Here is a 144,179-nt window from a genome sequence, read left to right on the forward strand (position 1 = left end):
GAGCGCGCCGTCCGGGTAGCTGGTGGCATTTGCTAATAGGAGAAACCATCTGGTGTGGTCCTCGAGAGAGCGTTCTTCCTGCTTCAGCAGAAGGATGAGGAATTCGGGACGATAGAGGGGATCCATAGAAACACTAAGAAAAGAAAAGACTTTGAAAACACAAAAACAAAACGGAGGGAAGAACACGCAGTTTTCTATTTTCTCTTATTAGGTCGGGTCTTCTGTCACGGTTTTACGCTGCCTGAAGGAATACCTAGTCAAGGATAAACGGAATAAGGCTTTTAATATATCCAACACAGGGGATATCCAACATAGAGCACAGAGGTAGACACACGTAAGTAGCAAGTGAGGACAAGTGAGGCACAAGTGAGAAGACCCGACCAAAACAGAACTGAAGGGACACGGCTTATGAACAACAGATAATTGGGGAAACACAGGTGGATGGAATCATGAAATTAACAGGGACATGGAACACATGAGGAAGATAATGGACACACCTGGGAACTAATCAAACACGGAAAGACAGAAACTGGGTCACGGGCAAAAACACATTAAATGAGTCCAGGTGTGTGACAGTGAACATGAAATCTAGATAATGAAACAATTTCTTAGTGTAATTTCTTTAAGTTTTTATTTCATTCTATGCTACTACTAAAAATAATTATAAAATAAAATTAATACTAATACTACAAATTAATCAAAGAAAACAAATTATACACTTGATATTAAATGCACTTTCTGATTTGTAGATTACATTTAATATATTACATATAATGAATACATTTGCAGTTGGTTTGTAAAAAATAAATTGAATCATTCTGCGTTAATTCAGAAAAGCTGTAAGCAATATTTATTTATCCTAATGATCATACGCTCATTCACTGAAATAACTCTTCTGAGATATCATATCACAGCCATCTACAGTATGTTGGCACATAAAATGGGGGACATCCCAGTGAGAGGAACTTTTTGGACCATTTTTGCTATACAAAAAGGTTACACCAGAGCGATTGAAAAAAAAAAAAAAGAATCTGCATATCTGGATTGTTGGTGGAATTCAGTAATGTTTTTGTGTTTGTGTGCGTTAGACTGATATACAGGTATTTGACCATTCTGCCACGTCTCTGTGCTTTAATTGTCACTCTCTTGTGCGTGAGCATCACATTTCTAAAACGAATGTCAAATTTAAAGTTCAGACTTTCAAAACTGCATCTCAAAAACCTGTGTTCTTTCACCTGCATTGCTCTGGAAGTTCTACAGTGACTTATATCTGTTTTAAAGCAAATACAACAGCTTGCAACTTTTTGGTTGAGATAGGAAAAAAATCCAATCTGAGATGTCTGTAAGAATGTTAATACGCCGTAGAAAACAGAGGCAGAAGACAGACGTTTAGTGAGATGAAACTCACAATAAGAACAAAGGAAAAAAATAATTTTAGGAAATAATTCAAGAGTGCATATGCGTGTTTGGCAAGAAATAAAATGCAGCTTGCTCAAGAGAGATTTAGGAACCCTACAACGTGGTATTTTGACCCCTGAGATCCTCTGGAGTTTTCCCAAGCGTTCCTGGCTGAGTAGCTGTCCCATGTTGGCCTTCTTGTTGAACAAATACTGTCCAAAAATGCTGTGGTTTCAATGAGTATGCCAGTGCAACTGATCTTTCTTGGCATTTCCCTTGGCAAACAGATGGGCATTTTGAAGGTATTTATTAGACAGACAGCAGTCTCAAATCCAAAGGATCTAGCAAGCCACCTGTCATAGCTACTGATGCTATTTGCCATGCCAATATACAAGATCTTTAAACTGTTTTTATGATGTGGAAATTGCTTATAAGTCATTGTGCAATGACCTTGCAATTGTTTACCAGATTCTAAAATAGTTGCTAGTTTAGTCTGTGGGTCATAGAGAGGTTTAACATTTTTGAGGGTGAGATGTCTCAGGATTTCCTGATTATCAGAGCATTCAAATTGATTCCATTTGCTGGCTGGAACAAGAATGAAAAGCGCTGGGTTGGGAAACATCATGCCAGCAACAAAAAGTACAAAAGAAGTTGATGGAGTGGGGTGGGGGGGTGGGGGGGTAAGTGGATGCAAGGAGTGGGGAACAATAAAATGTACAGAGAGTGTTTCTGAGAAATTAAAGTGTCCTAACTTTCTTCCAAACTTTAGTAAGTTAGACGGTCTTTCCCCGAACAAAAGCCTGTCCATATATTCTACATGCTATCATGAATCAGTGTCAATGATTTCATTATGAATTGGCTGAAATTTTGAACGATTCCCAGTCATCCACACATATGAGGTTAACCACAACCAAATCCACATGTAATGTCTTAGTTCACAGCTAACTTTTAAGAAATGTTGCCAATGTTCTCAGCTGTTGAGACCAGTTAGTCTTGTGAGATTTCCCGCTCTAATGCCTGTGACTGAACTGTGAGTTGAATGTGTAGTTAGATGTACCTGTGCACACGGTTTGTTTGTTTAAGCAGGCCGTGTGTTTTTAGCTGCCATAGTGGAAGACACATTGCAAGCCAATATGCTCAGTCCAAAATCAAGCACACTTTCTGCTTGGCATTAAGCATTGTGCCAATGTTAACAGAAGCTGACATGGTGCTATTTTCATTCAGCAGTGATGCCTATTAAATCAATCATCTGTTAAGAGCTCAATTCTAGGCAGTTTAACACACTGTTACATGAATAACTGGCAAGATATGTGGTGGTCAGGCAGTACCAGATTGTGATGATAATAAAGAGCAGCTATTGTGTGTCATTTACTGTTAACTGTTTTGATTTGTTTTTGTATGTTTCTTTCTTCTGAAAAAGTGTCATTCTTTGTTCATGGGAATGCATTTGTAAAGTGGCAGCAGATTAAGCTTTTCGGTTTAATTGGAAGTCTAATTCTAGCTTTTTAGGGCAGCCAATAAGAAATAATAGCTGATGAAAAGACAATCATTAGTGAGTTGAAGGCATGTTTATGGTAAATTAGACTGAAAATGTGTTGCAAGTCCTTCTTGAATTGAGCTTGTTGATGTGTTCCTCTCACCAGCACATGAAGTCTTTAGTTAGGTGTTCCATATGTTCTGCACAACCTTTATATTTCAAATGTTTAACAAAACAAACTGCTATATAGAAAGTCTTGTCTTGAGATTATAGAAGAATGACTATGAAAACAGCTGCTTTCCAGCTCAGACTAACTGGTTTGGGAACAGTGTGTGTGTGTGTGTGTGTGTGTGTGTATGTGTGTGTGTGTGCTGTGTCCAGACCTGCTGGTGCTTTGCTTATTAGTAACAAATGTTCTTGTCCCGCTTTGCTAATGGAGCAGCGCTTTGATCCTCAATGTTCTTACAAATTGCTGTACAACTTTGACCTATTTAAAAGCTTTTTGTGGTAAATTTGAGTGATATTCCACAATATAAACAAAACAAATATTTTGTATGGGTTTTCATGTACTAGAAAGCATGTATTATTTTACCTTGATAAACCTAAGATGTAAAGCCCTTTGTAAATAGCCAGCAAAGAACATTTTTAAAACCGGTGTCATGTTGATTGTTCTTACGAATATCTGTCTTATGGATGTTCTGTTCTATGTATTATGAGGGGATACTTTATCACAATCATAATTATCCTCATTCATGAGTAACGTGTTGTGGATTTGCTCTTGATGGTGATCAAGTGGAAGTGTGCAGGGCAATAAATCACAACTGTATGGTTTCTTTTATAAAATGTCTGTAAATAATGCTGAATGTCGTCCAATAGTATAATATATTGGATGTCTTTCAAAAATAACAGAGGGTCAAAAAGTGTTTAAAAGCTTTGTAAATGTTTTGTATAAATGTCTCAGACATCACAGTGATTTACAGCTTTGTTGCAGATATTTGGCACAGGGGCTGCATCTCAAATTTCTGTTTTATGGCTTCATTGACTTAATGTGAATTACAATCATGATGATGATGCGATGTAGTTCCAGAGAACTCCCATACTGTACCAGCATGATAAAAAGAGCATTAACCAAACCGGTCCCTACAGAACCCGGAAATGTCTCTGCTACCATGACATTTGGTTTGATAGATGGATATAAACGTGAACTGTAGTCATACCACAGTTCCTGTCTATTATGATTGTACAAAGGAAATTGCACAATTTCATATGCTGATCAGAGCCATGCTTACATTGAATTTGTTGCAAAATGTACTGTAAAAACGTAAACTGTCTCCATTCAAGCGTGAGAAGAGATTTAACTGAATATTAAAAAAATACAAGGCTTAATGCTATGAGTAACACAAGTATTCTGGGCTAGAGGCAACAAGTCTGTGGTGGCATTTGCTGAGCTCATGTGTTTAAATACTAGAGTCCTTCTCTACTGGAAGCACTTGTAAAATCTTCTGGGACTTCAATTACTTTTAGTAGCAGAAAAACATCTGCCTGTTGTTATCATGAGACCACAGCTTTAGTTACTGGATGTGTAAATGCTGAAGGATCCTTAGATCCCCACGTGAAAATTGTGTGTGTTGTGTTTTTAGTTTTCATGTTTTTTTTTTTGTTTTGTTTTTTTATTTATAATAATTTATTTGCATATTCATTTTATAATCATTAGTCATTCACATGATTTATTATTATTTTATCATTCGATTATTTTTATTGTTCATCGTTATATAATTCAAGTTTTTCTATTGTTTATTTTAAAAAAAAACATTTATTTCTTGTTAATTTTTCCTTGCTTGTGCATTTCCTTTGTTGTTCAGTCTCATGCTTGTGGGGTTTCATGAACTGTTTTGTATGTATGAATAAGAGATAGATAAGGGAATGTTTGTGGAAAGCTGAGGTTTATCCGATGTTGCTGTGAAGCAGTTTTGGTATAACAGTACATGTTGAATTTGTGATGGTCAGATGAAGTTTGAACAATGAGTAATATGCAACTAAGATTGTTCAGTAAACTCTGTTTATTGACTCTTTGTCTCCTGCTTCGGCTCTTCTCTGGCATTTCTCGCTAAACTTCTTAACTGACAGAAGACTGTTAAACACTTGTTTTGGGTGTTTTTGGATACCAGCCAAGACTTGTTGTTAACAGGTTTTGGGTATCGACAGCTCTGCTGACTAGTTGTTTTTTTACTGGACAAACTGACATTCTTTTCACACGACACATAGGCTACAGTCTTTGGTTTTAGCCTGTCGCCAAGTGGAAAATTGGCTAAAGTTGTGTGGTATGCAGGTGACACAACAGACCTAAAACAAGCAAAACATTTGTAGCTAGACATTGTTTAGCCTCAGTGTTGTGCGCATGCTCCGAACAAGAGTTGATGCACAACGTTTATATTAATCCTTCAGATATTGAAAAAAATGTGTCATGTACACTTGGACAGATGGATGAAGGCTGCAGCTCAGCTATGCAAAAAGCCTGTAACTCAATTATAAGTTAACATCTAAACATACTCAATGTGAATTCCATTTGACATTATTTAATAAGGTTTAATCAGGCTAAAAATGGCTTGATTATCACAGAGACAAATACACATTTGAGTGATTATGCCTTGAACATCATCAAACTATTGAAACTTATTATAAAATAGGAATGAACACAGGTTGTCGAGAAACATTGCAGACAAGATGCATCTGCAATTGCATACTGTCTGAGCTACTTCTTCTGAATGTGTACTTGCATCGCAACCTTCACAATGAAAGTATGTTTCGTAAGGAGTATGAATGTAATTCACTTGTAATACAAATGTCAATTGATTTACCACCGTCTGTTGCATTGAATTTGGGCATAGGCTAGTACTCTTTTTTTTTTTTTTTTTGCCTACTAGATACAAAAGTATGTATATTTAGATGCAGCTGAATAGTTCCAGGCCTTTAAAAGAAATGTAACCAGAAATGTAAAATATTTGTTTAGATCATGGGTGACAAACTGTTTTATATCTTCTACAATGGCGAAAAAACTGAATCAACTTTTTCTTTTTCTTTTTTCTTTTTTTAAAAGCGTTTTAAGCTTTGGCTATTGAGCAATAATGAATAGGCCAATCATTATTAAAGGAGTCTGGCACTATGTGAAGAGTGATGAAGGTATCATTAGACATACCATGAGGATTCGCATATTAAAAGATTTAACTAATAGCTAATTTAAAACCGTGGATGAGCTGAAGAGGTGCGTCCTTATCCTCAGTAAAAAGCTCTTTTAAAAGAGCCATAAACTATGATGGATAAATCATGACTCATGACACATTCCCTTTATACAAACAAAGGCTGTTCAGACATGTAGTTAAACGCACTGTCTACTGACAGTGAAACAGAGTCTGATATGAGGACGGCTCACCATATATTACTATGTAGAGCCTTGAATGCTTGAATATGGACTCATGAGAGGAGAAAGTGCAAGATAGAATAATAGTGACACCTTGTGGAGTATTAATAAAACGTCCCACAGTCCAGAAGATCATACAGGTCCTTCTCAAAAAATTAGCATATTGTGATAAAAGTTCATTATTTTCCATAATGTAATGATAAAAATGAAACTTTTATATATTTTAGATTCATTGCACACCAACTGAAATCTTTCAGGTCTTTTATTGTTTTAATACTGATGATTTTGGCATACAGCTCATGAAAACCCAAAATTCCTATCTCAAAAAAATTGCATATTTCATCCGACCAATAAAAGAAAATTGTTTTTAATACAAAAAAAAGTCAACCTTCAAATAATTCTGTTCAGTTATGCACTCAATACTTGGTCGGGAATCCTTTTGCAGAAATGACTACTTCAGTGCGGCGTGGCATGGAGGAAATCAGCCTGTGGCACTGCTGAGGTGTTATGGAGGCCTTAAGCTCATCCAGAGTGTTGGGTCTTGCGTCTCTCAACTTTCTCTTCACAATATCCCACAGATTCTCTATAGGGTTCAGGTCAGGAGAGTTGGCAGGCCAATTGAGCACAGTAATACCATGGTCAATAAACCATTTACCAGTGGTTTTGGCACTGTGAGCAGGTGCCAGGTCGTGCTGAAAAACGAAATCTTCATCTCCATAAAGCTTTTCAGCAGATGGAAGCATGAATTGCTCCAAAACCTCCTGATAGCTAGCTGCATTGACCCTGCCCTTGATAAAACACAGTGGACCAACACCAGCAGCTGACATGGCACCCCAGACCATCACTGACTGTGGGTACTTGACACTGGACTTCAGGTATTTTGGCATTTCCTTCTCCCCAGTCTTCCTCCAGACTCTGGCACCTTGATTTCCGAATGACATGCAAAATTTGCTTTCATCCGAAAAAAGTACTTTGGACCACTGAGCAACAGTCCAGTGCTGCTTCTCTGTAGCTCATTTCCGGCACACACCTGTGCATGGTGGCTCTGGATGTTTCTACTCCAGACTCAGTCCACTGCTTCCGCAGGTCCCCCAAGGTCTGGAATCGGTCCTTCTCCACAATCTTCCTCAGGGTCCGGTCACCTCTTCTCGTTGTGCAGCGTTTTTTGCCACACTTTTTCCTTCCCACAGACTTCCCACTGAGGTGCCTTGATACAGCACTCTGGGAACAGCCTATTCGTTCAGAAATTTCTTTCTGTGTCTTACCCTCTCGCTTGAGGGTGTCAGTGATGGCCTTCTGGACAGCAGTCAGGTCGGCAGTCTTACCCATGATTGCGGTTTTGAGTAATGAACCAGGCTGGGAGTTTTTAAAGCCTCAGGAATCTTTTGCAGGTGTTTAGAGTTAATTGGTTGATTCAGATGATTAGGTTAAGAGCTCGTTTAGAGAACCTTTTCATGATATGCTAATTTTCTGAGATAGGAATTTTGGGTTTTCATGAGCTGTATGTCAAAGTCATCAGTATTAAAACAATAAAAGACCTGAAATATTTCAGTTGGTGTGCAATGAATCTAAAATATATGAAAGTTTAATTTTTATCATTACATTATGGAAAATAATGAACTTTTATCACAATATGCTAATTTTTTTAGAAGGACCTGTATTTTGCAGGCAAACGTATTGTCGTATCATGTTGAATAAATAATAATCTGAAGCCTCTTTGAACTAGACAAGTAGGACTCAGGAGATGACCATGCACAAAATGTACAGCTATAAAAAAACGGAGGTATTTAATAATTAAACAAATATGTGCACCCGGAATGATCAAACACATTAGGCTATCTTGTGCTTGTTTTGAACTGACTGCTCATTAATTTTTATTTTTTAGGGCAGGATTTGTAATTCTTTAGATGCCGTAAAAAGTACACGCGGATCTAGGAAGTACCGTATAAATCTGCTGCGGCATTGTGTGACACGTCATCAGAACACTAGGGGGAAGCACAACACTGATTACGCTCTGATTCTTGAACAGATCATTTCTGCATGAAAAATATGCATAGTAAAAATATTTTGAAATGTTGCTTCATAATGTTTTTTAAAAATTAACTGGTTTTATCAAAAATATTATTTATCACAGAAACAACCTAACAACATTTGATTACATCAATTAAAAAATAATAAAATTAAGAATCAAATATGTATATGTGTGTATATACTGTATAATGTTATATATATATATTAGTTTTAATTGAGTACATCAGTTTGAACTAATGAGAAACAGCCTTTTTCAACTACATGAAATAAAATGTTTGCTATATTTTATTTGATCTTATTTCAGTTAACATTTATTTTATTTTAAGTAACACATTTTTTATGGTTTTAGTTTTAGCTACAAAAACCCAGATGTGTCCACTTTTCACAGTGTAAATGAATAGTTACATTTGCATAGTTGAACCCAATATTTTCATCTTTAAAAAAATGTAAAAGGTATTAGATAATGACAGTGATTCAAGATATTATTTTATATTAATTATTTTACACCTCTATAATTGCTCTCTAACTGCATTTTATATTTTCCATCTTTTACCTTATTTGACCCTTTTAGCACTTGTTAATTTGACAGGCAGAAGGTGGCAGACTCCGACAGAGCAAGGCCTCTGTAGAGACAGATCAGTGGGAGGTCCTTCTGACTCATCAAAACAGCACACACTTATTCAGTCCAAAAACGGTCAAGCTGCTATACTGTTTTCCTGCTTGCCCTGCAGAGGAAAACAGACTTTCCTGTAATTTGCTGCTTTTCACAAGTTTACATAATGTCAGGTTTTTGTTTTTTTTATCACAATAATTACACTGAGATCATTTTATTTTTAGGTGCATTTGACAACAGTGCTGCCACATGACTGCTAGGATAAGTTGTTGTTGTGTGTGTGCCTTTCACAAAACTCAGAGTGTAATGGGAGCAGGTGGGCATTTGGGTATGTGCTATTACCCTCAGAGTGCCCCCTGCTGAGTCAGTGTCCAGTACACAAAAGGATTTGCCAGACTAAGACTTGTTCTGCTCTTCACTCCTTTGTTAATTCCAAACTAAAAGTTGTTATAGATCCTCATCTAGGAATAACCTGTGTTGGAGCTAACTATGACATTATTTGCCATGTGATGCATGAAAGTATGTGAGTTTTGTACAGTACATGATTTACTGTAAATATAAGCATTAAAGAACTGCTTTAGTGTGGAAGAAACACTTTAAAATTGAAAAAAAAAAATGATAGAAGCCAGTACATTTGTAAGCATATCTGTGTAATGACCATATCATATTTTGTCACCAGTCACTCATCTGCCAGACTGGGCATTTCCATAGCAATGATGATTGATTCATCTTGTGCCCCATGCAGTGATGGGCTGACTGTGGTCCCCTGGCACAGCTACCATGGCAACAAATGTCGTTGTCATGACAGACACCACTTAACATAATTGTTGCTGAAATTATTTCATTCTCTTCCTTCACTCTATTACGATTTCATTCCCCTTTATTGACTCAAGGAAACAAAATTTCCTACTTCTGTTTCAAATTTGAACTCTTTCTCTCTCTTGACTAGCACCATATACAGAAATTAAGAATAACGTGGTTACATATACTTTCAATATTAACACCTAAACGAACAATATTAACAGTTCACTTCTTCTTACATATTACATTCTGTCACTGTACATCACACACCCTCCAAAAATGTATCATCAAACTTAACAAAAACACCTCTGCTTGGTTCACATGTAGTCTTATAAATGATTTATAACGGCTTCCACTTTTCCAGATGTAATATACTGAATGTTTGATGTGCTGAATCATGCCCCACTTCCAGTGCTCAAAACTGCAGTGACTCACAGGCTGATTTATCTTACTGAAATATTTACATATGCACATACTGTAGATAACAGGTTCATTTGAAACAGCTGCAGGAAATGCAAAACAAAGGTTAATAAAACTAGACTGTGACATGACAAATCAAATTCGCCATTAACAATCACAAATGAAAATAACACTGAATAAACATAAACTTAAGTACAAATACATAAATCGGTGTGTTTATCAATCTTATTTATAGTAGTAACCTGCATATGAGTGCTAAATGCACAGCTCTAGGTGAACCTCAGTGACACAGCTGTATTACAGCTCATCCTCCTTTAAAATGAGACAGTAAAATATGTGCAATGACTCTGCCTAAAATGACATCATCAAGATGGGACAAGGAGGAACACCCTCTTCTGCATCAGTGGGAAGAGCACAGCAAAATATAGACAGACGTTAGTCTTTCAGAAGCACATAAAAACACAAAAAAATAGGCTATGTTCCGGGAAATATATGTATATTTCCAGCAAGGAAATATATTATTAAATATTTTTATAGATAACATTTTGTGTACCTGAGAAACGTTGTAGTATAAAAGAAGACTGATAACATGAAAACTGAGGGTGACAGTTATATTATATTACAGTATTTTACAACTGTAACATAATAAAAAATATAATGTAATAAATCCATGACATTTGAAGTGGATCAAAACCTTTCATCAAAGTTGTCTTAAAACAAAAACAAAACCGTTCTTGTCTTAGGACAACTTTTATTCTTTTTTTCCTTTTTTTACCCACTTCAAATGTTGACTACTGTATCATAAGTTGTAATTATATTATAAAACTATGTTCTGTTTATTATTTGTGAAAGTGAAATGTGTAAATGGACATGCTCAAGACAAACTTTGTGAATTACATAACCCAGTGCAAAGAAAACTACAGCCCACGTGAGATTGGGAACTCATAAAAACGATTTACACCTGCACAGTTTATTCAAAATATAGAGAATATCAATACTTGTAAATATGAATTATGTTGTATTGAGATACTTTATAAAGATGCTTTATTTATAGGCTAAAGATCACCGTTTTGGCTTGTTTTTCTATTCGTTTTAAAATAACTTAATTTGTATGGCTGTTTTATGTTGTCAATACTGAACTTCTATATATACTGACCCTCAATCCACATGTCAAACAAGTTCTAAATCTAAATCCTGGGCATCCTTTAATTATGTAACGCTTTTCAAGGTTCCGACTGGTCTCGCGCAGTTTTATGATTTGCTGCATGACATCAGCTGGATGAGAGGAGAGGCAGCAGCGGTTCCTCATCACTATGACACACAGTCTGGGGATATAAAAGCCTGGGCCACTCCTTCTGCGCCCGCTGCTCGGCTTCAGACAGCAGCTCACTTCAGGTTGCCGGACAGAGAGCGAGTGTCTGAGAGAATGGCGACGTTAGTTGATTCTGTAGATCCTCCAGCACCCTTCGGAGGTGTCAGCAGCATCAAGAACACGGCATCACCCACGGCCTCGACACATCACTTCGACGAGGGCAAATATTACCTACTGGTGGTCATCGGGGAGCTGGTCACTGACGAGCATCTAAAGTGTGCCATTGCGGACATTGAGAAAGGTAGCTCAGCTGACACGAATAACGTGCAGTGCTTTAGTGTTATTTATGCCATGAATCTGTTTTAAATTTTGCCTGGACGCGTATGTCTTCTGCGGTTGCTTTTTAATTTTTTTTCTTTGGGGTTGAGTAGCCTATAGGTGTTCTGAATGGGGGGGGGGGGGGGTGCACACATTTCTGCTGACTGCAACAAACTTTCCATGCATCATGTTATTGGATTTCTTTGTTGTGAGAATATGTAGGATGGAAACTGTAGCGCAGCCCCTCCCTGTTAGTAACTGGCGAGTGCGATGCATGTCTTATCAAAGCCATCGCATCGCGCCACCCAGTTTCCCAAAGACATCATCATCACCATCACCATCAGCACCATCAGTGTTTTCGCAAGGCGTGCAGCTCTATCTGATGATCCAGATGTGGTTTTTGGCCATATGACGAACTTTAGCGTCTGACTTGTGTCGTGGGCTAGGATGATTCAGCATAGCTATATTTATAGTCTGTCGATCGATAAGGCGTATCGCTTGTTTTGCGGGGTGGGGGTCGTTATATGGAGCTTCGATTGGCTATGCAGTCAGGATTTGCACCATCACCTTGGGTTTGCGTTGATTTTTTGATGTGGCGCGCCAGTTCTTTGTTTCCCTAGTTCGTGCTTTTCTTACTATCTTCTTACTTTGTTTTTTCGATTCATGCGGGAAACACATTAAATAACAACGAAAGGTATTTTCAGTAGGCTAAATAATTAATTCAGTTAATCAATGAATGAGTTAATCGTATTCAATAGATAGCTGTATTGTATAACTAGCAAAAGCGGCGTTACATGGCAAGAGCCATAACTTTTGTCCACTTCACTAGACCTACAGACACTGTTGCTGGGTGCGCATCCGGATTTATTTATGTCATTTTATATTCCTCTCATTCCTTTCTAGTACGACACCGGCTTGTAGGCGTGGCACAGTCCGCACTGCAGTCCCTACGGAAACTCAGAAGGGCCCCTCGTTCCTGCCAAAAAGGGCGTTTCAGTTAGTCGTGGTACTCGATTGATTTACGCAAACCGGTGCTTTTCAGCGGTTTGTAAAAAAAAAAAAATAATAATAAAGAGGAGGAAGAAGATAAAATAGAGTCGGCTGTTTATATCGTAATTATGTCGTGCAAGAAATACTAAAAGTTTTACTGCTGTTTATTGTAATAAACAAAACTACTTTTTTTGTATTGTATTAATCACTGAAATTAAATCAAACAATTCCTGTGCAGTTGTGTTGGGAACTTTGTGAGTAAATGAGATCTGACATCTAAATTGTAAACAACAAAATAATCAAGCCAGAAATGGAGGTGAAAAAGGCAAAGCTTAATAATGGAAACCATAACCATTGTAATGACAGTATATTATTATACTTGCCTTGAAGACATAGACTACACTATGAATTGTGTGTGGTTGAGGAAATATAGCTATGAGTAATATTCTTTTGTGATCCAATGAAGGGAGTAAGAATCATGCTCAAGTTTATCATGAACCATGTGAACAACCTTCTTAACATTTTACCATTCAGAAACAGATAGCACTTCATTCTTATTTCGAGAAATGTCTGCACAAAAGTTCTCTTTTGGCTAAACATTGATCATAAAGAGAATAAGCACAGACATCCAGACTCAGAACATTTCATAGATATTTCCATACATTGATTGACTTTTGGGTGTAAACCGACCGAGCATGGCATTTAGTTACGTGAACATAGTGATACTGGTCTTCAATTCAATACACAGGAAAGATCGGAATCCCAATCTGTTTGTGATTTGAATACCTTCCCTTTTAGACTGATCCAGTGTACTGTAAAATATGTTCATGATCTTTATTCACACTTTTCCCTCTGATTTGCAGGAATCCGTTCATGGGACACAAACCTGATTGCTTGCAACCTGGACCTGGAGTTGAAGCTTTTTGTTTCTCGACACTCTGCCAGGTTTTCAGCTGATGTGAGAGGTAGGCTGAACATAATCGGCTCACTTCTTATCCCTTAGCCAGCTCAAAACTCTTACGTAGCAATTTATAATAACCTAATATTAAAAATTTAAAAGTGGTACATTAAAGAGGAAGTATATTGTACTGCTTATTTTTTTTCCATATAAGAATTAGCATTACCATGACTTAGCAAAATCTCTCATGTTCCAAGGTCATTCAAACAGCTAGAAAAAATCAGCTTCAAAAATCTACTTTCTATAAATAAAGACAGGAAGAATTGCAGTGACATAATTTAAGTGTCAAGTAAGTCAACTTGTCATGGATGAAAGATGTGTCATTCACTTAGTGTCTGAATCTATATCTACATTACACCTGTTTACTTTTCATCCACAGTACTTTGCTCTGTGACTCTTCTGAACATCCCTATCACAACAGCAATATATTTTGTTAGGTAACGTCATGCTTCAGCTGTTAAGTAAAAGTGATTCTTATCAGTTTATTAGCACTTAACAATGTTAACATTGGTGAGATAACCACAATTAATAGAACTTATTAGATGCCCTATTTCTTTCTATCATTAACCCTCTTCTATATCTGGAGTCAGATTGTCTTTTACATTCAGATTTTTTTGTGAGTTTGATGAATTCTTTTGATGAAGATAAAAGAGGTTGGTTTAGACGGTCTGCCTGAAGCTCTGTCTGGATCAAACCCTGTCCCTGGTGTCCCCTCCTCTGTCCTCCCTGCACACTCGCTCTGTCTCTCTGCCCCTGGATCTTTCATTCTCTCTGTTTTCCTCTCTCCTGCTGAATAGCTGCAAGGGATGAAACGCTAGATGGAAGATAATTAGTTAAAAAAAATAATGAAAATGGTTTTGTTTGCTTTTGAACTCAAGGCTTAACACAAAGGGCTTCAAATGCAGTCATCCCTGGACAATACTACAGCATTTTTCACAAAACAGCAAGAAATTGTGGGGGTTTAACCATAATGGAAATATCTTCCAAAGAGACACTCTGTCTGCTAATGTAAGCAGATTATGAGCCAGCACTGACCTTCAGTGATTGAAATGTAATATGTGCTTGAACACACACACACACACACACACACACACACACACACACACACACACTATTGCTTAATAGCACAATAACTTACACTAATCATGACTGTCTCCTTGATTATATAGCCTATGTTAGTACAGGAAGCACTTGAGACGGTTCCGGTATTGCCATTAGGCAGCAAAACTTATTACTTTGTCAAGATCATTAGAATTCACTGGGGAATTCTTATTTACTCATCTGAATGGCTGTCGGAGGAGGACAAAGCATGAATATATCATTGGCTACTAATTCCCCCTTTAGGATAAACATGACACATGTAGGTGTTGGTTCATTTCCATAATCAGATTTATTGCTCGATGGAAGGCTTTAGACCAAGCTTTTTAGAAAATTAACAGAGGAATTTGCATTGGTCCGCTTTTGGCCATTAAGCCTTTTAAGTGCAAAGCCATTAGCTGTCCACCACAGACAAATACCTAGTGGATGTCATGATAATTGCTTTGGCCCACCAACTTCCCCCTCCTTTTATGACAGCAATTCCAATTTTGTAACTTGTTACTTTCAAAGGATTTTAATTTAATTTATCCTTTAATAGTTTTCAGAGTAGAATACAAGAGAGTTGTAGGATAATTATCCGTTGAACTGGGTTTTCTCGGAGGAAAAGACATTAATGGGGGCAGGGGGAAGGTGGGTTATTACTATTAGCGGGGAGGAGGCATGTGAAGAGCACAGTACGACTTGAGACTCACACACACACATATATACATTTATTTTTTATTATTTATTATAAGATGTTTTTATTCACAGCAGTGCACGGAAAAGGCATAATACAATCGAATTGTCAAAAGAAAATATATTGGAGTATGCATTTTTTATTTTTTTTTATTTTTGAAGTACAAAAATGCAAAAACACAGTTATTCACATTATTCACATGGAAATAGATCAGACAAAATAAGAAAAAACAGAGAGAGAAAAAATGAAGGTACAAACAGGAAATCCTCTATTTTAGATTAACTCCTTTGTACAAAATGCCATCTCAATGGCTTTGAAATGCTAGCAACGCAATCAGAATCACTAACAGAAGATGAATCACAGTGTGAAATTTGGTTAAAGAGCTTACATTAAAAAAAAAAGATTAGGAAGCACTTGAAAGAATGCTTTGAGAAAGAATTATAACAGAGCTAATATAGTGTCTGTGAGCCTCAGGAGATAAAAGGAACGTGGAGGATCCCTTTGCTTTTGAGGTACTTCAGGGCCTTTAGAGGATAAGCATATTACCTAAACTTTGACATTTCCATTGCTCTGAGTCGAGATTGAGGCTTAAAAATGTGCCTGGAGGTTTAAAATTAGATCAGATTCACACAGCTTCAGTGCAGTATGTAATCAATACTAATGAATCAGCTTCTGTAAGGTAATCAATAAGCACTTAACAAATGATTGCACGGTCTACTGTGTATTCTGTTCACCTGGAATTCTGTGATAATATTAACAGTATGACATATGAACTGGCAATGTTATACATGTTAAGGCCAATTATTATGATATATTATCGTTAAAATAGGTATCTTTCAACAACTTGACAATTTAAAGTTCAGCCAAAAGTTTGTCATTTACGTACCTTTATGTTGTTCCAAACATTCACTCTAAAAACTGCTGGGTTGAAAACAACCCAATTTGGGTTATTTTGACAACCCAGCGCTGGGTCAAAAAGGGACGAACCCAGCGCTGGGTTGTTTTAACCCAACCAGTTGGGTTATCATATTTAACCCAGCCTGCTGGGTTGCCTTTTTTATGGTTTAAAATGACTATATTGCAGGGTTTAAAAAAACAGAGCGGGTGTTTTTTTATCACTGTATTTCAGAAGGAAAACTACTATATTTAGAAAATGTTCGATATCATTTCGCATGTGCTTGATAAGGCAGCGTTTGTGAGCTCAGCACCGCTCTGCAGCCGTTACCGGAGAAACCTACCTCTCCCGCTCTTAGCGCCTCCTGCTGGCAGAAAATAAACTCGCAGAGTGCAGCCATGTGGGGAAACAATGCATTTCTACTTAAAATTAACCCAAATTGAGCTAGGCATTAAACCTACAAATGTTGTTCATTTTAAATATCACTTTTACACACAAATAATAATTATCAAAAGGAAAATATTTATTAAAAACAAGAGAAAAGTCAAAAAGTAACATGTTAGAAGAAATGCAGAAAAGGATGGCATTAACAGCTACAGAGTTCATAAACAAAGCATTGAACATTTGATGAATATAACTTAAGATCAAATTGGACTTTGTTCATTTGTATATATTGTATAAAAATATACGAAAACACATACAATAAATTTACAATTAGTTAGTTTTTTTTCCAACTATTCTGGCACTCTTTAGCATAACTGATGTAATCATGAAGAAGCCCCATCAGCACAGCATCTGACATCTTCTACATCATCCAGGGCAGCGTCCTCCTTTAAAACCACTGCTTCATCAGTTTAGGGGAAAGAAGATTCTCCTCTCTGGCCAGCATTCATCCCAGTCACCGCCTGCTCTTCATCAGTGGCCTAAGAGAAACAAATTTGAAAAAATTAAACATTTAATTAAATTAAACTATCCATTTTCAGGTAGAGGTGTATTCACATGCGTAAGGATAGGTAAATAATCGGTTTTAAAGTTTCAACACTTTGTGCGGTTGTTTAATGTCTCAGTCCACCACAGCGCTCCAGAAGGCTATAATGGCAGCACTAGTGTGAGGACATGCAATACTGTTTGAATAAATATTGCTTTCAGAAAGCTTCTTTACTGAAACATTAAAACAGACATGACATTCACATACCTCACAATATTCATGTACATGGAGAGCTGCTCTTCAAACCGTTAGTTCACCAAATAATTAAAATGTTTATAATTTACTCTCCTCATGTTTTTCCAGACTCATACAAACTCTGTTCATTTTTTGGAAAACATAGGAATATATTTAATATTCTCTTTTTGTGTCCTCCATTGCTGGTCTGGGAGACCAATATTTTATTTTGAACATACATGTTTGCTATCATATAATTTAAGATGTATTCATATATAAATATCAGAATTTACTTCTACAATAACTCTATATTTATGAAGCTTTAAAATACTGATTATCTAAACTATAAATGGATTAACAAATATTATGAGAAAACTAAAAATATATTAATTTATGTTGTAAAGACAGACAAAAGTCTTATAGGTTTGGAATGACTTGAGGGCAAGTAAATGATTTTTTGTGTGAACTTTACCTCTAAGAGCAAAGACCAAGAATGATGACTCTCCAAATCAGACAAGACAACTCCAAAGTTGGTTTGAGTTCTGCAATGAAAAACACAGACATCGATGGTCTTAATGAAATGAGCACATAATCACACTGTTGTTGCATCAAAATGTGAAGTAAACTGGCAGGAGACAACCGAAAAATTTATTTTCTAAAAATAACTTACATAAAATCTCAAGGGAATGATTATCTCCCATGTCTCTTGCTTTTAACATCTACAAAAACAAAAAACAAACATTATTTTACTCTTAGTAAAACACAACAACAACTGATAACATGAAATTATGAAGTTTACTTGCCTTAAACGATCTTTCCCTCTCTTCAGAAGAAGCTGAGAAAACCACCTCCTCACACAAGCAGACTTGTGTGTCCTTAACTCCAGTTAGTTTGAGTTCTGCAAAGAGGGACATCAATGGTTTCAATAAAATATTAACATATACATACATACATATATAAAATCACACTGTTTTTGCATCAAAATGTGAAGTTAACAGGCAGGACACAACAGAAAAATTTATTTTCTAAAAATAACTTACATAAAATCTCAAAGGAATGATGCTCTCCCATGTCTCTTGCTTTTAACATCTACAAAAACAAAAAACAAACATTATTTTACTCTTAGTAAAACACAACAACAACTGATAACATGAAATTATGAAGTTTACTTGCCTTAAACGATCTTTCCCTCTCTTCAGAAGAAGCTGAGAAAACCACCTCCTCACACAAGCAGACTTGTGTGTCCTTAACTCCAGTTAGTTTGAGTTCTGCAAAGAGGGGCATCAATGGTTTCAATAAAATATTAACATATACATAAATACATATATAAAATCACAATGTTTTTGCATCAAAATGTGATGTTAACAGGCAGGACACAACAGAAACATAAATCTTCTAAAAAAAAAAAGTAATAATAATTTAACTTACATCAGTCTCAAAAGAATGAAGTTATCTTGCCTCTGGATTTCAACATCTAAAAAAACAACATTATTTTAGTCTTAGTAAAAAATAAAGATAACTTGATGTTATTCTGAAGTTTACTCTCCTTAAACCGTCTGTCCCTCTCTTCAGAAGAACACCTCCTCCTCATCCTCACACAGGTCTGTGACTCCTCACACAAACAGCTTCTGTTGTCTTTAACTCTCAGCGCGAGGACAATGAAGACAGGAGCTGGACAAGTCTGAAATATTACATGTAAAACATACTTTTAACAGTTACCACTTCAACAGCCTCAAAATAATTATGCTAGTCTTTACTACACAATGCCGTTTCCTTTAGGAGACAAACATACATTCAGTTTAACCGCGAAAAAAAAGACAAATTCACATGAGCGTAACCGTGACCATAACCGTCTGTTAACGCCTCAAAGAGAACAGATAATCTAAAATCTTATGTAAATATGACAAAATACATTCACAGACGTTATATTAAAAGTACATCCTCCGTTCAATAACGTTACATGAGGCAGTTAAGACCTCCGTGTCCGAGGCGAAAACCGCGTCCGTTTTTTTTATATAACGTTAGATATAACGTTAAGCTCCTTTGTTTCCGCCTTTCATAAAACCTTCCGCCCTTCATACAACCGGGTAAACAATAAAAGATAACTTTACATTTTGAATATTTAACGTTACTTACCATAGTCTTTCACTCGCTTCTATCACGCTGAGAAAATGGCGGCTGCTCGCACTGGAGAGACGTACGATTTTGACGTGACGTGCGTGCTCTCCTTCACGTCCGCGTCCTCAACCCACCCCCGCTGGGTTAAAAAAGATAGTTATTTTCAACCCAAACTTGGGTTAAAACATCCCAAAGTCCTATCCAACGGCCTCAACCCAGCAGTTGGGTTGAAAAAACAACCCAGCGTTTTTTAGAGTGTTCTTTCTTCCCCGAACATTTTTAAAAATAAAATCTAATGAATATCCAGGAATTTCAATACAGTTTCATAGTAAAGTTATACTGTACCGAGTGAGTTTGCAATTTATATAGATTTTTATACAATTCTATAATATGTTTGTTTGACATGAGTATAAAACTGAGCATGAAATTAAGTCTGATATGCTTTGCTTTGATATATGGGCTAGAAAGTGATTAATATGCATCACATAAAGCTTTTTCTTCAACGTGATATTTGGTCAAAGAGATTTCTGCTGCAGAAAATGTTTATGTCTGTGTTGTGTGTTTTTTTTTTATGACACTATGGCACAAAAAAATTTTAATAGGAACTGTGATAAGTGGTATTGATATTTCTAACTATTCGTGTTTGTGTTCGAAAGGGCGGTGCTATGTCCTGTTCAAAATCCTATTTTGGCATTGAAAGGACAGGTCAGAGATTTGGAGAGAGACAAAGTGAGGAAGATAGTCAAGTTCATGTTCATGGCACTGCGTTTGTGTGGATGCTTGCTTTGTTTGTGCGTTGCGCTGAGTGTCATTAGATCAGGCTACGTGCCCAAAGGGTGTTCAGTCTGTATTAGTATCAGAGACAGTGCGAGTTGAGATCAGGGCAGGAGGGGTGAGGACGGGGTTGGGTGAGTGTGGAAGAGCAAAGCTAGTGGAAATTAAATAATACTGCGGCTGACACATCTGCACCCAGAATCAAACTGGAATGGAAGTAGCCCAGCTTTTAGGTGACCATCAAATATGCCTGCTTCGCTTACTAAGGGCTGTAGGTTTATAATTGAACATGATATGGTTTGTTTTAAGGTTCCTTAACAAATATTAGACAAGTTCAACCATATGCCCTCTCTCAGACAAGAAAAAAAAAATCTAAGCAAATCTGAACATGCATAATGATTCACTTGAAAAGAGGATTTTGGATTTGCTGTTTTCTGATGGACAAAAAAAAAAAAGTTGGTCCACCACCTTAATTTTTTACTTTCTTTCTTTTTTTTTTGTATGGGTATCAGAGACATATATAATCCAGATTTGATGTCTGTAAGGTGGTGGGGACATTTTATACACTCTTAAAAATTGAGGCGCTTAAAATGTTCTTCACAGCAATGCCATAGAACAACCATCAATTTTTGGTTTCACAAAGAACCATCTCTTTCTTACCTTTTTATAATCTGAAGAACTTTCTTTTGCCACAAAGAACCTTTTGCACAACAGAAAGGTTCTTCAGATGCTAACAGTTCTTTATGGAACCATTTAGACAAAACGGTTCTTCTATAGCATAACGAATCACCTTTATTTTTAAGAGTGTATGTGATATTTCCAAAAAACTACCTATAGCACCTTTAAAATCTATTTGACAGGAACGAAAGAGATAGGCCACCAAAAAATGACAATTCTCTCATTTAACACACACTGATATTGTTCCAAACCTGTATGGCCTTTTTATTTCTTGTACTGAACACTAAAGGAGATATTTTGAAAAATCAGTTGTAACTGTAATAACCAATACAATAGAAGTTGATGGGGTTCAAAACAACAGAAGGGGGTGAGCAAAACACTTTGATGTCAGGTATAGAAAATCAAGGTATGGTCGGGGATCATGTCATCATAAAAGCTCCATTTTACTCACCCATGTGGATAATAGTCGATGGCAGCAGCTACATTTTCCAAGAGCAGAGGACAACTCTGCTATCGACCATAGCATAATTTGTCTGAATTTTAGTTCACACCACTGATTTTAATCACATTTTTTCTCTTCACCTCTTCGGAGTTCCCGGCAGTAGTTGTTTTTGTCGTATAAATGGGCTTCCCCCTGGTGTGCGAGTCTGAGTGTGTGCTGGGCAGATGGAATAGCATTCGTGACACGTTACTGCCACCTCAGCCATTTTAACAGACCTGCTCGGATTTAGAAGAGCAAGGAGAAAATAAATTTGGTTAGAAGAGAATCATTTAATACAGATACACAGATGTCTATGCTCTGAAGAGTATCTGCAGCTAAAGTAGAGCAGCGAGTACTGCAGTGAAATGAATGCAACACCTCAGAACACCCCTGTGGAGGAGAAATGAAGCTACAGTGTGTTCTACATCAAGTATGCTCCACTTGCCATGCAGATGCCAATTTCGGCATAGTCAGATGCATTACATTTCTCTATTTCTATTCCATGGCTCCTCCCTTCCATCCTCATACTGATCTTTAAAAAAGCTGATTCTCCCAAAGGAACTCTAAGTCCCACTACTAATGATCAAAAAGAGTTTGGCCTATATTAGGATGTGGAATCTCAGATATGCAGTATACCTACTTAAAAATTGTGTGTTCTTGGGGGAGGATGCACATGAAATTAAAATGAAACACTTTTAACACTAATTAGTCACTACCCTTAGGAAAAACATCACACATTCAATGGTTGTTGCACTGGTTGGTCTACAGTATTTCTCTGAAATGTAATGCATGTATAATATAATAAATATTTTGTGGAGAGCTGTCGGAAAAAGCTAAAGAATGCAGGGAAAATAATAGAAGTAACAGATACAGGTACAGTGAATATGGTGAGATGAGAGAATACAGAAAGGTATGAATTCGGAGTGTTAATGATGACTCAGCAGGTGGGAAACACACTGTAATTACTTACACTGCATGAGAGAGCCACCTGGATTTATGCACACACACATACAGACTCAAACAAACATATTCTGTCCTAATAAGGAGAACAGTTTTTAAAACCCACACAGAACCTACAAACATATATGTACTAGGATGATGAAAGAAATACAATAAAGATGTTTTTATAGACCTCTCTGAGGTTCACATTCACTAATAATAATTGCATACAGCTGTGCCTTTTTCCCAACAAAGGTTCTCATGCAAAATTTCCAAATGCATATGCAGTTTTGTCAATGTCACTGAATTCAGATTAGCGTGAATGTGTCTGCAGTTAGTAATTAGAATAATACACCCTGTCAAATCCAGGATGGGATTTGGAGTTTGCAGTTCAAACTCATATGAACCATGAAATCTGTTTGAGAAAGTTTGCATGCCGGTTTTACACACTTTAGTGAATGAGACCAGATATCTGCAATCTAAACTCCCTTGTGCACCAAAGCATGTAATTTATCTACAAAGCGTTTTTACAACTAATTTTGTCTGTGATGTGACCAGGCATGTAAGAGGTTGTGCACGGTTTCGTGCAAATGGAAAAATTGTGCGTGTCCTCTTGTGTTTTAGATTTAGACCTTAAAATTTTTGATAACTAAGGCCTTATTCTTCAAGCAATTCTCAGCACCTATGGAGCGCGTGGTCCTTGATCCATTGCAAACAACCTCAAAGGGGGGATTATGAGACTATGAACAACAATTGCTGAATGAGTGATGAGGCTGATGTTACAGAAGGGGCTCATAGACTCTGCAGTAATAGCAAACACTCTAGTACCGGCAGTGACAGAGCTGATTGATTTCGGCAAGCTTACAGCTTCACTGCTTCTGGACAGCTTGATAAATGTATAATAGGATTGATTCACCCAGAGAGAGACTGGGAGATTTTCACTTGACTTTATCTAGAGTCATTAGGGCAGGGGATGAGAAAAAAGATATTGAAAAGTCAAAGGCAGAAATACATTGTCAGTATAGTCACCTAGTCAAAGGAGCTGTGTGGGAGAGGGTGTACAGAAAAAAGTTCTCCATTAGCAGAAAATAGGAACACACAGTGGAATACTAGAAGCTTTTTCATGTTCCACCCATGAGGTGATTGAACAAGAAAGGATGTCAAGTTGCTGAAGGAGGGCAGAGGTTAATTGGATATCTGTGTCAATAGAGCGTATAGATAAATTATGAAGAGAAGGGGAGAGTAGGTGCATGAGTACACACTATGTAATTAAGTGAGACAGATGTCACATAGAAAAACAACCCTCTGACCATCATAACCATTTTAAATGAAAATTTAAAACACAATAAGGCAAATATGCATAACAAAAGGAGCTGAAAGAATACCAGTGAAAAGGATGACTGGTCTGCAGTAAAATTACAGACCAAATAAACTTACCAAAACTAGTTCTGTCTCTGCCCTTGTGGTTCCTTAAGCAGCAGCATTTGTTTTGTGTTAAGTGTAGACAATTCTTTATATTGGTGCATTCATAACATTTGTCGAATCCAGTGTACAAATACAAACCAAAGCATTTGAAGATCCCCATGCACAGTTTGTGCACATCACACTGAACATTAGTAACGTGTTATTTTATTTGCAGGACAAAAGATTCTGCATCACAAAAGTAATGTGTTGGAGACAGTAGTGCTCATCAACCCTTCAGATGAAGCTGTTAGCACAGAGGTAAGCACCCTCTTTCTATATTTTAATAAATATATCTAGATGTCTGCCATTTAAACATACTTTTACAACTATTTTTGTTGTCTGGTTAATACAGAAACAAATATGTGAGGATAAGAATAAACATTACAAACCGACAAACTCACAACACACAACACCCTGACTGCTGACTTTGACTGCAGTTTGACTCTGCATTAATAATATGATAGAGCACTGCAGGTCTGGCCCTGGCAGACCGCCCAGAATAGTCAATGGCAACAAACTGGAAAAAACTGGCCCTGATAGCGAACAAGAAAGAGAGAGGAAAAGGGACAGAAATCCAAAGTAATACAATTCAGTAATACTTAAGCTTATAGAAGAGCTTATAGAAACAGATGTACTTCTGTATGCTGGGTAATTCAAAAATTACATGAAAATAATTTAGGATAACCTTCACATGCTGTGTTGGTTTTGTTCCAACAAATGCAAGCCATCATCAATTAAAGTCATATCAATGTTTAATGAATATTATAATATTTTATACACTTTATGTCTAAACTCAGGTACGTTTGATGGTCTCAGACACAGCCCACCATAAGCTGCTTGTCCTGGCAGGACAGTGTTTTGAAAATACAGGAGAGCTGATTCTCCAGTCAGGCTCCTTTTCTCTCTTCAATTTCATTGACATTTTTACAGATCAAGAGGTGAGTGATTGTCAGCTTTTGCTTTGGTTTGTTATATTTACCAGTGCTTAAAAAAAAGAGATTCTCAAACAGCCAGCAAATGCTAAAACTCACCATGCACAGTAGAGTTCTTCATGGTAATCCAAATTCAAGTAAACTTGTAGGGTGAAATGTTTCAATTCATTTGACTTACAGATTGGAGAGCTTCTAAGTACCATACATCCAGCCAATAAAGCCAGTTTAACTCTTTTCTGTCCGGAACATGGTGACTGGAAAAATTCGAACCTAGACAAACATAACTTGCAGGACTTCATCCATATGAAGCTAAACTCCCCAACCATCCTTCCAGAAATGGAAGGTCTTTCTGAATTCACAGAGTACCTGTCAGAATCTGTAGAAATCCCATCTCCTTTTGACATGCTTGAACCCCCAACTTCAGGAGGGTTCTTAAAATTATCCAAACCATGCTGTTATATTTTCCCTGGTGGACGGGGTGATTCAGCACTGTTTGCGGTTAATGGCTTTAACATGCTGATTAATGGTGGATCCGATAGAAAGTCATGTTTTTGGAAGCTGGTACGACATCTGGACAGAGTGGATTCTGTTCTCCTCACACACATTGGAGATGACAACCTTCCTGGTATCAATAGCATGTTGCGGCGCAAAATAGCAGAACTTGAGGAGGAGCAGTCTCAGGGATCCACAACTAACAGTGACTGGACAAAGAATATGATTTCACCTGATATTGGAGTTATGTTTGTCAACATGCCTCAGAACATAGGAAACCCTGAACCCAGCTACAAGATTAGGAAAAATGCTGAGGAGGCATCTCTCACACTGGAGTACCTAAACAAGCTGTCTTTAAAGCCTGAACCTCTGCATAGGAATATTGGGAATACAGTAGAACCAATTATACTTTTCCAGAAAATGGGCGTCGGAAAGCTTGAAATGTTTGTTCTTAACCCAGCAGAGAATAGCAAGGAACTGCAGTACTTCCTGAAAGAATGGACTGGTAGTGTTAAAGACAGAGCCCCCATCTTGTTGCCAAATGGAAAAGAATCAGAGCTCCCAATCTCATATTTGTCTTCTATCTCATCACTGATTGTGTGGCATCCTGCTAACCCATCAGAAAAAATCATCCGTGTTCTCTTTCCAGGCAATTCCACTCAGAATAATATTCTCGATGGCCTAGAGAAACTTAAACACTTAGACTTCCTCAAACATCCTGTGATCACCCAAAAGGAGCTTAATTCAGATTTCACACCAACGCTGAAACAAGCAAAGATGAAACATAAGACAGATAGTAAAGAGAGCCTGAAGTCCACATCAAAGCCATCCCCAAGCAAAAATCTCCATAAAGAGTCCAAAGAAGAATCCCCTGAAAAACTAAAAACCCTCAGTAAAACTGACTCTGTGAAAACCCTGGAGCCGGCACAAAAAATAGAGAAGAAAGAAAAAACACTTGTGAAAAAAGTGAAAACAGGAGACAAGGACAGTAAAAGCAAGATTGAGCAAACACCCAAAGTCGACACACCAGAGAAAAAGACAGTTGACCTTAAACCAAAAACAATAAAGAAAGAAACAAAGAAATCCGTGGAAAAAAGTGAGGCTGAAAAACCCACAGCCAAGAAAGAAGAAAAGGCCAAAAAAGAAGAGGTAAAGAAGGAAATTAAAAGACGAGTTATTAAGAAAGATTCCCTAATAAAGGAGAGCAGAAAGGATGAAAAGAAAGAAACTCAGAAAGATGAAAAAGAACCTAAAAAAGATTTTAGAAAAATCGGTGGCTTGAAAAAGAATGCACCTATCACTCCTGAGGTGAAAAAACCTGCACCTAAACCAAAGGTTGCAGCACGAGGCAAGGGCCCTGGTAGTCCTGCAAAATCCAAAGAGAAGGCTAAATCCAAGCCCACTAAAAAAGATGCTGGTGAACCAGTGGAAGCACCTTCCATCTCAAGTGCTACTGCTGAAGAACCTGCTGTTGAAGCCAGTGTAACAGATGTTCTTGAGGCAGAGAGGTCACTGATGTCTTCTCCAGAAGACCTCACTAAAGACTTTGAGGCTCTGAAAGCAGAGGAGACTGCTGAAGTTGATGAGACCCTATTACAGACCAAAATAGATGATTCTGATCAAGGAAAGTTGATTAAGCATGAAGAAATAACTCCTTGCAAAGAGTCTCCAGAAGCAGCAGAGTCCCTGGATGAAGGAATAGCAACCACAGAAGCTGATGAGGAATGCGGTGGTACTCCAGGGGATCTAGAACCCAATCAAAAAAGCAATGGTATCAGTGAAAAATTTGAAGATGAAGGAACAGGTTTGGAAGAATCATCTGAGATAGGAGATTATGAAGAAAAGGGAGATACAGAGGAAGTGGATGAGCAAGACAAAGCAATATCTAAGTTAAAAGATGATGTAGAGCAAGAAGAGCAAGAAACCAAGGAAGGATCAGATTACGGTGCAGAAGAACCACAATATAAACACGACAAAGAAACTGAGTTGCAGAGTCTTGATGTAACCACACCACCAAAGATCTCTGAACCGGCATCTCCTGCTGTTTCTATTCATGATGAAACACTACCAGCAGGTTTAGAAAGTGAGGGCGCCTCTGATGATGAAAATCGAGATGAGCCTCCAGAAGAATACACAACATCTGGACATACTCAATCTACAATTGAGATCTCAAGTGTTCCAACACCTATGGATGAAATGTCTACTCCAAGAGATGTAATGAGTGATGAGACAACCAATGATGAAAGTGAATCTCCTTCCCAAGATTTTGTCAGGTACGGTATGAATACAGATAATGAGAGAAAGACCCTTTCACCTCTTCAAGACCTCCCTGAAATAGATCACTCCAAGAGTGATGCCACTGAGGGGCATGACTATCATGCATCAGCTTCCACCATTTCACCACCATCTTCACTAGAAGAAGACAAATCTGCCAAAGAGTTTTTAGCTAAAGACACATTCTCTTTTGATTCAATCAGGCTCAGTGCTACCAGCACAACTTTGCCTTTTGTCAGGTCACCTTCTGGTGAGCGAAATGTGAATGTTGACCATGTTCATACAGGTGTATCTTCACCAATTGAACTGGGAACCACACTGGCAGGGATGTCAAAAGGAATGGAATCTTACAGTCCAGATGAGAAAACCTTAGAGGGCCCTTTATCTCCTCAGTCCTCAGGTCACACACCTTACTACCAATCCCCAGTAGAGGAAAAAGCTGGCACTCTACCACTGGACAAAACACCTGAGTCCCAGGGTCCTGTTATTGTTGACATCACAAGTGACAAGGAATACTTTCCCAAAGAGGCTAGTCCTATTGATGAAGCAGTGCCTGTGTTGCCAATGGGTAAGAAGCAATCACCGAGTTATGAAGCACATTTATCAACCAATGTTGAGCTTGACCACAAGACCCCAAGCCAGACTGACAATAATGATAAAAAGTTAGCAACTGATGACAGTTCTTCAGTTACATCTGCTACGTCTTTACCACCGACTAATGTAGAGAGCCTTTCTGATACAAATCCTTTCATAGCATTTAAAGAGGACAGCAAAATGTCCATATCTGAGGGGACCACATCTGATAAGTCTGGCACTCCAGTTGATGAGGTTGTCGCAGAGGACACATTTTCACACATTGCCTCTGCCTCAACAGCATCACTCGCAACAAGTTCTTTACCAGAACCTACAACAGATGATGTCTCTCCATCCCTTCATGCTGAAGTTGGCTCCCCTCATTCCACAGAAGTGGATGACTCTCTATCTGTCTCTGTTGTTCAGACTCCGACCGCAATGCAAGAAGCAGAAGTTTCTCCTTCCAAGGAGGACAGTCCACGGCCTATGTCGATCTCCCCTGATGTTTCCCCAAAGACGGCAAAATTGAGAATGCCACAACAGGAAACAGAATGCCCTGAGCAGTCTTTGTCAGTTGAGTGTGGACAAGAATCCCCAGAACACTCATTTGCATTAGATTTCAGCAAGCAGTCACCAGATCATCCATCTTTAGGAGGAATGCAGCGTACAGCCACTGAAAATGGCCCAACAGAAGTTGATTACAGCCCCTCAGATGGAACCAGGGTCATAAGAGAACAACACAGACCTGGGGAAGATGGGGAGAAGGCAATGCTTTTCAAAGATTCTGATAGCACCCAAGCTGCTTCAGTTTCCCCATCAGATGCCTCTCAGTCCACCCCATCAGTTACAACACCCTCCCAAATTGGGGAGCCAAAAGAAGATTCTCCAAATTTAGAAAATTTCTCAGAGTCTGTTACTCCAAAACAGTCACCCCACAATCACTCCCCTTTATCTTCTGACTCGTCTCTTGTTCTAGGTGGACCAAGCACCTCACATGAAGTAACAGATAAAGATAAACCTAGTCCCAGCTCATTTTACAAAGAGATTGGTATGGATGAAATAGAGGAAAGACAAAATCTAGAGAAGACTCCTCCACAGACCGGGTCCCCCTCATCTCCTACGGTGTTATCTTGTTTTTCTCCAAAGTCAGAAGAGCTGAAACTTGGCTTAGAGACAAATCCCTTCACAGACTCAAAATCCCCTACCAGTCCCAAAAAGACATCTCCAGCTCAACATTCTCCTAGTTCCAATCAGACAGACATTCAAGAGAAGATTTCAAGCAGCTCCTCATCATATACCTACAGCTGTCAATATGGGGAATCTACTCAAATTTGTGATGGTGGGTCCATAGGGCCAGATACCACAAAAACAAGCCCTTCTCAGCCACAAGCAGTTGTGGACTTGTGTTTGGTGACCTCCTGTGAATACAGACATCCAAAAACAGAGCTTTCTCCATCCTTTATAAACCCAAGTCCACTTGAGTACTTCATGAATGAGGAACATCCTCTGGAGGAGGAAAAGCCACTTGCTAAGTCTGGAGGAGGACCACCCCCATCTGGAGGGAAACAGCAGAGCAAGCAGTGTGAGGAAACTCCTCCAACTTCTGTAAGTGAATCAGTGCCCTCTCAAACAGACTCAGATGTTCCTCCTGGCACAGAGGAGTGCCCATCAATAACTGCAGAAGCAAATATTGACTCTGAGGATGACTCAGAAACATTACCAACAGATAGGACTATCACTTATCGTCATGCAGACCCACCTCCAGTCATGCCCAGAGACCCTGCTCCTGCCCCACCTCATCCTGATGCCTGCATGGTGGATCCTGAGGTCCTTAAGGCTGAAGAGGCATCCCAAAAAGATGAAAGAGGAAAGCCAAAAAAGAACATCAGCAGCAAGACTAAGCCATCTGCAAACAAGAGCTTGTCAAAAACAAGTGCCATCAAAGATTCAAAAGTGTCCTCTCCAAAAAAGACTACAGAAGATAAAGATGCCAAAAATGCTACTAATACCTCTGCATCAAGGGGAGTGAAAAGCAGCACTTCAGGTAACTCTAGGTTCATACTCACAATTTGAAAACATGAAAAATGCATGGATTTACAGTATGTCTACAGTCTATAGCTTTTAACGAGTTATCTTTGCTTTTAATATCAGAGATGTATTGTATATATTTATATATGTGATCTTTTATTGTTATTAAGGAAGCACTAAGTCCAGCAGTGGAACATCACTACCTAACTGTCCTCCAATGTATATGGACCTAGTTTATATACCAAATCACTGCAACGCTAAGAATGTGGATGCTGAGTTCTTTAAACGGGTCCGATCCTCCTACTATGTAGTCAGTGGTAATGATCCAACAGCACAGGAGCCCAGTAAGGCAGTTCTGGATGCTCTGTTGGAAGGAAAGAGCCAGTGGGGAAATAATGTGCAGGTACCATTATTCTTACAATTCATATATATATATATATATATATATATATATATATATATATATATATATATATATAATGCCTGGCATGACTTTGACTTTTTGACTTTGCATATCATACTGATAGGTCACACTGATTCCAACCCATGATACAGAAGTTATGAGGGAGTGGTACCAGGAAACCCATGAGAAACAGCAAGACTTGAACATCATGGTTTTGGCGAGCAGCAGCACTGTTGTTATGCAAGATGAGTCTTTCCCTGCATGTAAGATTGAGCTGTGATTGCCATGAACCAGACTTGGTAGAGGTTTGATGGTGGACAGTAAATAAATAAAACCTTAGTACACACTTTCACAAAAGTAAATATTTTGGATCACATTCCATTTTATCAATAGAGTAACCAGTAAAAATGTTTCTCTGTAGAATAATCTCTCTAAATTTTGAGGTCTCAGGTGTTGAAAATGCTTGGTTAGTCATTGTTGACCACACAAAGAACAGTTTTTGGTGTGAATCAGACCTCCTTAAACACACTTAACCACCAGCAGAAGCTAAACTAAACTAAACTAAACTGACTAAATACATATGGTAGCCAGTGGATGAACACTATACTGAGCAGCTCCAATAAAAATGATAACAAACTACAGATGTATACACTAAGATGACGAAAGGAAAACTGAAAAATAACTCCTTAAATTGTATTGTTTACACCAAAGGTTGAGGGATTGTTTTAATGCCTTTAAAATTGAATGTACAGCAAACATAATGCACTTAATATTAGGAAATTAAATGGTATGTATGATCCACAGTGACATAAATATATCATAGGATGCAAATGCTACATTAAACTTCATATTCCAGCCACACTGCGTTGTATAAAATATGATTGTGAAGCTTGCTACATTTACGAATAAATGCAAAATAGAACAATTATCTAACCAACTTAAAATGACTTTCTGAGAAAAAAAAAATGCCTGAGAAAACGTGACATACCATAAGTTGTACGTAAAAAAATGTTATAGTATAAAAAGAAAAAAAAACATCTCATACCTTTTCTTCCTGGACGAGCAAAGAATTCATTAATTATATTGTCACCGCCCATCTTTGGCTTGAAATTTCACAAATTTCTCATCAGCCTTTTTTTAAAATATGGCAAACCATTACATTTCTGAACTCCAAAAATTGTTAATCATCAATTTGTAGTAGTTCTTATTTGCATCATTTATTTATGTTAATTTTTTTTTCTGAGCAATACAGTCATTATATTTATTTGCTTTATTTAATGCTTAAATTATTTATAGCTATAAAGTTTGCTTTTTGGGCATTTTCTATGAAGTTAATCATGAAAAGTGATCTTTTGTGTCAAAGTTCAACATTATTGTTTTTCTTTGATAACTATTGTTTTCTTCTCTTACTCCAAATGGGGTTGACTATCTTTAAACTGAGCATTTCACACAATGTTGAGAGCTCCTCTGTATGCACTGTTCATCCTAATCCATCAATGATTTTTATTTTCTTAGCTTATTAATGTTGCCAAGAAGAGCCATCAATATTGTGCTACACTGAAAGTTGAGAAACTGAAAACTTTCCTTTCCTTAGGAATATTTTCTAAAATTGCACTGTACTATAATTATAAATAGCTTAGTGACGGAGTGAGTGGTCGGATGATATGTGCATGTGTAATGTATTATCCTTGACATCTCTCTGTGCTTTCTTTCGCTTAGAGGGGAAACTCCCTCTTTACTGCCAACAAATCATCGCAAGGATATGACAAATAAATCATGATTCTAAAAATCATGAACTTGGATCAGGTTTACTGTATCTTATTGTCACTTTTATCAATAACCATACAGTCATGAAAATTGTACCATCTTACTGAAGGTTATCAAAGAGATTTGAACTATAATCATTCATGATATTACCGCAGAATACAGATTTTACAGGTTACCAGAATCTACATAACAATACAGGATTATGCTATAGGTTGTTCAAATATTTGAAAGCCATAACTGCTGGAAACACTTATACAACACATCAACAAATTATACTACAGGGGAACTTAGTGCCTATGTGGCACAACCCTTTTCAACAACTCAGTATAACAGGAAACTTGATATGACATTTAACTCAGATCTGGACACTTCTTAATTCCATACCAACAGCAACAATTGTTAACAGATTCTTCTAGCCACATGCTTCAGCCAAGTGCACTGTTGTGCACTGTCGCGAGACGTCTGCATTACTAAATACAACACACACATCCAGTCTATCACTCCCCTCTTTCCTCTGACCCACAGTAACACTTCACTTTCTCTCAAAACTTCTCAATCCCTCTGTTTCTCTTCGCTTACCTTCGGGTGCTAGTAAGAATATGTCTGCAGTTGTGTATGAAATATATATCTTGTGAACATGCATCTTTCCTCTTTTCATTCCTAACCCCATACCTAGAGGATAGTCTCCAGTGAAAGTATTACCTTGTGCTTTTTCTGATGTTTGTGTGCGATAACTCTTCCCAAATATGGAGTGTTTGATGTAAATGGAACTACACTTAAAAAGAGGGTAAATTTGTCCACAATAAATAATTTTGTGGGAAATACAGTGTGTTCTTTTTTGTAGAGTATAGCTCACACAGTCCACCAAATGTGGTTGTGTTCTGTGTGTGTGCGTGTGTGGATTTGTGTTTGCTTGTGGTTGCTCACAGGCATTTCTGAGAGTTTAACATGGCTACAAACAGGCCTTAACCTTAAGGATGATGTCTGATTCTGGTTAGAAGTCTGGCACTGACCAGATTTAGGCAAAATACACAGGATTTAGGCAAGTCATTTTCTGCATTCAAACTTCTGACCTCAAAACAAAAAGAGTAAAACATTGACCATAACTTAACTCTAGCTTTTAATTTACATAAAAGGATAGCAATATTACATGCTTCTGTGCAACAACAAAAACATTAAAAATGTACTTTGGAACATAAGATGCATTGCTGTTATAGTAAATCAAGACTGGTTTGCATTAACATCTATTTGATTGAGGGAACACATACTGGTCACTGGTCTGGCAGCCTACCATGCCATCACTGCCCTTCTGCCACGGAGAACATTAACTAATAATGACTTGGGCACTGCAGGCATTTTTCAAACCCAGACAGAACCGAAGCGGTAAATCAAAATGGAAATGTCTAGCGGCAAAAGTACCAGAGAAATAACATTGACTGAAGTTCAATGTTAGAAGTCTGGGTCACAGCATGCTATTACTTCTATGTATCTGAGCATGATGTCAGCAGATCAATGCAGGTCAGATGGGTCGTGGAACCTAAAGTGACTTTAGAACAACTATGTGCTTTAATGTTAAAGGATTAAAGGGAGTATAAATTCAATTAAATCAATCTATCTATCTATCTATCTATCTATCTATCTTGGTTGGATTTTTTTTTAAGCAATGTAGTAATTGTAAATCACAAATTTTCTATTTCAGTATCATTTAAACTGAAACATAAGAGATACAGGGAAGTGGAAAAATGAATTATGTAGTTTAGTGTGGATATTTTGTTTTTATATTCAAAATGTACAAATTTGTAAAATAGGCTTTTATTAAAGTTCAGGTGGATTGATTGAGAGTGACAAAAGCATTTCCATGAGATTTTAAAGGAATTCTCACTGAATGCAAGGCAAAATAAAAAAGATCACAATTTAATTACAGACTTTTCAAAAGGTGAAATACTGCTAGGTATTGACACAACCAACCTATATGTAAAAACTATAATATTAGCAGTTAAGAATATATAATTGCTAAAAAATATTATATTCATTGGGTAATGCTAAAGAAAGAACTACATTTAAACCTGTAATATGGTCACTTAAACTAGTCTTTTGTTTAAAAAAAAAAAGTCACAAGAAAGAAAAAGAAATATACACTGGTAGAGCTGCAAAGCTGTTTTTTTCCAATGGTATTGTAATTTCTCTAATATAAGTGAACACAAGGCAGGAAAAATAAATGATGTCCTGAATTTATGTTATTAGCCATGTTATTCTCATAGCATCTTCTCAACACCTCCATCTTGGATCTCATCAATAATCCAGTGCACTTGAGAGTCAGCCTCCAATTGGACAGAAGACAGTCTCAGCTGAATGGGGTGAGGTGCTGTTGCTAAGGAAACGTTAGTCGAAACGAAGTCCCACAAGGACTCTAGTATAACATCATCAGTGTTCCATTACTGTCTTTCTTTAACATCACACACAAACACACATTTTATATACAAGTATGTAGTACAGGCTTCTATTGTTTTATAAACCAAAGTACTAACTAACCCCTAAACAAGAATGGATTGTGTTTTTTTTTCCTCTTTGTATCACTTTAAAATAAATCTGAATTTTCTCCAAAGGGAAGGTGTGTTGGATTTAGCTCACATCTGAGGGCAAATTACTGTCCCTAAAGTATAGCAACACATTAACATGTTTACTTGCAGATCTTTCCTTCCATCTTAAAAAAAAAAAAAAAAAAAAAAAGAATTCCCCACAGCTCGTAAGTCTTTTGGAATATCCCCCTATAAAATGTATGGTCATGTCATACTGTCAGCTCTATATGCTTTACATATGTCTTTATTTTTCCTTCTATTTGCATGTACCTTTGTATACCAGAAAGCATGGAAATGTACACCCATCCGAATGAGTTATCATGCAAGAACACTATGTACAGCTTAACAGAGAAGATGCCCTTGGCTACAGCCACAAATTCAATCCCTGACAATCCTTTAAAGTCATCAATCCCAGAGCCAACTTAAAATAATGCACATCTGGATTTATCTACAACACAAACATCAAAATCTACAGGGTCACACCAAGGATTCTGTGACTTTTTCTGTAATAAATTGTATTTAAATCAAGATTACAATCATCACAGGATGACTCTAGGCATGATGTGACAGTCTCAATACACAAGACATGCAATAATGTAAGATCAAACCTGCTTTTACATAATTTCCCAACTGAACAATTTGTCACACATGATGTATTGCACTGGCATATTATTTAGAATAACACTGTCACACAGCCATTAATGATGACCTTTCAATGCAGAGAAGAGAAGCTGGGCAATTATCCAGCTGATAATTGATCATCTCTTGCTCTGTGGTTACAACAGCTGAGCGAGGGAAGCAAAGACACACATTTAGCTTTTTATTTATTCAATAATAGCTCTTCTTTTCATTGTGATACAATACAACTACAAGCAGAAAGACAGTGTTAAGTCTAATTAGGGAATCTATTTCTCAAATCAATGTCCTTTTGTCTTCCAGCTATCAGTGCACATATTAAAACAATTAATTGAAACATTTTCAATCAGTGATAGACAAATCTGTTTGTCTTCGTCATGCTATTGGCTTAGTTATTTAATTCGAAAACAGTTCTGTACTCATCATTTGAAATTTTATAATAATTATCTCAAAATAGTGAGTAGTCTGTGGTATATAGCGACATCTGCTGACTGCCATGTCATATACTGTATTGTACATAATGTTAGAATTTATACTTAGAAGTTGAGATTGTATATAAAGTTAAAGGTTATACTTAGAAGTTGAGATTCTAAGGCGTAATTATTTGTTCTAGTTAATTTATTTACTTTAAAAAATATGATGTTAAGTTTTTATTTATTTGTTTTTCTCTTTATATTTATTGTATTATTTATGTATTTATTCTTATTTTGGCCTGATTATTTTAGTAGAATATTATTGTGTTTTGTATTCTGGCTGTGTATGTATTTTACTGCTTTGCAACCTGAGTCACATATTGTTTTGCCATGTGGATGTTATGGGCTAAAATAAATCTAGTGTTAGACGTAGGGTGTAAATTACCAGTGTAAATCACCTGTAAAATTACATTCACAATCGAAACACGGTCTTAAAAATAATATGCGTTTCCATACATAATTCTCACTTTGTAAACATACCGGTTGACAGGACAGCGCCACGTTGGAATATTCCATTTCGACCTTAAAAAAAAGGGGGTGCCGGGGATAGTAAAATACTTTTAGTTGTTTGTATTGCTAATAATATATTCAACTCAAAGTATTTTTAAATCAAGAATAATTGTAAAAAAATATATCTAAATAATTCTACCTGGTGAAATATTAAATCTTATATTCAGGACTGATAAAAAATGTGTACACTCTAACTGCTGCCTGAGTTCAGACATGGTGCTTCGAAGAATGAAAAATGGGACTCGCATTATGCTGATTCTTCCAGAATGTAATGCTTCGAGGAGCCTTTAAATCATACTGTTTAAAATGTCGACATTGAGGTAATATCCGCATAACTTTGTTATCTGTTTGATACTGCTTAACATTTGGGTTCCCTCTCAAACTTTCACGAGACATCAAAGAGATTTTTCTCCATTATGGGAACTCCTTCCCTTCCAACTTTTCTGAAGTCCTATTGACACTTGGAGGGCAACAGCAAGTTTCCTCTGCTGAAAATCCTGCAGCTTTAACACATCTTCAGACAAGAGATAACGTGTGGCTAAAAAGAGCATTTGAAACATGTTAGTTTCTTAGCAATTGTTGGAAAACGTTTCCGGTTACTATTGTAACCTTGGTTCACTGAGAGCGGGAATGAGACAACAAGAAGACTTTTCTCCATTATGGGAACTGCTTCCCTTACAATCTTTGTCCAAATGACTGGCCAATTGTTGTGACATATGCAAATCATATGCAAATACTGAAGAGCTGAGGCAGTAGAAAATTGTGCACGTGACAGTTACATCAGAATGTTCTTCACCTGCTGAATTCATTATGGCTACAGTCTGCAAGAACTGCGCAAGGCACATAGAGCTGCTGGATCAACATGACCACTGTGTCCCATGCTGAGGCAGCCCTGGACTAGTCCTACTGCAGCATTGAGTGGAACGAGGCTTTCGGCTTATTCTGGGTGAGGCCCACTGCTGCCAGCGTGCCACTGGTTTGAGCCCTTACTCTCCTGGTGACAGGAGCATTGTCTTGCCGCTCCACCAATCCCAAAAGTTCCCCCGTTTTCCTTCTCAGAGGACTGCTTACACCCTACTTCTAACATTTAAGAGTTTGTGTCATTTGGCCAGGAGCAGGGGGTGACTCAGTATCTATCTTGGTCTTGGAGAGGGATGATTGGGTGGGATCAGAGCCTGATCAACTGGACAGCATGGGGCCCCCAGTCCTCCAGGAGGAGCTTATGTGGGTTCTTTTGAAGGCTGTCCAGGAGTTAGAGCTTACCCAGAGTCCTCCAGAGGAGCCTGCCAGGAGTAAGCTCCACTCCTGGTATTCCACCTGGAAAGCTGACTTGAGGGCATCAGTCCCCTTCTTCACCTATGTACACGAGCAGCTGGTGAAAATGTGGTCTACGTCCCAGTCGTCGCGCATCCACTCTGCCACACAGGCCATCTTATTTATTAATTCTCTTTCTAGCTTGTACTTATTTGAACAATGTCTAAAACTTTGTATTACAAGCCCTTCTGGTGTCTGTTTGCCTCTTTAAAAAGAATCGCTTTATGTATCCCCCAATTGTAAGTCACTTTGGATAAAAGCGTCTCCAAAATGACTAAATGTACATGGTACCCAAAAGAGACGGGTGACTCCTGATTGATTCTAGATCTCAGGCCCATCAACAGAGCACTTTGAAAGCGTCCATTTAGGATTATAATGATGAAACAGATCCTGTTGCTAATGTACACTGGGGACTGGTTTGTGCCCGTGGACTTATAGGATGCATACTTTCACATTCATATAGCACCGCATCACAGATGCTTTCTAAGTTTGGCTTTCAAGGGCACAGCACACCAATACTCTGTTCTCCCATTCGGACTGGCTTTGATCCCATGCACTTTATTAAAGTGCACTTTCCCCTCTCAGAGTGATCGGGATGCACATTCTCAACTATCTGGATAATTGGCTGAATTTAGCTCAGTCCCAGGACATGCTGGTCAGCCATGCAGACACTCTTCTTCGTTACTTGGAGTTCTATGTGTCAACATGCAGAAGAGCATTCTATAACATATCTGGGGGTGTGCTTCGACTCGAGATGCAAGCCCACCTCTCTCAGGAGTACTCGGTGACAATTTTGTCTTCCCTGCACCATTTTAGACTGGGCAACTCTGTTTACTTCAAAGAATTTCAGAGGCTGCTGGGACTCATGGTGTCTGCTTCAGAGGTATGTCATCTGGGCTTGCTACACATACGCATTTTGCAGTTATGGATGAAATCTCTTTACATTGGATTTACATTGACTGTTCGTCCAGATTTTGGCAATCTTATCAGCTTTTCTGTGCTACAGGGGTTGTGTGAAGGGCTGGGCCATATCAAAACAGAGACTTTCCCACTGTATTGTGGACGCAATCGCAGCTGCTTATACAAGCCAAGGTTTGGAATGCCCTTTGCACTTTAGGGCCCACTCAACAATGGCTATCGCCTCCTCCTGGGCATGGTCGAGAGGTATGTTTATTCAAGATATTTGCTTTGCAGCCAGCTGGTCTTCTCAGAATACCTTTACCAGGTTTTACAAGCTGGAAGTTCAGTCCTTAGCCTCCTAAATTGCTGTCGGCGAGTGACTGATCCATGTTTATGCTACCTCCATTCGTGTGTGTTATGCTGTCTTGCACCGTATTACTTCACCTATAAACAGCGAGCTTGCCTACATGCATCATGAAAGATCGAGAGGAAATGTCTATCGTACTATCGTAACCTTGGTTCCCTGAGAGCGGGAACGAAACATCATGGAGGTTGTCATGTTCGCTGCTCGACCAGCTAATTGGCATTCAGTTTCAGATTCTGATATAATTGTCACGTACACTGCGTTTTATACTGCCTCTTGAGCTTGTCAGTATTTGCATGCGATTTGCACGCAACGCAACAACTGGCCAGTCATTTGGGACAAAGATTGTAAGGGAAGGAGTTCCCATAATGGAGAAAAGTCTCCTTGATGTCTCGTTCCCACTCTCTGGGAACCAAGGTTACAATAGCAACCAGAAACGTTTTCCAACAATTGCTAAGAAACTAACTTGTTTACAAATGCTTTTTTTAGCCAAATGTTATCACTTGTCTGAAGATGTGTTAAAGCTCTAGGATTTTCAGCAGAGGAAACTTGCTGTTGCCCTCCAAGTCTCAAGATCAAAAGGCAGGCATTATTTGGCATTGTACCAAATAATAATACCACTTTTGAGTGTTTGAATATCATTTTTTTAAGGGTGCACTCAGTCGTACTTGTCTCTTTAAAAAAAATTAGTAGAACTTATCAAAAATGTTTACACTTACTCCCAAATGAGATTGCATTTAGACTGCAGTCATATCAAAAGCTGTTTTATTTTACATGATAGTGGGTTGCCTCAAAGGAGCTGACATGCTGAGATCGCATGACCAGCTGACTACTATCGCACATAGCAAATGTCTTCTGGCCCAGATCCGGGCCACACAATAACTTTTCCCTCGGCCCAAGTACAGCAAAGAAGGACGGCCCTATTTATTTTTATAAAGAACAAATCAACCAATAAAGAGTGGGTGTATAAAGAGAAACCAAATAAATATTACATTATAACGCTTAAATACTCTCTTTCTCCCTCTCTCTTTCTTTTCCTGTAAGGATTGTAAATTAATTGTACCAAGAATAATAATATGAAATGTAAAACAATTATAATTAAGTGCAGGTTATTGACTGATTTGCCTAATTTTTAAATGATAATGTTTCATTCTGTTTTGACTTGCCATTTCAAAGACTACATTTTAACAATACTACACTTCATTATGTGTGTGATCATTTAACCATTATATCATGCAATATTGTATTTATCTTGTTTATCATGGGTGATGGGTCACATAATATGCTGCCAGATCTTAGTCTGATTTGGGCCACATATCACCTGACTAATCTGGGCCACACTCCTCCCATCAACAATCGGCCCTCATGTTGTTTGCCGGATCCCCGCCGTGCCGTCATTGCCACACATGGCCCAGCTCTGGCTGAAAGTACATGCCATTGCCGACATTAGGCCAGCACTGCCAGCTTGAGGCCACATGTAGGCCAAGTCCGTTTGCTATGTGGGTACATTTATCTCATCATCTCTGTAATCAGATAATTTGACTTGTGGAATTAATGAATCATGGCTGGTATTGATGTATGATGCTATTGCAATATTCATGCCTCACATGTCTGCAACTATCCTATTGGCTAGAGCAACATAAACAAAAGGCAATGAGTGCCCCTTTAATTGTCATTTTCTCCTTTACCCCAAATGTAACTTTTTTCCCCCTTTTTTTAATACTGTAGGTTATTACTGTGATACGGAAAAAAAAATGGAGAAAACACAGCTAATTTAAAAGGATGAATTGAAAATACTTCTGTATTTATGCCAGTCTGCTGAAGATCTTTTTTATGCGAGAAATGCTATGTACAGGTAAATCTGCCTCAAAAATGTATGTAGCAAAATGGACAGTATTTATATTATAACACATTTTTATGTTTACCCAAAGAGCAAATTCATAGTGATTTAACGGCATTCAGCACAATCTTCATCTGAATATTATTATTTTGTTTTATATTTTATATTATTTTGTGTATGTTGGAGATTATATAGATGTCTGCATAGGTTCTGCACATGGATATGTTTTTGTCAACGCTATCTCACGACCAATTCGTATATATTTTACGAGGTGGCTTATTCATGCAAATTTGTACGACCTCACTCGTACGATTTTATACACTGCTCTCTTTTCATTTCTGTCCATTTCAGGTACCATGAAGAGAATTGTGACATTGGATTTGGGGAATTTAAGTTTGGCCCTCTTTTCATGAGGTTATGCTATGAGCTAGGTTTAGATGAGCTGGGAGCCAGAACCCTGACTGATCCAGTATGTGAAAATGAACATAGATTTTACACCATGACTATGAACATGAATTGTATTGAGATTTTATATTGTTTTTCTTTGGCAGTGCATAGGCTCTGAAATGAATCTTTTCAGAATCTACATCCTGAATATGTACAGTGTAATATAATTTGACACATTAACAGTAAATCACTTAATTTAATTTTACCTGATATATGTTGTAGAATGATATTGAGAGAGCCCAGGCATTCTACTCTCAGATAATGAGCACAGAAAGTCGGCTGTGCCAGAACCTAAGGTTAAGTGTGTGTGTGTGTGTGTGTGTGTGTCTGTGTCTGTATCTAAATCAGTCTTTGAAAGAGCTTGCATATGTTAACTGCTCTTTTTTTAGGTTCTCATATTGGCTATGAAAGGGTCGATGAAAGAAGCACTCTCTGCCCTTACAACAGCCCTAGGGTCAAAGACTCCAGTTTATGTGAAGAAACCGGAATATATTCTCTCAGGAAGTGGTGAAATATCAGATACACCAGTCAAGTTTGGACACACCTAGTTTACACCTCATAATTATTACTACACTTAATGGTAATAGTAAAGTTATCAAAACTATCGACTAAAACAAATGGAATTATGCAATCATCAATGTTAGCTATGTAAAACAAATCAAAATGCAGACTCGTCATATTTGGAGGTGGACCCTGGTTTGTATTTTAAACAGTCCAATTAATCGATTTCAAATATGAAATGAGTTAATTTTTTAAAGACACCACAGTTTACACTACCATTCAAATGTTTGGGGACAGTATGTTCTTTTTTAAAGGGAGTAATACATTAAATCAAAAATGTAATTATAATCTAACAAAAGATTTTTGTAAAAAAATAATAATACTAAGCTAAATTCAAGCATATGAAAAACTGTTTTCTTACTTGTCCAAAAACTTGACAGGTAATTTATATAAAAACATAAATATGGAACATCAGATCCTCAGCTTATAATACAGAAGCCAAATACCTATTTAATGGAAAGCAATAATTAGATTAAACCAGGACAGATTTTAAAGCATGTTTTAATCAGTTGCCTCTCCCATTCTTGTTTCTCTCCCTGTTCCTTTATGCCCTCTAAGGTTAATGTATTGAAGAACAAAAGTGTTGGTAGGCTTTGGGAGGGGAAGGTTGAGCAGGTGGTGAGTCGGTTAGAGGAGGCCGGCCAGATCACCAAACGGACCATTGATGATTTCTTGTGTCACACTCCCTCTAGGAGGAGAAGGCCTCTGGGAATATTGGACCATGAAAGAAAAACTAGCCGAAGGACTCGTAGAACTCTGCAGTCCACAATACTGCTAGAGTGAACCCATATGGTGTTCAAGACTCTCAGATTTAGTGTTTTATATTACAAAAACAAAAATGTATTCTTGACCTGCACTCTGAAGATGAAGCCAGTTCAAGCTCTACCTCCTCCTATATTGTGCCATCAACTGTTTCCTTCAGTTGTTGAAATGAAGTAATGAATTGAATTTTTCTAATTTAATTTTTTTTTACAGTTTTGTATTACTTTTTTGAGGAAATATAAGAAATGTAAATAGAGGTCATTCCCTCCTAATTTAAGAGTTTTCACTTGTCAACCCTGTTACGTAATTACTTACAATACTTAAAATGGTAATAAGCACACACTCACAAAACAGTGTTGATGTGTTTTGTATGTGGTTAAAGTGTCATCCATGCATAAGATGTATAATCTATTGTATGATGTATTTTTAATAAATAATTCGTTAGTATTGATGTTTAAACATAACTGTCCAGAAATTTGACATCAGATTGCTTATATGTGACACTTCAACACAAAACCAGTCATAAGTAGCATGGGTATATTTGTAGCAGCTAACAATACATTGAATGGGTCAAAATTATCGATTTTTCTGTTATACCAAAACTCAATGGGATATTAATTAAAAAATTATGTTACATTAACATATTTTGTAAATTTACTACCATAAATATATAAACTCTTATTTTTTAATTAGTAATATGCATTGATAAGAACTTAATTTGGACAACTTGAAAAGGCGATTTTCTCAATATTTCGATTTTATTCACCCTCAGATTCCAGATTTTCAAACAGTTGTGTCTCAGCCAAATATTGTCCTATCCTAACAAACCACACATCAATGGAAAGCTTATTTATTCAGCTTTAGATTTTCAAATTGTATCTCAGCCAAATACTGTCTGATCCTAACAAACCATACATCGATGGAAAGCTTATTTATTCAGCTTTCAGACCGACCCTTATGACTGGTTTTGTGGTCCTATATATATATATATATATATATATATATATATATATATATATATACGTTGTGACAGTTGACATTTGAATAAAAAAATAGGCAAATAAAAGTTAATTGCGTTCTATACTAGACTAACTGAGACTTGTCATGGCACTTGTATTCTGTTGTTGTTCTCTTGTTGACCTGACTGCTTCTATTGTTCTCATTTGTAAGTCGCTTTGGATAAAAGCGTCTGCTAAATGATTAAATGTAAATGTAAATGTAAATGTAATTACATTTTGAAATGTATAATTCATTTGCGTTTCCATTCGAATCTGATAATCAGATTTTCAGTTAACTGCAGTCTCTTGAACTCTTTGAGTTAAACAGTCTTAAAGGGACAGTTTACCCAAACATTTTATTCTGACATAATTTACTCATCCTCATGCCCTTCCTATCCGAACCTGTCTGTGGAAAACAAAAGAAGATATTTTGAAGAATGTTGGTAAGCAAACAGTTTTGGTTACCTTTGACTTCCACTATAAGAAAAAAGAAAAAAAAGAAAAAAAAAAAAGAAGTAAAAATGCACCATCCCTATTTTATCCAGTAGCACCTTAATTTGTTGTTTTGTAATCATTTTTCACAGAACAATGTCGCCAGTGTAATGTGAAAATAAAGTTTTCGCCCAACGTGGGGCTCGAACCCACGACCCTGAGATTAAGAGTCTCATGCTCTACCGACTGAGCTAGCCGGGCCTTGAACCAGCGATATTTGGGGTCAAATATAGAGTTTACCCGCCAAGTCCCTCCATCCAGCCAGCGATTAGACAGGCGCTAGGACCGGCGGGCAGTGCAGCACAGAGGCTTATCACTGTCGATGTGTGGTGATCCGGACCAGACCAAGTCCATGTATGTACGCTAGCCTAGCGTCACCAGCAACACAACGCCGCGGATCACACTCATTTTCACAAGGGTCTATCAACAGTAAACTCTCGCAGAGGCGTCTTCCACATCTTTCGCTCGATAACAGCCTTTCTTAAAGCTGAAGGTCAAGGTGGAGGCCGTTATTTGATGTGAAAGGGTGTAGATCTGCGCGCCTACAGAGAGAGAGAGCGAGACTCCAAGCACACAAGATGGAGTGCCAGTGGAAACCCGACGAGCAGGGACTTCAGCAGATCTTACAGCTGCTCAAGGAATCACAGTCCCCCGACACATCCACGCAACGATCCGTCCAACAAGTATCCTTTACCTCGCTGAAGGGCAGTGAACAAGGGGGATGGCGGAGTTTGAGCAGGAGTTGGCCTGTGATTAGCTCAAACGTTACTATGTACTTAAGATCTGAAACGCACTGGGTCAATTAGAGGATATATTTGATCTGTAGATTAGGGTGGTGTCAGTTGCTATCGCTGTCTGTCATTCGGTGAGTGTTTGACTTATAGGGATAACGTTAGTTCACCCAAAACCGAACATTTGTTATTATTTACTCACCCTCACGTTATTCCAAACCTGTATGTCTTCGTTAGGAAATACATTATGATATCTTGAGAAACACCTTAGTGTCCGTACAATGGATGTCAACTGGAGTCAATACCGTTTGGTTAATTATTCTTCAAATTATCTGCAAAAGAAAGAATGTCATACCGGTTTGGAACGAAATGAGGGTGAGAAAATGATGACAGAATTGATTTTTTTGGATGAGCTGTCTCTTTAAGCTTTAGATCAGATGGCGTGTCCAGCTGTTGTGTGTCAACTGCCTACAGCACACACAGTCTCTGAGATTATTTATAAACATTCATCTGATCTAATGAACGTTATGATTGTATTCAAAATCTAGACTAAACAGCATTTCTGGGCAGTGCATGCGCGTTTGAATGAAATGAAAATGTTGAATCTATGTCGGCTGCTCAGTTTGTTATGAGACGCAGATTGTGATTAGACGGACCTCCAGCTGCAGAGGTGCGAGGATTGTTATCCTGGTGTTTCTGACACATAATCAGATGCAGCTCAGACAAAGACATCTGACATTCGCGATGTTTCAGTCTTTATTCCACAACAGGGAGAGCAAGATGTGTCAGTGGGTATGACGCCCCCTTCATCTAGCAAATTATGCATTTTTTTTTTTTTTTGTCCATCATATACAACTGCCTGTGAAAGGAGCAGATGAGAAAATGCTACACGTTTATACCAAAAACATAAAATGGTTAAAAATACTTTGTCTAAATTTCAGGTGAAATGAATCTCACCACAAATAAGGTATATAAATAGTCAAATTTCATATAGTTTGTTGAATTACCAGTGAATTATTTGCCTAAAGATTAGCTGGTTCCAAACCAGCAGGATTTTCTTTCTTTTTTAGAGATTTGTGGGTTAGGAATGTGCCAGTGGCTACTGAAAGTAACATCTCCAACAATCAAATAATTTCACTCTTTTAAGAAAATGTAAAATAAAAAAAATAAAAATGAGACCGCTTGTTATTAAATAGTTTTTTTGTACATGTCCTTTATATTTGCTTTTTTTCGTAAGACTTTATTTCTTTATTTCCCGGAGTTAGTTCTTCTGTGTGCTTTCTACACCGTTCTTTCAAAAGCAGATTTATTGAATTATTTTTCATTTTGTTACAGATTTAGTCTGCAATATTGATGTTTGTGTAGTTTTTAGTTAATAGTGTAGTGAATTCCCTTATGTCCCAAGTTAAGTTTATTTACCATCCTATAAAACCGTTTCCATATTTACCTTCATGGATGTTAAATTATATTCACACATCATTTGTATACGATTGGCGAATGATACCTGAATGGTGATATGATATAATCATCCATCTACTGTAAACGTCAAGCGGTTTGTCCATTAAGTACTTGCGCAGATGCACATTTCCCCTGCTGTTTGCATTATCCTCTGTCTCTGTGGTCTGTATGCCTTTTCTTAATGTGCCCCACAGAAACTTGAGCAGCTCAATCAATACCCGGACTTCAACAACTACCTGATATTTGTGCTCACAAAGCTAAAGACAGAAGGTAAGATGTGCATGTTGCATTAATTGATAGTATTATACTTGATTGATAATTTTAATTTGAGATGTGGCATATTTAGAATTATTATGGTTATGTGATTTATCCTTTAGGGATTTCTGGGGTCGCTTTAATTAGTGAATATAACCCCCCTTTAATTTGTATGTAGTTGCCAGTGGTCGGTCTGCATTGTGGTTCATTGCAGTTTATGGGGTTTCCCATGACAGTTTTGTGTGGTATATTAAGAGAAAATCGTATATTCCAATTACTAGAAGAAATGGCTCAGATATGAGGGGAGCATGTTTTCTGAAGCCAGTGGCTGTGTAGCTGCTGTGACTTCAGGTCAGTGGTAATCTGTCAAGTGCACTGGGAGCTTAGCTGCTCTGACCTTTTGAATCTGTGTCCTCGGACAAGCCCCAGGTCACAGAACATGTTTAAAAACAACACTAGTTCATCTACCAGTGTTTCTCTCTCCTCTTCCCTGAATAAGCCTGCGGTCCATTTAAAAACGGACGTTTCTTTATGAAGCATCCACCAAATGAGTTCAGAGCTCGACAAAAAAAATGATTTCCCAGTGTGTTCTGTAGATTTATTTATTTTAAGTGAATAATTTTTGACTTGATTTTTTTTTTTCAAACTACATATTTCTATAAGTGTCAAATTTGTCTAACTGATGTATAATACTGTATATAATATAATAATAAAAATCTCTCAGTAAGAATTTCAGTTTTATCTGTGAGCTGTGTTTGTTTAGTTTATTTCTTAAAACAACATTTTATTGGTGTCAAATATTGCATTATATTATATAATTATATAATTATATCATAAAAACAGATGTTTCTTTATTAAGCATCCACTAACCTGTGTAAGGCTCAAAAGTTACGATTTTCTCGCCCTGTGTTGGGCTGTAGATTTATTTATTTGTAATTTTTAGATTAGTATCTTATTTAAAAGCTATTTTTTGAATCGACAAGATTGTTATCATGTTACATAATTTCATCATATTTAAGGTTGTATTACTTTGTCATATTTCTGTATAAGTGTGGCATTTTAAATACTTTCACATTTGTAGTCTAATTGTATTTGCATTCTTGTAGTATTTGAGGTATAGCTATTTCTGGTTATCCCTGTGGTAGTTTGATTCTTTCTTTCTTTCCTTTAATGCTGTGTCTTGTGCCCGGGGCTATGTTTTCTACCCAAGCTTTTCATCCTTCCTTTCTCATAGATGAGCCCACTCGGTCTCTCAGTGGTCTCATTTTGAAGAACAACGTTAAGGCCCATTACCAGAACTTCCCAAACGGTGTGTCTGACTTCATCAAAAATGAGTGCCTGCAAAACATCGGAGACTCCTCACCGCTCATTAGAGCCACAGTGGGTGAGTATGGACTGAAAAAGCATTTCCTGTCTGGCTCAGAGCCACAGCTTTTGCCATCATGACAAACAATATTATGCCTTTAGGGTCTGTGTCTGGCTTTGTGTTGTTGCTTTCGATGTAAGATCATTTATTGACTCTATGTTCGAGAATACAGTGTGTTTTTTTTAAATGAGACTTTTGTGATTGTGATTAGACTGTAATGAGGAATGCAGTGCTCTGTTTCTGAGGTTAATACGCATCTCACAAAACACAGCATAATATTGTTTCTCTTCTTTTTGCTTATTTGGTTTGAAATTTTTATTCATTTATTTGAATTAATGTTTCCCCACACATTGATTAATACACATTGTCCACATATTATGATGTTTTGATAGAATATGATATCAGATTTGCATAACCGCTGTTGGTTATGTGAACTGCAGTATAGGCTTGTCTGAATAGTGCGTTATTGTCCATATGTTTGTGTTCCTCAGGTATTCTGATCACAACTATAGCCTCTAAAGGGGAGTTACAAAACTGGCCGGAGCTTCTACCTAAACTTTGTTTACTGCTGGACTCAGAGGACTATAATACTTGTGAAGTAAGACACACACACTTTCTGATGTCCTTTCTCTCCTCTGTCGTGTTCCTTCTCATCAGTCTCACATTATCTCATGTTTCACGCTCTTTGTCCCTCTAAGTGGAGCTGTGAGATGATGCATGTTGCTGACTCATTGTCTAAAACTGTAGTGTTGGCCTAGTTCAAAGCTTCATCATCTGAGCCCTCGGCAGTACAACTGAGGTTTGGTGATATGTGTGTTGCAACATACCTCCACAGGGAGGTTTCTCTGCATGGCATGATGTAATGAGAATTAACATCTTCGAAGTGTGCTCGTCAAACGGTCACACTGGGTTTCTTTTAGTATTCATAGTTGATTTAATTGGATTGTTATTTGTCTGGATGTTTGGTTTAATGTTTAGCTGGAGATTGTTTCATGTAATATCTTAATTTGGATGACTGTTTGATCAAAATTGGACTTTATTTTCATAAAACTTTTAGTTGTTTTCACAACAGTGGAATATAGTCACTGCTAATGCCGTTACTGCAATAATAAAAAAAAAAAAAATGTTTGTGATCAGTAAAATTGACTGAAAATTATACTTTTTTTTTATTCTGCAAGGAGAAATTACATAATCAAAATAACAGCAAAAACATTTAGTGAAATTACCAAGATTTCTATTTCAAAAATATGCTTTTTTACTTTCTATTAATCAGAATAACTGTAATTGAATTTGCTAAAATGTAAATAAGTTCTGTGAGCATGTAAATACAAGTTAAAACTCACAGATTTGTCCTTTCATAATTAGCTAATAATATGTATAATTCTAACATAGTGTGGATGTGAATGCACCAATATCCTATATTTTGCACTGCTAAAATGCTTTATTGACCAGTCAGAAGCTACAAGCAACCCTCTACGGACACCTTGGCAATAGTAAACTATATAAACTAGTTTAATATATAAATATTTGTAAAATGCAGCAGTTTTTTAAATATCTGAAAGGACGCTTTTGACATCAGTCAGTCAAGCTTTATAATAATCAAGTATTATTTAATAATAGAACTAAAGTAATTAGAATTAAACTTGATAAACATATTTGAATGCATATTAGTCATTTTAACTGAACATTTTAAATGGAGAGGTGGTGGTGGTTTTTTCTGTCATTCGGTGTTTCTGTAAAAAAAAATACTGAATTCTGATAATAAGAACTATAAAACACACTAAGGATTACTGAGGATTAATGAGCTGCCGGATTCATGAATATTAATCAGGTTTTGTGCATTCACTCGTAATTCTTTGCTGAAATCCCAACAGGGACGATAATAGTTGAGTGTCAGCCAATGAGAAATATCACAGATCGCTTGACGGAGAGTGAAACTCTGAAGCGCTCAGTCAGAGAGTGTTCGTGAGTAAAAATATATCTGTGCTAAACTTATACTTAGCCTCCAACTCACACACTGGCGAGTAAAATCTGAGAATTTGTTAGCCATTGGCTAATATTAGACATCATTTAGTCGCCAGAATGAAGATTTAGTCACATATGTGAGTGATTTCCTCGCAGTGTAGAGGGTTGAACTGGATCAATCAGTTTCATTAATTTGGAATAACAATATATGCTATATTCAATCTAGTAATGTGGGAAAAGGCAACAAGTCCTTAAAATAGTCATTTAATTCCAGACTGCTTTGTAGTCACTCAAGGCTGTCCAGTGTTAGCATATTAAAAGTGTCTATCTTTGAACCATTATGTGTGTACTCTGAAAATGAATGGTTTGTCTTAAAGCTTAAAAAATGAAGGAAACACTAACCACGTTAAGAGAAACCTGCTTGCATGGAATATTTAAAGTACCTGAATGTATTTTAGATTTGTAATCTTTTGTTTAGTTGAAATGGTTTATATAATGTAGATTTTATGGATGATACTGAACCTTTTTCTCATGTAAATAGCCATGATGCTAACATGGCATGAAAAACTAAATAAACAAACAAACCACGTTAAACGCCAATGAGTTTAAAAGATTTGTATGCTATAAAACATTATCATTCTTAAAGGGATAGTTTTCACCCCAAAATGAAAATTCTGTCAATAATTACTCACCCTCATGTCGTTCCAAATCTGTATTTCCTTTGTTCTTTTTCAGAACACAAATTAAGATATTTTTGGCCCTCCATAGACAACAATGTAACTGAAATGTTCCCAGGCCCAGAAACGCAGTAAAGACATCGCAAATAGTCCATGTTGTTCAACCCTAATTTTATGAAGATACGAGAATACTTTTTGTGTGTAAAGAAAACAAAAATCACTGCTTTATTCAACAATTATTACAATTATCTTCCGCCATTAGTGAGAAGACTACAACAAAGTCCTTACGAGTTTGGAACGACGTGAGGTTGAGTAATTAATGATAGAATTTTTGTGTGAACTAACCCTTTAATATTATTATTATTATTATTATTTTATATATGTACATAAGTTTCACACTCCACGGTCATTATCTACACAGTAACTGTAGCATCCATTTGGATAAATCTGTTTTGCTGATGCAAGCATGTAAAACTCCTTGAGGCCGAGCATCTGGACTCAAGGCTAAGAAGGTGAAGTCTTGGCGTTAGATCAATACATATACGTGTGGACACACAAACTTATCTCTGCTTTGATGTTGCAAGTTAGGTTTGGCTGGTAAAATACGGAGCTGATTTGTAAACTTTGTGTTTCTTTAAATTCTACAACTTCCCAGGCAAGTGTAGTTGTTTGGGTTAAGAGACATACAGGGCAGTGAACCCTGGTTAACACACTAACACACATCATCTTGAGATGTGCCTTTTATTTAGTAGTTGAGTACATTCTGTCTCATACACCCACACTAGAACAAAGAAACTGTGAACTCCGAGCGTGTGCAGTACAATGCTCTGCCCTCTGTGACTGTGAGACTCTTGAGCAGGCTTGTTAACACAGATTGAGGTCAGTTATTTTCTACTGTGGAGATCAGATGTGATCACAACTGTTCATAGACATGTCTAGAGATGGTGCACGCTTTCAGACTGTTGCGTCCTTCTATGCACAGCGCTCTTCAGAAGGGTCTTCAGTGAATGTGACCAGTTTAAGCCTGCAAATTAAGCTTTATGATTCTGAAATATTATGACATAAAAAGAGGAATAGATAGGTGTGCTAATAAAATGTAAGTAAATTAGTGTCGTTTACTGTAAACTGTAATTTCCCCATAAAGGAGAATTTTCCAAATACCAATATACAATGAATTTGTTTTAAATTCTGTCAATTCAGATTGTAATTTGATCATATAATTTATGTAAAAATTATTCAAATGAGAAAACCCTTCAGAATAGTTTTACGTCCGAGTCCCATAGTGTATGTATAATTTTTTTTTACTATACACTACTGTTTTTTTTATTATTATTTTATTTTATTAAATTTTTAACTTTAATTCAAACATTCTGTTCATCAGGGAATCATAAAAAATGGTTTCCAAAAAATCTCTAATTTAATTTGTAAAAAAAAAAAAAAAAAAACACACTGTATTTGTGTTTTTACAGTATTTTAAAATGAGTAAATATAGTTTTGGTGTATTACTGTATTACAAATAATTTTTCTTGTTTTTTATGTGTCATTATATGCATATTACATTTCTTGGGGTGTGTGTGGAATGTCACACCCTCTATTGCGTGTAGTGATTGGCAAATCCTCAGACAGCATGTGGTCTGACTACGTAGAATATGCGTCTATAATTAGTAGGGTGTATGTACCTGAAAAATGCAGTTACATCAAAGTTACTTATGAGGAAACTCTCACACACCCACACTGTGTTTAAATGGCATGCTGAGTAAGAAAATCAGTCAGAGTCAGTCCTCTAGCTCAACTCTTATAGCATGCAGAGCGCCAGGCCAGAATCATTACAAGGTGAAGGAGATGGACCACTCATAGATAAATGATTAGGAGAAATGTTAAAGTCCTAATATGATCACAGTAGGAATGAAATTCTGCCTTAGTAGTTAACTTACCCTAGAATGTACATTAATTGTATATGTCAGAAAATTACTTTATTTTAATCTAAAGAAAAATGTATAATCCCACGTTTAAAATTGTATTGCCTATTTAAAATACATTATCTTACAGTTCAGATAAACACTTTAGGATATTTCAGTCTTTGTCTTTTCAAGTTCAAGTAGATGTGGTTGTATGCCTATTACTTACATAGAAAATACTTTAACAAGGAGCATTAGCAAGATTGAACTGATTTGAGTACATGGAGTACATGACCTATGAACAAGGTCATGAGTTTAATTCTGAAGACACATAAGTGGTAATATAAGCAGCAGACAACCTAGCTCTGTGTGTGTGTGTGTGTGTGTAAAGGGAAAAGCATCCATCTACCGCTGTGATCCTCTGGTTTGGTTGTGGTATGTGGGTCATCATATTGCTATATGAAGTCTGAACAAGTTTAGAGACATTTCCAGAATGTCAAGGATGTCTCTTTTAGCTTGGCCGTAGAGTGGTTTTCCTCCCTGTAATAAGTTTAATATGCAGGGATGACGTATGTTATCTTGTTTATGTTTAAGATGTTTCTGAACTTTGAATCCTAGTTTATTGGCTTAAAGTGGCCACAGCCCACACTGGCTGATATATGAGCACACTGGTGTGGAAATGCATGTTAAAGTGATGGTAATTACTAATGTGTTTGTTGTACTGCTGGTCTAACCAAAGGCCATTGTTTGTTGTCAAATATTTTTTTTGCTAAATGGTAGTTTTTAAATGAAATTATAATCAGGAAATTAATTTTCAATATTTAATGAAATCCTTGACATGTCTTGGCATTTGTATATATGGACATATATATTCAAAGTTCATTATATATATATATGTGTGTGTGTGTGTGTATTTCTATATATCTATAATGTATGTGTGTATAATATAGATAGATAGATAGATAGACAGATAGATAGATAGATAGATAGATAGATAGATAGATAGATAGATAGTTTAGCCGTTGTTATAGTGTGTGGTGTTTTGACTGGAGGCTTCCTCTGTTATTTTCTCTAAGCTCTCTAGCTCGAAATGTGCCTTTTCCAACCAAGTGCAAGCTGACAGTGGAGACAGTTGCCATAGCAACAGCCGAGCCAGACAGCTTGTTGCCACGGCGCCGTTTGTGCTCGTGACCTGATTAGATTCCTTACAGGTGGAATGTCTGTGAGATCAGGAGGAAGCTTGATGTGTTGGGTGGGTCCCTTGGCTGCAGGGGCTGGCTTTGGCATTGTTCTCCATCAGATTCTTTTGGTGATATTTTGTGGCCGTGAATTCTATATTTTCATTACGTTTACTGGGTTAGCACTAGCAATTCGAGGTTTCAAGTATTGTGTCTTATGTAGCTATTTGTGCAAGTATAAGATCTGCAGTTACATAGCTCAAAGTCTTCCACAAAAGGATTTATTCAACCTAAAAGAGAAGGCTGATCCAGATCAGTCTAAAACGCCTCATTCAACCAGGCCCCCACATTTCTACATCACGATGTGGAAATATATACGTGCTCTACCAATTGAGCTGTAAAAAAAAAAAAGGGTCAATTCCATTTCCGACTTTGATATTAGGACTGGGAATCAATTCCAAAAAGAATCGATTCCGAGGTGTTTGGAATTCGATTTCAAATGTGGGAATAATTACCATTAAGGGGAATCGACTTCTCATTGAGCTTTTTTCAGTTCAAGGAAACATATCAATGGGAGTCTATCAAACAGAAAGCTGCATCCTACGAAGGCTGCACATATTTAAATTATTATTAGTATTATTATTATACATTTTCTAACTGGTACTTTTTACTTTGTACAGTATATAGTTAATATATACAGTGTATAGTTAAAAGTAGTAGTAATAGTACTAGTAGTTTACATATGAACTATTATTGTCTTTATATGTGTTTTATGTAATGAGGCTTTGAACCTCATAGCCAGACCTGTATTGCGTACTGAACAAATTACTCACTTATGAAATCCACATTACTCCTGTGACAATTTCAGTTATTATCATGGGCATTTATTTCCTGTGTATTAAAGGTATAGTTTACCTACAGTTGGTTTGTTACAGTTTACAGTCTAGTTTTTTTTCTCCATACAACGGAAGTCAATAGTGACCACCAACTGAAGGTGAACTATCCATTTAAGGAGTAGTTATACCCTTTTATATTGATTTAAGCATTGACTTTTTTTTTAAAATATACTTTACTGTCTGGTTACTTAAATATTATCACGTCATCTCTGTTGTAGCTTCCCCTACAGTATTTCCCATGTTCTGCTTTACGGCTTCCCTTAAATTTCCTACAGCTGTTTTTGTCAGTCTGCTTTGCATTAAATCTGCATGTCACCTGCAATGTACACCGTACATGAGCCAGCTGTTAGCTTGAGGCAACTCCAAGAGTATTCTACTTTATTTTTTCAGCAGCTCTGGCTGCACGTCAAGCCAAAAATAGAAATGGACTGAAGGTTTGAGTGTCACTGTGTGACAGTTACGACTGGTTAGGTCAGTTTGATTGATTGTAATGGAAGTATTCTAGATTAAAAATGTGTGTTGTTCATTGAGAAGGGTAAATATGTATATTTTGTATGTGTTACATTCCTGATGTGTTTGTCTTTTTAGGGGGCTTTTGGAGCTCTGCAGAAGATCTGTGAGGACTCTGCTGAGATCCTAGACAGTGACATGCTGGACCGACCACTCAACGTGATGATCCCCAAGTTTCTGCAGTTCTTCAAGCACAGTAGCCCCAAGATCAGGTAAGATAAACCTGCGTTCCTTAATGGAGCCCAAATGTTTGAAACCGTGGGGAAAAGTTACTTGTAACTAATTGATTTAGACACAATCTTAGGGTTAGGAGTCAAACTCTCTAACCACTAGGCCACGACTTCCCCTCAATAAGAGTAATTTTATTTCACGTTAATGATATATATCATGATATAGTTATTTTTGATAAGGTCTTTTGATATCAACATTTTTGATAACATTGAAATTTCATATTTCATGTGTCAGTATCACAAAAAAGAATACTGAGTGACAATAAGAAGAATAAGACAAGTAAAAAGATTAAATAAGAATAAGAAGCAAATTATAAGCATAGGACAAAAGTTACACAAGTGATTTAGTGAAGAGCAGTGACATTTTTTTTTTTTTAAGTCAGATAGCAGGAATATTAAACTGCTGTCACTTCAATAGGATCCAATATTACTGTTAAACGTGTTTTCTTTCTCAGTTTTTTGCTTTAACTTATGACCTTATTTACTGTGCTTATGAGGATACTTGCAATATTTCTTTATTTTTGCCATTTTTACACACAAGTGTGTGTGTGTTTAACTGCTTGAGGCCTGTAATTTGACAAAAATAACTCAATAACTTCACATTTTATGAGCACCGCCTCTCTGACAGCACTCAGACAGATCACGCATATAGCGAAATTAGTTCTCTTTCACTGCTGATTGCATCTCAGCAGATTAAAAACACTTGTTTTTAAACTGCACTGCTTAAAAATACGTGCAAATGATACTTTTTCATGAGCATTTAGCCATTAACGACAAGTGAGCGTATAACCACTATTGAGAAGAAAGTCCAAAATCTCTACCACTTGACAAATTCCTGCCAGCCAGTCGTGTCTACAGGAATCTGGCCCACCCCTAATATCAGATTTTCAATTTGTTTTCCTTTTGCATGTGTTTTATCTTTTTTTGCCAATGAATCACACTAAAAAAAACCAAGTAGAGGGAGACAGAGAGAGTTTTTTTTACCATAACTGCACAAAATGAACTCACTATTGATCAGGGCTTCCTGCAGACTATCTCCTCCAACATGATTTTGTGTGGCAGTAGTAGCTACACACTGTGTTATTGACGACTTTTTCCGTTTTAGGATGAATGGCGATGCAAAACCACCAGCTTCTGTGGTCCATACAGTTTTTAGTGCTGCACTGTTTACAATATAATCGTATGTGTAGTATTAACATTGTCCATATTTTATTTTTAAATATTACGGTTATCGTCAATACCAGTATATAGTGACCACCCAGTACTGGGTAGATTACTACTCGCTGAGCAGTTGTTTGATATATGTATGGTGCTTGTTGTCTGTTGTAGGTCTCATGCCATTGCCTGTGTGAACCAGTTCATCATCAGCAGAACACAGGCCCTGATGTTGCACATAGATCCTTTCATTGAGGTACCGTCTATAAAACCGGCCACCTTAATAGTATATGTTCACCCAAAAATAAAAATAAATCTGAAAACCCCAGAATTGTGATGTTGGTTTTGAGGAAGTTGTGTCACCGTTTAGTTCGAGAAATGAAAATGTTCTTTAAATGTATGTAAATGTCTTTGTGCCGCAGAACCTGTTTGCACTGGCAGGTGATGAGGAGCCTGAAGTGAGGAAGAATGTGTGCAGAGCTTTAGTCATGCTCTTGGAAGTCAGATTAGACCGTCTCCTTCCTCACATGCACAACATCATTGAGGTTAGATCACACCATCTGCAACCCCTAATGTAACTCTATGACATGATTTCTGAAAGAAGGAACCTACTTTTCTTGTCATCTCTAACTTAGTAAATGTTTTTTGCTAAATGTGGTCAGATCCCAGAGAGGCAAAGTGAAGCAACAGCAGCCTCTTGTGGACTTTTTTTTATTTATTTTTTTATGCTAGTTTGGTAAAAGTACACTCAGTGAGCCTTCATAAAACCGAAGCAAAGTTAATTTCTACACATAAAAGTATTATGTTACATTCAAGGTATTAATTTATTTTATTTTTTTCTATGAAAATTACTTTTTTAACATTTTGCACAAAAATATGCCCATGTTTCATGAATAAGGCTTGATGTTTTTATGCTCGCAACCCCTTTTCTGTTTTTCAGTACATGTTGCAGAGGACTCAAGATCAGGATGAAAATGTCGCTCTGGAGGCCTGTGAATTTTGGCTCACGCTTGCCGAGCAGCCTGTGTGTAAGGAGGTTCTGTGTGGACACCTGCCTAAGTGAGCATGTGCAAACACACAGTGTCCTTTTGATTAGAATAAAAAACGATCAACTGTTGTAGATGCATTTAATTATAATGCATTTCAGCACAGGACAAAGCTGGATCAGGATCAGTCATGAGTTTGTTTGTTATTTTGTCACAGATTGATACCGGTTCTTGTGAATGGAATGAAGTACTCTGAGATTGACATAATCCTGTTGAAGGTCAGTTTCTCTATCTGGTTCTAAAGCTTCTTTTTGATGTGTTTTCATAGGTCACCCTAAACATAAAAGATAAAGAAGTAAAACATATTAAATAACAACTGTGATTTGAGTTCATACTCGCAGCAAACATGTGATTTGGTTACAGTGCTCAACCGCATTTACAAAACCCATATTGTCAATTTGTTTACATTTGTCATATGCAAATTAATAGCTTTTTATTTTCCATATCTCAGCCTGTCTTTTAGAGAATCATTAAGTACAGAAAGCATTATTTCAAGAATACATTAGTATTTGAGATTTATTTTGAAAGCATGTGATGCAGAAAAAGATAATTATAGGTTTATGCCAAATAAAAAGATAATCTTACTATGTTAATGATCTCCAGGGTGATGTTGAGGAGGATGAAGCAATCCCGGACAATGAGCAGGACATTCGCCCCAGGTTCCATCGCTCACGCACTGTGGCCCAACAACACGAGGGTGGAGACTCCATTGAGGAAGATGATGATGAAGATGATTTGGATGATGATGAAACCATCTCAGATTGGAACTTGAGTAAGAAACGGTGTTTAAAAATGACAAGTCCTTGACTTCTTTAAAACGGACATACAGTGAGACATTTGCTGTTGTCTTCATTATTTTTTTCTGGTGTGTGTAGGGAAATGTTCTGCAGCTGCACTAGATGTCCTGGCGAATGTTTTCAGAGATGATTTGCTTTTGCATATTCTTCCTTTACTGAAAGAACTACTGTTCCATCCAGAGTGGCTTGTTAAAGAGTCTGGCATACTTGTACTGGGAGCCATTGCTGAAGGTATTCAAACATTTCCCATGAATGCATTATAGAATTCATTCACTGCATAAACATTAGGATTCAAAATGGGAAACTTGGATATACCTAACACTACTGTTCAAAAGTTTTTTATTATTTAATAAATAAGGTGGTTTTCAATTTATTTATATGTTTATTTATTTTTTGTATGAGAAGTATTTTCTTTCTTTGCTTTAGGCTGTATGCAGGGGATGATCCCCTACTTGCCGGAGTTGATTCCTCATTTGGTGCAGTGTCTGTCTGATAAGAAGGCACTGGTTCGATCCATCACTTGCTGGACTCTAAGCCGCTATGCACACTGGGTTGTTAGCCAGCCCCCTGACATCTACCTCAAACCGCTCATGACAGAACTGCTCAAACGGATACTTGACAGCAACAAGCGTGTCCAAGAGGCCGCTTGCAGGTATTTATGTGTATGCATGTCATCTAGTTTAAAGAACATTGTGTTATCTGAGGTGTCTTTTTAGCTTTAGGCATTTGCCTCTTTAAGTCTCTGACTCACTTTTCATCCCACAGTGCCTTTGCTACCCTGGAAGAGGAGGCTTGCACTGAGTTGGTACCGTACCTTGCTTATATTTTGGACACGTTGGTTTTTGCTTTCGGTAAATACCAGCACAAGAACCTTCTCATCCTCTATGACGCCATCGGGACTCTGGCTGACTCTGTGGGCCACCATCTCAACAAACCAGTAATTGCACAGTCAAATGCACACAAACACTTTGTTTCTCGGGCAAATATCTTTATAATACAATAAAGGTAGTATGTTACATGCAAACACACACTGAACTGCCATAGAATGTTCTAACTGATATTAATCTCACAATATTTATCCTAAAGATAAAAAAATAACTCTCTATCTTACACGCACACAAATCTGGTTTGGTAATCAATTTTAATTACAATGACCTATTTGTAATTGATTAAACTAATAGCTAAAAATAGAGTAATGTAATTCTAAATCCAACCTTTTTCTTTGTCTGACATGTTGTTGTTATGACTACTGTACGTGTGTGCTCTGTGTGCAGGAATATATTGAGATGCTGATGCCTCCATTGATTCAAAAATGGAACCAGTTGAAGGATGAAGATAAAGACCTTTTTCCCTTACTGGAGGTAGTTATCTAATACTTTCATATTAAGTACCGTTAAAAAAAAATAGGTCCGTAAGATTTTTTTATTTTGATTTAATTTTTTTAAGAAAATTAATACTTTTAGGCAGCAAGGATATTTTAAATCAGCCGAAAGTGACAGTAAACACATTTGTACGCATTTTTACAAAACATTATATTTTAAATAAATGCTTTCTGTTCATCAAAGAATTAAAAAGAAATGTATCCAAAAGAACTATTCAGCAGAAGTCACAGGAATTATTAGTAGTGTTCTGAATCCAGCATGTCAGTGTGTGTAAAAGATTATGATTTAAAACAAGATCTTCATCCTCATTCTATGTTCATTCCTCTTTTAGTGTCTCTCATCTGTGGCCACGGCCCTGCAGAGCGGCTTCCTGCCATACTGTGAACCTGTCTACCAACGCTGTGTCAACCTGGTCCAGAAAACACTCGCCCAGGCCGTGGTGAGGAGCCACACGATTACACACACACACACACACATCTCTCTGTAATACTGTCAGAAAATACTTCAAAATACCAGAATTAGGATCAAAACAAAGAGGGTTTTATCCATCATAGTGAGTATCACATGATCTCTTTCTCTGTATCACAGCTCCACCAGACTCAGCCTGAGTTTTATGAAGCTCCTGATAAAGATTTCATGATTGTGGCTCTGGATCTGCTCAGCGGGTTAGCAGAGGGTCTTGGAGGGAACATTGAACAGCTAGTTGCCCGTAGCAACATTCTCACTCTTATGTACGAGTGCATGCAGGTAACTATAGTGCACTGTAGCACCAAGGCATGACATATTTAACTCAATATAATAACAAAAGTTATATTTTAATATAATCGATTTCATATTTTAATGTAATGTCATTATTTCAGTCTTCAGTGATCCTACAGAAATCATTCTAATATGGTGATTTAGTGCTCAAGAAACATTTATTATTATTATCATCAGTGTTGAAACCGCTTTTGAGTCTGTATCATTGTTTGTTTGTGTCAACCTATGCCACAGCTAGTACTAGCGGCAGCTGTTTACCACTGTATCTAGGTAACGACTGAGGTGGAGAAGACAACATCTTCTCTGTATAAATGTATTTGTCCCTCTGGATTTAGCATTTAATCTTTACATGCACAGAACCGCATTTGCATTTGCCTGCTGCAGATGAATAGCGAGAGATGCAAATAATGCAAAGCCCTAAAACGATTTATTTGTGGACAAGCAGCTGTGAGAAATATAATGCGACAGTGCTAATCCTTTGAAGACTGTGTTTTCTCAGGATAAAATGCCAGAGGTTCGCCAGAGTTCTTTTGCTCTGCTGGGAGATCTGACCAAAGCCTGCTTCCAGCATGTCAAACCTTGCATCGGTATGCAGTTATAAACACACTCGCTGACACATTCTCAGTTCGATCCATCCCTGTTGTCCATCAGGCACTTTAACCTTTTGTCTGTTTGTTTGTGCGAATCTCTCCTCTCTAGCTAACCTCATGCCTATCCTAGGCACAAACTTGAACCCAGAGTTGATATCAGTCTGCAACAATGCCACATGGGCCATTGGAGAAATATCCATTCAAATGGGTGGGAGTTTCATCCTCATCTTCAGTTAGTAATTTCTCTCATTTCATCATACCTTCAAGGTTAACATGCTACTTATCTCTCTGCCCAGGTTCTGAGATGCAGCCGTATGTACCGATGGTTTTACAGCAGCTTGTGGAGATCATAAACAGACCCAACACACCCAAGACACTGCTGGAGAATACAGGTACCATCTGAGGGGTGTTAGACCAGGCTGACCCCTCACAAGAGGTTTCCACCCTATCCTTTTCCCAAACTCTCCCGATCCCCATTCTGCAGTGCTTATTAATCTCCATTCAAACTCCAGGAAGTGGACCTTACAAGGTTTGGTAACTATCAAGGATTTTGGATAGTTGTGCACAGTATTCTGGGTAACTGGGTAATGAATAAGAGTAGGGGCAATTGTATGCTGATTTTTTTTCTATATAAAAAGTCCATTCCCTCAGCATATCATGTCATTAAATATGAATATAACAGACCTTGTAACAGTCCAGCCGTGGTACTGACTGAAGTGGATTAATAAAACAGTGAGTTCCATGTTAGCGAGTAATGAGGTTACAAGCATCAGTCAGTGAGATATTCTAAACAATGCCAAATGTAAACCAACCTTGAGAGGAATATTAAGACCTGATGTCTTTTGATTTTAACATTTTTACTTGAAGATTTGAACCTTAAATAGTCAATTTCCCCCCATTTAATTCAGAGAAAAATCCAAACTCAGATCTAAATCTGTTTTGTGGTGTTTAGATGAATGTATAGCACCTGTACCTCGCAAATTATTCCCCAGTTACACTCCACTCTGATTGGACTGCTCAAATTAAATCTCTAGCCTGAGCCGTAATGGCTGCCGACATTGATTTTCATTATTTTTTTTAATGAGGTTGAAGTGTAATGCTCATAACATACTCCCACAGAAACAAGGTTACTTGTAGATGTGTTCCTGTTTGTCGATTTATTTCTGTTGTTTTATTTACTTTTCTTTTTCAATGTGAATGCATATCTGCCAATAGATGTTGAATGTTGTTTAGTTAAGGACGGCTAACGTTTGATGCAGGATTGCTGATAATTTGATTATTCATGTTGCAAAGACTAAGTCCTTTTAAAATTTAGAAGCAAGGCATGTAGCCTAGGCAAATCCATACTGACCATTGTAAGTCAGTTATAAGTTTGAGAATTAACACACCACTGTTCAAAAGATTGGGTTGAGGAAGTATTAAGTAATTTAATACTTTTGTTCAGCAAAATAATATATTTAATTGATCAAATGTAACAGTAAATACTTTTTTACACCTAAGAATCTTTTACACCTAAGAATGTAAATCTGTACCACGTTTCTACAAAAATATTAAACACAGCTTAAGTTTTCAACATTGAATTATGATAATAAGACATATTGATTTGGGAGTAATGGCTGCTTAAAAAAAAACTTAGGTATAAATTACATTTTATAATTGAAAACTATATTGTAATAATGTTGAACAATATTACTGTATTTTTGATCAAATAATGCATAAGAGACTTCTTGCAATATCTTACACTCCTCAAACATTTGAACAGTAGTGTATTTATTCTTTATAGTGCAGGTTTCACATCATTAGTGTTATGATGTTGAGTATAATTTGTGAGTATTTGATTATATATTTAATTGCTAATTAATGTAACAATGGTGAACAGTGCTTAACTGTTTCAGACTCTTCGAATCAGCTCATCCTGCACTGAACTGCGTTCTCTAATGAGCCAATCATCTGCTTTCTGCATGTCTCATTGGACTGTTCATAAATGCCTGTCTTTAATGAGAATGTTGCATAGTTTTGTGTCTCTTAAACTTAGGTCTCCCTCCTCTGTGCCTCTTAAGATCCCGGTGGAATCTAGTCCTCTCCATGTAGTTCGCTTGGCGTAATATGCATTTCTTAACGAAAACCAAAGAGACCGAAAGAAAGACAAGACTTTTCTGTTCTACTGAAGAAATTTTTGTGAGTTTAAGGGAGAAAATCTTAGAAAACAAGATTGTTTTCTGTAGTCTGCAATCTGTAATCCAGGGATTTGGGGGAAAGGAATATGCACTACTCATATTACTGTCACATGCAAACGCTACATGAATCTGGCGAACGTTTCTCTGTAACCCGTAGAGGAGCCGTGTTTTCTAAGACTCCTCCCTTAAACGAGATCTATGTTTTTTTTAGTGTCATATTTTACATTTGACCCTGTAGTCTGGGGCTGTGAAGAGCACTAGTGAAATCTTGTGTTTATTCTCATACACAGATTCTGTTGAGTTCTGTTTCTGAGTTGTCTGTTTGTTTGTTTGTTTGTTTGTTTCTTTTTGTTTTCTCCTCCCCCCCTCATTCGCTCATGTCTTGGTTGGCGTTTGGTGCTGTATAACCGTGATTGCGTTACCTTAGCAATAACAATTGGTCGTCTTGGTTACGTTTGTCCTCAAGAGGTGGCACCCATGCTACAGCAGTTTATAAGACCCTGGTGTGTATTATTCAATCTTTTATTTCATTCATTTCCTCTCTCTGTCTATCTTCTGGCTTTTCTCCCTATGGTTCTCTCTCTCTCTCTCTCTCTTTCTCTCACTCGCTCAGTCTCTCTCCAAACCTTGTCCCAGTGTCCTCGAAAAGGCTCCTGCTTTTCTTCACACCTCACGTCAGTATAGAAACATACAGAATTTTGTAAACGAAGCATAAATTCCACTAGCATACTATTTGGATTATCTTGTGGAAAAGACAAGGCCTGTTCAAGACATCTGAGAGAAGGTATCCCTCTCTTTCGCTCTACCTTTCTCTCTGTTCTGTATGATTCAGTCTAAATCATTGCCAACCATGTGACTAACCCTGTCCCTCTAGGTCTTGTCGTTTAATTTGCCTCAGTAGCACCTTCATGTATTCTCAATTGATTTATTTCAGTTTTCACTTCTGTTTTCGTCTTTTTATTGTCGCTATCTAACTACTAATTGAGTGCATGGGGTAATATCAAATGCTTTGCTGGTTTCAGGAAACGGAAGCGCTAGTTAAATGGATAAAATGATGAGAAATGGAAAAGCTTCTTTGAAAAGCATTTCTCCTCCCCATTAGATGCGGAGTCTTTTAGCAGCATGATTCAATCCCAGAATGCCTGCCCCAAAATTTGCACTAGTTTAACAGAATACATGGTGCTATATAGACATTGTATTTGTCTTCTAAAGAATTGATGCAAGTAGGTTAATTTACTAAAAAAAGCAGCTAAAGATTACTAAAGAAGGCAGATTGCATATGATTAAGAACCAATAATATTAACAAGAGTAGAATGGGATGGTCAGCAACAAACTGAACTACTTTTCGGTTTCAGCAAAATAATGTTTTGTTTGTAAAGAGACACTCGATTGACCAATCTCTGTGATTTCAAAACGTTTGCTAGTCTCAAGGTGCTCTGAGGTGGTAGTCATGATATTGTGTTGATTATGTGTTTATCCACATGCGAACTAACCGCACAGGCTTGTTATTTGAAAACTGGCTCTTCCCTTCACTAGGTGCACCTCTCTTCGCAATATAAGAGACAATGAAGAAAAAGACTCTGCGTTCAGAGGAATCTGCACCATGATCACGGTCAACCCTGGTGGTGTGGTGCAGGTACGACACGTTATTCTCACTGATGTCTCTCTGAGTGCTTCCGCAGTTGAAAACGAGCCTCTTTGTTCTCTTTGCCGTTTTTGTAGGACTTTATATTTTTCTGTGATGCCGTAGCATCCTGGATGAACCCAAAAGATGATCTTCGAGAAATGTTCTACAAGGTAGAGCACTGTATAAAATATTTGATGCGAGTCTTGGAGTTGGGAAAGCCTTCGAGATGATTTTGGATTTATGCTTTGTACTCAAGTGTGTGTTCCCTGTTAGATCTTGCATGGGTTTAAGAACCAGGTTGGAGACGAGAATTGGAGACACTTTTCTGACCAGTTTCCTCTTCCACTCAAAGAAAGACTTGCAGCCTTCTATGGGGTGTAGATGTTACCTGATTGAAGAGGTACATTTCCGTGAACAAGTGTTTATTCATGTTTGCTAAAAATGTGTGTATTTCCTCTACTCAAATTTAGCAAGCATTCACAGTTGTTAAAAGTGTATTACGATATATAAAAGAAAATGTGTTGTGTGCACTGTAACATCGTTCAGAGGTTTGTGGCCAGTAATTACTAAGTTACATTAGTAATTTGGTTTCATGAACAAACTCGGCTAATAGTTGGATAATGTTATAATAATAATAGTAGTAACACTTTTTGTTGTTGTTTAAATTGGATTCATAAATGAACAATGAGTGATCATTATTGTGATATGTTACTGATATCTACACTGCCGTTTAAAAAGTTTAGGATCAGTAAAAGTCCTAAGGATTTTTTTTTTTTTTTTTTTTAAGTGGAGTCTGTTATACTCATCAAGGCTGTATTTATTTGATCAAAATACAGAAAATATTGTGAAATATTATTACAGTTTCTAATAACGGTTTCCTGTTTTAATATACTTTAAAATAGAATTTATTTCTGTGAGGTAGAACTGAATTTTCGTCAGCCATTACTCCAGTCTTCAGTGTCACATGATCCTTCAGAAAATATTCTTATATACTGATTGAGATACTAAAAATTCAGCTGTGCTTCAAAGGAATAAATTATATTTGAAGGTATACTAAAATATAAAATTGCTATAATTTTTTGTAAAATTGCAACTTTTTCTGTATTTTTGATCAAATAGATACAGCCTTAATAAAACAAATAAAAAAAAAACTTAAGAAACATTAAAAATCATACTGATCCCAAACTTTTGAAGGGGTGTTTACACTACTGATACTGTACATGAAAAATTATTCTAATCTGATCTCTTTCTCTCTTGTTCTGCAGCTTATTCACTATAGGAGAGGATGGGAACCTCTAATACCCAGGGCATACTTTGCCCTTTACCTGGGGGGAAGGGTGGTCTAGCAGGGGTGGGAGCCATACGGCCCACTGGACCCCTGTAGACGGGGTGGGAGGGAAGTGTTAGCTGAGGCGCTAGTCGACCACACCTCGCCAAGCCAAACCAAAATAGGGAAGAAAGCTTTTTCATCATGTCATAACAATCAGCCATGAGGGCAAAAAAACTAAAAACATCATTAGTGTTCAGGGCAATTAATGTAACGGGACATCCAGGGGTAAAAAAATAATAATAATAAAACAGAGAAGATATGTGTAAACTCTGTAGTGTAGCACTCCTGACATTAGGAAAGTGCCTGGAGACAAGCTCTGAAAGCTTCTAAAACACAGGTTTAGTTTATTTTCTGGACTGTATCATTTAGAGGGGTGGGGGTGACGTAAATCTCAACTTGGACGCAAAGCGTAAGTCCTATGCATGGGTTGATGTAGGGTATAGCTCGACTGCATGAAAGTGTGCAGACCGTGTTTTGTGTGCCAACTATGCACAGCAGTAGACGGTAAACATTTAAAGACAGTAAATGCTAAAAACGTACCATATTTTAGGGGCTCCGTCTAAAAGGTAACACAGCATTACTCTAGAAATGTAAGTCCTCTCATATCATTGATAGTGAAGGGTTTTCATCTGCGAAGATGAGGGAGTAAAAACCTGAATGACTGCATAATTTTATTTTTCAGTTTTCTTAATTCATCTTGATAAATTAAGTTAGCATGCACAAAGCGAGAGGGAAGACTCCAAATTAACACAGTGAATATGTCTGAAACATCTGAACTATTGCTCTGTATGAGGCTTTAATGTTCCTCAGTCTCACTTTCTGATTTCCAGCGTGCTTGACATGGATCCAAACGAGTGAACCCTAAACACACATTTTGTTCATTTTTAAGACATCAGTGATTTCTTTTTGCTTCGTTTGCTCTGAGCATGATTTTGAAGATGCTTGTGATATCTTTTTTTTGACCGATCGGGTTAATCTGGATGTTTAGTTGTTTGATTTTGTGCATGTTGGTGGCCCAATGAGCAATCTGTTTTTCTAGCACCCCTTAAATAGACTAGTTTTAGTAATGCATTTTTTCCACACATACACAATAGGTGACGTGTTTTCCATCCACGTATTGCTTTTGTGACTTGTTTTATTTAGTTTCGTTTACCTCCTGCATGAAGTGTAAAAAACGTCCCGTGTTGTGTATAATCCTGGACAGTTCAGTGCTCGTGGATGCAGTATTTGTGTCCCTCATGTGAACAGTAGCAAGCCTTAAAATGCCTGAATGTATCCCAGAGGGTGAGGATTTAAGGTATTAAATACTTTGTGCTTCAGAGTTGCTATCTCAGACAGACGAGACTGATCTTCATACTCATCTGGAAGCCGGTGAAATGGTTCTTTCATGGATTTAAACCGAAGCAGCTGAGAGGTCAGACCTTTAAGGCTGTAAGAAGATTTTTCAATCTGAACGCCACGGGATACTGTCAGGTGTTTGTGAGTCTGTGTCGTGCCAGTGTATTTCTGCAAGGTGTTTTTATTTTCTTCAGTCTGTCTGTCACATTCCAGCTGTTTTACATTTGTAACCAATAAAAGAGGTCAGATGCTCTTCTGACTGAAAAAAGTGTAAAGAACAAAGAAAGAAACCAGATGTAGGCAGATATTATGAATGTTAAGTGTGTCGTTTTACACTTGTGAATGCTGCTATGTGTTGTAATTTTCTACTTGAATATTTTATGTTGTAGAGACCTCAGGAGGCATGTTTACTGTTTTTTTTTTTTCTTTGCCGTTTTTTTTTTTTTTTTTTGTATGCCTTTCTCCGCTGTTCAGGCTCCCATGTTTCATAATAATAATAGAGCAATTCACTGTAATCCATTCGGCTGCTGGTGAATATCCTTGCTAAAAGGCATATTTCAGTTACTGTCTCCTTGTAAAAGAATGTAAAACTTTTTTTTTTTTTTCTTTTTTTTTTATTCGAGGAGATATCCGATAGTAGACACTCAAATAAGATACTTCATGTTGGGATAAAATGGAAGTAACCTGGCCCTAATATATGTGAACATTCATTATTTATGAAATATAAATGCAGTATATACTGTAACGCCTTGAAGTTAAACTTGAGTTTTTGGGGTGGGTTGGGGTATAAATAAGGCCACGAGACTTGGAGATTGCACAGTAATGAATCTAATGGTTTTACGTTTTTAATGGTTTTACTTTTTTGTCTTGTTTTCTTTTTGTGAAGTACAAAATGTCAATAATCTAAACATTGTGTCCCCACCCCAGACTGCACCGACTGCTGTATAGTTCTATGTGTGGAAATTAAGAAAATGTAACGATGAAGTCAAACTTTGCTCAAAAGCTCCCTTTTCTGGTATGAGAGCAATTTAATTTATAGTGATTTTTTTTCGACTTTTATTTTATAATCTAATTTTGAAGAAAGATTAAAATAAAGAAAGTAATCATTTCTAGGGGCCACCAATATTTTGGATCATGCAAAGAATATATATTGTACTGTAGAAATTTTGTAATGATATTTGTATGACATTGTTATGGACGTGAGTTTGTTTCACTGCTTGGATCTGTGCATTGGTAAGAATAAACCCTTTTCAAAAATCACTGATTACATTATGTGTCTGATGAATTTCAGAGGTTTAAATATAAAGGTATTTCAACAAACTTTGGAAATGCATCCTGATTCAAATACATTTGTACATTTTAAGACCGATAAATATGTAGACTACCTTTTACATAATTTATCCATTTAAATGATACTTCGTTTCCAAAAACAAACAAACAAAAAAAAACAGTAACTCGTGATTACACTGGTCTTTCAATAACATCTGTTACATGATATTATGAACTGAGTTATTAAGAAACTGAGTTGTACAGTGGGACATAAAAATTAGACGATTGCATCATGGGAAATGTTGGCAATTCCTGAAACCGCCAGTGGCGTCACTGAAGTACTGAACAAGTGGAGGGGGTGAAAAACAAGCGAGGAGGACTGGAGGTGGAGTCGTGTTCACAGGGAGGAAAACCCAGCAGAAGAGCAGGGGGGAAAAAAGAGAAACACCACCAGACACAACAACATCGGGGGGAGGACGGTGGATTAACTGTGCCAACTGAGGCAATTCAAATTAAGAGAAGCACCGCTTTGAAGAAGGGAGGACAAGATGATAACGCCCTATTTCCTGGAAAATTTCTGGGTAAGGTTGCTTATGCTTTGCTATTTTTGTGGGCTATGCTGGTTAAGACAGCTCGGCTCTACTCGTCTGTCATTGTTTAAATTGGTACGATATGCTCAATTTCTGGGGCTATTCTTAATGTTTTGATTCATGCCGGGCGTTGTTGGGATAATACCGGTAAAACCTGGTCAAGGCAAGCACGAGAGCCTACTGGCCTCTTGCCCCCCTCACTTTTCTCGGAGAATGCCGTCCAGCCAGACCGGGGATTGGGCCTCATTACATCCATCTGACACAGACAGCCAACTACGTTCCACCTCCGTTCAATCCGATTGGCTATCGATCTACGTCTTGGAACGTTAACGATCCTATCCTGTAACAGCATTGGACGTTACGGCTGTCAATCACAATGCTAGCCTGCTCCAGTTCTTCCGTGAAGTTAGACCGGAGACCGGAATGTCTAATAAAGTTGTTTATATGATTGAATGATGATTCATATGTGAGCCATGTAATAATTTCGTTTTGTCAAACATTACTCATTCTTGTGCCATTCCAGACATGTATTAATTTTTCATTGGACACCAACATGGTTTGGTTACCAGCATTTTTCCAAATAACTTATTTTGTGTTCAGCAAAAAGTGAATAACGTGAATGTACATGAGTGATATGATAATGGAATTTTGATTTTCAAGTGCATTATCACTTTAAGTAGAATGAAGGCGTATGCTTTCAGGTGTGTCCATACACAGTCTATCTTTATTATCGCTTACATTCCAGAAATCAGAAATAATTACTATTTTTTCATTGTACAACAAAAGTTATTGAAGAATTTTGCAGTCAATTAGTGTTAATTCATTACCTAAGTGACTGAACAGATAAAGCTTGACACAGTCTTAAAGCATCCCGGAAGATTCCTCTGTTGTCATGTGCGTTGTATGACCATAGCTTAACCATTAAACAGCATCTGACTGCCAGAAATGTTGAGCTGAGCCGGGTGACAAAGTGTGCAGTTGGAGGCCGTGACTGTCAAAACCGGAGATGGGGGGAGAGAGATGAGGGATTGCGGAGCTGTGGAGTCTTGTTCTCAATCAGGTCTTTGTGTTGAGGGCTCAGTGAAACAGGGACGCCTATGATCAGCTGTGTGCTTGTAATGCAGGGCACAGACATACACACATATACCCCACACACAGAGAGCCACACTTCTTCAAGGGAGCTGTCAAGCTCAAGAAAGTTATCCAGGGAAGGTCAGGCTGTCAAAGTTGTCTTGATATTTATCTGCCATGATATAATAATCTCTTGAAATCTTGAAGTCTTCTCTGCCCTCCAGTGTCTGACGCCCGCTACCCTAAACCTCCCACAACAAAGGGGTGTTTGAAGGAAACCTCTTAGTCTTGTTTCCTGCAGTCAAACACATCTAACCACAGGTTTCCTCTCTTGCTGTCGCACCGTGTGAATCTTCTAGAGAGCTTTTGACTTTTTCTGATATTTTACATTCTCTGTTGTTTTTTTTGGTGGATGTTCAGACTTGTTACAGTCAGAAGACACCTGCTTATGGAAATGTATATCTGGTTGAGTCATACTGCAGATGTTCCATCTTGATGAGAGCTCTTCATGTTTTTAAATGTGTGGTTGTTTAATCATTTGTGTAAAATGTCAAAACTGTTATTGATCATCAAATTCACATGCTTGTCATTTTCCGACTACATTTACATTTATTCATTTAGCAGACACTTTTTCTCCAAAACCACTTACAAATGAGGAGTGCCTTACTCAATTTTTCATACAGTCAACGGTTTTTATGGTATGCAATCACTTGCTTGCTTGCTTGTAATATATTATATAAAAAAAAAAAACTGGATTTGATTCTATGAGTTGTACTCAAATAGATGCAGTCACTCTTGGTAGAATTGGGTGTAAGCAGACTAATGATTGGATAAATCTGGCATACGTCACCAGAGAGAAGAGTATGTTTTCACAGAAGAGTAGGGTTTGATTAAACATTAAAAGCTTAAATACGGTAAATAAAAATAAAAACAAAAAAATGAAGTAAAATAAAAACAATTTAGAAAAGTATTTAGAAATTTTTAGAAAAGTATTTAGTATTTAGAAAACAGAGTTGGGGAATTTCCATTTTATGCATTTCAATTTACAGGAACAGAAATTTTAATTCTGTCATTAATTACTCACCCCCACGTCGTTCCAAACCCGTAAGACCTTTGTTCATCTTCGGAACACAAATTAAGATATTTTTGATTCAATCCAAGAGCTTTCTGAACCTACATAGACTGTAGAGTGCTAAAGCATCTTATTTGTTCTGTCTTGCAGGACAAGACACCGAGTGGTTAAAAAACAACTACATTTAAAATATACTCCCTTTTTAACAAATATTGTCTCACTAGAAATCTTTGTCTTTTCTAGTGTGTTTCTATTGATCCACAATGCTGTGTGTCTGTAGGACAGATGTCCTGAGCATGGAGGCAGATCTCCCAGTTAAACAGGGGGAGTTCAGAAGGTCATGTGAGGGACTCAGAGCTGGGGTGAAAGGGATTTAGCTGAACTTTGACACTGTTGATGTCTAGATGTTTTGCTCTGCTCATTGTTGATTTACCATTCATATGTTTGCTCTTAGAACAGTGTTTTTTAGTAACTGAGGTACTGTAAATGATCTTAAATGAATTCACTGAGGTTATGTTTGCTCAGCATTTATGTTACGAATACGAACAGCTATTTACTGATTTGATTATCTGATTAGTCGTCCATGTACAAGGTTATTTTTAACAGGTGCAACTGTGCATTGGATTTATGCTTTGCAAAAATGCATTTTATCTGATATTTCTTATCTGAGACCGATAATTCTTATATTGTTACTTTGCTCCAAAATATTTGTGAAAGAGGATTTTTATTATGTTCGATCATGTTAGATATGATCATTTTTAATATAAGATAAAAGTCATGTATTATATAATCTATTATAATATTAAATACTTAATAATAATGATGGTGCCTAAATTTGTGCAAATGATATAAAGAATTATTAATTTTTTTGTTTGTTTGATTATGTCTTTTTACTTTTTACATATTTGTATACATATTCATGCATTTTTCAAGTACCACTGTATTTCTAATAAACAAAAAAGAAATAAAATATATAATAAAGGCCATGGAATATTGAAAGAGATGCAAAACATTATTTAAAACCCCATACAATGTGTAATATCAGAGAACACTAATATAATGCATAAGCAAGAATGAAAAATCCTTAATCACACCATGAACAAGAAATAAATATAAGTCATGCAGTGCCCTGATGGGACCACTGCCAAAGGCATATTTTGGTTGGCATGATGGATTTATATGGAGATACAAAAATAGGGTCCCAGACAGCAGATTCGGTGGATTTATTATTAATTTCTCCAGGTGAATGTGCTGCTAGACTGAAGTAAAGACATATGCAGAAGACCATGAGAGAGTAGATTTATGAAGGTGGAATATTTAAAAAATGTAACAACATTTCCAAGTAGGCATTCTTGATATGAGCTTCCAGGAAAGGAGAAGTGTGTGTACGTGTACCTACTTTACCATGTTTTTGGGGTCAAGTTTGTACCCAGAAGTGAGCTAAATCTGACAAAACCTCTTTTGGGGGCATCCTCATTTGTAAATATTTTGTTTAAGATATATATATATTTTTTTTTATTCTGAAAATGCAGAACGTTTTCTATTAGGGTTACCGTAGGTGTTTGGTTTAGGGTGTGTGGGTCATGTTATCGTATTCATAACTAGCTGTATATAAAAACAGAAGTCAATGGAATGTCCTCATTGCGATAGCTAAGTAAACTGTGTGTGTGTGTGTGTGTGTGTGGGTTTGCATTCAGGGTCTTTGCATATTTGCATATGTCTCTGTATTGGGAACCTCACCTAGTTTGTGAGCTGCATGAACAAGCACATTCAACTCAAACACACACATGTGTACCTTCATGTCTTATCTTGTGTGTTTTGGCTTTAAATATGAATTCTGTTTAGTTTGACCCGAGCCAAATTGTGGTTTAAACCCCCGCGCAGAAACACAAACATACAGGAAGGCATAACACACAACATCAGAGTCAGTGGACATTTCCGTACCGTACGCTGAATTTAGCAACTTCACACTGCATGTTTGTTCCTCAACTGCTGTTTGTCTGGTTTATCGTACTTCTCTAAACTTCTCTTTTGCTCACGTCATGGATTAATAACAGGTCACAGATATTTGACATAGTTTTAGCGATGTCGTTATGGGTTGTTTTTCAGAGAGTGAATGTGATAATTGTTTGTTCTAAAATATGACTCTTTTTTTGTGACTTTTTGAAGCAGTTTATGATTGGTTGTCTATTTGTAGCATCCTGGCATGTCATAGTTTTTTCACGCCGTTTACATTACACATTACAAGTGTGAATAAGCTGATGTGGAAGTTACACAATATGAACACGAGAGATTTTTGCGTAGGTAGTGATCATATCAGTTTAACATGCTTTTCTCTGAAATACCCCAATTTCCCCTAATAATATAAAAAGAAAAACTGGCATTAAAAAGCTGACATGAATAGTTTCCTTTGATGTACGCTACCTTTTAAAAGTAACGATTGAGTAAAATTCTAATATTTTGGTTCAGCAAGTATACATTAAATTGTAAAGACATTTTTAATGGTACATTCAATTTCTGTTTCAAATAGATGCTATTCTTTTGAACTTTAATCAAAGAACCCTGAAAAGAACATGTATTTCAGTTTCATCGTATTATTAAGTAGCACAACCATTTTCAGCATTGATGATAATAATAAATATTAGCAAATAATTCAGCAATTAGAGTGAATTCTGTAGGATCATGTGGCATGTAAGACTGGAATAATGATGCTGAAAATTCAGATTCGATGTCACAGGAATAAATTACATTTTTACATAATTATTACTGTGTTTACTGTCTTTTTAAACGCATCTCACACTTTTGAATGCTAGTGCATGACTACAATGATTATGGATAGAATTATTATAATTTTCTCTCTTTGAATCACTGGTTGAACTCGTGTTGTGTGCCAGATTTCTGTATTATCACAGTTGGCTTTTGAGAAATGCTAATAAAATAGCTTACAATTGAGCTTGTTTTGGTTTGCTTCATTAATCTGATGTATTGACTGTAAATGATTTGCTTGGGTAAAAAGTCTTGGAGAGCATATGATTGATTATATCTGTTGTACCATGCTGGCATGGATGGCAGCTGGATTTATAGTCAGTCAGAACAGATGTGCTGAGCAAACACAGCCTTATTATTATTAAAATAAATATGAAATGACCGACATGCATTTTAAATTCCAATCACGTTTTGCCACCCAATAAATGACACAGAAGGACCGAGCATTTGTACATATTTAAAACTATTTATATCCATTAGTCATCAGGCAAAATTTGATGACTAAAAAAACCTTCGGAAGAAGAAGAGAAACACCCTTATCACACCATGTGTGTGTTTGTATTGCATTTATAAGTACTCTCTCTTTTAATGCATGTACATAAAGCAGATGTCTCTATGTCTGCTGGCATTAAAATATGTGTTTCGATCATTCTAAAATTACAGGAGGTGTCCGGCTTCTTTTCAGATCTGAATTATGCATTAGTTTAGCGCTTGCATTTTTAAAACGCTGATATCAGACACTTGTAGCTTTGGTTACTATGAAACCCTTTAGACAATTCAGACCAAGCTTACAGCACTGACTTACGGACAAAGATTCGCAAGTATGTCGCGGATGAACATGGTGGACCAGTCTGCTTTAAGGAGTCAGCTAGATGCCATTCAGACCATGACAGCAATGATTGTTGAGAAACCAAAAGTGGTAAACAAATGTGTGCACCAGTGGTGACGTGCAGTTCTTGACTTGGACTTCTTAGTGTTGATTCTTGTTGTTTCACTTTTTGAGGGGGAAAAATGTAGTGATGTAGTTTTTAATTCATTTGTATGCTTTCCTTGGCAGGGCGATAAAAACAATGGATTTGATGTACTCTACCACAACATGAAACATGGCCAGATCTCCAGCAAGGAGCTTTCAGACTTCATCAGAGAAAGGTAAAACTGTTCGTGTGTGTTCAGTTGTTGTTCTTGCTGTTTTTAAGGGGATGACCGGAGTGTATTAATGACAGCCTGTCATAACGCAGACAGTCATCCTTACTAAACATTGTGTTAGCAGTGTTATTTGTCTTAACTGAAACTTAAATTGTTAGTATTTATTGAAATAAAGCTATAGATAAAATAAAAATATTACTTGGAAAACTTTAAGCTTTAAAACAATTAGTTTGGCTAACCGTAATAAAATAAATCTAAGCTGAAGTACTAACTAAAACTTGTTAAAACCAAAACTGACCTAAAAATATATAAAAAAAATAATGAAATAAAAAACGTTGCGAAATTAATCAATAAAAAAACTTTAAAATCTGTAAATGTGTTTGTGAAAATATAACTGTGTAAGTGAAGTATTATGAAATCTGTTGATCACTAGAATCTTTACAAGAAAATCTTTTTGTCGATTTAACAGCAGAAACCACATCAAACCTGATCTAATCTCATCCCCTGCAAAATGTCGCAAACAGTTTTTGAGATGTTTTTGTACTTGTGCAAGCGGTGAAGCTCTGCTAGAAATCTAGCTGGTCTCAACCAAGCGAGACGTCTGTCAAGGGAGTACAACTATTCCAGAGGAAACTATTTTAAAACTTCTCTCTTAAAACCTTCCAAATGTTTGCAGGAATGTTGCAGTTCCTCCATAAGCCTCACCATCCATCACACATTTCACCTGCTTTAACGGTCGGTGCTGTGTTAAACGAATGGAAAGAATTCACTCTCTGAAAGATTTAAAATGTGCAGAGGTTTTAAACCACCTCATGAGCTGTGACTGACAGAGGAATTTTGCGGATTCCTAATACCAAGCCATTGGAAATGCTATTTGTGTCATTTTAACAAGTTCTTAGTTTTGATTTATGTCCTTTTGGCAATTGTATTGTGAGTTTTTTTTTCTTTTTTCTGGAGGATGATGAGTGGTTTGGCCACAAATGAAGCGTGTCTGTCTCCCTCTTCTGGACACGTGTGACGTTGTCTCTATCGGTGAAACCGTGCTCAGGCTAATTTGCTATTATTGATCTTTCTCTTTTGACAGAAAAAAAAAGACAAATGACTCTGGGCAAGTGACTTTAGGGATACACTGCCGATCAAATTTTTGGACACCTGTTTTGTTTTTACTTGCTTTTCACATTTTAGAAATAATAATTAAATTAACCGAACTATGAAATGACACAAGTGGCAATTTGGGGATTACATAGTGACCAAAAACCTACACGCTTCTCTCAGATATCTCAAACTTTTAACTCCGACTTACTCAGGGTTTTTAAATGGTTCTAAATGGGTTCACATGTTTGCTGAGCTCGCACTGCTTTTGTTTCTGCTTGTTGTAAACATTTAAAAAGCTTTTTAGTTTTGTGGAATTCATGTGAAGGCACAATTACTAAACTAATTTCAAACAAAGCTCTTTGTTTGCCTGTATGTAGACGTATCAGTGTCAACTTGCATGGAATAACACCACTTTTCTTTTAAATCATCCCATTTTCTTTTAAATGATTGTTACTGTTGTTTGCAAGTATGTGTAAATGTTTGTGAGAGTAAAATCTAAATGTTGCATAAAGGAATTTGGATTCTAAATAATAATCAGCATTAGATGGCCTGACATTTTTTGGGTTTGATTGATTATTCACATATGGTTTTCTCACCTTTTGCCACAGAGCCACCATAGAGGAGGCGTATTCAAGATCAATGACCAAACTGGCCAAGACTGCCAGCAACTGCTCTCAGCTAGGGTAAGACTGTATGTGGGGTCCTATGAAAGTATAGTTTTATAGAAAGTTTTATTATTTTTCCAAATGAGGTTTTTTTACATTTTGAATTTTTCCGTACTCTGTTAAATTCAATTGTATTAATCAAAAACAGGTCTAATTAATTGAAATCATGAAACATACACAATTTAACAGCAATTTATTAAAAGTTTAACAAAAAAAAAAAAAATCTGTGTTTTCCATTAATTTTGCATTGCATTGGTTTCATTAAATTGTAATATTTAAAAGCATCTCTAATTAATTGATTTTATAAATAAATATAAGTATATTATTTCATAACATTTTCTTATTTACATTTTTCTTCTAAATAAATTCTGGTAAGTAATTCGATTTTTAATAGTTTTATTAATAGTAGTAGTATAGTAATATATTTCTGTCACAGTTTCTTCAAGTTAAACCCAAACTTTTATTTTGACGGGTTGCTGTGAAGACCTCTGTGTTTCTATGTGTATATGATAACTATAATTTTTCTCACCATAAACGGTAAAATGCTCATGAAATGAGCAGTTCTATCGATTATATTCGTGTTCACTTGCTCATATATTGAGAAATCAGTGGATGAAAACACTGCTAGCGTCACGCACGCTTTAGTATGCGTCTGTGCCATTCATTCACACAGAGACATGCAGAACATGCAGGATTCATATTTAAATAGTATTTTGCAGCTCAATATTCACAGAAGCTAGTTCATATCGTGTTTTAAGTGTACTGACCTACTTTTGTTTTATTCATCCGTGTACATGTACATGTGGATGTGCACGCGTGAGTCTAAGGGTTCACAAGCCCAGTGGGTTCATTATGAACTTCATTTCAATAATGTATTTATAATGAGCTGGAAAACCCACATCATTTCAACATCTCCTAGGCTTTATCCATGAAAGCCCAAGCTCATTACATGCTGGGAAACAGAATTAATACACACAGCTGTACACTTACCTGCCTGGAAAATCTTTGAATCTTTATTCTATATAAACTTTATTCTGGCAAGCTTGCTGTACTTTCCCTGCTAATGTGAGACATATTGCCAGTCAGGCGAAACTTCATAAGCTACTTCAAAAAGATCTGCAGGAAGAAAGCAATTAACTCATTGTTATTGCTGTTATGGTCCTGAAATAGCCATGGTTTGTACAATATCTATTTGCGAAATATGCTAGATGCAGTTGTGTAAAATGAAAGCTGGTATTTTACTTCATTCCACAGAACACGAACTTCGCACCCCCCTCACATATCATATTGTCAGTACAGACATTATAGTGTCATTAAACCTTGCACAGAGCCCTTCCATTAAAAACAGCAGGACCAGAGGATAAATCTGATATCGAGAGAATAAACACACCTTGGTGTTAAATCACAAATCATGTTTTATTTGTACAATGTGTGTGGAGTATTATGCCTAGAGAAGAAAATGAACCAGCCATTTGTTCCACAGGACGTTTGCGCCGGTGTGGGATGTGTTTAAACAGTCCACCGAAAAACTGGCAGCGTGTCACATGGAGCTGGTCCGCAAACTTCAAGAGCTCATCAAGGAAGTCCAGAAATATGTGGAGGAACAAGCCAAAAATCATAAGAAGGTATGGGAGCTGCCGTCATCTTTGGTGTTTGATTAATATCCATGTAAGTTTGCTCGTAACACGCCGCATAGCGAAGTATGAACCCAATTTCTCAGCTAAATGAGTCTGCGGTACACGTCGTTCCTTAAAAAAGGTCAGAGGTCTGCTATGAAATCACTAAATAAAGATAAAACCCATATCCATCTTTTAAAAACATATATAATTGCTTATTAATAATAATGGTCTCGTGTACAGAATTTCCCACTATTGATATGGTCCTCATCCTCCCATTAAAACTTCTAAAAATGAATCTTGTAGTCAGAATCATACTTGTAATATTAATAATTTGTAGATTTATGTCAAAATAAGGTGAGATCTTGAGGATTTATTTTATTTTATTTTTTTGAGAAAATTAAAAAAAAATATTAATGGTGGTATTAGTAATCTCTAGGTAATATTATTATTATTATTTATTAATTATTATTGCTTAAATATTTACTTAGAACTGTTTATTATTCAAACTTATGAATGGAGATATATATATATATATATATTTCTTTAGGGTAATTTTGAATTATATTAATAATTAGTATGATTTATATTAGTAATTAAATCATTAATTCTAATAAGATCCCAGGCTTGCTTGTTTTTCAGTCTGTTTGTCTGCACAGCTACAGAAGAAGGGATGAAAAAGTCTCTGGAGTGAACATGTTTTTTTTGCATGTGCATAGAAACAGTGTTTGATATCTTGCAGCTACAGCAGAAGCTCATTTTTAACGCATCAAAGAACATCAGCCAGGTGCTGTGATTAAACAGGAAACAGATTTGCATGAGCTTCTCTGTGTGTACGGTGGTCAGGAGTCTTGGAGTGACAAGACAGGCCAGCTGGGTTTATCTTCTCAGTATTTTTTCTTCTCACGCTTTTTGTTTTGCTTTGTAAACTTATGCATATTTGCACATATTAAATATGTGTACAATTTGCACAAACAGAAACCTGATGGCTCTTTTTCAGTCATGGCCTGATTTCTTCAGTATGTTGCATACTTCATATTTCATTGAGCATCTGTTGATACTTTGTTAAATCAATTCTGAAATATCTGCAAATGTAATTTGACATTTTAAGCTGTCTGCTGATCCATTTCAGTTTATTTAAATGATGTAGACTTTCTCAAATATCCAAGTTTATCATCATTGTGAAAATGAATGGTTAGCGTACTATAAATCATATCCAGTCAAAAATGTGGGATTATTAAGATTTTTTTATTTTTTTATTAATAAAAACACGAATAGTGTGAAATATTATTTCAGTTTAAAATAACTTTTCAAATATGTTTTAAAATATAATTTATTCCTGTGATTCAAAGCTGAATTTTCAGCATCATTACTCCAGTCTTCAGCAAGGACCAATTAAATTGATGAAAAGTGACAAAAAGGTGTATAATGTAACAAAAGTTTTCTATTTCACATAAATTATGCTATTTTGAGCTTTCTATTCATCAAAGAATCCTGAAAAATATTACACAGGAAAAAAATGCAATTATATTAATGATTAAGCACCAATAATTATTGATCATAACAGAGCAGCAAATCAGCATATTAGAATAATGTCTGAAAGATCATGTGACAGGACAGGAGTAATGATGCTGAAAATTCTGCTCTGATCAAAGCAATTCAATTACATTTGAAAATATATTTAGGTAGAAAACGGCTATTTAAAATTGAAATAATATTTCTCAATATTACTAGTACTGCAGCTTTGGTGAGGAGAAGAGACTGGTTTCAAAAACATTTAACTGGTTATGGGACATAATATATATATATATATATATATATATATATATATATATATATATATATATATATATATATATATATATATATATATAATATAATATAATATAAGGCTGTATATAAGGCTGTATATAAGGCTGTACTAATAATACAACCATGATTTTTTTAAATATATTTTTTATATATATTTAAGATAAAGCAGAATGCACAACAGTTACCAGTCGAATGGGTGGCAGCCTCATCCTTGAAGTTAGTTCATAGAGTGGAATATAAATTCTATAAATTAAAGGCTTGTGGACAAGCGAGAGAATTAGGACTGTGGACCTTCAATTTTTTAAAGATGAGAGTAATACTAAAGCTCTTTCTGGTTTGTAGACAAAAGAGGAGGTGGCATCCACGCTGGAGGCTGTGCAGAATATTCAGAGTGTGTCGCAGGCCTTACAGAAGAGCAAAGAGAACTACGTCAACAAGACACTAGAGCAAGAACGCATGCGCAAAGAGGGGGCCACACAGAGAGACCTGGACAAGGTATGCACACAGACATATACATTCATGAACGGTAGCTCAGAAGTTTTGGATCGGAGTATGCAAAAGCCTCTAAGTATGTCTGACGTTTTTCTTTGAAAGTAGCATTTCTTTCTGTGGTTAGGTTTCTATGTAAGTACTGGTACTTTGAAAGGGTTGAGGCTGGGATTTAGCACATTTGAAGTGAAAGTACTTGATGAACATGAACTCAGTATTGCTTTCTCATTTTTGACCAAGAGGGCTTTTAGAGGCTTTTGCATGGGAACTCTTCATATGTAAATTTCTCTCTCTCTGTCTGTTTTGTGTTGTTTGTTTGCAGGCTGGACTGAAGGTCAAGAAAGCCACAGAGACCTACAAGTCGTATGTGGAGAAATATGCCAATGCAAAGACAGAATTCGAGCAGAGAATGACAGAAACCGCACAGGTGTGCATGAGTGTGTTTGTTGAGGTGGCTAATTGTCTCTGCAGGGTGTGTGTGTGTGTTGCATATTTGTATGTTGTTGAGTTATTAGAGCTTTTATCATCTCAATTAGAGCTTGATGTGGATTAACAATGTCAGTATCAGACACTGTGACACATTAAATATAGTAATTATTTATATATTATGTATAAAATATATACACAACCCATGGGCTGGACAGTGGACACACTAAATTCAGTAGCTTTGTGCACTTCCACTTATATCCACTTATTTTTTAGTCCCAAATCAGAGCCACAGAGTCCTCAAACATACAACAATTTAAGCTTTTTATTGATGTTTCTTTTCATGATCCACACACACACATGCACAAACACGTTTTTTTCCTTGTGGTCACACATGCTCTGACTTATACTGTCATTATCTTGTTTCCGCTCATCTTTTTCTCCTCTTCCACTTAAATCTTCTAAAACCCTACTGTCAGTCTGAGAGGAGCATAAACAGCAAATCAGGCATGCAGCCATCCTTGACACACACGCACACACACATCCCACATACACGCATGCATATTTATTTTCACTGTGTTTGTGCATGTTACGCACTTCTTAGCTAGTCAGACCACCCAAATAGGCTAATCATAGAGTTGTGCCAACAATATAAGAAAGGGTCTTAAGTAGAGACACACTCTCACACACACAGGATTGTTGTGGGAAAAGATTCTGTCTGATTAAGTATCATTACCAACATCTGCTTTCAGCTTCACTTTTCAAGACTGACTAAAACTAGTATTATCCATTTTTAAACTGCTTTTGCACCATTTCAGAAAGATAAGTCAATCAAAGGTTGTGTGTTTGTGTAATTTTTACAGAAGTTCCAGGGCATTGAAGAGGAACATGTACTGCGTATGCAGGAGATTATCCATTCATACTGTCAGTCTGTGGAAGAGACACACATACAGATAGGAGAGGTAAACAGAGAAATAACATGCACAGTCCTTATCCAGTAATCTCAAAACCGTGATGAAACTCGATGCTGAAAAGGAATGGCAAAACTGAATGAAGTCTATGAGATCTGGCTGTTGTATCATCGTTTAGCTGAAGAGGGCGCCAGAGACCCTCAAATGTGCATAAATAAGTCAAATAAGCAGAAATGACCTTCATAACATGAGGCTGTCTAATTAGTCCTTTCTTATCAATCCACAATCCAGTTGCCGCTAATTCAGAGTGATTTATAACATATGCAAACCCTTTTATTCACTGAAATACATTTCCGTGAAGGCAACTGAATGTGCATTTCTACACACCCACAGCAAAACTGTCTCTGTTTGCCATTTTACTGGTTATTGACCACAGAACTGTTGCATGTTCTGGTTTGGGCTTCCTCCTAACCACACACACTCTTGTGTTCAGCTTTGAGCCCGTGGACTCTTTCTCTGTGGTTATTATGTTTATACTGTTTCTGTTGCATACATATGAGTTGAATCTACTTTCCTCATGCAACAGTTAGTGTCACTGTTCGTCTATACATGACATTAGTTTCTGTCAAGTTAAAACAAAAAAATAGGACATTTATTTTCAGTTAACAATTACTTTGTTTCAAAAAATAAATGTTTTTATGGTTTTATCTGTAAACTATTATAACCCTGCTCCAGAGCTGGTCGCTTTGGTTCATGGATTAATTTTTTTTTTACTGTGGATTATTTGCCCAGCTTTACATGCTGTCAGTCAGCTCCTCTGGTCCACAAACAGGCAAAAAGGACATGGATACTGAAACAAACTGACAAACAATTTATGAAGTGCTGTGTGAAAACACATCAGCTATGAAAGCTAAGCATTGCATCAGCAGTGGAGATGTGTGGAAGACATATTGCATTTGTCACCATCCCTTGAGGCCTATAAAAACAGAGACAGTCAAAGTGATCACCCGGGGAAATAATGTCACTAGTCACATCCTCACTGCGTGCCCTAGCTCTCAACCCTTTCCTTTTTTAAAACCTCAAGTCTTGCTTGAATGGGATACAGCTCTAGTGCTGGTAATGTGGTGAAAGCTCAAAATGAAGGCAGTGATCATAACACATTATGTAGCGCTGATGACCACATGACCAGATTTTAATTCAGTGTCACTTTTGATCATGAATTAATGCATTCCTACTGAGTAAAATAATTCATTTATATCCCAAAGATTCTTGCTGAATCTTCTGAAGCCTTTGAATGGTAGTGCATTTTTGCATATGTATTTTTTTTACACAGTGCTACAACTGCTGTGCATTAAAGAATAGGAGTACAGCAGTTTATGACGTACTGTAGGAGTGCGTGTCAGAGAGATGTCCACATTTAAAATCTTTGGAGCTTGCATGTATGATGTGCAACATAAATCTCTCATTATTTAGCATTCCCTTCATGTTATGACCATATTATCAAATGACATAAAGTCTGCTCTGAAGAGTGAGCAGTCTGTGACCTATTTTGCCCGGTCAAGTGAGTTCAATCCCAAATGCTGCCAATTCTAAAACAAAGTCTTGGTACAGTTGTACAGCCAGCGTCACTTAGTCTTTCCTGGCTTTATAAGAGCTTACTGGGCCCCTTTGGTCAAATCGGATACAGAATATTCATACATACAGTCTGTGGTAGAAACCCTTTTAATCTTCCTACTGGAGATCACTTACTCTTTAAGTTACTTTTTAACATGTTAATTTGAACTAAACCAAATGTGTCATATGGTACTTTAAAGGGTAACATAGCATAAACCAAATAAATCTAAAATGTGTTTTTATGGAACCAAAAAAAGATAATTGATGCTTTTCTTTTAGACCAATTATATGTCTGCTGCATTAATATACAAATGTACTTTTATTAAATACTCTCTGCTATGTTGTCGCAGTGAACATACTGAATGGTGCATGTTATGTTTTTGTATATTTTATTCTTTTAAAGGTCCAAGAAGAGTTTGTGAAAAACATGGAGAACACTTCCGTTGAGAGCCTCATACAGAAACTGGCAGAAAGCAAAGGAACAGGCAAAGAGAGACCAGGTAACACAACGAAATCTCTCACACACGGCATTAACCTCTGGCACTGAAATACTTTGCTCTTGATATTATTAACAAGACTGGTCATGAGTTCATAGCCAACTGACTTAATGAAAATGAGCGTTAGTCTGCACTGTCAACCCACAAATGGAGTATATTTGACTTGACTGCTGTAGCACGGTGAAGTTTACACTGGAGGATTTGTGGAGCTCTGACCCTTACAGGGGTTTTCAGCCCTGGTCTCAGCAAGCACTGGCCGCCACATGCTAACGCTAGCGTCACATGCTAAGTGGAATGTCAAGCTTGCCCACCTTTACACAAGATTAAGCCACTAGAAATTGATGGGGCTCGACACGGCTACACTTCCCCCTGTGTTCTTGCTATTTTTCCTCACTTTTTCCTCCGTGATCTTTCGTTTAACCTCCTGCTTCTCCCTCCTTTCACAGGGTGGAAGTTTTTTCGCATTTCACATAGAGAATATAATTTAGCTTGAAGCTAAAGGGGTGTGGGGTGTAATTAAACCAGTTTAGCCAGCAATTATATTAACGGTTTAAATTATGTACATTAGACACTGGATTTTGCCTTTTTCTTGGCTTGAAAACTGTTTGGCATCTTAGAAGATTTGACCATCTCTTAGGGACGTTTCAAATTATTTCCTGTGTTTTTTGAACATCCTGACACCTTGACATCAGCTTAGCCAGTGGCATGAGTTTGAGGCGAGACTATCTTATTTTGTTTTGGTTCGTTTTTTTTTTAATGTTTTGTTTTGAAAACAATTATTTTTATTCCAACAATTATTATATTCCACACACAGGTAGCCCAGTTAAATTGTAACTAAATGTATCCACAGGGGTCTAGACTGGAGTTTCAGGCTTTTGGTTGCCCTTCATTTGTTTTGACAGCAGAATTAATTGAGACTAAAACTGTTTTGGTCAACAAAACATTCCTTCCCCCATATCAAGCTGTTCATTAGGGATTGCGCCGCTGTCAGAGCAATAACCTGTGTGGCACACTGATGAAATCAGAGCAGCCCTAACCAGTATAGAGAGAGAGAGAGGTTGAACAAACTTTGTACCACGGAAACAATCCCGAAGTGACATGCTGGGCTGTAGGGAGGTTACAAGAGCAGTTCAGTGATATCCAGCTGGGCTGTGAACTGGCTGTCGTCCAGACACGCAAACTCTCCTTGCTGCGCCATCCAAGAGCCCATGCTCAGCATATGCAATTAAACAAAAAAAACATCCTTAGTTAATGCATGACTGCATGTGCCTCTCATATACAAACAGGCATGTCTACGATCATTCACAAAAGCATATATTTACCTAAATAAACCTTAGACGTTGTTGTTGTTGTTTTAGTAAATGTAACTATAATTACTAAAGGTCAGCCATAATAACTCAGCCACAACTCTGACCTCTTTTTTTTTTTTTTTTTTTTTTTTTTTATAAACTAACTTCTTGAAATATTTTGCTTTTCGATGACAATCGAAAGAATGATTTTGTTAGACTTCGCTAACTTCTCTGGACAATTTCACAGCAATGTTTCCTCAAAGTATTGCTATAAAGCCACACACACATAAATACACACATGTTCATGTAAACAAAGCAGTCTGTCTGCTTACACGAGTTTAAACAAAACCTAATACCCTGTTCCAGGTTTAGATGGCATTGTTTTGTCTGATGTTTGGATTTGTGTGCATAAATATTGTTAGATGGAGCCTGGAAGTGTGGTCATTTGCACGTCCCTCACCTGACATCACCTAATTAGATGAAACTTGTTTTTTTTTTTGGTCCAGCAGCTGCATGGAAATCGTGGAGATTAATCTCCATTTTTTCCGGTTTAGACAAACTTGCTGATTTGTTGTAATGAATATGAAATATTACAGATTTGTGCATCTTTCTAATTTGGCTATTATTTGGAGACAATGTTGATGAACATTTTCGCTAAATCTGACTTGAAGGTCCTCAGAAGGATAATGTTTTTGTGTGTGTTTTGTTTTTGTTTAATTATTTATCTTTCTTAAAATTCAAAAGTTTTTCTGAAGGTTAGAGTTTGTTATTACACAGAATTATTACACAACAACAAAAATAATAATTTGTTGATTTTTTTCTTTTTTTTTTCTTTTGTTTTGGTTTGTTTTTTGTTGTTTTGTTTTGTATTCTTTTCTTTTGGTTTGGGTTTGGTTTTTGTTGTCATTTTGTTTCATTTTTTTTGCAGTCGTTTCTTTTTTTTTTTTTCTTTTTTTTTACTCAAAAGGTTTCCTGAAGGTTAGAGATTGTTTATAAATATTACACAGAATAATTACATAACAACAAAAATAATTTGTTGATTTTTTTTTGTTTTTTCTTTTCTTTTGGTTTGTTTTTTGTTGTTTTGTTTTGTATTCTTTTCTTTTGGTTTTTGTTGTTTTGTTTAATTTTTTTTGCAGTTGTTTAATTAGTTTTTTTCTTTCAAAAAATTCAAAAGGTTTTTCTGAAGGTTAGAGTTTCTTTATAAATATTACACAGAATTATTACATAACAACAAAAATAATAAATGTCTGTGCTATGTCCCTAATAAGACACTGTGTAGTTCAAATGAATCAAATAATTTGATATATTTAATATGATGTCAATTCAAGTGGGTCTTTCATTTTTATGTGTGTGAACTGACAGTACGTGTCATTTAGTTCAGATTGTTTGATCAGAGATGATCTCAAACAAACAAAAACAGAGAGCTAAAAGGGTGAAGTGATCGGGTGCAGTAGAGTAGACCAGTCATACTGTATCTACGTCAGCGTGTGTGATGTGTGCCTGTCGTGACTGCTCTGAACAGTGCACATGAGGTCCACTCGCAGTCACCGTTCTCCAGGAAAACTCTATTGAACCGCTCAAGTTAAATATCACACGCCTTTGTTTTTTCAGGTCAAGGCATTTTCTGTGCAATGAAAATAGCGCCCCGGGCTCTCTTGCTGAGGTCTGGTGGTAGTAAAATGCTGTCTTTCGTTTTCTTGGACAAGCATTAGCTTTTACGTGCATTAACACAAAAGAAAACACGCTCTAAAGGGCTCTTAGAGCACTGAGGGGCATCTCTCCTCTCTTTACTGCCAGTCACGAAAGCACAGAATTAATATTTATATGCGGCTCAGGATATTTATTGAGAATCTATAGCCAAACCGACTGAGGTTAGTAAGATTAAAATTAGATTTCAATTGTAATCCTGTTCTGCGTTTTAACTTAACTCTGGAAAAAAACCTTGGCTGACATGTTGGGTCATGACTGCAAAACCCTAAGAAGCGAACTACAGTGAAAATGGCAGAGTTTGTTTGCTTAAATCCCTTCACCCATGTGTCAGTGTGGAAATGGGTCATGTTGAAAGTGTAAAAGCTTGGAGGTAAATATGCAAAATTGATGAGCAAGAAATTAAGCATGCAGTTTGTTGTCTTTCGCAGCAAATCTGTGTTATATTTTCAGTGTGGGCTAGTGTTCAGCATTCTACTGAGTGTTATCAATGCTACACATCATTGTGTTGGATTTGTGTGTTTATTTGATTTCTGAGGTTAAAATCAGATGTGCTTCCAAGCATGTGTGTGTGTGTGTGTGTGTTTTCATCTAATAGTGTGTGTTGAATGCTGGCTGCAAACTAAATGCTCAGGTTTTAAGGGGAAGTCAGATCGTGCTGATTGTCACCAGACCCTCTGATGACTCTGTAAATTTGCTTGCCAAAAAATCTAAACCTGTGTGTGTCACTGTTTTTGTGGATTCATGTGCATGATTTTATGACATGCTGTAAAAACAAAACAAAAAAGTTTTAATATTAAATAATTATTCTATATTCAATACCATATCATAATTCTTGATTTAAAGATACTGTAACATGACATCCCTTCAATCATTTGGATTTGTTTGTCTGTTGTCATTACAGGGCCCATTGAATTTGAGGAATGTAATGTTTCAATCGCCACAGAAGGTCTGCATTAATTTTTCTCTCCATTCCCATTTTAGTTTTTTTAGTTTTTTATATGAAAAATATAGAATATATAAGTTCTCTTTATATATATCTGATTACATCTCTTTATAATAATTTACTTAGAATTTTAGTTTTATATACTTTGTGTTCTGTTAAACAGCATTATATCTATTTTAGGATGTGTTTCAGTATTTTTCAAGATTTGTTATAATCACTGCTTATGTCTGTTTAGGTGCAAAACCCAGAAAAAGGAAAACCTTTGCCATACCGGGCCGACGGAGAGATAAAGACACAGATTCCACGTGTGTCAACTTTTACTTTAATGTGATCTCTCTTGCTCTTTATCCATTTAAAGAATTAAACTATTCACATCAGTAATTTTTAATTCTCAAACTGTTCTTCATAGTATTTTGTGAAATACTTGTTATCATTTTATTTGACAAAACTAAGAGAAGTTTGAGAGAAGTGAATTCATTTTTGCTAGGGAAAATTTGAGCAATTTAGAGCAATAATGATTGTTTTTGAGTAATTATAAGAAGTTATATTTGCATAGTAATTTTGTATTTGTGTTAAAATTAAGTATTCTCTAATAACCTTTCTCTGTCTTGAATAGTGAATCGGCTGAAGTAGAAGCAGTTGTGAGTATACGCTTTTCTTTTTTTCTATACAATTAATAATTTTGTTTATTATCATTATTACTGAAGAAAATTATTCCTATTTTAAATGCTTTAATACAAATACATTTAATACAATATAAACATTTCATAACATGAAACCTATTTCTTCTGATAAAAGTATGCTCTTTTTTTGTTATTTTGGAGAAACTCCATTTGAGTCGCACCCACAATGCTCCTTTTGTTCGTCCTTCTTTCAGAACGCTTCCAACGGCGCTCCCCCGGGTTTCTACGGTGCTATAGATCTTCATAACGCCGTGAGTGGTGACCTAATGTTGTTGAAGGATTGTCTATAATTCTTACAATGTAAAGTAAAGACAACACAGTGTACATACTTCTTGCGATATTGCTAACAATAGTGTATTTTACCTCTGTCGGACTCTCCTTGTGTTGTGATGTATTGAAGAGTGTGAATCATAGGATTTTCGGTCTGTGATGTGTTCTATGTGTTTCTGCAGAATGTGCCTCAGCTGGACGAGGAGGGCTTCTGTATCCGACCAGAAGTCAACGAGAACGATATCCTTACTCCAGATCCATCTCTCTCATTCTCTTCATCCCTCACACACACACACACACACACACTTGCATCTCGGCCACAGAAACATTTTCCTTCATCTCTTTCATCACGTCTTACACAGTGTAAACTCCGAACACTTTTTTTGGCTCGAGAACATAGTGTGATAACTTTCTTTGTTGCACTTTTATCTGAATCTCTGCCAAGTCATTCCCTCCCCTCAGATTTTCTTTGTTTTTCTTTCTTTACCAAAGCTATGTCATCTCTCTGGGCGGATTAGAATATATTCAAATAAAATACACATCTGATCTTCTCAGCCCATGACACTATAGACATTTTCATGCCCCCGCAACCATTTTCCTTAACGATTCTGATCACATGCCAAAGAGAACTCCTTTTATTCATCCAGTGACTCAGAAGATGAGGACGAGCCAAGAAAATTCCACGTCCAGATCAAACCCGTGCAGACGAATAACGGCACGCACCAGCACAAAGCCTCCATCGACGAGCTGAAGGCCTCCATTGGAAACATCACGCTCTCGCCCACCCCTGCTGTAAGAGACCCCTCACACCAGCACACACACTAAGTGTAAAGATCCTTACATTCACATTCATTCATGCACAGCATAATGCAAGCTGCTCTCCTTCTATAAAGGCTGATTGTACACCGTCAGCAAACAGATTTGTGATTGGTTGATGTCATTTACAGTCATGTTTCTGCATCCCACACTTCATCTCTTCCCCCAAAAACCTCCGTTGTCCCAGCAGACACTAGAGGGCACTGTTTGATTACGATATTTATAGGCGGTGCATGGAGAAGCTTTAAATGCGTTCCCACTTGGTTTTCTCCATCCTGATTTGTGCGCCTGAGTGCAGTTGTATTTTGCGTGTGTGTTCGTTACGCACCTGTGGTCATTATAAGGATTTAACTAGCTCATTGAAAATTATATTGTGTTGGCCCAATGGACGTTAGAAATTTCCAGCAAGGGAATGAACATGTAATTAATCTCAAGTGTTTGTGTCCGAGTTAGTCACGATGACATAATGCGTGACGTCACAAAATATGATCTCCTATTCTGTCATTTAATGTTATAAGTGAAGTGTGTGTGTGTGTGTGTGTGTGTGTGTGTTTGTGCGTGTGCGTGTACAGTTGTGTGGTCAAGCAGTTCCTCCTGCATACACTGTGAGCCTGTGGACCATCTGTGTGTGTGTGCGTGTGTGTGTGTGCGCTGTTGGTAAACAAACCCATGCAACTTCCTGCTTGAAATTTCACCACAGGAAGCATGGAAGGGACTAATGAGTAAGATCATGTAGGTAAAGGCGCTCACACATGCACACACACACACATGAAGAAAAAAAAATCGTTTAATAGTTTTTTGGGCGACCAATGTCTTGACATGTTCAGAGCTAGTCGGTTAAAAATGAACAAAACATCCCTGATTCTTGTGATTGGTTTGCAGCTTTCTTGCTTTTGTATTGAATAAAAGTTATTAATTTTATTCTTTGAGGATGCATTCAATTGATTTTTGATTGATGTATTTTTTGTAACAGTAAAGACATTAATGTTAAACGATTCATTTCAGATAAAGGCTATTTACTGAAGAATCCAAATTCTACAAAAAAAAAAAAAATGCACTTTCATCATTAATCATAATGAGAAATTTCTCTTGAGCATCAAATTAGCATATTAGAATGATTTCTGAAAGGGCAAGTGACACTAAAGACTAAAGTGACGGCTGCTAAAAAATTCAGCTTTGCATCACATCACACAAATTACAATAGAAAATACAAAAGTTGATTTTAAATTGTAGCAATATTTCACAATATTTTTGTTCAAATAAATGCAGCCTCCTTTCAATAAACGTTAAAACAAATAGTAAATAGAGCCAAACTTTGGAATGATAGCATTTTTGTATTGGCTGATAAACATTAGCCGTGTTATGGACAGAATAAAAAATAAATTGGTTCGGTTAGTTATCAGTAACATCTTTGTAAATGTGTTTTCTCTTTGTCCAAGATTTCATGTGTCCTACTTCTCAGTTTCACCCTTTTGTGTTTTTACATTCTCTCTCCGCGTCCCTCGCTCTTCGTCTCATCGTGACGCTTTGAAATGACAGAGTGATGTATTTCTGCAATAACACATCCTCACAAGTGCCAGCTTGTGTTTTCAGGGAGCACAGCCGGGGCGACAGTTTACTTTAGACACCTTCGCTGCCGCCTCTGTTTGCTCTGTTTGAGATGGATTAACGCACATCTTTTAGAGAGGCTCTTCATCATTCATTTCACCAGGCTTGAGCTTTCTCTCTTGCCCCAAATGTGCTCCGTAATCACTCAGATTAACCTCTGAAATATTTACACATCTCAAAAACTCCGTTCACCATTTGTCTTTGTGTCTCGTATCAGACTTGTGTTTCCTTTCCCTCTCAGTCTCATTTCTTTTCATTGCCCTGTTTGTTTCATTTTTAGGCGGATATGTTTTGTGGTAGTTTTGGTTAAGTCAGGAAATCTAGGTGATGACGAATGCCATGTCATCTGTTGTAGATTATTGGTATTACTGAGCTTTCCATTTCCATTTCCCCTAGTCTTCTGTTGTCTCTCTTTCCCCTTCATGTGTGCTCTCTCTCTTTCGTTGGCGGGTGTGTGGCCTGGGTGCTGTAATTGAACCCATTTGCCACTCTCTGCCGATGGGACTAAACCCTGCCTTGCATGTATGTCTGTTTGTATGCATGCGTATGTGTGTGTGTGTTTGTTTCCACAGTTTTTCTTTTTACATTTATGGTCCATACCATGGTGTTCTGGTGTGTTTCTTTTCATCAAATGCACCAAAAACAAGTGAGATGTCTTTCCATCCACTCTGACGGAGTTCCGGGCAGAGATGCTGCATATGAGTCACTTAGAATACACAATAAACCAAGCCTTCCCATCTTTGTGCATTTGTTGCCGTTTTGCTAGTTGACTCTTGTTGACATTTCTCAGCCTCAAAACAATCCCGGTAGTGAATTCGGTTGGATTCTCTGCCACTCATTTTCTCGTGTTTAGACTGCAAGCAGAATATTGATGCAGAACTTATGGTTTGAATATGTAATCTCAATAGAGCGGTTCTCTGCTCATTCTTCTTGTGTGTGTGTGTGTGTCGTCCTGTGAGGCCAATATCTATGTGGGGATGAAGCACTTCATGTCTTCTGCTGTTTTCATAACTCCTCTCACTCTCATTAATAAAAGCCTGTTTTCATTTCCAGGTTCATGTGAAGAAGAACCAATCCAGTGAGTATTCCTCTTTTTTTTATCCTCCCTCCATCCCTCTGTCACTCTGAAGGTTTGGCTCTGGAGAGCGCCTGCAATTTTGACTTCTCTTTTTAGTTTTTCTTGGCCGTGACGTTTCTCGTCAAGCCTCCTTCATCTCGCTCCGGTGACCCCTCCAAAGCCAACTCATCCCATGAGAAAATAAACATCATCTCCCATTTTTTCCTCATCTGAGTAGCACAGCGTTGCCTCCTTAAGCCATGAGCAAGATTAACTGCTTAATTGTGTGTTTATGTTTTTCTATCCATCATAATTTTACATTTTTCCAGTAAATTGTGGCTTAAACGAACACAGATGCATGCCAGAATGTAGTGTTTACACTGCGGCATGTTCTCACATCAAGAGCGACGATTTCATCCTCCCAGGAAAATTGTACATACTTTAAATCCATAAGACAGTAATTGAGCTTACAGTAGAAATGTTTTGTTATTCTTGCACTGGAACAGCAAACATTTCTTCAAAGAGCGCATTTACCTCAAACCTCTTGCACGTGCTGAAAATGATAAGGTCTGGCAGATCATTTTATCCGATAAGTCCTTTAATCCAATAGATGTTATGTTTTATCTGAAATCACACCAAGATGCTATTTCATGAATCACAGAATTGTTCTGTTCATGTGATTTAAGGGAACCATGTTTAATTGGCTTAAACCAAAATGTCTATTACAGGTTATGGCCTATAACTGATAAATGACCCAAAGAAATTTGATACTATTTTGTGTAACTAAATAAATAAAAAACTTAAAAAAAAAAAAATGTTGATTTAAAAGCCACAATTGACTTTAAACATTGTGGCATTATATAGATGTTTATTTTCAGATGTATTAAAGAACACATTTAACAGTTTTATTAAATTATAAAAATTTGTTAAAATTGTAATGAGCATTGGATTTTAGATATATTGAATAGTAAATCAACTGATACCATAAAATATATATATACGGATATATTTCTTATGCGGCACCTGGGCAACTTCAAATAAACTAAAGAATATTCAGTACTGAATGTTATTATAAATGTGGATCTCACACATACTTACTGTAGGAATGACACGACAACAAACATTCCCTGCTATAAAACCAAAGTCAGGTGAGTCTGCTGAGCGTTCCCACACTCTCTTTTGGTCCCTAGCTGCATTTGTGTTGGTGGGAATGAGGGATTCCGTTGATGCTGAATAACAAAACAAAATGTGCAGTCTAAAAAAAATGTATTATTTGTACCAAAATTACCATTGCTAACTAACTCATTCTGTTGTCTTTTCACACTGTCATTTGTTCTTTCTGTATAATACACTGTATGTCTTTGGGATTTGATCTCAAATGTGTACCATTTAAAATGTACTATGCAGAACATTTATAGCATGTCATTTTAAATGTATGTATTTGATGCTTGACCTGTGATAAATGGGGTTGCAAGAACGTGTCTCATGTAGTACTCCGCTTACTACCAGTTTACATGATTCAGAAACACTATCCTCACTCAACCAAATGACTGCTGCAGTTTATTTTCTGGCTTCCCTATTGTTTTTTTGTTTTTTTTTATCTGGCGTTCAACAATAGCTTCTCTCTCAACACTGTAGTATTTAATTTGTTAATGCCCTTTTTACTTCTTGAAACACATGAGCTGCATTTTAAATCAAGGCCTAATGAGCAATGCCCGTTGTAAGAACTCTTAATTAAGAAGTTAACAAAAACCCTTACATTTACAAAGGGATTTCTTTGTTTAATTTAAGGGTTTTCTTTCAACTGCTTCCAGATCCTGAAGCCTGAAGAGTTGCCCCATGACTCATTTGTGTGTTTTCTCATTGTTTTACAGGTGATGAACTGGTCCGACTCAAGATACCGCAGACATCCTTTAATGAGTAAGAGAAGCTTTGCTGTTAACCCTGTCGCTCTATTTGAAAAACATCCTAACCTGTTATTCACATAAGTCCTGTTTTTTTTTTTCTTCAAACAGTAGATTAGCCAATAATGACCTGCTGTCTTTGGATCCATTTGTCCCGACCAGCACCAGCTCCAGCTCCTCTGTACCCCACTCATCAGGTAACCCTGTCTGTTGTAATACAGCAAATAGACATCATTTATCATTCCAAATCTAAGGTGTTATATCTTACATCAATTCTACAAAAAATTCTACAATTCTATATATATTACACACACACACATACACATGTATTTACAAGTAATATTTATAATTAAGACATGTCTCAGGGTCAGCATCTTAATGACAGAGTTCAGCTTGACAGTAATAGAGTCAGAACGTTCTTCATCGACCACACACGCACACACGCACACGCACACACACTGTATAGGCAGACAGTCGTAAGTCATTCACCCCTCCATCCCCCAGCCTCTGGGAGGCTTGTCTTAGGTCTGACCTCCTTCATTATTGATGATGCTTACAGGCTGTTGAAAGTGTCTGGGCTTTTCCAGTCCACAACAGTCTCCTCTAGAGATCTTGCTCAGGCTGCTGTTGTCACGGAAACCCTCGTATCCCACAGCGACTTCATATATCACATCAGTCTGTCCTCTGCTTTAGTATGAAATCTTTTTTGAATGCCATGGGAATTTTTTAGTTTCTTTGTTTCTAATTTGTGGGTTTGTTTATTTTTTATTATTTTTGTTTTTGTATTTTTTTACATTTTGGAATTTAAAAAATATATCTCCGTTGTTTACTGATACTTGTATTTCTTAACACAAATTAAGGCATTTACACAAAAATGTGCCCTTGTGTTACAAAGAAAAGCCCCCTGTGTGCCGTGATTCTAGTGTGTGTGCTCCCTCGTGCTCTGCGCGTCTCCCTCGTCTTAGCTCTTGACCTTGATTGCTGAAATCAAATGTTATTTTCACATCTGGGAATTAGAAGCTTCCATACCTCGGAGAGTGGCACAGTGGATAATAGATTTAACCTAATGTCAATTTTCACAGAATTTGGAAAGTATGTCAAACAGATTTATTTTTGTGGCTATTTATTATTTTATAAAAAATCTTTTTCATTGTATTTTGTAATCCTTGATTTTGTGGGTAAATTCTAGGGCGGATATTATATTCGTTTGCTAACAAGTGAGCGCCTTTCTTGCTAAGTCAGTCAATGCAGTCACTAAAAAAAAGCCAAGCCATCATTCAAGCTCTGACCTTAGCTGCGAGGGCCAATCGTAATCCAGAGTTAATTGGCACCTTCGGAGGTCAGAGGGCGGAGTTTGGAGTCCCCATGTCACAGACATTGTCAAACATGATCTTGTTATGGGTCTGACCTGGCAAAAGAACAAAAAGAGCAGTGAAGAGGATATATGACGTGAGTAACATAGCGAGGTATCGCGCTTTGCATTTTTCCCTGCTGTGAGCTATTGTGCGATTTAGGTTTTTATTTTTTGTCTTTTGATTAGTGTTGTTTCTTTCATGTGTTATACTGTTTCAATCGAGCCTTATTCATATTGATTTCCTTTTATTTTCTTGTTCTTTGTTTGAATTTGTTCAACGCTTTTTTTGTTTCTCAGACCTGGCTTCTCTGTTCTTAGCATCTTTCCCTCCATCTCTCCCACTGCAGTTAAATGATGAGGTCTTTGAAGACCCAGGTAATGCTGTTGCCCATGCTTGCGGTTTGATCATCAGAATAAAACTCTTTCCATAATAGACTCTGACCCTAATTGCTAAAAAATGTGAATGATGATTGGAATGCTTTTCTTAAGCTCACCCCTAATATTTCTAAGAGATGTATCTGAGTATGAGTATTTTCAACTGAGCCACACTCAGTGCTTTTAGGAAAGTTTAAATAAATGTAAAAAAGAAAAAAGGTCATAATTTAATCGATCTCATGGAAAAAAGAAAATCATAAAGGTTTAAAGCGACATAAGAGTGAGTACAGAATTTACACACTGACCCAGACCTTTTAACAATGTTATGTGATTTGAAGTATTTTCAACTCATTTATGTTATTGTGTTTTACTTTATGCATTTGTATTAGTTGCGACTGACTGAGGTGCATGAAGTTTAGCTGGTAGTTTGCTTTCGATCACCAGGTGGTCTTGTTATAGGTTTTTACTTCACATTTCAGTAGGATTCTACAATATTCTGACCATTTTTTTTTTATATTATTTTGATCCACACTTACAGCATTGCTTTATTTTCAAAATGCCATTTATATTTTTTATTTAATTTTCATTTTTATTACTTTCTTAAAATAATTGTTTACTTATGAGTTACTTTAAATTTGATCTTTTTTTATATATAGTTTGGTCATTTTCACTTTTGAAACTGCCTCATTTAAAAAGGTCCGTTTTTGTTTTGGTTTAAAATAAGACATTTTTTATGTAGTTATGTGAAATATAGAGCTGTATTCCATTTTCAGCTTAGATCTTCTGTGCTTTTTCCTATTTTTTTTTTTTTCATTTCCTCCATGTAGCCTTTTCAACATGCCTGTCAGTATGTAGTATATTTTTTACAACCATGCGTTACTCTTTCTCTCTGATGACCCCTGTAACAGAAGTGGATTTACAGTCGGAGCCCACGTCTCCTTCAGCAGTCAGTCTTGAGATTACAGAGGCTCCTGCTTTTCCCCTTCCCTCTAAACTCCCTCCTCCTGCCGGTCTTGCCAAGCCGTGCACTCCGCCGTTCCCTGTTCTCTCCTCTCCTCGGGAGCTCCCTGATGAGGCTGTCGCTCCCCTCGCCCCTGGCCCAGCTCGAGCTATGAGTGTGCCTCCCGCTCTGCAGGCTGCTCCTAAGGACTATGCTACCCATAAGCCCCCTCTCAGTGCTCCCGTCACTGGTCCAGATGCACTTTCGTCCTGGGCCCAGAGCCAGTGGATTGCCTTTAATGATGCCTTTGTGCCATGTCGTGGACTATCCCATCAACCAGCAAGGCCTCGGTCAGTGCCCGTTTCTCACCAGCCCAAGCTTTTCTCCAGAGAGCTTGTTGACACGTTTGGCAGCTTTGGGGGAGAGGAGAGTGCCCCCTCTCTAAAGGAAGCACCAGCTCGACCCACGCAGGATGGTAATATTGAGGAATGAGAGTTTTAAGCATGTTCAAACACTGTCCCATGGCTACAAGACAGTGAGAATGTACTGTGCATTTAACAAACCTAATTTTTTATGTAACTTGTTTTCATTTATTGCAACTGATTTGGTTTTTATTTATTTGTCAAAAGCCCCCGCCACCCCCTCCCAGTTATAACTTTAATTTTTTTTTTTGATTGATTGGTGAAAATGTATATTTTATTTTTGCATTTTCTGCATTAATTATTGATTTCATTAATACAAATGTAACAGACCTGTAAGCCATCATAGTCAGAATTACTGTTTAGCTGGATGCAGTAAGAAAATGTTTGGCCCAAGTTTTGTTTGATTTGTTTTATTTCATATAGTATATTGTATTTTATTTTTTTTTTGGTTCACGTACACAAACTAACTCAGTAAAGGTACTCAAATTAATATGAAAATCTATTTATTTTTTGCATTTTCTACATTGATTATTAATTTGAATAAAAAAAAAATTTTTTAGCTGGCTTACAGTAGGAAAATGTGGCCACCAGCCAAAGCAAATGTGTCTGCAAGTTTGCTCCGAAATATCATATGCAGCATTTTCTAATTCTAAAACAGTATGACTAAGATGGTTTAAAAGGTGCATATGTTTCTTTTTATTTCTTTACTTGATTTACTTTTTTATATATATTTTCTGTATTCACTTTATGTTTGTCCATAATTTATAATTTGTTTATAATGTGACATTGGCCCTTGCATGTGCATTAGGAGCATTAGGAGCACTTTAGATTTCACTGTTAGCTTGTTTTTGTAAGACTGTGTGATGTTAAACCTATTGTAGCAACCTTCTGAATGTTTTTCAGCATTGTTGGGTTTAATCAAGCTCAGAGTGTGCTACTTCCGTATTTCCGTATTTTTGTACATCTTGTGGTTGTAACATTTGTGATCATCTCCTTTTATTTATTTTTTGGCACAGTACCTCCAAACAGGCCAACCACTCCCCTGGGCGCAGCAACCATTGTCCCACCTCCGAGACCATTATCTCGGCCCAAACTGCCTGCAGGCAAACTGACGGGCATCAACGAGGCTGTGAGTAAAGAAGATATTCCCCGATTCCACCTCAGCCAGGCTATATTATAGAGACTGAAGCCGAATTGAATGCAGTGAATGATTAATCAGTTAGTTGTTTTTTTCTACAGGGCCGACCATTCAGCCCTCCCAAGATGACCAACTCCAGCCCTCCTCCCGCTGCTCCTCTGGCTCGTGCCGAGAGCTCCTCCTCTCTCAGCTCCAACACCTCCTTGAGCGCCAGCAACACACCAACTGTCGGTGAGTCTTCAGTTTCACTCATATATGCACATTAAGATGAACACAAGCTGCCCACACAAAATCTGCATTCACATCATCCGCTTTCACAATAAAATAACAATGAAAATCATATGTATTGTGGTATTTTTATTTTATTTTATGTTTATTTTTTACACTCAGATTCACATCTAAGAAAATCTAACGTGCACAAATAATGTTCTACACATTTTATTTCATTATATGGTCAACATATTGCTTACCAGATCACTCCATCCTCACCCTTCACTGTTGGGCTGTGCTATCGGCCTATTTTTCTTTTCATTTTGAATAAAGAGGACGATTTGTTCGTGGGGAAACTGCCCACGTTTGAGAAGAGATGTGAGACTCCTGCAGGTACGGTGGAAAGAACCCAGAAGAACATTTTGTTCTAACTAACTAACAAACTCCTGAATGATCATCTGTCCTTGATCAACCAACTGCATTGCCCCGTCTGCTAAACCACACCCTGTTCCCATTCTGTAACACAGCCTTTGATCTGCGCTGGGTTTTTCTTGCATCAAACTAACGTGGATGATCCCTAACCATAAAACTGACTATTGTGCTGCTGTGTTGTATTGTAGCTGAGAATGCTTGGGAGAAATTTCTCAAAGAAGTCTTTTAACTTTACCTGATGATCTTTCAGTGTTTGTCGCTGCAAAGGTTTTAATTGTCTGAGCTCAATCAAAATACTTAAATGTCTTTTTTTTAATGTTTTTCTTTTCTTTTCTCTGATAGGGACCTCTCGTGGGCCCAGTCCAGTGACACTGGCCTCCCAGGATGCATTGCCCATTGCAGTAGCATTCACAGAATCGGTTAATGCATATTTCAAAGGAGCAGATCCCAGCAAGTGAGTTACACATCATCTGCCCTGCAAAGACCATACAGACATCATTCAGACTTCTATAGACATTCTATACATTTGACATAGAGAGTTGTACAATTGTGATCTCCATGCCTAGGAACATCAAAGAGTAATACAATCATATCTGTAAAATGATTTTTTTTAATCCTGATTTTAGGTGTATTGTGAAGATCACAGGAGACATGACCATGTCCTTCCCCAGCGGCATCATCAAGATTTTCACCTCTACTCCGTCTCCTGCTGTACTCAGCTTCAAACTCTCAAACACGAGCAGATTAGAGCAAATCATGCCCAACCAGCAGCTACTGCACAGGTGACTTTGTGTTTCTGCTTGTGTTACACTACCATTTGGGTCACTATTTTCTTCTTATTATTATTGTTATTATTATTATTATTATTATTATTATAAAAAAAGAAAATAAATTTCATGTCTCTCTGTGAATGAGCGGCGTTGTCATGTACTACACACTCAAGTATGTGCCAGTGTGGCTTATAGTGCCAGGTTTAACAGAGCCTGCTGTCTCACTATCTGAGGAAGTGAACAATAATCATTTCATCATTTTATTTGAGAAAACCATGGTCAAAAACAAATACTCAAAGCTTTTCAATACCACCCGTCCAAATACAAGTCTGCTTTTTAACTTGAAGAAATTGACAGAAATTACGATTGTACTATAATGTAGCCTACTTCTAAAATAATAATAATAATAATTTACATAAACATTAGGGAATATAATTTTTTCCCTCATTTTAATTTGGTAAATCTCTGTTGTGCAGCCCTTTGCGATTTAATTAATTAAAAATCAATTAAATTGTTACATTTGTATGCATTTTCATCACCACCATTTTTGATAGTATATTTTTAATTAAATCATTTATCAAATCAAGTACAGAATCCAGAAAAAATTAAGTCAAACCAGAATTTATGAATTTGTATGAATTATTAATGATACATATAAGTTATTAAACTAATAAATAATCAATAGTCACATTTTCTTGTTTTTGATTAATGAAATTTGAATAAACGCATGCTTTCAAACATTTGTTCAACTAAAAAGAAAAACTGTTTTTTCTGTGTTATTTATCAAATAAATGCAGCCTTGATGGGCATAAGAGACTGATTTTGTATATTTGTAACAGCTTTCTTATTTTCATCATGATTCCACATCGTAGCTCTGTGCTCAAGTGCTCTGGCTAAACTCGCGCTGCTCTCGCTCACCCACATCCTTTTTGCTGTTGTGTGAGTTGGTGCCAGCAGCTCCCAGGCATGACTAATCAAATCAGGAGGGATTTGTGATTTAATAGTTGAGCTGCTGCAGTAGGGTTAGTTGTTCCATGCTGCTACAATGACACGCAGCAGTGAATTATTTAGCTCTTAATAGTGTTTCCTCTGTGTGTGTGACTCCAGTGACTCCACCCAGAGCGAGACAAACACTAAAGACTTTTGGCTGAACATGCCTGCACTGACAGCGTACCTCAGGAAGATCTCTGAGCAGAACCCTACTGCATCCTATTACAACGTGGACATCTTAAAATACCAGGTTTGTAGTTTTTCATTCAGTTATCTTTGGGACAGTTCTCTGTTTGCCTATGAATTCTTAAAAAAAAAAAAAAAACGAGTAAAGCATGTTAGTTCTAGCTGTTCTAGTATACTTGCATGTTTACTGTTGATATTTAGTTTGCCCGATTTTTGGTGGGTAAGCAAAGATCCTTTGGCCTTCTTTTCTCAGGTATGTTCCAATGGGATTCAGTCAAGTCCTCTGAACCTTGTGGTGTACTGGAAATGCACTCCTAGTACTACCGACCTGCGAGTGGACTACCGATACAACCCAGAGTCCATGCAGTCCCCCGCAGCTCTCACCAATGTACAGGTGTTAGTCCCCGTCAATGGTGGCGTCACAAACATGCAGTCACTTCCCAATGCCATCTGGTGAGTTGGAGGGATTAGCCACACAAATATACAAACACACAATATATCTTGTTATAAAAACTGCTGTATAGACCTAATCACTGTAATATTTAAATTATATACATAACACACACTAACGTTTAAAAGTTTGGGGTTGGTGATTTTGTTTTATAATGAAGTTCAAACTAAAGAGGCTGATAATAAAAAAAATATTTTATTTTTGAAAATCTGTAAAAACTGTTATATTGTAGAATATATGTAACATTTTTAACAGTTTTTTTATTTAATATATTTTTAGATGCTATTTATTCCTGTGATGTCAAAGCTGAATTTTCTGTATCTTAACCCCAGTCATCATTGATACGTGATCCTTAAGAAGTCATTCTAATATTCTGATTTGATGCTCAAGAAACATTTCTTATTATTGTCAATGTTGAAAAGAGTTGAGCTGCCTAATATTTTTGTGGCAAACAAGATGCAATTTTTTTTCAGGATTCTTTGTTGCATTTATTTGAAATAAATGTAAACGTCTTTACTGAACATTTTGACCAATTTAATGCACCCTTGCTTAATAAAAGCAATAATTTCTTTCAAAAAAGAAAAAAATCTTACCTACACCAAACTGTTAAATACACAGCGATGTATGCATAATCATAGAGTCACTTTAACAATGTGATTGTTACTGTTTTAATTAGGAACGCAGAACAGAGTAAGTCACTATGGAAATTGAGTGATATCTCTGAAAAGTCTGAAAATGAAGGTAAGAACAAATATATATATGTATTGTTTCTCATTTCCCGTAGGAATTTTATAGACCAATTAAAATATCAATGCAAAAAGGTCAAAAAAAAAAAATTCAGATAGCAGACACCACAGTGCATTTTCTACATTGTGTTATAGCGATTAAAAGATCATCTGGCAGTGAGTATTTGGGTGTTGACTATGTTTGTATGTGTCAGGCTCTGGTTCTTTGAGAGCAAAGTTTGAGCTGTCTGATGGTCCCTCCATCCCTGCCACCCTGGCTGTTCAGTTCTTCAGTGAAGGCAGCACTCTGTCTGGTGTAGATATGGAACTGGTCGGCTCTGGTTACCGTCTCTCCCTCAACAAGAAGAGATTTGCCACTGGTAAGACGGACTTTAGACTTCCCCAAAGCAACATTTACCCCATCACTAGAAGATGTTATGATTCGAGATCATGGTGTTATTATAACAGTTCATATGTCAACACATTCTCAACATATGCAAAAGCATGTAGTTTCGTCATTGAAATGAGTTGACCAGAGATGTGTGTTTGTGTATATTCACAGGCCGCTATATGGCTGACTGCTGAGATCTGAGCAGAGGCCTGTCCGCTCTCAAATGCAGGGAAAATCTGGAGGTTGATTTCTGTTCATTCATTAATTCTGTCACTGGTTCGCAATGATATTTATGGAGGATCGTTAGGGGGGATGGAAAAAGAGTGCTGTCTGGGTGAAGGCCTCTCATGCTTCTGTTTCCTCTCCACGCTCTGAACGATCCAGTTCCAGTGGAGCACCTTCTGGAGGTTCAAGATTTTTATACTATATTAACGTAGCACTGAACATCAAACACTGTGTACAAAGAAAAATAAAAAAAAGAAAACAAAAAATTAGGAATGGCAGGATATTGGCGAATGAAATCATTAATCTTTGATACTTTTCGATCAATTCAGACTTTTATAAAGTCAGAACGGTAGTGTTTGTTATTTTGATATGTATAGTTAACAATTTGTAATATGAATTATGTGTATAATACAACATATCTTGGCAAAAAAAAACTGCACTAACAATCTTTCTGGATATTTGTTGAGCATTCATTTCTCCTCTTGTATTCACCCTAATGTCAGTCACAATGACAATGAAGAGAACAAAAGGTTGGGAAAAAAGGAGAGACGAGAAAAGCCTCAGCAGCAGATCATTTCATTCTCAAGAAAGCCTTACTTCTCGTCTGTGGTCTTTTCCGATTTAACCCCCCCCCCCCCCCCTTCAAAATTTTTTTTTGTTGTTTTCAGATTAATTTGTGTCTTTCAGTTGTATTTTTCCTTATAAATGTGCAATGAAGATATAAGCTTTCAAAATTGCATTCATGGATTGTTTTTAAAGGAACACTCCATTTTTTACATTCCCCTAGTTTTACCATTTTTGAATCCATTCAGCCGATCTCTGGGTCTGGCGGTACCACTTTTAGCTTAGCTTAGCATAAATCATTGAATTTGATTAGACGGTTAGCATCTCGCTCCTATTTAAAACTCGACCCTTCTGTAGTGACATTGTGTACCAAGACTGAGGGAAAATGAAAAAATGAGATTTTCTAGGGTGATATGGCTAAAAACTATATTCTCATTCCGGCGTAATAATCAAGGAACTTTGCTGCCATACCATTGGTGCAGCAGGTGCAGTGATATTACGCAATGCGGGAATGAGAGTATAATTCCTAACCATATTGGCCTAGAAAATCAAAACTTTTCATTTTCCATCGGTCTTAGTACACGATGTAACTACAGAAGGTAAAATATAGAAACTCTTTTGTCATTTTTGAGCGAGATGCTAACGGTCTAATCAGATTCAATGATCTATGCTAAGCTAAGCTTAAAGTGCTACCGCCAGACCCAGAGATCGGCTGAATGGATTTGAAAATAGTAAAACTCAACTGTTTAACTCTAGGGGAGTTGGATAATTAGCATATTTCCAGAAAAAGTGGAGTGTTCCTTTTAAAGTTTAGTGCCATTTTCACTTTGTCAAGAGAACCTTACTGGTTCATTGTGTGTCTTGCTTAACAGCAAAAGACAACTTATCACTAACTTCAGTGCCTCTTTTTTTGTTACTTGAAATAATTATACAGGACAATTTGCATGTTTAAGTCTAAAAGATCCATGTTTTCCCCTTTTTTATATTATGACCTTTCCTCTTCCTAAATTTTTGAAGTGCCAGTTCAGTTCTTTATGCTTCCTGATGGGACACTGAAGGGAAAACACTGCCTAAACATTAGCCTTTGTCCTTCAAACCCCTTTAGAGTGCTTTACCTAAACAGTTCACTGCAAAGGAACGTGCTGTTCCCATTTTAGATGTCATCCAGGTGTTTTCTGTAATGCCTTATAGATGTGTGCAGAAATAATACCAAAATAACCACAGAGAGTTTTTAAACACCCACCTGACCATTTGAGGAGATCCTTGTTGATAAACAGACCAAAATATTCTGAATATTAGCATATCCAGATGAATTACAAGCATGCACACTTTTTAGTGTAGTTGATTAACAACGGACTACCAGTTTGATTAGATTAATGTATTTTTAAGGGTTACTGTGTGTATATGTTTTCACCAAATGTGCCGTCACGTCTGTTTTTGAGTGTTTAATGTTAATAATAATCTGAACACATTAGTTTCTTAAAATTATGCCTTGAATTATCTTTTTTGCTTTGAGCAAGTTTGCCAAATACCAATCAAAAAGCACAATGATGCAATGAGCCAGTGGAAGTTTTTTTTTTTTTTTTTTAGCTGGAACCCAGTGCAGAGCATTTACAGTGCTTTAAGGGGCTCTGTCCCCCATACAAGGGCTATTTGCCTTGTCCTCTTAAGAGGACCACATCTCCAAGGGCTACCCCAATCTCAGCGATAGCCAACACCATCTGTACCTTAAAATGAAAAACACTAATAAACACTAAACGCCACCAATGAAGGATGAATCTGAAAACAATGACGTTCTTTCGAATTACGTCTTGTTTTCACCAGGAACTTTTTTTTGTCTCTTCGGTAGCAGGCTAACAGTTTTGTGAAGTAACAGCATAAAGTTTTATATTCAAGATCATCACTGTCTTTATGTACTGTCTTAATTCACTTGTATTCACTATAAAATGTGGTGTTGGTGTCAATACAGAGGCAGAAATCAACTAGTGAACATCCTGGTCAGTGTAGCATCCCAATACAATACAATATTGGCTTCTTTACGTGAATATGAACTAGTTGTGTAGTTAGCGAGCTGGTTCTTGCTGCCTCCACAGCCACGTCAATATTCAAAGGCATTTTGCAGCATTTAAAAAGTTTCTTCTTTTCTTTCATTCTTTTCATGTCCACATTCAGTGGCATGGTAAAACAATATTTTTTTTTTTTTACCCACCTAATGTCAATTTGTATAAATATTTCTGCCATGTTTCTCTGCTTTATGATGTTCTGTGTCAGTAATAAATGTGTAATATATAAATCTATACAAATATAAGAAATACTACAGAATCCTAACTTGTCCGTCTTCTTTGTTTGCATAGAGCTTTTTAGAAATTAAGCTGTTTCCTTAATCAAAAAACAGCTCAATATCCCATCAGTAATATAACTGTGAAGAAAATGAGCAGCTTTTGGCATTCATTTCATTTGAGAGAATAGCTGATGTTTTATTTTCTTCACTAATTTCACCAGTATATTTACACACTGACCTCTGGAAGACCTTGTTATGTGTGTGTGTATATATGTATATATGTATATATATATATATATATATATATATATATATATATATATATATATATATATATATATATATACAGTATATGATTGGTTAATACTAAATAAACGTTCAATTTATCATACAGAGCAGGTAAATATTCTACTCTGTGCTACAGACACAGATCAGGTTCTGATTCGTAAACGTAACACTGTAATTTTGGACTGTGCTTCAGCTATTCAGTATTGTTTCCATGTATTTAAGCATTTTTCATGCACTTGATGGTTGATTTCTACTTGGGGAAAGTATGGATAGATTTAACGATAAAGCAATTCAACATTCAGATGTTTACACAGTCATGCTTCTGAACACATCTGCTGCACTTCCACTGCTCCTTGCAAAGTGAAATAAAACTTACCCACATGTGCTAGCCATCCGGCTTACTTGCGCACCTAATGTGTGTGTCTTTTATGTGTTTACATATGTGTCAGGGTTGTAGACCCCTTCATGAACCCTTTCCACAAAAAAAAGCCTCTGCGCTTCACAGTTTGATCTACATCAGACCTGCTTAAATCCTGATTACACTATGCTGATCTGAATTGAGTATATGGTTTAGACCCGTTCATACAGTTATTTTCAGTCCTTTGATATCTTCAGTGTTTGTATCACATTCTTTGTTCAAGACCACTTTTTTTCAGGGACCACTTCTACAGGCAACATCGTTACGCCACTAGTTGGCAAAAGTCTTTATGAGTGAGTCATGGAAACATTCAGTTAACAGAATAGCACTTGTTTATTCAGGAACCAATCAAAGATGCATCCCAATTTGCATACTTAGGCTCTGTTTTATGCCATTTGTAGCATTAAGTGGGCCTATTGTTCTCACACTGAAAACGCCATAAAGATGAAGTGCACTTGAGGTGTCCTGATAATGTAGGCCTAGGCCTTACTTAATTGAAAATAAATAGATATATAATTGTGGAAGTTTTGGACCCTTAATGTTTTCCTTACTTACCGGAAGGTTATCAGACTTGGATTTTGGTTAAAAAAAAAAAAGCTATACACTCATTAAAGTAGTTTTTATACATTAATTGAAAAGTGATGATTTAATGACGTTCTATTCAGAACAACAGTTCTTTTTATAGGGGTCTAGTTAGAGGATCCTTAGCAGGGAGTTTGATTGACAGGTGATCTGACCAATCGTAACGTAGAATCTGTCATTTTGTCTGACAAACAAATCAGACAGGAGAGTAGATAAACTTCGGTGGATTTGAACTTCAGTGTCAAAGTGATCCAAAAGTGAAGATATCATGCTCTAGAATGTTAAAAGATTAGAGGGTCTTTCGTCTCTTCGCTAACTGATTTCAAATGTTCTTTGGATGTTGTCACAGCCGATGTTTTCGCATAGACTCTGTGGGGTAATAGAGTTGAGTTATTAAAGAAGGAGAGAGCAGGAGCAGCATCACTTACGTTTATGCTCCATTACAGAATGACATGGCCTTTTGATCCAGCGCCCCCCTCTTCAGTATGAGCAAAACCATCTGAGCAAACACACTAGCTGGACCTTCATAACTTAAAAATGTGTTTACTTTTCTCCTCCATCTCACACTATTCCCCTCATTTACTCCTCTTTAATCCTTTGGCTTCTCTTTCTCTCTAACTTTCCACGTTTCCACCCGCGCCCATCTACTGACTGTATTCTGTTTATTTTCTCCTCTACTCCGTTCTGAAAACATCTATCCTACTGTATCATCTCTTTCCCTCTTCCTCCTCTCCTAACCACACCTTATATCATTCTTGATCTGCGTCCACATCTGCCGGCTCCTCCCTCGCTTCAGCCTTTGGTCGGTCTCCCAAAACAACAGTGCATGAGGAGCTCGCTTCAAACCATCTGAAATCCTTCAGATTCTCCTGACACTCATATTTCACCCTCTAGAATCCATATGTTGAAAGATGTTTTAATAGAAACCTTGTTTTAGGACCATGTCGTCTGCCCAGTGAGATCTCTGCATCTCATAATGCTTTCACTAATTCTAGGCCCTGTTGACTCGTGGAGATGAATCTGGACATGGTTTGTGTGTGTGTGTTTGCTTGGGTATAGTTGGGGTACAGTATTGTCCCCAAAAGTGAGGTAATGCTGCAATCACAATACACTTACTCTGCTGGACTCTCTGTTGCGCAATCTCAACTCTGACAAAATCTCCATTATCTCTTTGTAAAAATTGCACATTTTCTGGTTAGTCTATGGAATGGGAATGTGGAAACCAATTTAGATCATCTAAAAATAAAGCTAAATAAACGTGCATGTTTCAATGTTTGATGCATATTATTGCACACAAAAATGGAAAGCATCTTCTCAGTCTTATCACATTTATGATATGCTGGTTTCCTTTCAGGATTATAAATTCATTGAATTGGAAACAAACTCCAGATTAATACAGAGAGTGCTTTTAAGGATGAAAAAACTGGATTTGACAAGGTGACTGGCATCAATTTTTTTAAAATACATGAACAGTTTGTTTGAGGTTGATGTTCCATTCTGTTACTTTTCCAAGCTAGTGTGGGTTGGATAGATTTAATGTCTTCATAAATAAAGTGTACAGACAAGAGACTTGTGAGGATGTTTGAAGTGGTGCACACAATTTGAAAGGCCAATAAAATAGCCAGAATCATGTCACAAGGCAGAGTGTTCAGATACAAAATTTTACTGCTTTTGTTTACAGGCTTGCAGATAAAAAAAAAAGTCCATCATCTGCCTGGATTTTATTTTGATTATTGTGATTGGTTCCTCTCAGTTACTCAGCGGCGGCATTTGTTTCTCTCCTTGTGTCTTTCTCCCTCCTACCCTGTCTATGCCTCTCTGCTCTCTGGGTTGAAAGCAGATTGGTGAAAAGGCACGTAAAACTGTTCCTCCATACTAAGCCAAAGAGAAACTGTAGATGAGAGCTCAGAGCAGTGGAAGGATGGAACAATGGGAGGACAGGTTGAAGGGAATGAGAGATGCGAGAGAGAACAGGCTTTCGTGCCTGGCGAGCAAAGCCACGTCATGGGCAATTTGTCACAAGGTCGGGGGCCATGATGGAGGATGGTGACATCTTAACTCCCATGGAGCTGCCCAACAGTGTCTATACTATCAGCCAGCCAAAGATGAGGTAATATTGCCTGCACCAGATCACACCAAAAATGTCAAGGCTTTGTGTCCTGTATTGCAGATAATCATATCTAATCACATAACGATGAAGTAATTTGTGCAAGTCTGTTAGTGTGAGCTGTTGCATGACACTCTTGAATACTTCATACTTCCAACTGGTCAAATTCAGCATTCAGTTGGATGATCTTTCCTAATATTTAGTGTTGTTCATAGCAACTTTGTGTCAGACTGAATCTGAAATACTTTTTCATACAAATGCAACCGGTGCCATTTTGCATCTCGACTGTAGAGAAATCACTTTAGAGGACTTCAGTGTTAATATTACTGTAATGCTGCTTCATGCTTCATGTGTGTTTAAGTACATTGTAATTAACTTTTTTTTATCTTAGAGTGAGCTGGCAGATTAAAGAATACATTTAGGTAAAATTGTAAAATAATTTACATAAAGTTGATGTGTGGATAAGATTTGATGTCAAATTCTTTTAATCTGAAACTCAGACATTCTAAGGACATTTATGTTTTCACCAGTTGTTTCAAATATACACTACTGTATAAAAGTTTAGGGTCAGTGATATATATATGTTTTTCTTGCGAACCAAATCAGAATGTCTGAATGATTTTTGGCGGCTAAAAATTTCAGGTGTGTCATCACAGGATTAAATGAAATGTTATAATTAAAATAGAAAACAGGTGTTATAAATGAAGCAATGTAGACGCGCAGAACAAAATATGGCTGGTGAAAACAGATGGGTGCAGTAGCTCTCGGCTGATTGGTTGTGGAGGATGTACGTGTCTATGTCATGAAGCAACGTGCTGCCTCACTGAAATGAAGTGGGTGGTCAAAGTCTGGGAGAGAGAGGAATAGAGAGAGTGTGCAATGGAAACCCATTAAGGCCCCTTTTGTGATTGCAGTCGGGCTTTTCCCATTGGAGGACGTGGATACTCATGCAATAGTGTGCAGTCTGGATATTGTGCTGGAAGGAAGAGGGGAGATGAGGTAAATTAGGACAAGAGAGGAATCAAGAGTGAACTACAGTTGCAAATAATAAAAGATTTAATTTGCTGGCTGATCATTTAGAGACGAATGAAGCAATAAGTTAATGCTTTGTTAATAAGATTTAAGATTTGTTAATACAATACTGAGACCATGTAGTCTTCACTAATATTTAATCCAGTGCAGGGTCATATGAAGAAATTCTGTACTGTTGTTTTGTCATACCATCGAATTCAACTGACTAGCGGCTAGAGAGAATCAATAGGGGGTGATTCAAACAAAGACTTGTCCAAAGCTTTCACACTGACCATATCTGAGCAGATATCATTTAACCAGAACTATCCTGCACACACACATACCAGCACACACATTTGTTATTCACATGCATACTATATGCCATGATCACAAAGAGAGAGAGAGAGAGAGAGAGAAAGAGGAAATGTTCTCCTTATAAATATTTGGACTCGGCGTAATTGAAAGAGTGTGTCAGGCCCAAAATCTGGGCCGATTTTAAACATTCTTGTGCTGGAATCTATTCTCTTTCTAAATGTCTCTCAGGTGTCTCCTCGAGTTTTTGGGAAAAGAATTAAAACAAAGTTTTTAGCACGAGAAGGTTCTGACATACTGCTTGACCCTCAAGAAGAGATGGAGGAATTTAGCACGGTACTCGCAATCATATAAAAAAATCATATTTTTTTCCAACATCTACTGTGATTTAAATCATACTGTTCTCTCCAGTGTCCAGTTCCAGTTTACAAAATAATTCTGGGCAACAATTACTTGCAAGCTCCATATACTGCTCCACAACAACAGGTAAACAATGGACTGTGAAAAACATGACACGGTGTGCAATAAAACATGGCATATGCATTTTGCATATGTGTTAAACAATGACAAACACATTTCATGACTCTGTCTGTTGTTATTGGACATTGAGAGTGGTGGATATATAATTAGCTTAGTACCACAGTAAAATGTTACTGTGAGATAAGTGTCATCAAAGTTAAATGACAGTGTTTTTGGTGAACTGGACAATAGTTGCAATTTGCTAGGTTATGCAGTGCTCTGGGTGAAACATTGTTTTGCTAATCAAATCCGTTTGGACTCCAGAGAGGACTTTGAAAAGTTAAAGTGATGCAGAATTGTTTTGATATTGTCGGAAACTTTTTATCTCGGTTTCTCTCTCTGTTTTGGCATATTTAAGGACATTATATTGCAATTTTACAAACATGGTTCCCCTTGTGCAAGAAAAGGTTTAGGTTGTGTGCAGAAATGATGATGAAACTTTCATAGTGCATACCGGTATAAATATTCTCTAGACTTTGCTCTTTTGATTTCGGTGATACATTAATAGGATAGTTCAACTGAAAGTGAAAATTCTGTGATCATTTACTTTCTTCTGTCCAACATAAAGGAACCGATTTTGAAAAATGTCCTTTTTTTCAGTTGAAGAATGTTGTTTTGAAGTCCCTCTGACTGTATGGACAACAGCTGAGATATTCTTCAGAATTACATTTTTACGACAGTTTTCATTTTTGAGTGAACTCTTCCTTCTATATTGTTTTTATTTTTATTATTTCTTTTTACTACAGATCCTTGTTTTAGTGATCTATTCATTCTATTGAAAAAGGCAGTTATTTTGGTAATAAAATTGTAATATTCGGTCCAAACAAAAAGAGTGATTTTAGGTTTAGTCTTTGGACCTGCCAGTTTCCTGCATGTACTTTACCATGCAACAGATTTCACATTTCAGTGCTCGCACCAACATGATGACTGAGTGTTCAAGAGCATAAGAGCAATGATCTGTTACCTGTTAACTAAGTTTCTGAGCCAATGTCCAAAATAGATACACAATAAAAGATCTGTCATGCATAGATGAGTGGACCTTCGTCAGACAAGTGTCTAAATCCTAAAGCCTCTATACAAAAACAGTGCAGTTCTGGCCAGATGAGACATTACGGCATTCTAGATTTTTGGAAGAGCACAACAGAAAGTAGGAATCAAGGGACAAATCCTCTTGCCGAGCCAAGTGATGCAGTACCTGCTGGTGTTTGTAGTACCATCACAAACAGCAACCAGAGTCCCAGTGATGTCCCTGTGAATGTCGTCACTTTGATGCCCGGCCAAGCACCAAGCTCTTCAAACGCTCCGGTGTCAGATGGGGACAAAGCTGGTGCCACGCTCCTGTTCTCGGGAATCTTCTTGGGCCTGGTTGGCATGGCATTCACGGCTATGGGGTGGACAAATTACAATTTCAGTCACAGCTACGAGTGGACACAGCTTCTGGGGCCAATTCTGCTGTCAGTAGGAGGTACATTTGTGCTGATAAGCATCTGCAAGTTCCAAATGCTGCTCTGCCTGAGCTGCAAGCAGAATGATGGAGAGTTGACACCTGAAACAGACCCTCTGCCGCCACTTTCAGGACCATCGTTCATCTTCACTAGATTCAATCAGCCCATTACCTTCCACAGGGCCACGGTGGTCCAGTACATCCCACCACCGTACACCTCTGTAGTACCAGACCAAAGTCTGAGTCCTGTTAATGGTTTGCATTCAAACCCCCAGCCATTAGCAGTCACAGTGAACACACCGCCACAGTATTACAGCATGTATCCAATGGAAAACCCTGGATTTAATTCTGGGGAACATGACAGCGCTACAGCAGAGCAAAGGGAAAACAGGTAATGATTATAATTCTGATGACAGTGTGCAATCGATTGATTTAGACACCACGAACACAAGGAGTCTAGAAACAGCATTAATAACAGATCGAGCTGATAAAAATAAAAACTGATCTCTTTATGGTTTTAAGTATCATAAATGATGGGTTTATTAAAGATAATATTGCTAAGAAAACATAATTACTGTAACTGATAAGGTAAATCAGTTTTGAGCTGTAACTTCTATTTTTAAATAGGCATAAACCTCAATGAAATCTTATGTGCAGTGCATAAACTCGTAAAGTATTATTGAATCATTCATTGGAACAATTCAAACGTAACTAAATATTGTTCGAGCCAATATTTGAATTTAGATTTAAATGTTCATAGAGCAGACCAGGGAGTGTTTAACTAATTATGAGCAGCGCCCGCCTGCATGAGGTAACGCTGGAGGTCCTCAAACTGTGTCAAAATAACAACGATTTAAGATCAGACGCCTGTTTTTGAGGCAAGATTGTATAACTTCACATGCTTTGTTAATAAAGGATCAATTGTAGGTTTCTAAACTGCTTTTATTTGAAGCGGATAAATATGTGAATATTTTATCAAAGTTTAAGACTCGAAAAACACAGTTACAGACAATAAACAAAGAAATATGTTTCAACACTAACCGATCTGCCCAAAATTCTCCTAGTTGTCAGTCAGGCACCTTTTTACAGTTATTATTTGCGCCGAAGGCTGACCAAAGTGGATTAATGATACCTTTGCGGGGTTTGTTGCAGGAATCGCGGTGTCTCAGAAGACGAAGAAGAAGAGGAGAAAGAGAGTACAGCAGACAGCGCCTCTTCTCCACCTGCTTACGAGGACATCTACACCCCTGAACAATTAAATACATTTTATTAAGAACTTTTTTTAAATACATTTCATTTGTTAACTTAAGGTATCCATTAGCGTATTTGTGTTGCGTAATTTTGCTCAATTAAAATGAGACTCAGAGAATATTATTTAAGTGTTCATAATTGAAATCTACAAGACATTTTGTTCATGAGCCTGGGAGAATATTAAATAAGTTTCCACATGTTGAAAATACAGGCTAGTACGATTTCGTTTAGTTTCGATGTTTAAAGATTCTTTTACACGTTACAAATAATGCGAGCGGCTGTCCTCGTGCTCTCGTGTCCTCTTGGGCTCCTGAGAAGTTCATGGCACACGTGAGCGTCCAGTGAGGGCCACATGGGGGCAGAAATAGTGAGGAAGTACGACAAAACTCCTAATTCACCAACACTGGGGAAGGAAGGTGTATTTTATGCGTGTTCATTTTAATAACTGAAAGTATGACAAATAAAAAATGTAATGACGTTGTGGTGCAACAGCAGCATAGCAAGTAAAGTCTGTAGAAGGTGTTTCAGTTTGACGAGTACTTTGAGATGTATTCTATGCGTCTTTTTTGTAGAACCTTTAAAAGAAATATCTCATGTCTGTCGTTTTAGGAAATGTGAGACTGTAGATTTGTTTTTACAGTTTTATCGGTCTATCTTTTTAGCGATTTAAAATATAAAATCTTAGTATCCTATCTAAACTTAACAAAATACTTTAGTATATCGATTTTATTATTCTAAATTAACACAACAATTAAGCCATTAAAATTAATGTTCAATCAGCGTGATCCAAAAGAGAGAAAAAATATATATATTCCATGCTAGCACAATTTTTTTTAACCTTTTAGCGTTTAAATTAGGCTGTTTATAGAAATCGTTAAAACTTGCTGTATTATTTACATAAATTCCTAAAATACATATTTTTAATTCTTTAAATTATTATTGTTTTGTATAGAGAAGTGAATAATAAAGTACAAGTTTTTTTTTGTTTTTTTTTATGATAGAAAACTTGTTTGGATGTTTTCTCGATGTAAATTAAACAGGAAAACCTGCTTATTCATATGATACCAAAGCTATCATTCACTATTTATATAAACAAAAATAATTATTATTATTTCAGTTTGCTTTTGCAATACCCTTTATATTTTCTCTGATTCGGAATAAAAACAGTAACTTCTGTATGATATAACCCTACCCAATAAATTGGTGTTTTTAAATGACTGTAAAGTTAGTTACATTATTATAAATGTTATTTACTTTCATAATGTACATTTATTTGTACTCGAACGCGAGTACAAATAAACAATACTCCATAACAACACTTTTTTAATGATATTATTGCTGCTTTATTTGGACGCTTTTGTTGAGTGTAAAAGTGATAGAAAGCAAGCACTTCTACATGTAGTCTATACTTTCTAAACAAGAATAACTGAGGAGTTGGAACCGGCAATTTCGCAGTGTGGAGCATGCTTTTAACATTTGCCATCTCTCCCTCAAAGTGTAACAGCATCTGCTCAACCAACCTTCGTCCAATGGAATTGAAGGTCTATAAAAGGTATTGAGCAAGCCATGGGCAATCCAATGCTTCAATTCAAGCATCGCGATGAAGTTCGTATTTGCTTGTCTTTTGCGAACTATATGGAATTTAAAAACTTAAAAAAAAAAGAAAAACTTTAAATGGCTAAAACGTTTAACACGCTTATCGATTGGTACAGAGTGCATTCATAAATATTTTTAATAATGCATTTTTTATATATATATATATTATAAAATTACTGTTTCCTCACACTATACCGTTACATTTGTTGCCAAAATGCAACGCTTCATCTGTTCCTAAATGACTACTTTGGTAAATTCTGAGATTATCTAGCCTACTTTTTATTAAAGAAAGAGAACAGTCTGACGAACACAGTTTCCGTTCCAGTTCATGTGTTTTTACTTCTGAGCTGACTTTTAAAAATACATTGGAATTTTTTAAAAATACATTTTTTTTTTAAGTCATAGCCTAACGTCCTCGTGCTGAATTCTGTAAACCTAAAATGTCTAACATTTTAAAATCGAAATATTGATTTTATTAGTGGCGCGCTTGATAGAAAAGAATTAATGGATTTTTTTTATTTATTTTGGATTTGGAAATGTTGACATATAGTAGGTACAGTTTATGCAATCCCATAATTTCCATCGTTTTTTCAGTGTAAATTATTCTCATTAAACGCACTCTGCAACTATTAGGCTACCTATAATATATATATATATATATATATATATATATATATATATATATATATATATATATATATATATATATATATATATATATATATATAATATCCTACCTGACGTTAAACAGAACTGCTTCCAAAAATCAGCCGACAAGTGCTTTATAGCCAATACATTTTAAACCGGTGTGCTAGGATTTATGTTGCGCCTTTGTATCGAGACCGCAGTGCAATGTGAATTTCATTAATTTCACTGAGCAGTAAAACACGGGTGGCCGACAAATCTCATTATTGGATAGCTTCGCTTTATTTATTACAGAACACGTCTTACATCTGAACTTGTCCAGATGAACGAGGAGGAAAGTGAAAGCATAACCATGAATAGGCAAAGTCTCCATTTAGGTCGACATATGAAACGGCTTATAGTAGGCTATCTAACTCACCTTATTGGTTGCAGGCTTTGTTTATACACTTCCTCGTTAAAAGCTAATCAATCTGTATGAGATTCAGTCTTTACAAAAACGATGGAGTAAAAAGCATCTCTGCACCTATATATAGGCCAACTGTGAGGAAGATAAGCATTTCCGTTTATCTAGCAGCACTTGTTTGTTTGGCTGCCCCGGATATTAGTCATAATATTATGCTATCTTATGGGCTTTTTCTAATAGTTTAATGGATAATTACTTCGTTTATATACCATTAATATAATACAATTAAAAATTGAACTTTTACAAAACAAAAACAGCGCAGGTTGCCAGGTGTTTTGGAGCCAATCTCCTGAAACTCTGAATCCCAGTGGATCAGTCCTAGCTTGTTGATGACTTGACAATATCATGTTGAGGAAAAAGATCCACATTGACCTTTTTTCCCCCACATACAACATAAATTGCAAATATTTAATTATATTCGTGTACAGATGTACCAATATGGGTTATTTTTTATAGGGCTCTTAAAAGCACAAAAAAATGACTCAGTGCAACACCCTCTCGTGGCAATTTCTAATTGTTTTACGTTTTGGTGCCTAAATCGTGTGAGTTCATCTCATTCGTTCGTTTGAAGTTCAGCTTAGGGGTGGAACTTCATGCTTTTTTCCCTTCATTTCCAGTCGTAGGAAATTCACCAAAGCCTTCACTAGCGAGCATTTGACGTCAATGGCCACTTCACGCTGTGTATGCTTTTTTTATTCATCCAATCATTCATTCATTCATTTCTGTTTGTATTCTGAACTTTTTGCTTCACTCTCAACAATTCAACTAACATACCATATTTCATACAGAAGTCTTATTTAGTAGGCATGTGTCAAATGGTATGTTGGGAATAACAACCACAATAACAATACTACTAGTACTATACTACTACTAAAATAAGTCAGTTTCACACTTTTAGGAGCCCTTAAAAACTTCACTGATAAAATATGATATTATCTTTGAGATGTATTTCACTTTGGAGAAAAAATGTATCAGAAATATTTTCATCAGAAATATTAGTCTCTGTAGATAGATAATACAGTTTACTGGGAGTAAAAAATGTTGCCTTTAATCAAACAGAGCACCTTTGGGACGAGGTGAATGAGAAGGCAGTCGTTTAGATGTAACCTATATTCTGATATCATTCAGATGGTGCATCTTTAACCTAATACATATATGCACATGCAATTTACAAAGACTAGAGAGAGCAGAGCATATGTGAAATCCACTGCTAAATATCTGAGTCTGTGGGGAGTGTGTTTTGCTAAATGCCAATTTACTGGTGTTACAGTCTGTCATCGTAACTGCGAGATGCCCGTCGTGCTGGTGGTCTGTTCAACACGTGACATACTGCTCAGTAATGCTAAATAGCAAGAAGGGGAGAAGGGGACAAATGGATTCCATGTTTTCAGCCAAACACAGCGGAGCAGACCGAAGGGAGAGAGCTTTGTTGTTTATGAAAAACATGTGAAACCAATCAAATCCAAATTATCCTCCCGCTGTTCATGTTGCTCGCAGAGCCAGCCGCCCTAGAAGTACTGCCACCCAGATAGAGAGAGCATCACTCACACACTCTCTATTGCTCTATACAGGTTTAACTACTCATATTCTGTATTCTACATACGTAGAATCTAACTAATGGCATGCACACTAACACACACACATGCAGTACATGAATGGCTTGTGTATGCACGTGCGATCATATGCATTACCATATGACTGAACGTTAACACACGCAGAGAGTTTGTTTGGGGCGCATCTGACAGTAAAACCCCAGGATGATTAGATCAATATGGCAAACAGGAAATGATTCACAGACACTGGAGACTCTCACAGCTCATTTACATAAGCCTCAAACACACACTCTGAGTATATATAAACACATGCACACAAACGGATCTGCTGAACATATTGTACCACTGCTCATTTACATTGCTTTTCTGAAACAGGAAGGCTGCTATTGAGACAAGTGTCCCCCAACACACACATTATTACATTTTTCCCCCTCAATTTTCTCAATGCAGTGATCGATGAGGGAAGAGTGCTACCTTTTGAGAATCTGAGTTATGATATAGCGAGCGTTGAAATGAATGTTTACTGTGCGCAGCCTGTTTGATGTGTGAGTGTGAGGGCCTTAAGTAGCTCTGATGGCAAATCTATCAGCGGTCCCCAGGCCCCCCATTCAAGACTTATTCACTCTGGCCGCCAGTTTCTTTCCACAGCCTGAGAAAGCCATTGACTCATGTGTAACCGTGTCTTCTGGAGCTACTATGGTTCCTCCTCTTCTCACTGTTTTTAATACCGCCCACATCTGGACTTTTACACTTTGGCCTCTGTTACCAAGCAGGTGTTCCACCGATTCAGATAAAGAACACAAGACTGTATAACAGCTTTAGAAATATGAATTATGTAAAAAAATAAAAAATAAAAGATTATTAACAGCTGGACTGTGGGAAAGATGGTTAGGAGTGGAAAATGTAGCCGTTTAAAATGAATGAAAATGTCTTGCTTAGATCAATATCTTCTTTTCATAAAACAATTAGTAGTGAAAAGTCATTTGTGGTTGGGAACCATAAAACTCGTAGGTTTAAAAGTTATGCCAAGGTTTCAAGATCCATTTCACTTATAGTCCTGGACTAAAGTCAGGATTGTCTTCAGATACTTCTTCATAGCGAAGCAGGCTTCATTTTGGTCAGAAAAACTGCCCTCCAGTGTTCAATTCATTACCCCTCAATAAATGTCATAATGTAACGCACAATGCAATGACCCTTGTGAGCAGTACATGATCACATATATGTTCTGAATGGGATACTGATTGCCAGCTTTAGGCTGTGGTCCAGTATAATACTGTATCTGATGGAGAAATCATCTCCCTGTCTTTAATAAAACAGAGAGAGGACTAATGAGGCTCAGATGAAGGCCAAGATGATCTTTGCAGATGTCTGGAAAAAGAACCGCAGCCCAATCCAGAGAGCATCAGTGAGATCTCTCTTTTTATCCCTTCTATTCTCTCACTTTTTATGTGCAAACTGTATACAAACAAACACTCACAAGAAAGGACAGTCATGTTCCTCACTGAAACTTTTCAGGTCCAGAGGATTTCACTGCTGCTTGTTTGAGGAACGTTAAAGCGCCAGTAAAGGTGTTATACTGAATAACTTGACTAGATTTACGAGTCTGGTGTTTTTAATGAATGGCATGTGTGGTACGGAGAGAGAATGAATCAGAGTGCACATCTGGGATGTTGTGATAGTGTGGGTTATCCTGATCGAAGTTCCGTAACATTTACATGAAATATTTCCCTTTTTTAAATGAAATGGCAAGAGGTGGCATCCTAGCCTCTGCCTCATCCCGTCTCTTCTTCGTCCAGTTCTGCCTGGTCCTCAAACTGGAATAGTTTTGGTGAGGAAATGTAAACAGAAGCAGCATTGGGAGTGCGGATATTTTGAAACCGTATTCCATTGTTTACATTAGTATTTTCCTTCAGGGAAAACTTCTGTCACTGTCAATTTCGCAGGGCGGTCGGCCAATGTTCCGTCAATGCCTCTCCTACATCAGTGCAGCACTTCTATTTATGACTTAATTCAATTTGGATGCAGTATGTCTGCGGTGGGTCTGTCTGTGTGTGCCTACAGAAGGGTTAGAGGGGATGGGGAAAAAAAGGGTTATTTTAGTTTCAAATGTGTATCTATTCACATATGGTCCTTGTTTTGGCCCATATTCCCCAAGATCTCACCGGCGACCTTTGACATTGCTCCCTCAGACTGACATGATTTTGGCTGCCTCGTTCTGAGTTCGGTTTGACCCCATAGGACCTTAAGGTTCAGAGGTCACAGTTGCTGAGCAGCAAATTAACCCAATGCGTCAAACTTTGTGTGACACCATGGTCAAGTGAGATTTTTGGGTAAAAATATTTTCAAACATTTACGGATAGTAAAAAATTTTCCCCTCTCTCGTTTCTCTTTTTTTGTTTCCTCTTTCATCCTTCCTCTACTTTCTCAACTTCTGGGTGGATATAAAGTCTTGCATGAATAACTATTATTTTGTCCTCTCTCTTTTGTTTCAATAATTCACTTTCTTTCCACATTCCTTCGTCCTCTTCCCTCTTCTGCCCCGCAGTCTCTCACTCAACCCCCCCACCCCAACCTTTTCTCCTTTTCCGTCTTTTTTTAAAGACGTTTCAGTTCAGCTGTCACAAATTATGTTCGCCTGCCCAGCTGTCAAAACAGGGGTGTGTTTTTCTCTTTGCACCCGATATACTACCAAAAGAGAGAGACTGGGAGATGGGGGGTATTGGGTGGGTGGGGGGTTATAGAAAGAGAGGAAAGGAAGGGGGCTTTAATGTTCGTGTTTGGACACAAGCAATTATCTCTAATTATTGTTTTTCTTTTCAGTTTCCCTGTCCTGATGGAGGTCCCAGCCAGACCAACAAGCAATAATCTGGCCTCAGCGGGCCCCATGGTGCAGCTCGTCCGTGGGACTCTCGGGCTTTCATCTCAATGTGAGTCTGGAGTTGATTCAAACACAGAGCGATGGGTGAATTAACCCCAAATCCCTAGCTTTCAATGGGCTTAGCTAAGAGATTATATGTGTTGATGGCAGGCCTTTTATATAAGAGATTATATGTGTTGATGGCAGGCCTTTTATATGTTCTGGGCTTTAAAAGAAACTTCTGCTAGATACTCAGCACTGTTGTAGTGGGCTAGCCATCCTCAAGCTTTTATTTCTGCCCATGTGTCTTTCTTCTTCTCTTGTCCCTCCCCATCCAAGTGTAAATGTGATCGCTGTGTTTACATGCATCTTTCAGTTACAGTAAATATATAAAAATTATATTTAAGACTGATTTCCATTCTCTGTATTCCCTTACACATTATGTAAAGAAGAAATCGGGGCATCTATTGAACTCGAAGAGGGCACACTATGCCAACCGATCAAAATTACAAAACAGTTTAACAGATTGGTCAGTAAGATGAATCCTATCATAGAAAGTGAGAAGTATGTTTGATTTTTTTTATGCTCACCTATAGGATGCATTGATCTGACTAAAAAGGACTATAAAAACAGTAATATAATGAAGTATTATTCATATTTTTACAGTAGCATATTCTTTAATGTAATTAATTCCTGTGATGGGAGAGCTGATTTTTTTTAGCAGACATGCATTCTTCAGAAACCATTCTAGTTCGCTGATTTGATAAGACAAGGAACATTCATTATTATTATTATCAGTGTTGATAATAATAAGAATATTTTTGAGTGTGTGTGTGGAAAAAGCGATATATTTTGTAAGTCTTTACAGTTACTTGCAGTAGTTTATGCTAAAGTGACCTGGAGTAGCACATTTTTGCACAGCTAACATTTGCCATTGCATCATACAAAAAAAAAAAAGACATTTAATTGTTCAATTATTATTTTTATTTATTGAAAGAGTAAGTAGTTGAACGGCATTTATTATAGGCAAATTTCAAATGCAAAACACCAACAAAGAGATTAACTGCAATTATTTTACTCCAGTGACGGCACAGCTTTTACCTTCTCATTCTAAATGTAAAATTGAATGTCACTTTTTGACTGTCTTTTCGTTAATCAAAAGGAGAAAAGGACAGCATGATTGACAAAAGAGTAACGGTCTTCTTGGTGGTCCCAAATTATAACTATTATATAATATAAATATAAATTATAGCTTTTCTTTTCTTTTTTTCTTTTTTACTGATGAATGCTGTGGAAAAGAATAGGAAATATGAGAAATATTAGACAAATATAACACTGCAGCATATGCTGTCATTTATTCCTTCCACCTGTAACTAATGACCCACTGAAAGTCGTTCAAACACAATGAACCCAGCTTTTTTTAGTCTCACCTCAAGCTCATGGATTTGATCTCTCTCTCTCTCTCTTTCTGTCATAATCTCCTCCTGGAAATGTGTGAGTCTTACTTCATCCACATTCTGAAAATTTCACTTAGCATTTTAATGCAGTGTTTTTGGCACAGATCTGTTTTTAATCGTAATCATGTAGTCTTATTAAGAGAGTCTCTGCTGAAATGTGCTATCTGAGCCTGTCGCTCTCCGTGTAATGAAGAATGGCAGACATGCTGGGTGTGAGAGTGTGTCTTGTTGGGGGCAGATTTGAGAGTCTAGTATTAATGTTGTGAAAGACAAAAAAGGAGAGTGTGTGTCAGTAAGGCTCCAGTAAAGCTACTGACCTGTGATCTAACTGGAGCCCACGGCCACCTGCGAGCTGTGCTAAAGATGCCACCCTGATTCCACACGCACATCCACACACAGACACAGCAGTGTGTGCTCATTATCTAGATGAAATTTGTTGCACTAAATGACTGATTCTCTATCAGACTTTCTTAATCGGGATCTATAGAGATTAGATTAGCTCCCCTAAATTACAAGGGATGATCTGTGTATGTCACTAGCCCCTCCAATCACTCCCAGCCATAAGCAGCACGACCTCTCACCCATGACCCCTCACCCTTTCTCTGTCTGCATGAGCACACAGTTTAGTGATTACAGCAGCTCAGACCTGTGCTCTTTTGTTGTGAGTATGAGTCTGTGTACGACGTATATGCAGATATGAATGAGGCTTAGGCTTCTCTTGTGAGGCTGTCATTGGCTCCTTAAGTCAACAGGACCCTCTTAATGGCCTCATCTCCTTCTTTCGATTGTCTGTAAGGAATTTTCTGGTTGTCTTAAAACTATAGCCATTGGTTGTTTAAAGCATTTTTAGCGTTCAGAAGTTTTGAAGGTGGTACGATTTTTTTTCAAATACGTTTTTAATTGGAATTTACTGCATTTTAAACATAACCGTTTTCTATTTTAATAGACCTCCCCCCTGCTGACCATGAGCAAATTGACTGTCCCATTCCCTGCCATTCTTTTTTTTTTTTTTTTGGAGCACTTATATATCTTCATAGCTGTTCAATTCCACCAACATGTCATTTTAATAAATGTATACATTTAAAAAAAAAATTTCAACCAAATATTTTGAGATTATTAATTTTTAGATAGACATTCATTAATTATTAGGCTACCAGATAATATTTTGTACAGTACTTCTGGAATGTTCTTTATCGAAGACAAACATCTTTCAAATACATGTTACAAGTCCTGAATAAACCTTTCTTGTATCTTAACTCTTAACTTCTTTGTTAACTTCTTTGTATCTGTTCATCTGTAAATGGACCATAAAAATGAGCATTGTGGGTCTGTTTATGAAAAATGCTCTCTTGGGAAGCCTATCTTTCTACTAAATCTGTACATTTGTACAGATTTGCCGAAAGCATTTTAAGATTAGATAGGGGGAGTCCTTTGCTTTCCCTGTATTTCAGTCTGTCTCTTGCACACACACACACACTTACATACACAGACAGTTTGCTATTCTAGTGAGGTTTACGTCACAGAATGATGATGAGTGTGTGTCTGCTGTCCACTCTAGCCCTTACAGCAGAGCCCTGCATGTTTTTGAAAGGAGTAGAGGAAAAACATAGAGGTCTGGGTAATTTGGTGACACGGGAGGCCCCTGGCGTTCTGTTATCTGAAGACCACCCATCCGAGTCTTGCCTGGACAAACAGAAGAGCTGACGGGTGTAATATGTAGCAGATGGAGAGATCGGGAGAAAAGGAGAGAGAGTGAGCAGGAGTCACTGGGAGTGAGAGAGAGAGAGAGAGAAAGAGAAAGAGAGAGAGAGAGAGAGACATCAGAATGGATCCACTATGGTGGTGGTCATTTGGTCATCCTGGTCTCCCATTAGCCACCTGGGCTCAGAGTGTTTAGTCAGCCTAGACTGCGGCTTGGGTTACATTTACATTGCTTTGAAAGAGCGTGCCTGTTCTCTCTCACACATGCACACCTTCTCTCCTCCCTTCTATCTTTTCACACATATTTGAACTCATATATAAATTATTAAGTGAGAATTGTGGTGCATCTAATGTGGGATTGGGAGCATGAATGTAGGAAAAATTATTAGATTATCATTGTCACAAACGAAGGTATTTGCTGTTAATAGACACATCTTACATTTACAGGAAGAAAAGAACAGATACTGGCCCTATGACGACTTACTGTACATCATTTTTATAGCAGTTCAAGTATGCAAATAAATCAAACAAGTTTAGTAGATTCATCCCTTTGTTCTGCATGGCAGATGTTCCAGGATATAAGATTCATCAGATTTTTGTTTATCTTCTCTTTTTTATGAACTATGTGTTTAGGTTTGTGTGTGTGGGGGGGGGGGGGGGGTTGCAATCTGACATATAGACGATATCCAATGATTCATTCAAGTAGAAGCAGTTGTAAGGGAGGAACTGAGCTTTAAAATGAGTCTAGATAAAATAAAATGATCACAGGCAGAGCTGCCATGGCTGGCCAGGTGACCCAGTTCAGTTACTGTCTGTGTCACATTAGAAATAGAAAGAAAGAGCCTTTAGGTATCTGGCCATCTTTAGGCTTTCTAAGTAAACTAGTCCTAAGCTTTTTAATTTTATTACCTTATTTTACAGTACTAACGTTCAAAAAACGGTATATGGTAAAGGCTGCATTTGTTTGACCAAAAATACAGAATTTTTGAAAAATACAGTAATATTACAGAAGTAATATTATTAAATATTATTCAAATTTAAAATAACTCTGAATTTATTTCTGTGACGCCATTTTGCTAGCTGTCAATGTCAAATGATCTTTCAGAAATCTTTTTTTTTTTTAAAGAGAAGATTTTAGCCGTATTCCAGTAGGACAGATCAGAACCGACAGAAAGCAAAGTGAAAGAGAGATAGGGGTCAGGATTGGGAAAGGTCCTCAAGTCGGGATTCGAACTCGGGACACCTGTAGTGTGATGCATTTTTACATTATCAGTGTTGTAAACAGCTTTGCTGCTTAATATAGATTAAAAGTAAAGTAAAAAGTAAATTTGTGATGAATAGAAAGTTTAAAAGAACAACACATTAAACTTTTTTGCCCTTTTCCACTGACCAGTTAATCAGTGTTGATGCAGCACTTAGACTGGATGGCATCATCAGGTATTTCCAAACTATTATTATCTCTTGCAGATTATTTATCTAATAGAGGAGAGAGATGCTTATTTGAACTGATCAGTCATCAGGAACGGAATGGAAGTTGTCTGTAGCAGCGATGTCACACACTGAGGCTGTATTAAACCTGTGTGCAACTTGAATGGAAAACCTCATGTGATGGGGTTTAATGTCCATAGGCATTTTATTAGTTAGTCATATTATTATATGTTAGGCATATTATTATTAGTCCATATTATCTCAAGTAGAGTTTAAACTTTCTGATTGTGATAAGAACAAGGTTATTTAATTGTTTGTTCACAATGCTTTTGTTATTATTGTTCTTTGTTTGCTGGATACCCACAATAAAATCTACCATTGGGAATCAGTGTATTTGACCAAGCCACTGAGAAATATGTAATGATGTACTGACAGGGACCATGCTGAATGTTACAGTGAAAATAAAACAATTTTACAGATGCTTATATTTTTAATTGATGAAAGTAGATTCATACTGTATTTTTTAGCCTGACTCCACCTCACCTCTCAGCTCTGACTTTCTACTTCTCTGGGGATTTCCATTCGTTCACAAAGGAACCCTGCTGGTTTCCGTAATGGGAGAAGCTGGTCTTTGATGGTCTTGGCTTCACTTTAAACAATGGAGCTGTGGTTTCTCAAAGTATTTCCTCAGGTGAAATGCAGTTCAGTGCCCATCATAAAATTGTTTTAAAATTACCAATCTGTAAACTGTAAGACTATAAACAATAATTGCTTCACAAACGCAATCCAGAACAAAAGAACAGTCAGAAAGCAAGCAAAATCTCTTCAAACAGCTGTCTCCAACCCTGGTTTTAATGAAGAGAGGATTTATTGAAAGGAAAGCTAGTTTGTTCGGCTGGTCAGCACGTCCTTGAATACTTCACTGGATGGCGAAGATTACATTTTTAGATTGTTTGGGAGAAATATAAATGTAAAGACTAGATTCACAAATGTCTGTGACATGATGAATGAGATCTCATATCACAGGATATATGCTGTAATGAGATCATTATGTCAGCATAGCTTTAGTGCTTAATTCATTGGAAAATGATTAATGGAAGAACAAATTATAACCAGCAATTAATAAATTGGCTACATGACTGAAGATTAAAGGGTTACTCCACTCCAAAATTAATATTTTGTCATTAATCACTTACCCCCATGTCGCTCCAAACCCATAAAAGTTCTGTTCGTCTCTGGAACAAAATGTAAGATATTTTGGATGAAAACTTGGAAGCTTGAGACTGTCCCATAGACTGCCAAGTGAAGGTCCATAAAAGGTATGAAAAGTTATCGTCAGAATACTCCCATCTGACATCAGACGTGCAATCTGGGTTATATGAAGCGACGGGAACAAGGAAATATGTAAGCGAAGAACAAACAGTGCATCCTAGTGGTGTGGAGGACACACAATAGACTGTTGACAAAGGAATTATAGAATAAAGTCATTATTTTAGTTTTCTTTGCTTACAAAAGGTGTTCCCATCGCTTCACATAACCCGGATTGCACGTCTGATGGCAGATGGAGTATTCTGATGACAACTTTACCTTTTATGGACCTTGGCACTGTTATTTACTAGGCAGTCTATGGGACAGTCTTAAGCCTCCAGTTTTTCATCCAAAATATCTTAAATTGTGTTCCAAAGATGAACAGAGCTTTAACGGGTTTGAAACAAGATGGGGAAAAGTGATTAATGAGAAAATTTTCATTTTTAGGATGGAGTATCTCTTTAAGAATTTATCTTAATTGTTTATTTTAAAACTCATAATGTATGATAGTGAGGTTCTTTGCTGTTTCACACTATAAATCACAGCTTGGCAAAGCAGGGTTGTAGAGTTGTGGAGACCGAATGACCAACAGCTCTGAACCGATGCTCAGCACCTCGTGAAATTGATGAAAGACTCATCTTCGCTAAAACACAGGAGCAAATCAGCATGTGTTGCACACATTTTTCTCATTCCTAGCAAGATGTCTGTGCCTTAACCTGTCAACGCTAGTCTATGTTTTTTTATTAAAACTGCAAAGCACTGAAGAGCTCCTGAATATATTCCTTATTAGATTATCATGTTTTATTTGGATGCTAATTCAAGTTGGTTTTGGTAATGAGACAATTTGCCTAATTAAACTTATTTTATTTTTAGTATTGTGGTTACTTTCTTATTTGTCATACATTTTGATTTATTACCCATTATTTCTGTATAGAACCAAGTTCCCCAAAACAACCAATATAAAGAATGTTCATTCATTCTAAAAGAGAAAAATGAACCTTTACTCCTGACTGACTGAAGGCTAAATTTCCCCTGACACCTGTGATGACCACGGCTTTTGTGCTTCAGGGTTCAAGGCAAATGGGGGTAATTTCTGCTACAGCTCATTACCAATGTGTGTTGGAAAGGAGAGAGTCCCCCCACTTTCTCATTCAACGCCTTACAGCTGTTGGACCCCACCCAATGACATACTCTGACATTAAAGGCTTTCTCTACAATCTCTCAAACATATTAAACTAAGACTGCTTGTAATCAAAGATAAACCTCAACATCTCATCATAATAAAGCAACTGTTCATTCTTGTATTAGTGATAATGGTTAGATTATGTGGTTATGTCATTACCAAGGTCACTAAATGAAAGAAAGGTTTATCATTTTTTTAAGTTATCGAATTCGTCAAATATTCTTTGTATGTAATATGCTGCACTCAAATAAATAATCAAAGAAATAAAAATCCAATTTGTTTGTAAATAAATATTTACTTAGCTGATCGAATATAGCTGGAAAAAAATATTACGTCATTGTAACAATTTTTACGAACGTAGCCTAAACAATAAACATGCTTTGTTTAAATTCGCAATGCCTCAAAAAACTGAACTCAGACTATCAAAAAGTCTACGTTGACTATCATTTTATTTGTCTGATAAACGCGATGACATTTCTCTTTACAAACAAACAAGCAAGTTCTATCTGAGTTAAAATCAGCATGCTATTGAAACATCACTTTTCCTAAACATCTGGGCTTCATTATTGCTGGACCAGGACATAGCCTTCTCATGATTTTATATTTAAAATTATGATAACGGATGTCCTCCAGAGTCACAAAACAGCTGGCGAAATAAAACCAAATAGGCCTACAAGAATATCGGCAAAAAGATGCAGCTCTGACGAATATCAGCTAAAGATATGAGGCCAAAACAATACATTTCTGATAAAATAAGACTTTGCAGGCATTTGACACATTGAGTGATCAATGGGTTGTTTTAAACAAAGGGTATGACAACACGTTAACATAGCCCATAGTTTACATAGCCTATATATTTGTTAATGCATAACAGATAACAGACCTTTTTTATTCCTGTGGTTATTGACTGATGATCTCGGAAGAGCTTTATGTGACGTCACATCACAATAATTTTGACTATATTCACAATATTAGCCTATATCTTCAGCTAATTAAAATTTCTCTTCTTGTTGTAGTCGACATTTCTTCTTGACAACCGTGACTCTTTCTAAATGGATACCATACCACTGTGACACCCCTTTCAGCAACATTCAAGGAGCTGATTGAAGATCCATGAAACCTTAAGCCAAAGTATTCAGGTCTGGATGTTTTGGTAAGGTAACCTCTAGGGCTAATAAACCAAATAGAGGTAAACCGTGCAAAACGGCCGCAATGAAATCCAGGCTAAGAAAACGAATCAGAGTTTACAAGAATCATTTAGTAGTGGAGAACCGTATAAGACGAAAATGCACAAAACTTTATTGATGACAACAGTGACAACTCTGCGAATGTCTATATAGAGTAAAATGCAAGTGTCCTGCAGGCTTGAAAATGTCAACTTTTGAATAACTTAAAAATAATAATACTAATAACTTCATGTTTATGACTTTCCCTGTCTCTTGATTTAGTCTACTCTTTGATTTGGCTCATAAAAAAATAAATAAAAAAATTTAGAGACATTGAAAATCAGCAGACTGATTATAGACTTTGGCCATATTGACCACTTTTAACAAACAAGCCTCTATGCAGTACAGGTTTGCATACTATTATCAGTTATCCCAAGAGAGGCGATTTTTCCTCTTTTTACAAAGTCAAAAAGCCGTGGCTTTTCCCTTCGAGCAAAGCCTTTCAACGTGAAGAGCGAACACACCGCTCGTGGACACGCTCCAGAGAAAACACCCAGCCTAAAAACAACAACGGGGCTCTTTTTAACTTCTTCAGACCACATCTCAATAAAAGCTGAACAAACACAACCTGCCACCGACGAGCGCGCGGTGTCCAGCGCGTGGCCCCAAAACATATCGCGCGGGGACGGGGGAGATTTAGACACTAAAAATAAAATAAAAAATAAAAAATAAAAACCACAGAACAAATAAAAGAGCACCTCACGAGAACAGCGTGATCCGTTTTCGGAGATGGTAATTTAACAAGCTCCTTGGTCATCCGTAGTTTAAGCCTACTGAGAGAATAGGAAAACAGCCCAAGTGATTTTATCAGTGGAATTACCCTGCAAACATCTCAAGCTATTAAACGTGTTTGAAGATAAAGCAACTTTTCTATGCGCTAGACAGGGTAAAATAAATAAGCGCGGGAGTACCTCAGGAGGAATTAAACAACATCTAGGCCTATCTTTTATTGTAGTCTCTCCTCAAAGGAAAAGACAAAGTGACCTGAACGTCGGTGTGATGGAACGGGTCTGTGAATGGTTACTATTCAATTTGTATTTCGTTCCCCGCTGGTCACGGAGGCGAGATCAGAGGAGAAAGTGAAAACACATGGCTGAGGTCAGTCAGATCGCAGGACCACCAAGCACTGCATAGAAAAAGAGAACGGGAGAGAGAAGATGAAGATGAAGAAGAAAAGCTACCAGGAAGAACTGGTGTGAAGAAACGGTCTTAATAAACATATGCACTCATCGCCTTGGCTCCATTACACACTGTACGGAGGCGAAGACCCTTACCAGACAGTTGAACCGTTTCGCCGAGCAGCCGCTTCGTGGCGTTCGTTACTCACGCCAATCAAGGAGCACATGCCTTATACCCTAAGACAAGTTTTGAATTCCTGGAGCCTAATGTGTTTATTTTAAATATCCCAGGGAAATTATTACATCAGCGGCAAACTATGTCCACGGAAACGGGCTGTTCTTTGATGTTTTTAGCAGTGAAACAAGATTTTAATTACATAATAACTTTTAAATTGTATTTGCACAATAAACGATGTGGATTAAGCTAGGAAGTAGGCCCGGGAAAGTCGGCCATACCTTTACAAATAAACTGCTGGAGCAAAGCAGGCAGAAAGAGAGCAAGACAGTGCTGGTAGGGGGTTATGTCGATGCAATAGCTACCTCGAAAAGAATAATTAATCAGATTTTTTTTTTCAGAGCTCGTTAGTGTTGGCCCCTGAATGGTCGCATGATAAATGACGGTGTATGGCTCTCTCGGCTCTCCTTCACTAATTAGCTCTCTGTGAACTCCGTCGCCTTCGCGCGAACACAAACCAAATTCTATGATCTCAACGATAGTGAAAACATTTCTCTTGGTCTGCCCTTAGAAGTCCGTTGGCAGATCCATATATTTCCAGTGAACCCAGGCTGCCTGTTTCCACGTCAACTCATTTCACCCCAAATGTTACTGTGAGTAGATAGGTCATTTATTTGCTTCTGGATATGATGCCAAGTATATTGCACACCAAGAGACAAACTGAGATCGAAGTCATTATGTAATTTTAAGTGAACGGCACGAATCTGTTTTAAGTGTCCCCCCCCCCATGGAAAACATATAGCTATATATTGTTGTAGAAGTAAATTAATGGGCCTATCTTATTTTATTTACACATAATTCTTTGGAAGGCTTATAAAATATGTCTTTGCTTGTCGGTATCAATTACATCCATGCAGCCAATAGTAAGAGTTTGGGGCGTGACTGCAATAGCAGGATGAACCAGAGGGTGTTTAGCTGGATTGGAAAAATTAATTCTGGTTTCGTTGAGCCCGATCTCATGAAAATGCATATCAATAGCACAAATTATTATTATTATTATTTTATTATTTATTTTATTTATCTTTTTGTAGAATTATTATTATTTATTTTATTTATCTTTTTGTATTTTGTGTGCTATTTATAAGCAGAAATTGACTTTGGCGTGAATACAATATGCATGTGTTTGACATGAATGTAATATGTCGTTTTTGCATGCAGATGATACTCACTTTGTTGGAATAGGAGCGCACTACACGCAACACCCCTAAACCTAACCATATCATATGCACGAGTAGGGCTGCACGATAATGCTTAAACTGATAATCACGATTATTTTGATTACAATTATAATCACGATTATTAATAACAAATATTCTATCTGAAAAGAAGAAAAAAACCTGAACCTCGTGAATGAGTCATTATCTGGCTCGGCTCTGTGTTCATCTCAGGCGGCAAGGAAGTCAACCAGAAGTTGAAGTCGGCTGCGTGCTGCCATCTTGTAGCAGAACTTCACTTGCGTTAGCATTCCCATTGACTCCCATTCATTTTGGCATCACTTTGACAGCGAATAACTTTACATCTGAGGCGTTTAAAGACTCCGTTTGTCAATTATTTATTTTTAAAGATACACGACAATGTGTAAAGGGCTCCATTACCTTCTATGTTACATTATGGCCCCGTATAAACAGTTTTTGTAAAAAATAGGCTAACGATTGTGTCATAACCACTAGACTCTCTGTCGCATTACCGTACAGACAGGAGGAGAAGCTCGCAGGCAATTAACTTAATATGGCGTACTGGCTTTACATTTTAAAATACTATACAAAATAATTAATCAGAATACTTACTCCTGCTCACTCACGCCAAAGAACTCCCCGCTCAAGCTCGCCGTCTCTGCAAGATTAACGATGGCAGTTTGCACGCAGAGCTACTAGAACATTTAAATCTGTCAGACAGGTTGCTGACGTCGTCAAGCTTCTTTTGAGTCTGCGCGTCAGGAACGGAAGTGCTAAAAAACGCTAAAAATGGGCTTCAATTGTCTCAGTTGAGTTTCAATGGGGTCGCTGTGTCCATTTCTTTTACTGTCTATGGTTCATCTTCAGTTCTCTCTTCACAGCAGTTCAGTCGGTTTTACTGTTTGAGTAAATGAATTACTCCGGGATATTTTTTTCTTTTAACTCAGAGGGAGTGTCAGCCACATAAAAAAAGTTAACAGCTTAGGTCATTTGTGGATTAATGTGTATTGGAGATGCGAACCGTTTAAAACGATTCAGTTCGATTTGGTGAACTGGTTCAAAAAGATCTGGTTACATCGAATGATTCATTCGCGAACCGGATATCACAAACTGCTTTGTTTTGAACTCTGTCTCACAACAGACACGGAAGAGAAGACAATGCTGAATAAAGTCATAGTTTTTGCTATTTTTGAACCAAAATGTATTTTCGATGCTTCAAAAAATTCTAACTGACCCTCTGATGTCACATGGACTACTTTGAGGATGTTTTTCTTACCTTTCTGGATATGGACAGTAGACTGTACACACAGTTTAAATGGAGGGACTCTCTGACTAAATCTAAAATATCTTAAGCTGTGTTCCGAAGATAAACAGAGGTCTTACGGGTTTGGAATGACATGAGGGTGAGTTATTAATTACTTTAATGAGTAATGAGTTATGAGTTTCCCACTCATAATTACGACTTTGTGGTGGCGTTAATGTGCATTTAACTCGTAAATACGATGTATCCGACATGACTTGAATGCTCTGTTATTTCAAGTGACATTACGTTTATGACAACGTGTCATACAGTTGTTACATCTGTTGTATTACAGTCTATGGTTTTTAAGTCGATATTTTGATATTTTTGACGATTAATGCTCTCAAAACAAACCCCAGGCACCCACTGCTTTTAGACTAATGCTTGTTGTCAGACCCAGAGAGAAGTAGACATTCTTAGTTTATCTGTCCTTTACATTAACTGACTAGAATAACTCATCACTTACACCATTGAATTCCCACTCTACACCTCTTTAGACTGAGCAATTACCCCCCCCCCCCCCACCACCCTTTAGTCATTTCATTAAATATTTTAATATTATTTTGAATTAGCATAAAGAAGTCTGGTTGTTTGTAGGTTTATTTATTTATAAATAGGCCAGATAATATTATTTTATTTCATAACACACACAAATTTCTTTTATAATTTATTTATTATTATTTTTATTTTTTTTATCATCATAATGTACCATGAGAAAAAGCTTTGGTATGCTGAGCATCTCTCTCTTTCTCTCTCTCTTTCTTTCTGTGGCATTAGTGAAAGTGAGTGAGTGGGAGAATCTCTCTCATAAATCACATTGTGTGCTGTATGATTATAGGAATCCAAGAGTGGTCAGTATGGCAGTTTGTCATCTCTGTGGGGACAGTGTGTGTGTGTGTGTGTGTGTGTGTGTGTGGTCGCCACAGTGTAGTTCAATAGAGATTCAACATAACTACAAATGCAGTTTCTAGTGCTTTGCTTCATGATTAAAAAGAGCAGTTTAGTATTTAAGTATGCAGACAAATACTGCAAACTCTTTAGATATCCTTATGGTATATCTCTGCATCTTTATTATATCTGCATTACATAGAGACACAGTCATTCAGGGAGATAGTGGGCTTTTATTTAGAAAGTGCTCATGTGTCTCTTTTTAACCTCCACAGAAAAATCTGTAGAAGCTATAAGATGGCCGGGGCTATATCTTCATCTGATGCACATATGCATTTGTTGTCTGTTTGAGATAGAAAAAGATCCATTCACTCTGTGTGTGTGTGTGTGTGTGTGTGTGTGTGTGTGTGTGTGCTTGGCTGCGTTGCACTTAACTGAAAATTGCCACAAGTGATTTGAGCTGTCATATTTTCCCTCCCATTGACCAGACCACATGTGTTTTTCATAGACATCACATGACGTGCACCATAAAGGATGTGTAACGAGGGCCCTCTGTCAGTGGTAGCCACTCCAGCCCAAAATGCAACATGCACTCCACACTCTTCCAGCTATTACTGTGTCACTGAAGGACCACCAACGCTCACTGTTTCATAACTGTGTGTGTTTGTGTACATGCTTGGTGATTATAGTTGCAGGATGCTTTTCTTCCACCACATCATTAATCATAACACCCCATCAGTTGCTGGAGTTGTGATAAATATATGCACATGGCCATGTGCACACATACAATAAACTCTTCTCATCCAAAAGATACAGATCTTTCCTTCCCACACACACATAGTGTCACACCAGTCTTTTGAGCTATTTGGGAGGTTCCACTTTTACCACCAACACAGAGAGAGCTGAAAACACCCAGATCCACCCACCTGTCATTTTCTCCTGGTAGTCTTACATTACAGCATCTGTGAGGTTGCTCCCAATGCTATGTCACCATTTTAAAAGGATATTACAGTTCATGCTGACTTGTAAATGCCTCGTTTATAATAGGTTAAAAAAAAGGAATAAATAATGGAGCATCAAGCATTTTCATTTTGGTTAAAACTGTGTGTTTAAAAAAACTACTTTTAAACTATGTTCCTGGCTATAATGCAAACTTGCATTTGAAGCGATCAGGTGGTTGTTGTGTGATTTGATTACTATACTGTTTTGTACGCTTGTGAGGACTGGCAGACTTCCTCTGAACTGAATGCTCTGTCCTCATGTCTCCTTCCTAAACTAGGCATGCCCTGTTTTTGTGAGTGTGCATTTTAAGTCTGGAGCCGATTAACTTGATCGTTTTTATGACATTTTGCTGCATGTGTGGCAGCCATGAGAAATTTTTGGATAGGAACCGAACCCAGTTCTATTTCCCCTGGCCAAATCTCTGTGTGGCATTCATACATATCAAAGCCAATAATAAGGACCTTAACACACATTTGTCCCAGAACATTTTGCCTGGAAATTTGTTTAGGCTATATGCACATTCTATTCTATTCTATTCTATTCTATTCTATTCTATTCTACTCTATTCTATTCTATTCCATTCTATTCTATTCTATTCTGCTTGCCAAAACGTGTTGATAGTGTGCTGTCTAGTGCGTGGTCAGATGATAGGTTTGAATGATCATTGTTTGGAACATTGCACCACATAGACTATATGATTTATTGCCTTCACAAAAACACTCTTATGTTTGGACAACCATCCAACCCCTTTAAATGCACTAGCTATTTCCCTAAATTTCCCTATGGCAAGTAGTTTCCACCAATCATAAATCATATTGGTTTTGTTCACGTGTGGAAAAGAGAGGGGCAAAGAGAATAAGGGTGATTTTTTTTCCAGGTCACTTACTAAAACGAGTGAGGTAGCTGAGATAGCTGAATGGTTAAGGACCCTGGTTTCTAATACAGAATTTGCAGGTGTAGTCTTAGGTGCGGGTGAGCCAGATGTTGAACTCATCATGTTATACATCTCATAAAAATGTCTACTGCTTGTAAATTACTTAAGATAACAGTCTCCTTTCCTTGAACTGTCACCTTATCGTGGTGGAGAGGTTTGAGTACCCGAATGATCCTGGGAGCTATGTTGTCTGGGGCTATATGCTCCTGGTAGGGTCTCCCAAGGCAAACAGGTCCTTGGTGACGGGCCAGACTAAGAACAGTTCACAAACCCCTCATGTTAACATTTACATCAAGGACCGAGACGTCGCCCGGCATGGCGCAGCTGGGGCCCCACCCTGGAGCCAGGCCCGGGGTTGGGGCTCGTATGCGAGCGCCTGGTGGCCGGGCCTTCCCCCATGGGGCCCGGCCGGGTTCAGCCCGAAGGAGTGACGTGGGGCCGCCCTCCTGTGGGCTCACCACCTGCAGGAGGGAGCGTAAGGGGCCGGTGCATAGAGGATCGGGCGATAGTCGAAGGCGAGACCCCCGACGACCCGATCTCTGGACACGGAATCTGGCTTTAGGGACGTGGAATGTCACCTCGTTGGCGGGGAAGGAGCCTGAGCTTGTGCAGGAGGTCGAGAGGTACCGACTAGAGATAGTCGGGCTCACCTCCACGCACAGCTTGGGCTCTGGAACCACACTTCTTGAGAGAGGCTGGACTCTCTACCACTCTGGAGTTGCCCATGGTGAGAGGCGGAGGGCTGGAGTGGGTTTGCTTATAGCCCCCCAGCTCAGCCGCCATGTGTTGGGGTTCACCCTGGTGAACGAGAGGGTCGCTTCCCTGCGCCTTCGAGTCAGGGATAGGTCTCTCACTGTCGTTTGTGCCTACGGGCCGAACGGCAGTGCGGACTACCCGGCCCTTTTGGAGTCTCTGGGAGGGGTGCTGGAAAGTGCTCTGACTGGAGACTCCGTCGTTCTACTGGGGGACTTCAATGCTCACGTGGGCAGTGACAGTGACACCTGGAGGGGCGTGATTGGGAGGAACGGCCCCCCTGACCTGAACCCGAGCGGTGTTCTGTTATTGGATTTCTGTGCTAACCACGGTTTGTCCATAACGAACACCATGTTCAAGCATAAGGGTGTCCATCAGTGCACGTGGCACCAGGACACCCTAGGCCAAAGGTCGATGATCGACTGGTCGTGTCATCAGACCTTCGGTCATATGTCTTGGACACTCGGGTGAAGAGAGGGGCGGAGCTGTCAACTGATCACCACCTGGTGGTGAGTTGGATCCGATGGCGGGGGAGGAAGCTGGACAGACTCGGCAGACCCAAGCGTACTGTGAGGGTCTGTTGGGAACGTTTGGCCGAGCCCCCTGTCAGAGAGATCTTCAACTCCCACCTCCGGCAGAGCTTCGACCGGATCCCGAGGGAGTCTGGAGATATTGAGTCCGAGTGGACCATGTTCTCCACCTCCATTGTCATTGCGGCTGCTCGGCGCTGTGGCCGTAAGGTCTCCGGTGCCTGTCGAGGCGGCAATCCCCGAACCCGGTGGTGGACACCGGAAGTAAGGGATGCTGTCAAGCTGAAGAAGGAGTCCTATCGGGCCTGGATGGCTTGTGGGACTCCAGAGGCAGCTGACAGGTGGCAGGCCAAGCGGACTGCAGCCCGGGTAGTCGTGGAGGCAAAATATCGGGCCTGGGAGGAGTTCGGTGAGGCCATGGAGAAAGACTATCGGTTGGCCTCGAAGAGATTCTGGCAAACTGTTCGACGCCTCAGGAGGGGGAAGCAATGCCCTACCAACACTGTTTACAGTGGAGATGGGCACCTGTTGACCTCAACTGGGGATATCGTCGGGCGGTGGAAGGAATACTTCGAGGATCTCCTCAATCCCACCGACTTGTGTTCCGTTGAGGAAGCAGTGGCTGGGGACACGGAGGAGGAATCATCCATCACCCGGGCTGAAGTCATCGAGGTAGTTAAAAAGCTCCTCGGTGGCAAGGCACCGGGGGTGGATGAGATCCGCCCCGAGTACCTCAAGTCTCTGGATGTTGTGGGGCTGTCTTGGCTGACGCACCTCTGCAACATCGCATGGCAGTTGGGGACAGTACCTCTGGACTGGCAGACCGGGGTGGTGGTCCCTCTTTTCAAGAAGGGGGACCGGAGAGTGTGTTCCAACTATAGGGGGATCATACTTCTCAGCCTCCCCGGTAGAGTTTATGCCAGGGTACTGGAGAGGAGAATTCGGCCGATAGTGGAACCTCGGATTCAGGAGGAACAGTGTGGTTTTCGTCCCGGTCGTGGAACACTGGACCAGCTCTATACCCTTTCCAGGGTGCTGGAGGGTTCATGGGAGTTTGCCCAACCAGTCCACATGTGTTTTGTGGATTTGGAGAAGGCATTCGACCGTGTTCCTCGCGACATCCTGTTTTTGCAGATGATGTTGTCGTGTTGGCCTCCTCAGACCAGGACCTTCAGCGTGCACTGGGACGGAGTGTGAAGCGGTTGGGATGAGAATCAGCACCTCCAAGTCCGAGGCCATGGTTCTCAGTCGGAAAAAGGTGGATTGCCAACTTCAGGTTGGTGGAGAGTTCCTGCCTCAAGTGGAGGAGTTCAGGTATCTTGGGGTCTTGTTCACGAGTGAGGGAAGGATGGAACGTGAGATTGACAGACGGATCGGTGCAGCTTCTGCAGTAATGCGGTCACTGTACCGGTCTGTCGTGGTGAAGAAGGAGCTGAGCTGTAAGGCAAAGCTCTCGATTTACCGGTCAATCTACGTTCCTACTCTCACCTATGGTCATGAGCTGTGGGTCATGACCGAAAGGACAAGATCCCTGATACAGGCGGCCGAAATGAGCTTTCTCCGTCGGGTGGCTGGGCGCTCCCTTAGAGATAGGGTGAGAAGCTCGGTCACTCGGGAGGAGCTCAGAGTAGAGCCGTTGCTCCTCCACATCGAGAGGAGCCAGCTGAGGTGGCTCGGGCATCTATTTCGGATGCCTCCTGGACGCATTCCCAGGGAGGTGTTCCAGGCACGTCTCACTGGGAGGAGGCCCCGGGGAAGACCTAGGACACGCTGGAGGGACTATGTCTCCCGGCTGGCCTGGGAACGCCTCGGGGTCCCCCCTGAGGAGCTGGAAGAAGTGGCTAGGGAGAGGGAAGTCTGGGCGTCTCTGCTTAGACTGTTGCCCCCGCGACCCAGCCCCGGATTAAGCGGAAGATGATGGATGGATGATGGATGGAACAGTCTTTTTATCTATGCAATTAACTTTTAATTATACAAACGAGCATTGTGTATTTATAGCTGTGTGCAGGAGCTGAATGCTGTGTTTATTTATATTAGAGTAAATAATTATGCTCATACCTAATGGGGAGCTCGCAAAATTTGCATTAATATGTTTAATGTGTACAAGCATTTATGATGCCTTAATAAATATTATTAATATTGAAATTATTATAATTTTTTACATACATAATACCATTCAAAAGTCTCCTATACTGACCAAATGCTGCATTTAGTTGATCAAAATACAGTAAAATCTGTAGTATTGTAAACAATTCTTCTAAATACATTATTCCTTTAATGGCCAAACTGAATTTCCAGTAGCCGGTCTTCAGTGTCACATGATCCTTCAGAAATAAATGATGATTTGATGCCCAAGAAACATTTCTTCTTTTAATATCATAGCTGAAAACTTGCTTAAGATTTTTGTGACAGCCATGATCCAGGATTTTTTGCTGAATAAAAAGTGCAGTATTTATGTTAAATGAAAACACTCCAAATGTATTTTCTGTCACAATTGATCACTTGATCCCCTGTAAAAGTTTTGAACACTAGTGTATATAATATTAATAATATGTGTTTTATGTTTAGTATGCGATACAAGTAAATAAAGGTACATTAAGCCTGAACTTTATAACCCAGTAGTGACAGATCATGGCCCTTCAACAGCCAGGGTACACCACCACCCCTAAAGTGCATATGTATGTTCATAAGAGGGAAGAGCCCAAACCCTGCTATTAGTGGTGCATCATTTTTCTTTAATTGTTCTTCACATTATGCATGTGGCTTGTGTAAATGCTACCAGAGACACGCATTCAGGGCAGATTCCCATAGTGATTACGAGGGTCGTAATGCTTTTCTCTAGAACCCAGTCATGCAGCTGAATTTGCATGCAATGTCTCAGATTTGTTGAAAGATATACTGTATTTTCAGTCCCTTGCCAACATAACGCTCTTTTCCCCCCTCTATCTGTATATCTCTCTCTGGCAGTGAGGGTTCATTGAACAACTGAGAAGACACTCTCCGGTTCAGCGGCTCCAGACTAACAGTGAGTTGGTGGTCTGTTCTGTCTGATCACTTTCTACATACAGATCCCAGGGCACTGGTCCCTTGCTAGATGGATTAGATTAAGCCCCGTAACACAGATCTCAGGGCAGTGAAAATGCATTGCTTATCAGAAATTGAGTAGAACAGGTTCAGGGTCACTGATCCCAGAACAGAGTTAAGCACTCTTTTGTGAACGCAGATAATGGTGTCAGGGAGCAAGGCCTGATCTCTGTACAGATTCAGCATGGTCACTGCACCTGCCACAAAGACTGACCAGCTTCTGTCTCTGTGGGCGCAAGTGTTAATGAGGAAATCTGTCCGTGCGGAGAGAGCGAGAACGCCGGTGAGATCGAGAGAGCGAGACAGAATGTGTGTGGGTTTGTGTGTGGGGGGTAAACCCTGAAAAACTGAAAGGCACTGACTGTCTGTGAATAGAAGGATTATCTCATTGCTCTTTAAAGTGGTTGACAAAGGGTTTGTGGTAAAACATTCACATCTCTTGTCAACACTTATTCATCCATCAGGTTCTACTCTTCGATTAGAGGATTAACCTTGCTCTGAGGGTTCATATTCAGAAGATAAAGCTCTTTTTACAGCCACTCAGAGATTACAGTTAGAGTCAGTCACACACATAATTGAAGCGTTTATCCAATTTTTAGTAATCAGATATTTTTCCGATTTATGGAGGGGGGGGAGTAAAACGTGGTTGAAGTTTGAAATCATTGCCAAGAAAGTCTCACACAAGCTGCTCGACTTTCCCACGCAGAGACATCAGCGCACATTTGGGTGGCAGCCGTACCCCTGTTCCTGTGTGTTCTCATCTTCTGACACGAGTTGTGGCATCTTGTCGCGCACATGTTGGCGTTGCTAAGTGAGCACCACCCAAACAGAGCTTGTGCTGCACAGAATCGGAGAGCCTATTGTTTGCAGCCCAGCTTCAGAGGGTATTCAGCTGCCAAGACGTGGAGGGGGTCTATATGCCACAAAGCATGTGCACACAAGTTTAAAACTCATTTTTATGAATTCATAAAATCTCTGAAACGGCTAATTAGCTCAAGCCGTTGTAATGGGTTAGCAGCACTAGTGAACACAATGGGTGGGCAGTAATTGACAACTATAGTGCACATAATAATTTACTGGCTATTATATGTTACAAATAACTTGTAGTTGTCCAAAATGACATAAAAAGGAAATTCATACATACAATGACTTGAATACCCCTCTTTTATGCTTTAATTTTTTTTTTTATATATTGATTTATTTTATTAGTTCAGGTTTGGAAAACAGCATGTGACTATGCCAAAAATATATTTATGAATGAAAGAGGCATGTTTTATGCAAAAAATAAAAAGTACATAAATAAATAAAAACAATTATTATTATTATTTAAAAAATATAAATTAAATTACAGTTAAATTGTTTAATAAAATAAAATAATAATAATTAAATATTTATAATAATTATTAAATCAAATATTAATAAGGAAAATGTGAATGCAGGGTTTAAGGAAAGTACTTGAATGTTACACAGCATTATATCGGCATGTTTTAAACTATACTATTATATTTTTCTTTTTATGCATTTATATGAAGCAAATTATAAAGCAAGTATTAAAGCTACACCTCTGTTTGCAACCCTGTAAAAATTCCATAACTGCGGTTGTCGGTGTCTGTGATTTGTTACAGGTTAGGCAGGTATGCAGTGGGTAGCTGTCTGGTGTTCTGGAGGAGCTCTGTGTGCCCTCCACAGCAGGGATTCATTGGGTCTTTGTGTTCTTGTTTTCCCACAAAGGGGCTTCGGCACAAATCCCTCTGGCATGGAGGGGCCATAGTAAAGTAAACAGAGATTTATGTCTTTAACCTTTGGACCCACCAAGTGTTTTTGAGAGAGGTAATCATACACGTTTATGAGTTATGGGTCGACAGGTTAAAAAATGCACAGCATTGTTACCATAGGACTAACCGGGAGTCTGTGATTGGATGATTGGTCTCCAATTACCCAGCTTGCCCTAGTGCTGTAGGAATACTGTCTGCAGGTTAATCCTCGCTTCCTGCTTAACGGAAAGAGTGCATTAGGAATATTTTCTCCATGAGCAATAGCGAGGAGAGTAGCTGTAAACTGGCCTGTGTTTGATTGTTGCAGTTACGCTATGTTTTGTTTGTATGTTGAGCAATGATGACTCTACGTTTGATGTTCTCCAGAAAATCTTTAAACTCATTTGAAAAGAGGCAGAAGCGGAAAAAGTGAAAGAGAATGAAAACATAACAATTTCGAGACTACATCACTTCGGTCACAGAAGCCAGAGTCTGTTTGAAGTTCTTGTGGTGTGTGTGTCCCATTCAACAGACCCCCTCCTCACTTCCCTTTCCACCCTCCTTGTGTCAGGAAGGTTACAGCGCATACGCTTGTTTTGTGAGACGAATGCATTCGTTTTCTATTGTAATATGAAACACTCCAGGCCCGTCCCCTCCCTAGCTCCCTCTCTCCCTTTCCTTCTTCTCCTATGAATGGAGAGACACAATTAAAAGCACATTAGATCTTTTCAAGTGCTTGTAATTTCATAAGTGAGGGTCCCCAGCTCTGCGCGAGGTAAAGACGCAATATTTAGAGGGGCCCCGGGGAAAGATGGGAAAGAGATATTAACCTCACCGGGGACAGCTCTCAAAGAGGCCACTGCTGCCCACGCAGCAGCCCACCCACACCGACACCTGCAGCCTTAAAACCACTCACACACTCGCACATGTACGCATTCACACATACGTCTTGATGAAGCAGTACGTCAATGGAAGCCGGTTTCCTCACAATGCATCAGTGAGATTTATAGTTCTGTTGACGTTTAAGGAAAGCTGATGAGTATTAGATTGATAGACCTCAGCAGTAATAAACCAGAGAAGTTGCACTACACAGGCCTGTTACATCGCTGACATACAGCAGGAGGCTTTCAGGAAAAACATGTGGTTGCAAAATAAATAGCAGTAGGTGCTAATATATGGCTTTGATAGAACATAAATATTGTGAATGTCAGATTATTGTCTGGAACTGAGTGTGATGTATGTATAAATGTGTTTTTTTTAATGTTAAAGGGGTCATCGGTTGCGACATGCACTTTTACAAGCTGTTTGAACTGAAATGTGTGTTGGTGGTGTGTGATCCACTCAGATCCACCCAGTGTTTAATTTTATCTTGTTAAATCATTTCCCCTTTCTCAAATCGAGCCGATCCCAGATGCCCCTCGAGACGGAGCATCACCGAACTCAAACATATTTACGACTCTTGAACGGGTTGCCTCTGACGTGATCCCCGCGATAGCCAAAGAGAGCGAGCAAGCGTTACCTACTGCATGTTGCATGCTTCTATAACTGAA

The 144,179-nt window shown here is 37.6% G+C and overlaps 4 protein-coding genes, 2 long non-coding RNA genes and 1 other non-coding gene across 16 annotated transcripts; 5 read left to right on the forward strand and 2 right to left on the reverse strand.

Moving 5' to 3' along the window:
* Window positions 1-11,430: 11,430 nt before the first annotated feature.
* LOC127958745 (microtubule-associated protein 1B-like) lies at window positions 11,431-33,312 on the forward strand. The gene is made up of 7 exons (XM_052557702.1): window positions 11,431-11,771; window positions 13,642-13,743; window positions 24,197-24,279; window positions 24,819-24,959; window positions 25,134-30,336; window positions 30,491-30,723; window positions 30,848-33,312. Exons 1-7 carry the CDS (start codon window positions 11,438-11,440, stop codon window positions 31,001-31,003), a joined length of 6,252 nt encoding a protein of 2,083 aa, XP_052413662.1. The 5' UTR covers window positions 11,431-11,437; the 3' UTR covers window positions 31,004-33,312.
* Window positions 16,815-18,288, reverse strand: LOC127958746 (uncharacterized). The gene is made up of 3 exons (XR_008154147.1): window positions 18,238-18,288; window positions 18,040-18,109; window positions 16,815-17,328 (listed from the first exon to the last, which is right to left on the reverse strand). It is a non-coding gene; the product is annotated as an uncharacterized LOC127958746 (long non-coding RNA).
* A 3,537-nt stretch (window positions 33,313-36,849) lies between the features above and the next one.
* LOC127958493 (uncharacterized) lies at window positions 36,850-41,850 on the forward strand. Its single transcript, XR_008154038.1, has 3 exons — window positions 36,850-37,008; window positions 41,458-41,575; window positions 41,776-41,850. It is a non-coding gene; the product is annotated as an uncharacterized LOC127958493 (long non-coding RNA).
* A 2,644-nt stretch (window positions 41,851-44,494) lies between these two features.
* trnak-cuu (transfer RNA lysine (anticodon CUU)) lies at window positions 44,495-44,567 on the reverse strand. Its single transcript has one exon. It is a non-coding gene; the product is annotated as a tRNA-Lys (tRNA).
* A 106-nt stretch (window positions 44,568-44,673) lies between these two features.
* Window positions 44,674-68,991, forward strand: LOC127957985 (transportin-1). Of its 3 annotated transcripts, none has more exons than XM_052556750.1 (24): window positions 44,674-45,049; window positions 46,750-46,825; window positions 48,045-48,194; window positions 48,668-48,774; window positions 55,379-55,512; window positions 56,860-56,941; window positions 57,108-57,230; window positions 57,626-57,744; window positions 57,889-57,949; window positions 58,335-58,503; window positions 58,607-58,759; window positions 58,955-59,180; window positions 59,294-59,465; window positions 59,803-59,889; window positions 60,242-60,349; window positions 60,499-60,657; window positions 61,154-61,256; window positions 61,369-61,467; window positions 61,556-61,651; window positions 63,864-63,939; window positions 64,973-65,072; window positions 65,159-65,233; window positions 65,337-65,463; window positions 66,329-68,991. In XM_052556750.1, the coding sequence occupies exons 1-23, from the start codon at window positions 44,945-44,947 to the stop codon at window positions 65,442-65,444; spliced, it is 2,688 nt and encodes an 895-aa protein (XP_052412710.1). In that variant the 5' UTR covers window positions 44,674-44,944; the 3' UTR covers window positions 65,445-65,463; window positions 66,329-68,991. The 3 variants fall into 3 exon arrangements, 2 of the variants coding, with proteins under 2 accessions (XP_052412710.1, XP_052412711.1); XM_052556751.1 differs by having other exon boundaries at window positions 61,169-61,256; XR_008153925.1 differs by lacking the exons at window positions 63,864-63,939; window positions 65,337-65,463; window positions 66,329-68,991.
* Window positions 68,992-69,335: 344 nt separating this feature from the next.
* On the forward strand, window positions 69,336-106,548 carry LOC127957750 (F-BAR domain only protein 2). Of its 8 annotated transcripts, XM_052556397.1 has the most exons (30): window positions 69,362-69,581; window positions 75,557-75,648; window positions 77,349-77,423; window positions 78,889-79,030; window positions 81,176-81,328; window positions 81,645-81,749; window positions 82,612-82,710; window positions 84,677-84,773; window positions 88,674-88,718; window positions 88,951-89,020; window positions 89,332-89,356; window positions 89,593-89,649; window positions 89,851-89,908; window positions 90,285-90,460; window positions 93,146-93,170; window positions 94,253-94,297; window positions 95,024-95,069; window positions 95,165-95,250; window positions 96,705-96,782; window positions 97,691-98,197; window positions 99,161-99,273; window positions 99,384-99,513; window positions 99,826-99,885; window positions 100,267-100,378; window positions 100,551-100,706; window positions 101,802-101,934; window positions 102,124-102,323; window positions 102,998-103,062; window positions 103,262-103,426; window positions 103,609-106,548. In XM_052556397.1, exons 1-30 carry the CDS (start codon window positions 69,549-69,551, stop codon window positions 103,629-103,631), a joined length of 3,171 nt encoding a protein of 1,056 aa, XP_052412357.1. In that variant the 5' UTR covers window positions 69,362-69,548; the 3' UTR covers window positions 103,632-106,548. The 8 variants fall into 8 exon arrangements, with proteins under 8 accessions (XP_052412364.1, XP_052412363.1, XP_052412357.1 ...); XM_052556399.1 differs by lacking the exon at window positions 99,826-99,885; XM_052556400.1 differs by lacking the exon at window positions 96,705-96,782.
* A 6,130-nt stretch (window positions 106,549-112,678) lies between these two features.
* Window positions 112,679-114,922, forward strand: LOC127957200 (transmembrane protein 174-like). Its single transcript, XM_052555630.1, has 2 exons — window positions 112,679-113,579; window positions 114,341-114,922. The coding sequence occupies exons 1-2, from the start codon at window positions 112,774-112,776 to the stop codon at window positions 114,459-114,461; spliced, it is 927 nt and encodes a 308-aa protein (XP_052411590.1). The 5' UTR covers window positions 112,679-112,773; the 3' UTR covers window positions 114,462-114,922.
* The last annotated feature ends 29,257 nt before the right edge of the window (window positions 114,923-144,179 follow it).

Source organism: Carassius gibelio, chromosome B5 (assembly GCF_023724105.1).
Source record: "Carassius gibelio isolate Cgi1373 ecotype wild population from Czech Republic chromosome B5, carGib1.2-hapl.c, whole genome shotgun sequence".
Classification (NCBI taxonomy): domain Eukaryota; kingdom Metazoa; phylum Chordata; class Actinopteri; order Cypriniformes; family Cyprinidae; genus Carassius; species Carassius gibelio.

Excerpts from the sequence above, each read along its gene's own strand:
- LOC127958745 (XM_052557702.1), top strand. The coding sequence starts at position 11,438 with ATGAGAGGAGAGGCAGCAGCGGTTCCTCATCACTATGACACACAGTCT. Across the intron at positions 13,744-24,196 it reads GTTTTCAGCTGATGTGAGAG|GACAAAAGATTCTGCATCAC; the intron begins GTAGGCTGAACA and ends TTTTATTTGCAG. Across the intron at positions 30,724-30,847 it reads AGTGGGGAAATAATGTGCAG|GTCACACTGATTCCAACCCA; the intron begins GTACCATTATTC and ends TCATACTGATAG.
- LOC127957985 (XM_052556750.1), top strand. The coding sequence starts at position 44,945 with ATGGAGTGCCAGTGGAAACCCGACGAGCAGGGACTTCAGCAGATCTTA. Across the intron at positions 48,775-55,378 it reads AGGACTATAATACTTGTGAA|GGGGCTTTTGGAGCTCTGCA; the intron begins GTAAGACACACA and ends TTGTCTTTTTAG. Across the intron at positions 58,504-58,606 it reads CATCTCAGATTGGAACTTGA|GGAAATGTTCTGCAGCTGCA; the intron begins GTAAGAAACGGT and ends TGGTGTGTGTAG.
- LOC127957750 (XM_052556397.1), top strand. The coding sequence starts at position 69,549 with ATGATAACGCCCTATTTCCTGGAAAATTTCTGG. Across the intron at positions 98,198-99,160 it reads AGCTCGACCCACGCAGGATG|TACCTCCAAACAGGCCAACC; the intron begins GTAATATTGAGG and ends TTTTTGGCACAG. Across the intron at positions 103,427-103,608 it reads CAAGAAGAGATTTGCCACTG|GCCGCTATATGGCTGACTGC; the intron begins GTAAGACGGACT and ends GTATATTCACAG.
- LOC127957200 (XM_052555630.1), top strand. The coding sequence starts at position 112,774 with ATGAGTGGACCTTCGTCAGACAAGTGTCTAAATCCTAAAGCCTCTATA. Across the intron at positions 113,580-114,340 it reads GCAGAGCAAAGGGAAAACAG|GAATCGCGGTGTCTCAGAAG; the intron begins GTAATGATTATA and ends GGTTTGTTGCAG.